Raw genomic sequence first — 125,763 nt, 5'->3', positions numbered from 1 at the left:
CTCTGCCAGGGAGGAGGGGAAGCCAGGAGGAATCAGAGACAGGACACCTGACCCAAACTAACCAAAGAGGTATTCCATACCACAGCACGTCATGCCCGCTATATAAACTGGGGACAGTTACCCGGAAGGGCTAGTTCACTGCTGGGGTCTGGCGGGGTATCAATCAGCGGGTGGTGAGCGGTTGTATTTTCTTCCCTTGTTATTTCCCATATCATTATTATTATTGGTGGTAGCAGTAGTGATTTGTGCTACACCTTAGTTACTGGACTGTTCTTATCTCAACCTGTGGGAGTTACATTCTTTCAATTCTCCTCCCAATCCCTCTGGGAACAGGAGGAGGAAATGGGGGGAATGAGTGAATGGCTACGTGGTACTGAGTTATTGGCTTAGCTTAAACCACAACATATGTGAACAGCAATCAGGAGCCAAGAGTTGAAGAAATGTTGATTTAAAATTTTACTATTCAGGCTACTGTTCCATGTACATTATGCAGTTCAGTGTCAGCAGGAGGTCTAAGCCCAAATGCTAACGTAGAAGCTGAATTCATGCAGCCTAAAGCCAGCATTCTCTACCCTGAGAGTTTTTATCCACCTTGCTAATGTATCAGCTAGACACAGCCAGGTAGGCAGCAAAGATCAGAACCTCCTTTTCTGCTGAGCTTCTGAATTGTGAAAGCAGAGTGGGGTATAATAAGGAGATCACTTTGGTGCCACTTGGAAAGGAAAAAGCAAGCAGGTCTGTAATTGTATGTCCTTGAGATACATTCCCAAAAGACCATGTCCTTTGGAATTCTGGTGAATGGACTAGTAAATTAGCAGCCCATTTCTCCCAGCTCACCCAACACTGTGATAAGATCCAGCCTTCCTGATTATGCTGAAAGGGGTAATGTGTTTATACAACACTGACTCTTTTCACCACACATTCAGCAAAGAGCCACATACACAGCCATAAACTGTGTAAAGAAACATGTTCATTAAAAACAAACACACAGCAAGTATATATGAAAAAATATATCTTACTTTCACCTATACAGTCTGACTCCATTGAAAGACAAAACTGCAAGAACCAGGACTGGTAAGCTTCACACACAGTCAACATTGATATGAATAAGAATCAATCTGCAGTACACTGGTTAGAACAACAAGCAAGGGGGCTGCTGGACCCTCATCTTCTGGGCAGGACCTGCCCACTGACGGTGCTGCATAATTCAGTGAATTACAGGCAAGTCTGGGATTCTCCAAAGTGTCTGAAAGTGGTGTTTGTGGTTTTCTTCATACGTGATGCTGATCTAGTCAGAGTTCTTTGATCTGTTTCTATAAGGGCTGATCCTGATAGGATGGGAGAAAGCTACCAATAATGTTTACATCTGGCTTATGCTACAGCACATCTGGCTTATGCTACAGCAAATCTGGCACATGCAAGCATCAGGACACTAGAAGAAACTGCTGTTCTGGGGAAAGTTAGTCTTGCTGCTGTCACAAAGCTTGAAAAATCTTGAAAAATCTTGATTCTTTTCCTGGCTCAGTCAGTAACTCACCTGTACCTCAATTTCTTGCCCTATACACTGAACATAAAGGGTTTTCTTCCTGTTACACTAAACACTACTGGTACAGTGACTTCATAGATTTAGCTAGCTCAGAGAAATGGGCAGTCTATTTCACTGGTATTTATAAAAGTGTTTTAGAAGTCCTGAAACAAGGGTCATATAGCAGAGTAGGGCCTTGATACTTTGAAAATAGTTTTCAGTTACGTTCAGAATAAAAAAAAAAAAAATAACATGACATTCCTTGCCTGGAAGTCTATCCATCTAGAAGACTAGCAAACATTAAACCTTCTGGAGTGCCTGAACTATCTGGCCAGAAATACCAGAACAAGGGCTTTGAGGTATTTTCAACCAAACCAGAAGTGGGAAGGATCAGACTGCAGACCCATGAGGTTTAATTCCAATAGATAACTTCAGTGCTTATCTGATCTACCTCTGCAGTCTGAACCTTTTGAGGTTCATCCACCACCACCACTAAATATGGATACCAAACTGAGAACACAGGAAACCTCCACTAATTTAGTCAAGAAGTCCCACAGGCAATAAAATGAGGTCATGCAAGTCTTGCAGTTTAACGCTGGCACAAGGGAGAAGGGGACAGAGGAGGAAGGAAGTCTGCTATACCATAAATGCAAGGTACTCCATAGCCAGTAATATTCTCATGTTTTTCTGTTTGTTTCAATCCACTTTCCTGTTCTACTTTTCCCCTTCCTTACACAATTATCAGTAGTGCAACTAACATGAAATGTCATGAAACTCAACCTTCCCATTCTCTTAATGCCATCAACTATACCAGGAGATGCCTTGTTCTTGCCTAAATGATTCTGATGAAACCAGCTTCCATGGTACCATGAACACATGTAGAAGTAAGACTTCATACTGTGATTTTTACTGGACCTTGAGATGACTAAAGGAATTTAGGTAGTTTACATGGGTCTTAATGAGACTAAATAAGAGACTTCAGTGCTGAACACAGAAACAGCTTTCCCCATACAACTGGCAAACATGTAGAGCTACCCTAGACATTTCAAAGGAGTCTATGTGAATTCCCATCATCCATACTGAATACATCACTTTATCCAACCATGACATAGAAGAAAAAAAGCTGGCTCTTTTCTCATAAAAAGGAAAATACCAGTACCCTGAAATCAAGACTTCTGGGCAGCTTCCCAAGTGAACTTTTTCATTGACTAAAACAATGCCTAACCATAGAAATTAAAAACAGATTTTCCTGCACTATAAAAAGTCTTATTGTTAGAAACAAGCAGACCTTAAATCGTGTTATTTAGCTAACACTCATCCCTGCATAGTGAAAGAACACAAGTCATCTAAATAGAGAAATATTAGTTATTCTTTCTCTGCTCTTCTACTGTTTTAATGACTAGATTGAAGATATAACTGGCCCAAAACAATACTTTGAGCCCCAACAAACCATTTGGAAATGTGCACCACAGAGTCCTATTTATTGGTTCTCTGATGACCATTCTTATAAGTAACCCCAAAAGTCACAAGGGCTGTAGAGGCTATTTATTTCAACAGAATAGGATTTTTTAAAAAATATTCAAAAAGCAAACAAATTCCTGGGTTACTTCACCTATAATTTTTCCTTATACTTTTTGCTGTTCTAAAATTTAAATTGGTCACCCTGCCTATGATGGTTAAGTACTCCTTGTCATTCGCCTTAGAGCTCGCTTGCTGCTATGGGTGGGACAAATCTGCATTTCAACACAAGAGATTCCAATGTATCTCTCATGGTTCCAATACGACTAATGAGGAGACTGCCCAAATTTAACATCAAACAGAAGCAATACCCAGTCTAAGAGCCACCAGGAGGAGAGAACGCACATTTCAGGAAGAGGTGAGTAGGAGTAGGAGAACTACTCATCCTTACACAACAACTGGGAAACAAGCAAAAAAACACACACCTCTTACCAATCTCTGTCCAGAGGAATCCACATTCTTTTCAGAATATTTGCTGCACGGCCATGAATTAGGATTCTGATAATTCATGTGTTGGGTTTCCACTCTGCTTTTAATGCCAATGGCACATATTATTCAGCAGTCTCCAGTTAATGAGTTGCGTGCAAATTCACAAAATCCAGTATATTAGATTCAATTGCTGCAATTTCAGTTAATGTTCCCTAGGAGAATGCATACATGAGCACAGTATTTTTCTAGCACAAAAGAAATGCATGTTCTGAGCTTCACAAACTGAAGGTGCAACAGCCTTTATGGAGAGTATTATACGGGAGAATAAAACAAATCTCTCTCCACATGGTTCCCTGAAACCTGAGCGCATGAATATCTGGTTCTGACCATTCATCCATGTCAGAGTGTGTAAAACATACCTTATGCAGGAAAGGATGACCCCTTTCTTTCACTAACAGGGACTTAACTTGCACTTTATGAAGTGCTGAAGGTTGGCAATGATACCAGTGCTAATCTTGGATCCTAATTTACTCAGGGCATACGCAAAGAAATACAGCATTTGTATCTGCCACATGACATATATTTCTTCTAATTTTTACGTTTTTTTCAGCTAACCACATACTGATACAAATTCATATCCATGAGAGTAACAGCAGATACCGATCTGACCAGTTTCATACAACGTTAACCACCACCCTCAGCAGCCAGTAACATCCTTCATACAGCAACTAAATAAGCTTTGACAGCTGTTGCTGTTTTAGTCCCATAGCCTGCAAAGATTTACACATCTGCTTAACTTTATCCATGTAAATAGTCCCAGTGACATTAGCAAGAGCTCTCAAGTTTGTTAATTTAAACTTTGCAGAATCATGGCATTGCCTAGAATTCACACAAGCAAATAAGATCTTAGTCTGAAATAAATATGATAATAATTTCTTCACTTTGTGTTTTCAGGTTCCCAGTTTTCATGACACCTTCTCAAGTGACCTTAGATTCAAATATGTGTCTCCAAGCCAAGAAAATCTCTTAAGGGCTCTTTTAGGCATCTGCATGTCTAAGAGTGAAAGCCATCAGAAGGAACAGCACAATTCTTTGACAAGAAAACACCTGAGTATCAGTTATGACCATTTGCCTCAAAGGTTTTATAATCACGCTGCATAGTGACCTAGATAGACTATTTAAACTAAATGAATCAGAAGGGAAATAAGCAGCCAGCCTAGCATATTGCGTATCTATTTTTATTAAATTTGGTCTAATTCAACAGCAAAATTCTAGTTAATGGCCACCAGCACCCACCTAATAAAAAACAGTAATAAATACTGAAGTACAAGGAGTGGTAAAGGCATCAGTTAAGACTCTTTGGTCTTTCTGATTCAAGATCATGCAGTTTCTAATTGTAACTCTCCCTCAGCCATTTATTCTACTGCTCATGGTAGCTGCTACAACTTAACAGCATATGAGATAAAGATCATTTGCATTTTGTTGCAGTCTCCAAGACTCATCCTCAATATGCAGAAGATTTTCCCCTGCTTGATGCCAAGCTGAGGAGGCCTAATTTTCAATTCCTCTAATACAGCAAATATAGAAATAACACAACTGAAGTGCATAAATATCCAGAATCACTTAATGGCCCTCTGCATGTTATAGTCCCAGGCCGTAACACCTCCATGGACATGGCATTTGACTCTCACTAGCTTACATTTTCAAACATACTCAGTTTACATGCACAGTTTAAACTTTACGCCAGCTAAAGTTCATGCACATAGTAGGTGAATTTCTGGTATGAAGAACAATTATCTGGTGAGTTTATCTATGTATTCATAGACTCATAGAATCATAGAATAGTTAGGGTTGTAACTGACCTTAAGATCACACGGTTCCAACCCCTCTGCCATGGGCAGGGACACCTCACTCTAAACCATATCACCCACAGCTCTGTCCAGCCTGGCCTTGAACACCGCCAGGGATGGAGCATTCACAGCCTCCCTGGGCAACCCATTCCAGTGCCTCACCACCCTTACAGTAAAGAACTTCCTCCTTATATCCAATCTAAACTTCCCCTGTTTAAGTTTGAACCTGTTACCCCTTGTCCTATCACTACAGTCCCTAATGAAGAGTCCCTCCCCAGCATCCCTATAAGCCCCCTTCAGATACTGGAAGGCTGCTATGAGGTCTCCATGCAGCCTTCTCTTCTCCAGGCTGAACAGCCCCAACTTTCTCAGCCTATCTTCATATGGGAAGTGCTCCAGTCCCCTGATCATTCTCGTGGCCCTCCTCTGGACTTGTTCCAACAGTTCCATGTCCTTATCATGTTCAGGACACCAGAACTGCACACAATATTCTAAGTGAGGTCTCATGAGAGCAGAGTAGAGGGGCAGGGTCAGCTCCTTCGACCTGCTGGTCACGCTCGTTTTGATGCAGCCCAGGATGCGGTTGGCTTTCTGGGCTGTGAACGCACACTGCAGCTGGCTCATGTTCATTTTCTCATCGACCAACACCCCCAAGTCCTTCTCCGCAGGGCTGCTCTGAATCTCTTCTCTGCCCAGCCTGTAGCTGTGCCTGGGATTGCTCTGACCCAGGTGTAGGACCTTGCAGTTGGCATGGTTAAACTTCATGAGGTTGGCATCAGCCCACCTCACAAGCGTGTCAAGGTCCCTCTGGATGGCATTCTTTCCCTCCAGCGTATCAACCGAACCACACAGCTTGGTGTCATCGGCAAACTTGCTGAGGGCGCACTCAATCCCTCTGTCCCATGTTGCCGACAAAGATGTTGAACAAGAACGGTCAAAACACCAGTCCCTGAGGGACACCACTCCTTACTGGTCTCCAGTCGGACATTGAGCCATTGACCACAACTCTTTGTGTGCAGCCAGACAGCCAGTCCTTTATCCACCGAGTGGTCCATCCGTCAAATTGATGTCTCTCGAGTTTAGAGACAAGGATGTCATGTGGGATAGTGTCGAACGTTTTGCACAAGTCCAGGTAGATGACGTCAGCTGCTCTACACCTGTCCATCAGTTCTGTAGCCCCATCATAGAAGGCCACCAAATTGGTCAGGCAGGATTTCCCCTTAGTGAAGCCATGCTGGCTGTCACCAAGCACCTTGTTGTTTTTCATGTGCCTTACATGCCTTCCAGGAGAATCTGCTCCAAGATTTTGCCAGGCACAGAGGTGAGACTGACTGGTCTGTAATTCCCTGGGTCATCCATTTTCCCCTTCTTGAAAATGGGGGTTATATTTCCCTTTTTCCAGTTGTTGGGAACTTCACCTGACTGCCATGATTTGTCAAACATGACGGACAGTGGCTTAGCAACTTCATTTGCCAGCTCCTTCAGGACCCGCAGATGGATTTCATCAGGTCCCATGGACTTGTGCATGTTCAGGTTCTTAAGGCGGTCTCGAACCAGATCCTCTCCTACAGTGGGCCCAAGGTCTTCATTCTCACAGTCCCTGCGTCTGCCTTCCAGGACTTGGGTGGTGCGGTCAGAGCCTTTGCCAGTGAAGACCGAGGCAAAGAAGCCATTAAGAACCTCAGCCTTCTCCAAATCCAGGATAGCCAGTTCTCCTGATAGCTTCTGGAGGGGGCCTATGTTCTCCCTAGTCTGTCTTTTATTTGCTATGTACCTACAGAATCCCTTCCTGTTATCTTTAACATCCCTAGCCAAGTTTAATTCTAACTGGGCCTTAGCTTTCCTCACTTGGTCCCTACCTTCCCAGACAGCATCCCTGTACTCTTCCCAGGCCACCTGTCCTTGTTTCCACCTTTTACAAGCCTCTTTTTTCCTTCGCATTTTCCTCAGCATCTCCTTATTCATCCAAGGAGGTCTCCTGGCCTTCCTGCTGCACTTCCTTCTAGTTAGGATGAAACACTCCTGAACTTGTAGCAGGTGATCCTTGAATATCAGCCAACAGCCTTGGGCCCCCCTGCCCTCTAGGGCTGCATCCCATGGAACCTTACTAAGCAGGATCCTGAAGAGGCCAAAGTCTGCTCTCTTGAAGTTCAGGGCAGTGAGCACACTGCGTGCCCTTTCTCACTGTCCTGAGGATCTCAAATTCAACCATCTTGTGATCACTCCAATCAAGGCTGCCCTGGGGCATCACGTTTTCAGTGAGCCCTTCCCTGTTGGTGAGCACAAGGTCAAGCATGGCACCTCTCCTTGTCAGCTCCTCTATTACTTGCAGGAGGAAGTTGTCTTCCACACAATCGAGGAACCTCCTGGATTGCCTGTGCTGGGCCGTACTGTCCCTCCAACAGATATCAGCATTGTTGAAATCCCCCATGAGGCCGTCCCATCGCTCCAACAGGTATCAGTGTAGTTGAAGTCTCCCATGAGAACAAGGGCCTGCAAGCGTGAGGTTGTTCCCATCTCTCTATAGAGTGCTTCATCCACAGATTCCTCTTGGTCAGGCGGTCTGTAACAGATCCCCATAGTAATGTCCCCCATAGGTGTTCTCCCTTTAACCCTGACCCACAAACTCTGTTGACTGCTCACCTGATCCCAGACAGAGTTCTATACTCTCCAGCCTATCCCTAACATAAATAGTAACTCCCCCTCCCCATCTGCCAGGCCTGTCTTTTCTAAAGAGTCTGTAACCTTCTATTCCAACACTCCAGCCATAGGAGCCATCAAACCATGTTTCTGTGATGCCTATTATTATCATACCCCCGTAGACATGCACACAACTTGTTTGTTCCCCATGCTACCGGCATTTGTATAGAGGCATCTGAGCCATGCTCCAAATGAAGCCAGCTCATTGGCTGGAGTGGCTGGAATATCTCTATATTGCTCTGAGCATTTATTATAGGTGCTGGCAACTGACTGGGTGTGTTGGGATGGAATGATGCCCCCCTCCCCCAACACATCTAGTTTAAAGCATCCTTGACCAGTCTGGCAAGCCTCCTACCAAAACTGCTCTTCCCCTTTTGTCAGACCAGCTCCACCAGCCCCCAGTACACCTGGCCTACTAACTTGGGTCCTGTGTTTAAGACACCCAAACCCCTGACTATGGCAGCACCCTTCTAACCATTTATTAACCTGGCCAATCCTCCTGGCTTTTCTGGGGTCCTCCCCTGTATCCTGGAGAATTGATGAAAAGACAATCTGAGCTCCAGAGCCCCTAGCCACCTCTCACAGGGCTCTGTAGTCCTTCTTTATGTTCTCCAGGCTACTACTATCTATGTAATAGATATGCTACCTATGTATCTATGTATCTGTTATCTATGCTAATAGATACTGGTATCTACGTAATGCTACAGTACCAAACAAATCAATACCACCGTCAACAAGAATCAGTGAAGTTTCCATTATTTTTCTATTCTTAGCTTTCTTAAGAATTTGAGGCAATTCATGCTGAGACCTCCTGACTCAACTGGCATAAAATAGGACTTTCTCTTATCTGTTTTTGCTGCTTCTGTATAGTTAATAGCCTACAATCCTAAAGCAACAAAGCATATGCAATCCTGCTGTCTTTCTGCTCCATCCTGTGTGATTTCTGAACTCATTGACTCACATGAACCCATCGACTCACCTGAACCCATCAAACTCAGCTGAGAAATGAACAGAGGTCACCAACCTGGTGGGTTCCTACTAACCTCTGGAAAAAATCAGCAGACAGAGACAGAAGAAAATGCCCCCACTAAGCAAAATTTGTCAGTGTAGTTTGTCCGATACCTGCTTGGCTTGCTGCCCATCAGGCATAGCTTCACGAGTCCTCCAAGATTACTGACACTTTCGGTACAGCAGAATGCTCTGCATGCCCATCAAGGATTTAGTTTTCCTGATCACCATTAGCTGATCTGCGTGCTAACAGAAGTGGAAGGCAAGCTGCTTTTCATTATGCTGTTTTTTATCGGAGGCATCATAAATTTATCAGTGGATGGAAGATTTCAGAAGTAGCCAAACTTCATGTTTTTAAATTCTACTTTGAATAGAGAGACAATGGAAAATCACTTCTTTTTAGATTTAAAGATACAAAAAGGGAAACAAACAAAAAGAAGTGGAGGCTTGGAAAATCTCTGGAAGCGAGGTGATAATTTAAATCACTTTGAGGCTGGACAAGACAGGTGAGAAGGGTTTGGTGGAAGAGTTTTGTGAATGTCTGACTTTTACATGAGCTTGCGCAGGAAATGTTTCAAACCTGGGACCTAAATCCCTGCTGATCTTTACAGCACAGTGGCACAATGCAAAATACAAGGGCTCCACTCTGGAGCTGTGAGCCAACGTTCCTGCAATACTAGATATCCCAATCTCACGTGTTAAGTGAACTTGAGATTGTTGAGTGTGGAGGCAAGTATGCCACAATAGCTCAAGTTTAAATTGTCCATATGAATATGGTTTTGAGCAGTTATGGGTAGCATTCTGCTTCTTCCTTCACATCCTTTGCTTTTTATTGTGCTTAGGACTGCACAGGAACATAAAGTCTCTGGCTGTTTGAAGGACCATGTGACTCCTCTGTACTTTGAACTCAGATAAACTTCTTATTGAATGAAATCATGTGTAAAATGCTTTCCAACAGAGATTATTTTGAACCAAGCTGTACTAAGAAATGCAACAGAATTTCAACACTCATATTTCAGCAGCAAAAAGAAACCATTCTTGTACTGAGTGCAGCGCTTTGAGGGGAAGCACCAGATCCCCTCACATAAACAGAACTACACTTGTACTGGCCTATGGAATTAGATAATATTTTAGCTTGGGGAATAAAAAACCCCATCATCATACTTCCACATAATCACATCAGGAAAAAACCCAGCTTCTGCCTAATCAGTGCATGCAACTTTGCTTCCAAAAGACATCTTCATAAATGACAGTATCCCAAGTTCAAAACCAGTATCAGGCCCAAGCTGCTCACATGGATGGCACAGAATTTGTGTGCTTTTTAGCCTGAAATGATACCAGGTTTTAGCTAATATTTGGATTAAAAAAAAAAAATAAATAAAAATCACAGCCCTGATCATTATGCTTTTTTTCCCTAGGAGCAGAACATGTGGCTTGTATCCTGGCTGACTTCCAACCTGAGTAATTACATACTGACCTCATAAGTTTCCCTTGTGGTTTTAACTGGATAAAGAATTCCTCTCCAGTTCCTCCTGTGAACGTTTATACCTTGTTGTGGAGCACTATTAAACAGCTACTGCCTTCTGCCCCAAAGATAGCTGCAGTTTATTAATAAGTGAAACAATTTCTGGAAGTTATAATTATATCCCTGACCCCTCCAAATATAGTTGTGAGGGACAGGGATATAATCAAAATTTCAAACATAATTGGGGAAGATATGAATCCTTTAAGATGCATTTTGAGTTCCTAATCATATCCATTAGACATGATCTAATATAAAGATGAAGTTTTCATGCAATGAAATTGATAGATGGAGATGTTACTTTTCCTAACAACTTCAAGTGTTAAAAGGCCTATCCTTGGGTTCATAAAATATATTTAAAATCAAGCCTTTCTGAGGATGTAGAACAGTCTATGAGCTCATGAAGAGCATTGTGTTGAAAAGTATTAATCTTAGAGGAGATTTGGGCAAGCTTTCTGCTCAAAACCATGGGACAGCCAGACAAAGCAAAAGAACAGTTTGGATTTCTGGCTTTTGTACCAGGGCATTAACTATTTTGATTTGTGTGTTGCATTTGAAGGATAAAGAGAATGAGATAGAATAAGCTCTACAAAACACCTCAGTCCACCACATATCCTGAAGATCTCAAAGCATTTTAAACCATTTAGTGCCAACAGGACATACTGGAGACAAGCATTAGGAGACCCATCTTACAAAGAGCTGCAGAACCAGACTAGGTACCCAACTAGGTAAAGTCCTGCCTCCCTCCCAGTCAGGATTGCAAAACCTCAAATCAAGATGAAAATTACCAAAAGGACGAAGCCATTTTGAGTACTTTTATTTTTTATTTCCCAACCTCAAAGCATCTGAATTCCAAATTTCCAACTTACATAAACTGTCAACTTTAACTAAAGTCCACATCATTTACGGTGTCTGCAGATACAGCAGGATCACTGTGACAAATTAGGCACTTTGAAAGTCAGAAGCTCCTTTAGCAATTTCCCCTGCATAGGATCTAATTGACACTAAGCAGCAGAAATACCAGCAAGAGAGCCATTTAGACCAATGTATATTTTAACCACTTGGTCTGATTTGTAAACTACTTTGAAGATGAAAAATGCCACTAAGCTGTTCTATATTACTAAATAAAATCATGCATGGGAACAAAATTTTGAATTATGAGTGTTCCTATTTACTGATCAATCCACATACACACACATATATGTATAAATGCATACATACACATGTATACATACACACATGTCCATATGTATGTGCATACATACATCAACTTAAGACATCTTGCATAACACATTTCCAGCTTGTTTTTTACTTTAGAAAAAAGTGTGCAAAGAAAAGGAAGAAAAAACAACTTTCTGCTTTCTCATAAACCAGAAATGGGTCCATTCTGAGAACATCGTGAATGGTCGGCTTGCTTCCATTTTGCTCGGCTTTGTAAACATCCTTCCTCTTTGCACCCCCAAAATGATCAGTTACAGGATTGACGTACACGGCAGATGAGAAGCCTCTGCAGTTTATATTCACAGATCCACTGGGATTCTGCTCCCAGACCCTTTCTGCTCATCAGAGCTGGCAGAGGATTCACACAAGTGGGAAGGCTGGAGCCCACAGAGGCAGAGCCAGCAGCCCTTGTCACTGCAAGCCTCAGCAGTCTCATGAGGACAGTGCTGGCAAAGGACCCAAAGGCTGGTGCCACACGTGCAGAAATGCCCTAAGGTTGTGGGAACACTGTTCCAATTAATCCATCAAACTGGGCTGTAAAGACTACAGTTTTCCTACGTTTTGATCAGGCCAAACCAACAAACTAACAAAAAGGCAAGTTTTAGCAGGAAAAATAAAATTTTAACACTTTTAAACACACTGAAACAGAGTTCAAGCCATTGCCTCTATGAACACGCATAAAATGGGATACATCTCTGGCGTAGAACATTGCCATCATGCGGCCATTCCAGAGCTGCAAAAACACCAACACTAATTGGAACTCTTAAAATTGTATTTAATAACATTGGCAACCTACAGGAGAACTGGTGAGGTGGTGATAATTGTCTCTTAGCACCCCTCTACAAGGAAATGCACTCCCTTCTTCAGGCCTGCTCTTTTTTATGTCAGGTAGCAAATGTATTTTTCATTTTCTAAGAAAAACAGCTGCCACAATTTTGTTGCAATGCACGGTATAGAGTACAACTGAATAGCAAAAATGTATAGAAAAATAAAAAATGCTAAATGGAGCATTCTTGATGTCAGGAAGCCAATCTTTAGAAGTAATCTGAATGAGAACAGCACAATGGCCAGGATCAGGAAAGAGCTCCAACACAGGAAAAATACAAGGAAGCTGGCATAGAGTCAGAGGGAGAAAACAAAGCAAATGAATCAAATTAGTAATTTAAGAAGAAAATGGAATACTGACAGTCAGAGGGCAAAACAACACAGAATGCAGAAGCAAGTTGTAATAAAGTATGCAGATGGAAAAGTTGTACATAGTCAGAAATAGTAACAGAATTAAACCACATCCAGGGATGATGAGGGGCTCAATTAGAGCTGCAGTGAAGAAAAGTAATTATCAAAAGTTGCTCATCTACACAAAACTTGTGTTTCCACTCATCTGGAACCCTGTCCAAGCAAAGCAGGCATGATTTAGCTCCTTAAATAGCTCACTGCTTGCTTGAATTACAGCTTCAGTGAGGGACACACACACACTTCTTAGAGAAGCGACAACCTTTTTGCCTTCGTACAAGAGCATAAGCACAACAGGTGCTTTCTGCCCAGCTGGCACAACAGACAAATACACACAGAAATAACAATCACCTGGAAACAAATTCAGTAACATCTCTGTTAGAAAAACATCCATCTTTCAGATACAACAATCTTATACTAAAGAAGTGCTAAAGAAACAATGAAAACGTAATCAGTTCTTACAGGAAACAAATACTGACAGGCAAAGAACAGAGGGTTAACTACTACAGGTGGCTGGCCACACAAAAGAAGATCCTGTTTGTGTTCTCGTCTCCTAGCAGTTGGCACCTGTAAACACCTACAGGAGCCTGCCTGCTGCCGCCATTACACCTGGAGCAGTTATGGCATTTGGGAACACTCATTCATACAGCTGAACTGCCAAAACTGGGTAACCAGGTAACTTTCTTCTTCATCACATAATTTTGCATAGAGAGCCTGCAGTATCACTGAGGTGGAAACTGAACCAATCCTAAAAAGCTGGTGAAGGAAAACAGGTAAATATTTACTATTACCCCAAGCTGGAGCTGCTGAGATGGTAATTATACCTTTTTCTTTCTTTCTGGTGTTTACTTGTTTGTTTTGCCAGATTGCATAAGGCTCATCTGCTAATAGATTCCTGAAAAGCATGACTCTTTTTGTTATGCAGTTTCTCCTGCTGGTGTAAGGAGCAGAAGCAAAGTTTGTCCCTTCAAGAGAGCATTGTTCTCTGTGTCATCGACCAAGTTTCTGTACACTGCTACAAACTGCAGTGCTTTTTTCTAAGAGTACATTTTGCTGTTTAAGTGCAAAGCCAATTGAATTAATATATTACTTCCCTTTTCCATTCAGGACTGTCAGCTGTACAGCACATAAACACAGATTTTTCAACAGATCATGAATCCAGGAGAGAAAACAATTTTCCAGGAATACCTGACAAATCAGGGGACTGTGGTAAAGCCCTACTGCTGGCAGAGACAGAACCACACCTGTAGGAGATGTCCCTACCACATACGGACTGGGGAAGAAGCAAGAGTCTCTTATGCAGAATTTCACAGGGTCTTTGGCTTCCCATACAGGTCAACAGCAACTACCCAAAACAAACACCTTCTCTTCTATGAACTGAGGAGTTTCTCAGGCAAAGTAGTCCAAAAAGGCCATGCTACAAACTGTACTGACCAAGACAACCATCCAGAATCTATGCTGTTTGAGGTGGGTGGTTATCTGGATGCAGTTACAGATGCCTATGAAAATATCAGATGCATCATTCTCTATTCAAATTACTCTCCTTGTAATGAGGCTTACCACTGCTGTGTAAGCAAAATCTACAACTTCTTGCTTAAGTATCAAGAAGTCACACTCTGCATCTGTTTCTCTCAGCTTTATCACACTGAGGACAGTTTCCCCACTGCCATATGGAACCGTGAAGCTTTGAGGAGCCTCTCCAGCCTGTGGCCTCGGGTGACTCTGCAGAGACTGCCTGGGAGAGCATGGCATTACCTCCTCTGCAATTTTGTGTATGGCATCCCAGGGTCAACACTTCATCATTCAACTCAACCATCAAGAACCTTAGCAGATAGACAAAATTCACACCAAATTAACAATTTGACAGGAATGAAACCATACTTTAGCAAAGCCTTTCCACAAGAAATTCAGGGAAAGCCTCCTGTGCTGCAGAAATTAAAGGCCTTTTCTTCTCCTAGCCCAGCCTCTCAACAGCCTTTTCAAATGCTGAAAGGCAGTCTCCTACCTCCCATGTCTCAAAGCCACTCAGTGCTCTTCCCAGGAATGTTTCTGCCCTTTCAGAGGGAACATCTATACTCCACACCTAAAAATATCATAAGGCATTTAAAAATGCCAAAGGAGTAAATCAATTAAACTCCTAATTTTGAAATGTTTCCAAGCAGCAGACACCTAAAGACAATACAAATTCAACCACTTTTAGACTGCAAAACTGAGATCATAGATGGCAAAAGACCTTCATGAATAAAGTCACCTCCTACAAAAGTTAGCCCACAGAATAACTGTGGGTCCACAATAATTGATTATGAAGATAATATGCTTTTATTTTAGTCCTGTATCTTTCAAACATAAACCCATAGCAGTAAAACCAAAACCTGTGTATCTTCTGATTACCTCCTGCTATTAATTTATTTGTTGCCCTTAAGCCAGTTTCTACCAGAAAAATGTAAGCAGCCCACAGGCAACCGCTACGGCTACAGCAGACTTTGGTTTCCCTGCTGCGGTGGCTTTGGTGGAACACGACATATCCGGAATTCCTGGCAGTTCTGCAGGTAAGGCTGATACATGGATACAGTTTTCCTACCAGCTGCTTCCTTTATAACGGGAGGAATTACGGACACAATGGCATGCGTGCGTTTGTGTGTGTACTTTTTCCCTAGGGGTGCTGCCCTAGAGGAGCCTCACAAAGCTGTGTAAATTTCTAATAGTAAGAAATATCTAACAGGATAATGTAGATGGCACAGGTCTACACAGCCCGAGCGTAACTTGCAGCAGCAAAAAATGTCCCTATCCTTTTGAGCGCTGTTTCCACTTTGTGATTCAATATATTTCTTACTATACCACAGGTCGTAAAGAATGGGGCAACTACAGTCGAGAACATGTCGCTCCCCACGGGAAACACGCAGCCTCCCCCCGTCACCAGCTTCTTCCCAGAGCGCCTGCGCAGGGCTCGCCCCCGGCTCTCGCGTGCGCGCGGGTACGGGCGCGTCTTGCGCGTGCGCGTGGCGGCGACGGGTGGGTTTGCCATGGCGAAGCACACGGTGTCGTCGGCGCGGTTCCGCCGGGTGGATGTGGACGAGTACGACGAGAACAAGTTCGTGGATGAGGAGGAGGGAGGCGACGGGCAAGCGGGACCCGACGAGGGCGAGGTGGACTCGTGCCTGCGGCAATATCCTTCCGCCGGCGTGCGGGAAGCGTTCCCGTCAGGAGCGGGCGCGGCGCCGGGGTGCGGGGCGGGAGCGGCGGCCGCCGGGGCTGCCTTTTACAGGAACTTCGTGCCCGGCTGTCCCGCCGAGGGAGGGAGATGGGCACCCGGGGCTGGTAGGAGGAAGGCGGCTCCGCTTCCTCCTTCACGGCGGAGACGGCGGTGTCCTGGGGCTGCGGTGTCGGGGAGGTGTCTGATGGGGGAACAGAGGGAATGGAGGAGGGGGGTTTCCTGCGGCGGAGAGAGAGCTCCGTGTGTCCGGTTCCACCTCCGGCTACCCCGGAGTAGCTCTTTTCCCAGGCACTGCTGCGGGGGCTGTTGGAGTGGATGTGCCGAGCTGAGGCCTGGTCTCGAGGGTTATCGATTGCAGAAGTGATGGAGAACGATGTCACAATTACACTAATTCGTGCTATCTGTTGAGAGAATCGCTGCATCCACTGAACCCCAGTATTTTCAGCCATGCACGAGCCAGCTACAATTATCGCTGTCCTGGGGCTGGTTTTGTTGCCTTCCAAATACTCAGTGTTTGATCCTTAACCATCTGGTACAGGGAACATGATGGCTGCACTACAGGCGGCTCTGAAGAATCCTCCTATCAACACAAAGAACCAGGCAGTGAAGGTGGGTTACTCCTTAAAAAGCCTTTCCTGTTTCTGTAGCCTCTATCCCACCAACTCTACCAAACTCTGCCTCTATCCCCTCTGCCTTAGGAGAAGCCAAGGAAGCTGGTTTTAGGGTATTCCCCAAAACAGCCATGAGCTCTGGTGTTTCAGTCTTGTTCAGAATACTATAGTTTGGATGTCATCTGTCCACATCCCTGTAACTTGGTGCTAGATCAGGTTTTGTGTGTTCTCTTACCTGTGTTGGTTGTGTATGTGTGCCCTGGCTAACTCCACGTCACCAGGTGCCCATGTGTGATCCAGACCTGGCAGCACATAGAGGCAGTTGGTACTGAACAATCGGGGAACCATAACTGCAGTACTCAACCTCTGACTAATGAAACTGTGCTAGCACAGCCAGGCTGTGAACCTACAAAAAAGGAAGAACTGATGGTTACCACATCCAATCAAAATTAAGCCGTTAAACCCTCAGATAAACGCAAGCGCTCCCCCTGTGACAGAACGTAGGAGCCTGCTTCATGTTACCTATTTCTGAACCTCCCCAGAATAAACCTTGAATGGCTCATGCTTGCGGTGGCAGTAGGAACAGGCAGATAAGATGTGGAACTGCCCAGGTGGTGAGTGCCTGCAGATGTCTGTTCTCTCTCCTTAAGGAGAATCCCACTGGAGTATTTCCATGCTGCTCACCAGGCCAGCAGTGGAGATTATTTTACCTAGTCCCAGTCCTGTCCTGGTGGGTTTCACAGGATTTTAAGAACCAGTTATTTTGTTACTGATAGTGCTATATAACAGATTGAAGAGCCATTTCCATTAGCTCTGTATTGATGAATTTAAGAACACACTGTGAAAGGCAGTGACTGAATTTTATTGGCTGTCTTCATTTTCAGTTGCTCTTGTGGAACTTTTGTTTTTACTTGGAGTTCTTGATGTGAGAAGTCTTGCTAAGCGAGGCAGCTATGGGATATTACATTGGGCAAGAAAACTGATGTCTATAATTTCTGTAGGAGGAAGCTGCTTGAAATATTTGTGGAATTACTCAAAAGTCCAGCAAACCTGAGACCTTTTTCTTTTAGCCTCCATCAGTTAGTGATGGATGAACAGGAAGAGCTGCTTTTTGCAGATTACATGGCTAATTGCTGCTTGCAAGCACGCCACACACATTCCAGGGCCTGAAATTACATCCAGATCAACTTGCAAATGGCTATGAATGCAAAATATTAATGCTGCCAGTGTGCCTGAGACAGAAGTTGACTGCTTTGAAAACACGTGGCTTCCAGCAGTCAGCTCTTTCAGTCTGGCCAGTGGTATTTGCATGGATTATAATAGTTGTACCATGTTAAACAGTACAAAGGCATAGAGAAGGCTGTGGTGGGAAGGAAGGCCAAGACAAGTACTTATTTATTACAATTCTTTTGGAAGTTGCTAGACCTTGAGTTTTGATGTGAAAATCTATTGTTTAGCCATAATTTTAGTAAGTGGAGAATTACAAACACAGGCAGAGAGGCAGAAAACCTAGAATAGGACAAACACATTAAACTTTTATGCTGTTTATCATTGGGAGGACATTATCAGTTATTATCATAAGCTCTCTTCACAAACTGCCCTATCAAACCATATTTTAGAACTGATAAAGAGAAAGAAAATGGTTCCGTTTGAGAGATGAGTACTGTTTGTATGTACCTTATATGAGAACGAATGGAACTGTGCTTTCCTTATTTGTTGACAGGATCGCGCAGAAAGTATTGTCCTGAAGGTCCTCATCTCTTTCAAAGCCAACGATATTGAGAAGGCAGTGCAGTCACTGGACAAGAATGGCGTTGACCTGCTAATGAAGTACATCTACAAAGGCTTTGAGAGCCCTTCTGACAACAGCAGTGCTGTGCTGCTGCAGTGGCATGAGAAGGTGCGTGTATAGCATGTGCTCTTGCCTGGTTTATCTGTGGTGGCAAGTTCTTGGGTCTGAGGCACGCTCACTAAGCCGGGTGAGAACCACCTTTTTTCTGGTAAAACTCAATGCCATATTTCATGGTGAGACAAAGGTATTATCCTGCGAGCTCAGAGGTGAGTTATGTCATGTGCCTACTTCTGATAGGGTGCCCTGGGTAAAGACTACCATTAAAATTTGGTTTTGTGTTAGACTGAGGTAAACAAAATGGATCAATCCAGTAATTCAGGCGGATGGAACTAGGATTTCTTTCCTAGAGGGAAGCAGATTTGCAGCTTAGCTATGCAGGGAAATAATAGCTGTCTTTAAAGTGATTGTGATTATTCTTCCTTGGCACTCTGAGCGCTAGTGTTTCACCCTTAATGTAAAGGTGGGGGAGATGCTAATTTAAAACACAATTGGGAAGCCTTTCTGATCTGGCCTGTAGCTGCCTTGACCTGGTGTTAACTGTCATGTGTGTCTTTTCAGGCCCTGGCTGCTGGAGGAGTAGGGTCCATCGTCCGCGTTTTGACAGCCAGGAAAACGGTTTAAATCCAGCAGCAAGTGGTTGTCTGCCATACACAGTGTGGGAAGTGCTGGTACAAAACCCAAACAACCGAATGCCATTGCTGCCCTGGGGGCAGCACCTGTCTCTCAGCTTGCCTTCTCACTGCTTCTTTCATACCTGACAAATAATGCATATCATGTTCTCCTTTCTCGTTAAGTTCTGGAAAATGATGAAGGTGCAATTTTATTTCTAACAGGAATATTTGGTACTCACAAACATTTCAGTGACACAGTAACATGTACAATGTCATGTTTAGGGTGATTTGCATTTGTATATAATTATGGCAGATTTGGACCTGACTTTCTGAGGAAGTGCTGAGGAACGTAGGGCAATGTCTTAATTCTTTTTGCTAGCCAAGCAGTGGTTTGAGGTAAGATCTATATTTGAGAAGTGGGGCAGCTATTAATATAGGTAACTGGACCATGTTTCCTTTAGTCAACCTCTGAACCTACAGCCATGAATAGGGCAGAAATCAAAAGCCCCTTTCCAACCCCAGTTATCATTCCAGAGAGCTGAGTATTTTCCTCAACCTCACAATTCATGGCCTGTTCAGGTTCCTTGTGATCAGTCAGATGCTGGGTCTGCAGCAGGAAAGTCACAACGGGCTGAAGTTGTCCATCATGCAGTGCGGTAGAATTTTGAAGGTTGATGGTCCATTTACACTGGAGCCTGGCCCAGTGAATTCTTTTTATTTTGGGGAGCAAAGATCCTGAAGAGAATTAAAAAGAAGCAGCTTTAACATAGCAAATGCTTTCAGCAACTTGAAAGTGATTCTGTCAAGCACAACAGTGTAGCTGCCTGGGGTAATCTGAGAAATGCATGCTGGTACCCACACCATCTTTGTAGAGCTCCCATATTTTGTTTTCTAGGTGTATAGGATCTTAAAGGAGATGTGACAGTTCACAGTCCTGTTGCATTGTGCCACAGTGTGTTACCTAGTAAGTAAGTCGGGTTCTCGAAGAGTACTTTAAAAAGAATTAGGAAAGCCCAGGGCATCCCAGATCACTGTTAAAGGTTTAGGCCCAGGGCTGAAATACTTGTGTTTTACATTCACCAATTTACTGCCGTTCAGTTATGTAAAACTGTTGGGGAACTTGTCAAATCTTTGCTGGTTTTTTATATTTGCTTTTTTTTTGTAATAATAATGAGGACCAGAAAATAAATCATCACTGAATATTTACATGGTGTCTGAAATGCCTTGAAGTTTCAGCAGGCTGTTATTCCAGGATGTACTACAGTAAAAAAGCAAGCCCTAAAACTTCTCCCCTCTGTTAGGCTTCTCCCCTTGGTAGGCTTCCTTTTTAGCCGTTACCCATACCTGTTTGTGATGGTGATACACGCACAGCTTCATCCAACTAAAAAATATGACATTATTTTAGTGAGATATTTAAACATCAAAAAACGTTGTGGAACAGGACTACTAGAGATGTTTCTGCCTATACTGAAATTGTGGCCAGAGAGCAGGCTCCTCACAGCCATTCATGTTGGATGCTTTCTCAAAAGGAAAAGGGTGATGGCCTACCAGGGTGGTTGTCTGGAGCAAAACTGACTTCACATTTGGGCTTTTGTTTTTCTCTCTGCCTGCCCAAGCTCCAAGAGACTCAACAATTAAGCACTGGTTTTCACAGTAATTTAAACACAGATACAGTCCTGGGCTTGTTCTGTGGGTGGGGTGCCTACATCATCATTAATGGCATATGTACTCAGCTTGAACTTGTGGAGGGCCTGTGTATACAGAAACCTGGCATTGAGCACTCCGACATCAGGACATTGCATATTTGTTACTCAAGTCATTGCTTTGGAAAAGGGGTGCTAATGCCTTCAGGCAGCTCAAGCCCAAGTGTTCCTGTCGCACCACATTCAGGAATCAGTAAAAACCTTTTTTCACTTCCATCCCACCTCCTCCCTCAGCTTCCCCAGCCCTGCCACCTGTTGCTGCAGGCAAGGACAGGCAGCCAGCCTGGCATCAAAGCTGGAGCAGCTGTGCCTTCCTGAGCAGGGCAGCACAGCCCTGTTAGCCAGCTAGTCTCAACAGTTCCCCGGGTGCCCGTGGGATAGCCCGGGGGCAGAGCAGCCCATGTCCTCAGGGCCTTGATGCAGACAGGAACCAGTGGTGTGGTTACCCTCAAACTGTCTGGTGCCTGCCCTCCCTTTCTTCCTAGGATGCTTTTGCTTGCTTAACTCCTTCAGAAGAACACAGGCACAACAACACTGGGCACACAGAGTGGAAGACCTGGCCTTGCTGAAAATACCAGAGAGGTTTCAACCACACATGCAGAGAAGCCTCCCTCCTGGGCACATCACTGAAGGTTCTGTCTTCACAGCTCTCCCAGGGACTGTGTTTGGCTTCTCAGTTTCCTTTCATTCATCCAAATTGTTTAAGACACCAATTAGTCCTAATTTAGAAACAAAACCAAAAACCCAACAAACCAAACTGGAATCCCAAATTAAGTGAAAAATATTTTCCAAAATGATGTTAAAGCAGGTCAGCTACCTTGAGGTGGCATTATACAAAGGCAACGACAAAAGCGATCTGGAGATTCTCCACATTCCACTCAGGTTAGGCTGCGATGTGTTCAGAAACACAATACATACACATCTGCATTTGTGTTCAAATGCGATATGCCAGAAGACACACAACGAGGTGGGGGCAGTAGTGCAAGATTTTCAGGAAGGCATCTCTTCTGGTATCTGATTAACTGGAAAGTAAAACGTAAATCTACTTTAAAAAAGAAACACATTGTCTTTTTCCCCCACATCCTGCCTTGTTCATATTCATGGACCATACAAATATCACAGCATGGAGCAAGCCCCAGATGCGCCAAACAGCAACCTGTGTCTGGGTTCTGCATTCACCTTACACAGGAGCCACCACCAGCTGAGTGAGTCCAGAGCAGCACCAAATCACCAGGCCCTGGCTCTGTAGGAGGAGGTACATGCTCCTGCTGCCCTCATGGCAAAGCAGAGCCTGAGCTTGGTATCCTGGGAGACACATAGTGAAGGGCACCAAGTGCTCCCGGCCCACCCAAAATCCACTGGCACAGCATTAACAAGACTTCCAGCAGTGAAGAGCAGGTATGGGGCTAGCCCATAAGATGGAGAAGAGCTCAGTTATGGGACTCACTCCTGGCTAGCGGCTGCCTTGTAGCAGTTGGGGCTGGTGGAGGCTGTCCTCAGCTCCTGTCCCCAAACCCCACTTGTTCCCTCTTGCTATGGCAAGCAGCTGTTTGTATGTACCCAGGCAGAAAGGGTGTTCTAATCCTTTGGGTGACATGGCACAACAGGTTTGTAAGAAGAAAACAGAGAAAGATGGGCAGGGAATAAAAGTCACCAAGCAATTTGGCTTTGCAAAACACATTTCCCTTTCTGTTAAAAGAAGGAAGCTTTCAATTAAAAATACTCTACATGCAGATCAGACACAGTCGAAGGGGACAGCATTTGCAGAGCCCTGCTAGGAAGGCTCAGTGCTTGTAAACCTCCCACCACTGCCTTCAGCTTTGGCCAGAACATGTGACAACACCACCTCATCAGTCACAGCTGAGAGAAGCTGCAGCCACTGCCAAGCCCTGGGCTTTGAATCATCCATTACTTAGCCAAAGAGTTCCTGTGAGCTCCTGCCTTGCTCCCTGCCACTGTTTAGGGAGTGAGCCAAAAAAACCTGCCTTTCGGGGAAGGACCTGGATGTGCTCAGTCTTCTCCACTCCTCCTGCATCATAGATCTTCTCCCAAACAAGGTCAATCCCCTTGGTCTTTCCTCACACACAATGTTTTCTGGTGCCCAGTCTCTTTCTGGGTCTCCCCTCCATAGATTATGATAAGCTTAGCATATTTTTGCTACACAAACTCAAAACTAACTCCTTTGTGCCAGGTGGATTTTGGGCATTTATATGTATTTCTTACCTGTCTCTGGCGATCTGCTTTTGTGCTGGATTGCAAGAATCTCCCACAGGAGATGTCACCATCTCTATTACTCATTTCCTCTTGGACGTTGTCATAGAAAAAAACAAGTCTGCTTATTAAATCAACTTGGTAAGAGAAAGGGGAAGAAGAGTCTCACTCTTAGTAGAAGGGGTGCATTTATCACAGCTTTGAAATGACTTGAATGTTACATTAAAAATAACCAAGCAAAAGGATAGCTGCTGTGAGCATTTGCTGTGCTTACACCTTTCAGATCCCCTCTTTCTGTGAAACACAAGGGAAAAAAAAACCCAAACAGATACTGTCATTGGGGTGATCTCGTGTCCTCCTCCAGCTCCCTTTGTACTGGTTTTGGGGTAAGCCTGACCCTGCAGTGCACCAATTCAGGTAATTAAACGAGCAGAAAATTATCCCTACAGTAAGCTGAACCATTTCCTGCCAGATGGGGTCTCCCATTCCCCACTGGAATGAGAAAAGGCATCTCATCTCGGAGGTGTTTTCATCTTCACCATGTTGCTATTCCCACCTCTCTCCTTTAGCATCACTTCACCTGGTGGCATTTCCCTCTGCTTTTCTGTAGTTCAAAGAGTCTCCTCCATGCTCCTGTAGGAAGCCCATGGGAGTCAACTGGGCACAGAGGGATGCCAAGGGCATGCTTACAACTGGAAAACCAAAGAGAGCTCCAGGTTCAGAGATGTGCTTGGTCCTACTTCTGGTTAAAATCCTTGCTGTTCAGCAGCCCGGCTTTCTCGCCAAGCAGATGTCAAACAAGCGTACTCCACAGCCTCCCTCCCGTTGCCAGCGTTTTGTAACTTGATGGGGAAGTTTCCGTAAACGCACAAGGACAAGTCTTGCTGATGTATTTTAAGCTCTTAGAAAATACACATCACACGGCTAGTAGATGAGGCAAGGTCCTTCCAAAACTGCTTAGAAACCACGTGTGGAACATCCAGCTCCAAACTGAGTCAGCAGGTCAGACCCCTGCCACCACTACCTCTGCAGCTGCCACATGCTCAGTATCCCCCTGCCCTTCTCGCAGTGATCCAATGCCAGGTTACCCCCTGCTGGCAGCAGCCCACCTCAACAGAAGTGATGTTGGGTTAATGTGAGTTACCGCTGCTGCCAGGGCTCAGCATGGCACAGTCACTGCCCCTCAAAGCCCATCTTTGGGCAGCTCCACACACCCCCAGCAGCAGAGCCCCTCACTGGGGCAATGCAGCAGGAGATGGGCAGGACAAATGCTCTCCCAGGCTGTGCCTTGGGCTGTACTTCACTTTCCTGCTTGGGCCAGCAGGCAGGCTAGCACCAGGCCAGCTGCAGGCAGCTGTGCCTGCAGGAGCCATTTAGCAACTACCTCCATCAAGCACCACACTTTGGAGGGCACAAGGGGCTCAGCTGCAGTACCTGCCCTGTGGCTCTGCAGCCCTGAATTTGACCTGATCAACCACCCAGCTGACAAATCCATGTCTTTCCATGAAAAACCTGGAGAAGCAAAACCTGATGAGGAGAGGATGGATTATCTGACAGAGAGGACCAGGGGTGCAACCCACAGCAGTGCAACATGGAAGCCTGCTGCCTCTTGCCGCACTTCCTCATCCCGAGGCTGCATTTCACTGATGTGAGGGAGGCCACTTCCTGTCAGGTTTGCGACACAGGCGGTGGGGAAGGCAGAAATAGAGGCAGAAGGGAGCGAGAGAGAGGCCGAGCATCACCACACAGAAGGACAAGGCGAGGGGCGGGATCCACAACGCACCCGAGGGCGCCGCGTCCTGCGCTACCGCGCCATGTCCTTGGTGGAGACAATCCGGCTGTGGCAAGAAGGAGTGTGTGCAGCGGATAGGAAGGAGTGGAGGGCAGCCCTGGATGCCTTCACAGCCGTACAGAACCCCCCTGCCAAAATCTGCTTTAACATTGGCTGCATCCGTCTGGTTCTGGGAGAGCTGGCTGAGGCAGAGGAGGTAAGGTACAGCCTTCTACAGCAGTCGCGACTACTGACAGGCACCAGCGAGTTTGCACAGGCTCGACAGTCAGATGGATGCAGTGGGTAAGGAGGAATTAAGGGCCACAGTCAGACTAAGGGAAGGATTCAGGGCCTTTAAAACTGGGGTGAAGGGTGACACCCCTGGGCTGGTCCTGCTGAGCCTATTTTCCAGGCGAAGCAGTGGAAGACGTGCATGGCTTGCTGCTTGCCCTGCCTTCTCTCTGAGAGGTGACTACAGAGGCACTAAGCTGCTGAGCAGGATGTGACAGATTCCAGCTAAAAAATTAGTGTGGGTGTTGTATTCTCTTCCCTTGTTATTTCCTTTATCATTACTATTATTGGTGGTAGCAGCAGTGATTTGTGTTATACCTTAGTTACTAAACTGTTCTTATCTCAACCCATGGGAGTTGCATTCTTTCTGATCCTCCTCTCCGTCCCTCCAGGAGTAGGGGGAGGGCAAGAAGAGGGGGGGGAGTGAGTGCACAAGCTGTCTGGGTGGGGTTAAACCACGACAATTAGGAACCTGGTACACTGCAGGAGACAGCCACAGAGCTCAGCTTAGGCCACTTGACTGAAGTAGGACAGGTATAACTGCTCTACACCTTCAGGTTCCTTTACCTCCCTTATGCCCTATTCCAACCTCCATGCAGGCATTCACCCGGAGCATCGGCTGCGACAAACACCTGGCAGTGGCTTATTTCCAGCGGGGGACAGTGTTTTACCAGAAGCAAAAGTGAGTGGAAGGGTTTATATTTCAGTTTTGCTGCTTGCAGAGATGCCAGCTTTTAGCTGAGGACAGCCCCAGGCAGGATGATAGGCCAGGGGCCAAACTGCAACCCCTCAAGGTAAAACAGGTTCCTGTCCATCAGCAGTGCACTCTTGGGGTTAACACCAGTCTTGGAGCATCTCTTCTCACCTTGGAGTATGCAAAAACACTGCAAGGAGATGGGAGAGACCCAGCTTAACTCACACAAGCATATATAGAGACTTCAAGGTGAGCAGATTGCCATCACGAGGTGGTAACACCTTTGTCCTCTGCTCCACAGTCATGAAAAGGCCATTGAGGATTTCAAAGAGGCACTGGCCCAGCTGCGAGGCAACCAGCTCATTGACTACAAGATCCTGGGGCTGCGGTACAGGCTCTTCGCTTGTGAGGTGAGAAAGACTTGACTGGCAGTTTTGATTCCAGAGGTCTCTTCACCAGTGCAAGAAATCTAAAGAGAAGACAGCCAGCCTCTCTCTGTGCCCCACAAGCAACCACCTCTGCCACTGCCCTGCTGTCCTGTCCTTTATCACCCTCCTGGCAATCATCCGGCTGCTCTAAGAGTTCATTTCCTTGCTCCCATCCCTTTGGTAGATACTTTACAACATTGCACTGGTGTATGCCACGATGGAGGACTGGAAGAAAGCTGAGGAGCACCTAACGCGGGCCATGAGCATGAAGAGTGAGCTCCAGCATAACAAGATCGACAGAGCAATGGAAGCCATCCTGGTAAGGAGGAGCAGATCTCTCAGGCACTGTGTTTGCTCACAGCAGCCCTGCAGGGAGGAAGGGAAAAAATGCCAAAGAACACACCTTTTAGCTATGGCTTTAGCAGAGCAGGAGAAAAATGCAGCAGGCTTGAGCGCTGTAGTGAGACACGAGTTGGTGGGAAGAGCTTTGGGTCACTGGGGAGGCAGGGACAGGAAGATCAGGATAAATGAACCATGTCAGGAGTGGAGGGAGACCTTAGTCCAAGAGATAGAAGGAAGGGGACATTCAGCAGTCCATGGTCTCATCTCTGAAGAGCTGTGATTTCTCTGTGCTACAGAAGCAGAAGATCTGTGAGATGGTGGCCATGCCTGCAGGGAAGCTGTTTAGACCAAATGAAAAGCAAGTGGCCCAGCTGGAGAAGAAGGACTACCTGGGAAAGGCTATGGTAAGAAAGAAATATCTTAGTTGAGTCAGTCCTGAGGGCTGAGGAGTACTGCTGACCACCCCTTCACCACTCCTCTGAGCCGCTATCTGCTGCATCAAGGGCAGCCAGAGATCCATGCCTCAGGGATCCCCCCCAGGCATGGAGGGAGGAATGGCATGTAGGGATCTCATGGGAAATAGGGGAAGAATAAGACAGAGAAGCTAAATAGCATGTTTCTGAAGAGCATGGCCTATTTTCAGTTTCTCTCCTTAGCGAGAAATGAGGGACAGTCAGTCAGCAAGCCAAGAAGCTACGTAACATGTGACAGAAATGACATCCAGTTCTTCTGCTCAATTTGAAAGGCACTTTTCAGCTCCCATAAGTAAGCAAGCTTTTCTCCCATGACTGTGTAAAGTCAAAGCACGAGGTTATCACCCTTGGGCTCAGGTCCTGGGCTCCTCCAGAAAGGGAACTTTTGGCTGTGCAGGCACTGGTGAACTGGGCAACCGAGAGCCAAGCAGCTCCTTGGGTATTAGAGGAACCCCAGAAACATGCACACAAACATCTGTGAACTTCCTATAGTCACCTATAGAAAGTAAGGGCTTGAGCTGGACATTTTGGCTTCCTTCAACATTTGTGATGAAAACATAAAGGGAAACTTTTAGGTTATGACTTTAACTGGAGTAGCAGTGAGGCTAAGAGCCAAGAACTTATCATAGCTGAGAGGTGAGTTTTGGTGCCAGAAGTACTCAGCCTTACTCCAAGATCCTTAGCCTAAATCACAGCCCCTCTTGAACCTGAAGCATCCTGAAGAACTTGACTTGGCCAACAGTCAAGGAGGAGGATGGACGTCACAGGTTTAAGAGAGGTCTGGAAGCATTACATCATTACCTGTCCGCCTTTGGCTCTAGGTGGTGGCATCTGTGGTGGACAAAGATGATTTTTCAGGATTTGCTCCACTTCAACCACAGGTAAGGCACCACCGCTGAACAGAAGAATCCTTGGTGAAAGTTCAGGAGGACATAGGGGTGGGTATCATCCTGCACCCTACTGTGGTCTCTAGTTGCTCTATAGTGGGGAGCAAACAGCAGCATCACTACCATGAACTTTCTGCTACTGCCGCAGGGAGGAGGAGGATACTGCCCCCACATCTCAGCTGCTCCCTCCATCATCAGGAAGTGCAGCCAAAGCCACCTACATCTGTGGTTGAGGTTAAACTGGTTCCCTGAACAGGGAAGTAGCAGCGGAACAGCACATCCTCTGCCTCCACCACTGCTGCAGGGTGATGGCTTTTAGCACAGAGCTGTCTCAGACCCTGCTCATAAGATTCATTAGGGTTCATCTGTCTAAGCTGATGTGGAGAAACAAGAGCAGTTCTGCTTTCATTCTCCACCCTCCTCCCTATTCTCTAAGCCCCTTGCATTTTCTGTGTCATTATCCTGATGCTTTAGCAGCATCTTTCCAGCTCCAGAGGTGCCCAAGAGTTTTTTACATGACCTTTGAGAGGACTTTTATGGGGAAATGGAGCTGCTGCAGCTCACAGCACCTGCTAGGCAATATAAAATACACCCCTCAGTGCAGTCAAGTGTTGACACCTCGCTACGGGAGTCAGGCCTATTTCAAGTTACTTCTTCAGAGTAACTTCAGAGGGTTGATGAAATCCACCAGAGAACTTCCTACGGCAGGAGAGACAGTAAAGCACTAGGATGGCAGCAGGGAATTTTACAAGCACGGTAATGGGAAGATACAGAGAAGCACCATTTATGCCAGTTGGTCTCAAATCCCTGGTCTCAGCCCTCTGTGAGCTGAAACCAGAATCATGACTGAACACAGGACTGTGCCTCTGAAGACCAACTGCAGGTGGAAGAATTTGGAAACTACTCCTTAGGGGGAGCAAAGCCAGTGATAATCCTCACAGCACTTTATGTATCAGGGTGGCAAACAGTCGAAAACTTACCTCAGCTCCCTGCAAAGCAGCAGAAAGCTCCATTTCGGTTCAAATCATCTGACCTGCCATCAGCATGGGGAGGAAGGAACCATGTAGGGGTAATAACAGGCATAGTAGAAGCTGTAGGATATTTCTGCAAAGCAACCAAAATCCTCCAGATTACTGATAATTTCCTTTTTGCCTTCTTGTTGGCAGGCCTCTGGTCCTCCACCCAGGCCCAAGACTCCAGAAATCCTCAGGTAAGTTGGACGAAAGATGGACAACACTGCTAACCCATGCATCCATGTCCAGCTCCATCCTGCACCATCACAGCCAAGCATCCAGCCAGAACCCAGAACTCAGTGGGAACAGGGGTTGATAGGAACAAGGATACAGAGGTCTGGGTTCCCCCTACAATGTCACCCACATTCCTGACCTATCCACTGTTCCTGCACCCAGGGCCCTTGAAGGGCAGCCACACCGTGTTTTGTATGAGTTCATCCCTGAGACCACTGAGGAGCTGCAGGTCCTGCCAGGAAACATCGTCTTTGTCCTGAAGAAAGAGAAGGACAACTGGGCAACAGTGATGTTCAATGGAAAGGTAGCACGGGGTGGGACTTGCAGGGCAAATCCTTCCTGTGAGCAACTAAATGAGTTTCCAATTTAAGTCCCTTATTATGTCCGCCCTGGCTTAGGCCATAGGGTTTGCTGAAACCCATCTAACCTGCATCAACTAACCTTCCAGCCTCAGGGACTCTCCTGTGTTCAGGGTAGCGTGAGGACAAGCTCAGTTGTGTCTGGCAGCAGTGGGATGCCTCCTTGCCAAGCAGTCACCACTCATCTCTCCTTTCCCTGCAGAAAGGGATTGTTCCCTGCAACTACCTTGAGCCTGTGGAGCTCCAGAACAAGCTGCATATCCAGGTGAGGAGACCCAGGAGGAGATTGTGTCCTTGGGAGGGCAGATCTCCACACATTCACCCACCACCCATGCTGGGCCTTCCAGCAGGAGCTATACCTGCAAATCCCTCCCCCTCATAATGCTGGGCTTGGTTGTTCTGGCTCACGGTCACCTTCACGTGAGTTCAGAGACCTGCAAAATGTAGGCAGATGCTGTGACAATGCCCCCCCCGGGGGGTGGTTGGCAATGTCGGGGGGGGATAAGGGGTAGCGAATTTACCCCTCCCTGGTTCAAGACCCCAAACAGACTTTGGGAATATAGTGGGTTGGAGATCAGGCTCCCTAGGGCAGTAGCTCCCCAGCTCCCTTAGGAAGGGTGGTATTGACAGCACTACCTTCTTCCCATCTGGCACAGGAAGAAATTCGTCTTGAGGCAGAGATCCCGGAGTCACCCAGCTCTGCTGCTCCAGAGAAACCACGGCGGCCAGCACCAGGTCAGTGAGGGGGACAGGGATGCCTTAGGGGCAAAACCCCTGGCAGCAGGTTTGAGATGATTTCCTTGGTTGCATGTCCTCACACTTTGAGATCAGGGCTAGGGCTCATCTCTGTTTCATTCCTAGACCCGTTTGCAGCCAAGGATGGGGGGACATTAAAGCAGGAGGCAGAGACAGCAACTGCAGTGCTGATGGTGGAATAAAATAGAGCAGGTGGATCCCCAAGGAAAGCAAGTCCCTTAGTGCTCTTAAATTAGCACAGCAACTAATGGGAGAAAGGTCCTAGGGGTAGGAACGAGGCACATAATCCAGCTTGTTCAAGCTTGGAGTAGAAGGTTCCTTATAGGCTCCTCCTTAGTGCAGAGCACCTACAATGCTTTTAGTGCTGCTGTGAACTGGGCCAGGTGTGAAGGAACTGTGGTGATTGCCCTGAGAAGGGTATTTCTAGCTAGTGCTACCCAGTGTCCCATGTCCCAGGCCTGGGGCAGGGATGGTAGCACCAGGACCACCACATCAGCCCCAGCACAGATGGCTCAGGGTGCTGGGAAGCTGAAAAGGGCTCTGCTGTCTGCATCCACACTGTTGCCTGCATCCACACTGCTGCAGGAGTGCTCAGGTGCATGGTCCAGAATTGCTGTTGTGAGCCTGTGAGAACACGAGCTGAAAAGAAGAGCAGGGAGGAAGTGTTGAGAGTTGCCCTCTTCAGAAAACATCATGCAGTGTTTGCAGTAGGAGCCTGCAGCTGAGCTGCGAGCTCCACACCACTGCAGGGAAAACCCATCTGGGGTAAAAAAGATCAGTGTGCAGAGACTATACCATGTGGGTGTTAACCTGCTGCAGTTTTCTGCCAGGGTTTGCTTCCCAAGCAGAGCAACCTTAAAAGCAGTCTAGTGGTAAAGCTGATACAGAAGATGACTACAGCTCATACGAGTTAAGAGCAAACAGCTCAGGGACACAACCACCTCAAAGAGCATCTTTATAGTACCAAAAGCCAGTGCAGATTTAGCAGTGGGACTCCAATCAACTGCATAGCACTGACTCTTCCCATAACAAGCACAGTTGTGTCAAAACACTGACAAAACATAGAATAGATCCTTTTGAAGAGACTTAAACAAACCCACATGAAAGCACCGTACTTGGAGGTCTGAATTGAGCTCTACGACCCCAGTGAAGCACGGGGATTGTCTCCAGTTTCCAGTGTGGACCTAGGGAAATCAGAAGAGCAAAGACAGCTCACATATTCATTATTTTAAAAATCTGCACAGGAAAGACCCATAAAACTCCCATCCCTGTGACAGGGAAAGTGCAGAGACTAAACCTTTGCTTGGTGATTACATCTAAATCTTACAGATGAACCCCATCACAGCTGATGCTGCATTCACTCAAGTGACCCGCAGTGGCTCCAGGGCTGGTTGATGATGCTACAGATAATGATGGGCTGCAGGAGATCTGAATGCATATTTAGGCACTGAGCAGTAATCCTTGCCCTATTCCACTTCCTGAGCCATCTCTTTCTTCCTCCACAGATAGCGCTCCTGTTACTGTGACACAGCCAAGAGCTGCAGCAAAGGTAACATCTTGTGAACGCAGACCCCAAGGCGGTGTTGGTGTTACAACTCTGCATTTACTGCATGTTGAAAGGTGCTGGCATGCCCAGCAAGCGCCCTGGCCCTGGAAGTGTTCTAGGTTTTCATCATTCATTGGCCTCTCCAAAACGTAACAGGCTGAGGGGCCGGCAGGTCATCAGGACCCAACCAGGTGACTAGGGCTGCTTTTTGGCAGTTCTCCAGTCCACTCCGCAGTGGACCTGCAGCTGTCAGCAGAACCTCTGTACAACTCCCATCTTAGTTGACCTGTAGCACTTCAGAAGGGGGAAATGAAGAGATCTTGGCTGTAGTGCACACACTTCTGTGCAGGGTCAGTGCATCAGAAAGTCACAGTGAGGAGAGACATGAGAAAACACAGCAACCCCAACTCAGAAAAAAAAGGGAATGAGGGGGTTGGACAGTAGACACACCTCAAATTTGGTCACCCAGAAGTCACCATTTGTTTGCTAAGTGACTAATCTATGACTCTGCTCTCTCCTGGGACAACCTCAGGATAGCTTAGGTGGCACAACCACTGACCTGCCCTGAAAGAAGTACCAAAGGTGACACACTCTAGCAGAGATGTCTCCCTGACCAGCAGCCAGCTGATGCCCCACAGCTCAGATTTGACTCAGGCACCCAGAGTTTCTATATCCCAGTCCCTCTCCCTACCGTCACCAAGCCACGTAAGCTCTGACATCCAGTTTACCACCCGCAGGAGATGAAATCGGCCATCTCCAGCCCCTGTATTCTCAAAGTGCATTACAAATACACAGTTGCCTTGCAAGTTGAGACAGGCCTCTCCTACATGGAGCTACTGGATCTGGTTTGCAAGAAACTGGAGCTCCAGCCTGAGCACACACAGCTGAGGTGAGGCACTGCCCGCTGCAGGGAGCTAAAGTTGTGTTTTCAGGGCTCCCGCTCTTACCTCGCGTCCTCTGCACATGCAGGTACAAGCCTGTGGAAAGCCAAGCGCTGGTGAATCTGAGCACAGAGAACCTGGAGGCAGCTTGGAGACAGAGCAAGGACAACTGTGTGACTGTCTGGTGCGACATCACGGAGGTCAGTGACAGCTAGTGGTGGCAGCCACCTCTTCTGCCTGTTCCTGGGCAAGGAACCCAAGCAGATACTGCCTTTACTTTCCTTGTTGTGAGTGCAGGCTTGTGGCTTTCAAAGCAAGCCAGCAACCTGTTTAAAGGCAGATGAGCAAAGAGCAGGTGAAGAGAAACAGAGCTTGTCTCTTATCCTGGTACAAACAAAAAGGAGGATCTAAGAGGTGTCCTTACCAGCTTATTTCCTGCCCTAGGGAGAGGGGGTTTTACCAGACAGCAAACCAGAGGAGCTGCCACAGGAGGCAACACTGGAGGAGACAGGACCAACCCAAGTTGTAGCACAGTACAATTATGAAGCCACCCAACCTGAAGACCTGGAGTTTCAGGCAGGAGATGTGATACTTGTTCTATCCAAAGGTAATTATGCTCCTTCTGCAACAGGCGAGGGAGCTTCCAGCTCTGGTAAGAGCATGGGTCTGAGCCTGAGACACCAAGCGCCTGCAGCAGCTGCTGCTCAGTCCTGTGGAAGTCGTGAGTTTCCAACATCTGCCAGTCAGGCCAAAAACTCTCAGGTATTTGGTCAGCCAGCGGACGCACATTCTTCAGTGGAGCTTATGAGCTTCACTAGGGACTTTGATCTCTTCCCCCAAATCTCCCTGTCCTCTAACGCAACCTGTTTCATGCTGGAAACCTGCAGAGCAGCAGCCTGTAGCTCAGGTAGCCTTCACCGATAGCAAACTTCTGCAAGTTGCAGTTTACCATGTTTAGATGGAAAACAGGCTGCTCAGATTTCTGCTGCAGGGCACTCTGAGAGAGCTTGTGTTGAACTCAAACACTTTACAAGACATGAGAAAAGAGACTAGCAGAGATCACATGAGGTGGCAGGCGGAAGCCAGGGGTAAGGACAGCCTAAGGATACATACCAAGAGTTACCTTCCTTCACATTACTAAGAGCTGTGTCACCGAGCTTCCACTTTCCATTCACAGGGCAAATTTGCTCCATCCCCATGGACAAAAAGCAGTAAAAAAAAAGGCAGGACCTAAAGCCTGCAAGATTGCTTTCTACAAGTGCTTTCTTCCACAGCAGCTGCCTCATGCTGTAGCTGCAGCAGAGCTCCTTCAGCTCTACCATGGGCTTCCCACTCAAGTGTTTTATACACACCTCTGACAACACATTTTCATCACATCCATTTCTGCCACCCTCTTCCCCAAACACTTTCCAGATGAGGGTTTCACTTGAGCTGTGTTTAAGCTTACTGATCACAGTTTGTTTTTAAAGGAGATACCTTATTTTGTCTACTGCTCGCACAACGGCAGAATGCTCTTCCTCCCATCTGTCTTACCTGGCACCTTTTTCTGCCTGGTTTTGGTTTTAGGCAGTCTTCCATTAGGCTCAGTCCCCTTCAGTATTAGTCTTCGGTGCTTTTAATGAGAACAGAGACTTAAATACAGAGTAAGTAGCCTAGTACATGTTTTTGAGTTAGATCCCTTCAAACTGCGCAGAATGCGTAGGATGGAGGAAAAAGTTACTACTGTGCTTTAATAAAAATTGCCAATGAACCTGTATCAGGTGAAGAATTACAGAGAGACCCTGCCCAGTGCATCTGTTTCTCTGTTCTGCATGAAATCAAGGCATCAGAAAGTTTTAAAGGCAAAACCAAAAATAAATAAATAAATAAAATGTTATTTTGCTGGAAGTAGCTCTTACAATTGATTTGGCTGGTTGACAAGTGATCGTAGTCCACCTCTACCACTGTACAGGTAAGGTTTTGCACCATACATTGATGACTTCTCCCACTCCAAAACTCTACTGCCAGTGCTGGACTAAATATTTCCCACTAAAAAGTTCGTTCTTACCTCTTTTGGTTCCCCCACAGCAAGAGCTTTCAGAGCTCCTCAGCTTTACTCAACCCAGGGTAGCAGAGGCTCTGAGGGTTTGTTCTGGTTTTTTTCTTCACGCAAACAGAACAGCAGGTGAAAATGCAGTTTAGTTGGCACCTTGAAGACAACAGCCCGAGGTCTCAGATCGCTTCCTTGCTCTCCATACTCATTTTGTTTCCACTGTTTCCTAGTCAAGGCAATTTCTAAGCCCCTCACGTCTCTATCTTGTTCTGCTTTTCCTACCTGCATTCTTTCATACCTTGTAGGCTTGCTCTCTACCTCATTCTTCCCCAGCCCCTTTCATCCACATTCCTCTCTGCACCAGGCTTTAGCAGAAAACCTTAAAAAGGTGATCTAGGAGCTGTCTATAGCACAGGGAGGTTATTGTGCTCCTATATATCCATATGGTGACAAAAATAATGTTGGTTCTATCTTTCAGTGAATGAAGACTGGTTAGAAGGCCAGTGCAATGGGAAGATAGGCATCTTCCCATCCGCTTTTGTTCAAAAGTCTAACAGCAAAGACCTGGAGATGTGATTTCACAGAGCTTAAAGTTGTGGATGTGGAAAGAAATTAAGAATTCAACCACTGCAATTAAGGATTTTCTGTATTAAACACTGCACCTGAAAACGAACTTTAAATATTAGTGCTACTTGTATTAAAAGCTTTATTTTTTTTATTTTACATTTTGCATTGTTCTCTAAAACAGGTATTTACTAAAAAGCTGCTCACTGTCCTTCTGTTAGGAATGCAGTCGGTCATAAAACCTGTGCTTGCCAAGAGACTTCCTCTGTCCCATCTGCCCTGTTCTTAACAAAGCTTTTATACAGACATGCCAGCGGCTGGGAAAACCCATGAGGGTGGTGACTCTTGCATTCACAGCCCTGCCAAGAGATCCAGAAGCAGAACTGGTGTTCAAGAAGCTACAGACCAGGAAAGGCTGAACAGTGTTTGCTTCCTTAAAACATCAGTGCCAACCCCAGGAGCTTAAGAGACACCACGCAGATTCACCCTGCTTCAGCTGATGATTCACTTCAAAACCATGGTGACTAAAACCCCCCACCAATAAAAGTATATGCTTTTTCTTTTTTTTTTAAACCTTTGGGAGCTGTATCTCAAAGCATTGTTGCAGCAGTCAGAAGAGACAGTAACTCAGAAAGACATTGCCTGGAATCTCAGCAGGTCATTCAGCAGCAAAGTTGCCCCCTTTATAAAAGCGTACACAGCGTTGATGCCCTCTTCCCTGTTCAAGCGGTTTACCCTTCTCTGCCCATGGCACTACTTTCACAGTATTTCTGGTCCTTCTTGCTGATAGCTGCTCTTTCTGGCATTTTAAAATGATGTACCTCAAAACACACAAGCTGTAGATGAACCAGCCACCCACAGCTGTGGGAGTGCCTTGCTTTGAAGGTGCCAAGGGCAGCAGTTTGTCCACTTGGAACCCTATCACGCAAGTTCTGGACAACCCCACTGTCCCAATACCCTAAATATCACAGCTATTTTGAAAGGAACTTATTCTGAAGAGTTGCCTGGTTACAATGAATGCTTGTCATTTCAAAACCACGTTATCACTGTAGTTTTGACACATTTGGAAGTATGCTGTTCAAAAACTGGCTGCGAACAGCCAACACCCTGATCTGCAGGCAGATCAACGGCAGGAGGATGTGTGCTCCACCTCCCACTGGAATTTCAAACCTTTTCTTGACTTTACTAGAAAAAGTGGCATTTTTAAAAGCCTGCAGCCAAGTTACACAGGAAATAAACGCTACACACAGACCTGCATGGAGAGAACATGGTTTAATTAAAGGCAAAGCTGATTTCAGCAGCTGCAGTTCTTGCACAGACAGACAAAAAAAAAAAAAACCCACAAAAAAAGCTTACGACACAAACCAGTTTCTGTTAGGGGCCCCTTTCCCTCACTCCTCCAAGCACTGGAGGGCAGGAGGGGTGTCCCAGCCAAGAGCCGGATGCATTCCCAAGGCCGGGTGCTCATGCACAAGTGGAACAGTGTGGCTGGGACCCTGGCACTGCTGGAGTGAGATGGTGAACCTGGTTAGCTTGTCTAGGGTGCAAGAGTCAGTGACAGTTCAAACACCGGAATGTCGCAGCTGCTTGGGTGCACAGCTCAACACACAAACTGGAAGGGCTGGAGGGAAGTAGAGGGGTTTGGTTCACATTACCACTGGGTGGAAACTTTTAGACTTTTTAAAGGAAACACAGCTTCAAAATGCAACAAAGAACAGTGATGTTGCTAAGGTGGAGGTCGTGCTGGAGCTGCCCATACCCCTGCAGGAGTATCGTGTCTCCTTCATCTTCCCTTTTTTTATTCTTTCTGGCTGCCCAGACTCCAGTGTCACTTCGGCTCCTGCATGTGCTTTGCTCTGCAGCTGACTCCCAGCTGAGAGATCCTGAATCATCATACAAATCCCTACTGCTAAACACAGCAAATGGACATTGAGATTGTTTCCATAACTTCCCTGGGAAACCTAACAAAAATGCTGTCCTTTTCTTTACCAAAGCTTGTAGTCTTCCTTCCCTCTAATAAATAGCAAATAAAACATTTCCCTTCCCCTTCTGCACCTTTTCGTCTATGAACAGCACTACACTTTCTTCTGTGTGCAGGTCACTCGTGTATGTCCACGGGTGCCTTGAATCTCATTCTGGAAGTTTGGGGCTGCAGCTGGGGGTGGGAGGTGCGGGGTGGGGACGGGTTTCTGCAGAGCTGATGTGTGCCTGCAGGGTGCATACACTCTGCACTGTCCAGTCTGACTGGCAGCTTTACCCAGCCCTGCTGGACCCCTGATTATTTTCTGCAAGATGTTGCATGTTGGTAATGAAACTACTAGCATCCAGCAAAGGTGGGAGGATGGAGAGAGAAAGAAAAAAAACAAAACAAAAACCATTGAAAGCTTTCTACCTACCTATTAAAATGAGTCAGGCTGTGAATGCACAGACTAGCCTGCCCTTTGTGGGGCTAGCCACTATGCTACAGTAAAATGTACAGGAATCAAACATTAATTCAAAACCCCATAGTAGTTAACTTGCTTGTCCAGCAGAGTGCTGCAATGCCCCACATCACCAATTATAGCTCAAACACCTACTGAGAAGAGGGCATTTCATGCTGGAGTTTCTAATCCACCCATGGGCTGGCCAAAGCCTTTAGGTGAAAGGTAAAGTGGTGTCAAGTGCCAGACTCTCCTTCATGAAACTCCTTTGCTAGCCCAGGAGATAGAGCTCCCCGGTGCCACCAACCATCTCTGACCAGAGCAGCAATTGGGGCTTTCATTGCTACACACTGACTATGAAGCACGTCTGTGTACGGAAGAATTCAGTGTGATCTTACTACTGAGACAGTAATAAAGATGTTTAGGAGTAATTTCAACTACATTCTCAGTCAGCGAAGCAATCATTAATGGATTCGTATTTTATCTCCCCAAAGAGAGGAAAAGGATTGAGAAGTTCTCATTGGCTTCTCCCGTCTGCCCTTCATTCTCAGCTTTTACTTCCCATGTGGCCGGGGACATGCACAATGGAGAAGGTGAGAGGCGGTGATATCGGGTTACTGAGTGAGACAAACAGCAGTTCCTCTCTCCCTCCAGAGGGCCCAGGGATGGGAGAGTCCCTGATGTTGTTTTCTTGCACTGCAGACGTTTTGTGCACACTCAGTGGGTTGGTGGAGCACTTACGCCCTCCTGACAGCAAGGACCAGAAGAGAGGGCTGCCACCTGCACAGGACTGTGTGGGCCAGTCCTGCAAACCCAACATGCCATGGTTTATGGAGCCTTCGTTTGCAAGGGTTGCCACCTTGGTCTCAATGCGGCGGGTTCATGGTGCCTTGTCCACGTTGCTGCTTCTGCTTCTGCTGCATTAACAGCTGCTCCAGAGCTGAGGGTCCAGGGTGCATCATGGAACTGGACCAGATGGACTAAAAACAAACAGCCAACAATAGCACCTCCTTGCATTAGACAGCCCCCTGCCCCCCTTACGGATGAGAAGATGGAGACAACTTTTTCTATTCTCCCTCTTTATCACTTGTACATGGCTTATCATAAAAGTTGTGTAGACTTCAAAGAAGGTGCTCCAAAAGGAGGCTCCCTGGAAGAAGCTTATCATCCTCCAGAATCCTCATTACCATAAAAAACCATCCCATGTTAACCATTACTCATTTTAGAATAGTCAAAGCAAATTTTATAATTTCTTCTGGTTCTGGTAGCCTGGTCTTGTTCCGCAAAACACTATAAACCAGCAAGGACTGGAAAACTGTGACATCTTCCAGCACTGGTCACACCTCCCACATGGCCTGCATAAGTGAATCTGCAGGAAAAACAAGCACCCATTCCTAAGCACAGCTTCAGTCAAGCGTACCTTCAGGCTCTCCATAAGCACGGCTGAGGAGTCCTCCATAGCTGGAGGACCTTGGGCTGCCCAGGTGCCACTGGGAGTGCTGGTTTGGTGCCAGCTGCTCTCTGAAGATGAGGATGTTGCTGGAAGGTAGTCCAGGCCAAACCCTCCCATTGCTAAAATGGTAGAAAGATAAGTTCAACTGAATGTAGCAAAATCACTGCAAAGCAAACACTACCAGCCAGCTTCACGTTAGCCTGGAACCCACACTTGCCTGGCTTATCTGTTTTCCAGCGGTCTGCAACCCTCCTGTCTCTGTTGTCTGGAGTCCCAATAGGTCCAAAGTTGGAGAAGGGAACAGAATTGTGGTTATGAGTTGGAGGGGAGCTTGGCAAGCTGCTGGGGTTGGAGGAGTGAGGAGACTGGCTGGCTGGTGTCGAATGATCTAGTGATGACAAAAGGAAAAAGGTCAACATAAACAGCAGGAACCTTCCATTTGACTTTTTTAGTGCTGCTGCTGCAAATGATGCCATGGCCCAGATTTCTCCAGTGTGGGAGGTCAACAGTGAGGGTTCCCTCCATTACACAAGTGTAATGCAAATTCCTAGGTTCTAAGTGAAAATTTTTGTGCATTGACAAGAACAGAATGACTGTGTTTAATACATACGTGTGCTTACCAGAAAAACAAAAACCAGGAAACCTCAAGAGGGGTGGCTAGCCAAAGTGAGTTTTCCAAATATTTCTTGAAAAACTTTTCTTAAACAAAAAAATTCTCCCTCCAAGCTTGACAGACCAAAACCAAAAAACAAACAAAAAACCCACCAAAAACAAACAAACAAAAAAAATCCACACCAAAAAAATTTCCATTAGACCTTGAGGAGTTAGCAAGTTTAAAACTTGAACTCCAAAGTCTGTGAATGCTTTAATCTTGTATGAGTTTTAAATCAATTTAGACCAGAACACAATACTAAGAAAAAGGGAGAGGAAGCATGAAAAAGCCTATCTGCAGGCACAAGAGAATGATGCCTGAAGCAACACAGCATAGCAGGATGACAGGATACTATGTGGTCCTGAATGAAGAAGTGAAGGGAGAGAAAGCTGAAGCCATGTGAGCCATAAATCCTTCTAGAATAAAAGCACTTTGAAACTCCTTCCATTTCACCCACAATAGTTATTTCTGCTTAGTCTCAGTACAACCAAAAATTTCATTCAGTGCAGATGTTATTTAAAATCCATTCATTTCTTAGATTCAACTTAATTCCTGTCTCACACTCGCCTGGATTTTTAATGAGAATAAAATCCCAACAAAACATTTAAAATATTATATGCTTCTAAGATAGTTACTAAGGAAAAAGTTGAAGCTGGTTTGCTTTATAGGTGGCTTAATAAAAAAAGAACAATAAAAAACCAAACCACACAAAAAGCCTAGTAATATTTTCCTTCACATTTTTCAGTCATATAGTTTCTTTCTCTATCAAATACGTACATTATGAAATTCAGTTCTTCCTGCTTTTCCCAAAGAAGCAACACTGAACGAATGCCAATGATTGAAGTCCCACTCCCAAATGCTTGTCAGGAATGCAAGTTAAAGAGATTTCAGGATCTTCTATCCTGCTTAACTACTTTAATTAAACCCCATGTTCCTATGCTACATTAATTACAGAATCTCCTCATATTTCTGAGGATAAAGACAACCAGAAACCTTCAGACACCTTGTCAAGCAAGTTTATTTTTAATGTCCAGTTACATTCAACTTGCACTATGTTCAGAATTAATTCAAATCCTCTTAAATCACTAGACACAACAAAAACCATAAAATGATTACCTGAGCTGGCTGGAAGGGATGGAGACCACGGTGTCCCTTCAAAGAGAGAATATAGTGAAGTTTCCTGATGAGCAACTGAAGGGGTGACTTCTGTTTTTGTGCTGGTATTCATGTTTTTCCCATATACCTCATTGAACATGCTGTTATTTGGGTATCTTTCCTGAAAAGAAAAAACAAAAAACCCCAAAAAACTATTTAGTTTAGGCATTAGATTTATTTCAAACCCTGAGACTGTACAAAGGAAACAATCAATTACAGATCAAAATATTTTCCTAACTGCTTTGTCACTCCCCAGCATCTTCTTTGACCATTTTATTTAACATGAAGACCATCACATTCTGAATCAGGACAGGCTTCTCCTGTCTGGACTGCAAAACCTTCACAAAAACCTTTTAAATTCCCAGTACTCACGAAAATTGTAAAAGACCCTGCTCAGTTTCCTGGAAAATAATGGGTAATCCGGTGCTCAGGAAAAAAACCCCTACACACCATAACACTTTGAGATGCACCTTTTCAGCCAACTTCCATGATTCTACTATGAGCTAGGGGCCCATGAACTCAGCAAGATACAACAGTACGTCTGCAGAATGCCAGCTAGAATAAATTTGTGAAGACAATTGAAAAGGCAAAGATAATCTCACTGATACAGACTGAAATTAGGCACACATAGAGATTTTCTTCATGTTTTCTATTGGTTTGAACTAAAGGATATCCCCATATTTCTGCCATGCTACCTTGTTTAATGGCATGCGCAAAGAGCAAAGTGGTACAGACTCTGGTCCTCACCTGATTAAGAGAAAAGCCACTCAGGGACAGGAAAGACGATGACTGAGACATCAGTTCTGATGGTTTTTCCAGGAGGGACTTCTTTAAAACCAAAAAGGGGAAGAAGAGCAGTTATTGTTCAGCGTAGTGAGGAGGAAAGTATGCTATCAGAAACTGCCAAGGTGGTTTTGGTCACTTTTAAAACCTTCCTTGTTTTTTGGATTCAGCGCCTTGGAGAATAAGGAAAAGGAGACTAACAAATGCAGAAAGTTTCCCTGCTACCTGTAATTAATACCTAAAAATCAACAGCTGAGTCTTGGGCAAATGCCACTGCCAGAACAGCTTTTCAAATCCAAAGCGTAACACTCTGACCCATCTAGAGGGGAGGTTCCTGAAAGAAAGATCCTTGTACACACAAGACCAGTTATCAGAGGACTCCTTCAAACAAGATCAGGCTCTTGCATGCTGCTGCTGACAGAATATTTTTCAGTTTTGAGAACAGCCCCGCTGTACAGACGTTCTTACAGCAAGCGCAGCCAAGTGCTGTGATTTTTTAAATTGGGTTATAGAGTCCAAGTTTCATTTAATGCTCTCTCATTTTCATCACAAATGACTGAACTAAAAAACCAAACCAAAATTACAAAAAAAAAACCCAAAACAAAAACACTCCACCAAACCAAACCCACCCAAAAAAAACCCCAGTGCTTAAAACAGAGGTTCCAAAACTCCCCTGGGCTTGCATGGTAAGATACTATGGACTGTGTGACCTAATGATTTTCCACCATCTACAGCCATCCCCTCCCATATAGCTGTTATTACCAGCATAGTATTTCTCACTTTTCAATTCTTACTATAATCAAGCAGTGGAAAATAGTGTCTCTGAAACAAGCCTATTTAGGGAAGAAATAGGATCAATTATCATTGATACAGAAACCAAAGAAAAATTATAAAGCTAGGCTGGTGTGCAATTAACATCGCCAAATTTAGCATTAGGATCACCAAGACATAGAAATAGTGAAGCCATCAGTAAGTAAAACTATGTGTGACCCACAAGGAAAGGTGTAGTCTTATTCTATAATAAGTCCTCTTGCACTCATACCAGCTCAGGCATGTCAGATGTTTTTAAATTTATTGTTCAAAAAAAAACCACCAGGAAACCTGAATTAGTGTCCCCTTCTCCTTAACATGGTCTCAGTACCTGGAATATCTTTGCTTTTATCCTGTAAACCTAAGACAAATAGCCTCATTTTCTTCGCAAGCAGCTCCCAGCTTGTTAGATTTTCAAAGTGACAACTCATTTCTTTGAAAGCACATTTTAAAAGGCAGACAAAATCCACATTCTGCATATGCACACAGCTTGCACAGAGAATTTCCCTCCATTTGTCAGCAGACAGCAACAGCAGGAGATTCAAAGGAAGCTGCTAAAGAAGCAGCTATTAGTTTCTTAGCAGAGGTATCTAATGAGAAAAAAATGGGTGTCTATTTTGCTACTGGCTCTTTGGGATGGTGTGTAATGTAAATGAGGAATAGACTTGATTAGAGATTTTGAGTCACAAATTACTTCTTTGTTACTGCTACTAATCTGAAACAGTAGTACTTAATGAACATGCTTGTAGCCATACTAGGAAGGTGCACTGCATTTTCAGAGGCAATTTACAAATTCAGCAGTTCTAAGACAATGCAAGGTTTTAATACATAAATGTAGGGAAAAAATAAAACCTTTCAGTCCTTCAAAAAGGACTATTTCTGTAACAGTTACCGATTATTGACCCAGTTGCTTGCAATTTTTTTCCAAAGACATTTTGCTCTTTTACCATCTCTTATGCATTTAGTAGGGAACTCTTCCCCCTGCTTTTGTGGAGTTTTTATACACAGATTATAATAAGCCATGCTCTTTCTCATGACTTTCCACAGCTGAATCTTGTTCCTCCTTGCCCTTACTACTAAGCCCATACAACTGCAAAAGAACAAGTGCATTAAATGTTGTATCAATGTCTCTCCTGAACACCACTGTTTTTTGATTTCTGAACAAATTATCAGGCCTGGATTCAGCCCAAGAGTTATAATGTGGGCCTTCAGCTCATCTGAGCTCTAATATGAAGAATAGCTCAAGGGTGAAGCAGGGAAGGGGACAGGAGAGATGAGAGAGAAAAAGGCATTTCATATTTCTTATACTTTCACAGAAAAAAGAGATGCTAGTTAAGAGTGAGAAGCAGCATTATTACATCAAATACATACAAAGAGGCTTCGTCCAGGAAGAGAGGCGAGAGGCCCCAGCAGAGCTGGGTAAAGATCAGGAGGATTAGAGAAAATCAGCTCTTCCTCCTCCTCCAAGGCAGCCAGACTCTTTAACAGGTCCGGAGGAAGCAGAGGGGAGCTCTTGGGGTCCTAGTGACAGAAATGAGCACAGTGAGACAACAGAAGGCAGAAAGGGGGACAGCAAGAGACAGCAAGGGGAGGCTAAGGCACAGTGGGGTAAAAGAAAACAGCAAGAGAAAAGCAGAAGGCAGCATGCAGAAGTGTGAGGTGAGAAAGTGGTGCAGCAGACGTGTACTGAGGTACACAGAGAAAATACTGAGCAGAAAACATAACTAGCCACATTGCCTAACACATACTGGGAAGAGCACTGCAGCATCAAAATGGTGGGCAGCTAGTTTTAATTAGTGGAACGTGTGCTTCCCATTACATCCATGCCAAATACTGAACCTGTTTTCACATTCAAGGACAAGGAACATGAAACTTGATATTATTCTCCTATAGCTGACTTGTGAGTAATTTACATTTCAAGTAAAATTACATTTGCATCTTCAACCCTTATCTATTTGTGGAGCTCAAATCCCACGAGACTTATTTTCGCTACTAATGGCGGCTATGCCAATGCACAGCTGACCAGATGTCTGAGTCAAAAAATTCCTTCAAAGTCCTGGTCAAACTCCACATTTTGGCTTTTGTGAGGGATGTTTACACAAGCATCACAGGTGCAGCTTCTGTTTGTACTGCACTTGCTTCCATCAAGGCAAGGTTTCCCTTTTAGGGATGAGAACAAGGCTTTGACCCTGTTTCCATCTAAAAAACACAACCTGACATCAGGGTAGAGGCAGACTCCTGTATACTGTCTTGCTTTTTCTCTCTGAAGAATAAGACAAGTGATCTCAACTGACCTTCTGAAAATCTGGAGTGCATTTACAGAGGCACATCTGACCAAAGGTTTAAAGAGACCTCTGTTTAAATTTCCTTATAAACATCACCAAAAGCATTCACAGACAACTCCAGGACTGTTAATAAATAATGTTTTCAGGTTTTGTAAAACAGCAACAGGAAGCAGAACTGCATGAACAGAAGCAAAGTATTACATTAAGTGCAACCAAGAGCTAAGAAGTCATTCAGCTCTTCTCACTGCATGGTGGAATTTGCAGGAGGAAAAAAAAAAAAGTAATCCAAGACAAGACTGCTCCTGCCATCTCCAGTTTCCAGCCTTTATCTCCCTACTGCAGCCTCAGCCATTCAACACACTTAAGATGGGTGGCAAGAGTTCATCTAAAGGGTAATAATTCAACTACGATTATTTGGATGGCTTTTATCATTTTCATCAGTTGCCAGACAAGAATTTTCCCCCAGAACTATGAGCTGCCATGTTTCTCTCCCTGACAGACACAGTGCAGAGATCAATGTCACATTTAAACTGAACAAGACTTACACTTACCTGAAATCAAATCTTCAAGAGCTGGATCACACACAGACAACCAATAAAGGAGAATTCATCACTGACTGCTGGAATCCCATTTACTGATACCTAGATCCCTACTAAATAAAGACCTACTTGGGACTACAGAACAGTCTTGAAACAAGGAAACTCCTAGAGTTGTCACGAATATTAGCGCCTCGTTGGTTTTCACCATTTATAGCACAGAGCTTTACCTCAAAGGTCATCCTGGAGAGAGCATCCTGCTCTGGGCGGAAGACTCCTTGCCGTTTTCCCCTTCGGTCCATGTTAGACTGCTGTGCCATCACTCTATTGTCAGCCATGCCATAGGAAGAGTCCCAGTAATATTCTGGCATCTTGACTTCTGAGGGATTCTGGTTATATGGCTCCATTGGGAAAGGCTTCATTTTTTTCTCCAGCGGTTGCTGTTGCATCACAGGAGGCTGTAATGACTGTTCAAATAATTTTAGAGGGTCCTGGGCCTGCAGGTAATAGGACTGCTTTACAGGCATGATCTTCCCCAGTGAGCCTTGGACTTGAGGTGGGTTCCAGAGCTGCTTTGATGAGTCCGTCTGTGGATACTGAAGCAGAAACATATGATTTCACCAGCAGGTAGGGACAATTAATGTTAACTGAATGCCTAACTCCATTCAAACTGTCAGTCTGGCTCACTTGTGATAAACATTCCACGTTCTGATTTGCTATGTGTCACACTTTAAAACCAGACAGTAACTCAGCACCACACAGCTACTTGCTCACCCCTGGAAGGAATGGAGAGGAGAATCAAAGGAATGTAAAATCCACCAGTTGAGATAAGAAGAGTTTAATAACTACAGTACAATATGCTACTACTGCTACTACTATGGGAAATAACCAGGGGAGAGAATATAAAACTAACGAAGGAAAGGATGACCACGTGCCCATTCCAGAAATACCTCCCCTCTCAGTTACAGGATCATATGTTCATACCCACTAAACTTCAGCTCTTCTACAAATTTGCCCAGAAGTTCACAGATCAAAGTCCCACACCAAGGTCTTTAATGACAGTTTTGAAAAGGTAATGCAGGAACTTAAGCCTTGAATGTTGCTATTTATTTTTAAATGAAGCTTAGCTCACTGTATTAATCAAGTGTACCTGCTGGAATCCGGAGTGGTGTGGTGGGCTCTTCCCCAGACCCTGCACAGCTTTTGTAGGGGACTGTTGCTGGGCCAGAGCTTGGACCTGTAACTGGCTTGCGGACTGTGCTGTTGCCTGAGCTGGTAAAGATGAAAGGGGCTGCTGGGAAGGAGGTGGCGTTTGCTGAGGTCCCTGGGTCATTGGCCCTGGTCCAGAGGGCCGTTGCTGGCTGTAAGGAATGTGGGACTGTTTCCCACCTTGCACCTGGTTTCCTGCAGGCGAGTGAGCTGTGGGCTGAAGGAAGGTTCCTGGGACAGAAACACCACCTGGGAAGGTGTACCCTGTGCTCATGGAGAAAGCCACAGGAGGGGGGACAACATAGGTTGGGGGTGGAAACCCTGAAAAAGATAAAAACACATCTTTAATCACAATTTGACAGAGCAGATCGTTCCCTCCAGAAATCATTTTGTGAGGTTTTTTTCTTCCTATTTTGCTCATTTTGACCACAAGGACAAGAAACACCAGTTTACATACTTGCACTATAATGTCCTTTCTCATCTTTACACATACATGGCTGTGATCACAGATGAATTCAGAATCTGTTCTTGAGTTTTCTTCCAATATTCCAAGTACTGATAACAGTCAGCCAGGGCAGTATCTGGGAAAGTCATGTTTCTCTTCACACACACCTTAATCTCCCTGATTTTAATCCCCCACTACCTTTTTCCTTCACCATTCTGGGGTTTTGATGCTTTACCCCTTGAAATTCCTTCCCCCTCAAACACACAAATTTTCAGGGACTAACTTTGGAACAATGGACAGAAGCAATCAGTAAGTCTACTGCCTTCTCCCAAAGGATCACCACTCCCTGGATTAATTTAGATAGAGACAGATGGTAAGTGAACAAATACTCATATCCGCAAGATCAATTTCTTCCCTGAAGTTCACACTGAAAAGCAAGGCTTAAAAGGCAAGCTTTAATTCTCCATCCCACAGGCCATATTTTATGCTGACACTGGGAAGGGAAGATGTCTCTCTGTCTTATATTGAGCACCAGACATACAGCTGCAGGGAAGACACAGCCTCCAGCTATTTCACAAACAAACATGGACAACAAGGTATGACAGGAACATTTCACAACAAAACGGGAGCACACAATGCAGCAACACCACCACACAAATTACAGCCTAAAACATGAGTAACACTACAAAAGAAACTGAGCTTTAAAGAAGAAAGCAGTGTGATTGATCTTTTGTAATGGAGTCCTATGCACAGAGAATACTTCCTCCTGAACTACCAAAAGGCTGTCACATTTTGACTAACTACAGAAACAGCCTACTATGAAGTTCCTTAATCTCGCACTCACTAACCAAGAAGATGACAGCAGATTTTATGACAGACCTTGATCCCAAAGCATAGGAATCTTATTTATCTTCTTTCAGTTCTACTATGCCCCTTCTTTACTCCTTTTGCAAGATTCTCAACATGAGAATGATATTCATTAAAACAGCTCCTACCTTCACAGGCTGTAACAACCACTATTACATATTTTCTTTGCAGTCAACAGTAACCACATTTCAACCGAATGATGCAAATTACCTGGCCGGCTAGGAAGGGGAGGGAAGGCTCCTGGGTGATGAATGGGGATGAACTGAGAACTGCTGGCCTGACTTGGAGTCTGAGTTACAGGTGTTTTCCTTGCCTCAGACACTGGTGTCTTCCTCATTTCTGTCTGGGACTTCACCTAATGTAAAAGAAAGTAAGAAGAAATTAGATACTTTTTCCTGTAATTACCCACATCGTATCTTAAGACAAAAAATGAACACCCAGATTGTCTGAGAGATTAATTCCTTTTCCCTAAGTAACTGGGAGCACTTTAGAACAAAGGAACCCAGTTTCCTTCTCTGACAGCAGACAGTCCACCCAGATTGCCCTCAGGCACTCTTTCTTCACAATAGCATTCTACCCAAAAGATGCAGAAGGCTCTTTCCCTAGCAAGAGAGTGGGAAGTGGACGCAATATCCTCAGACCATACAACAGACTTCTGCTGTTCAGCTGCAGTGCCTTGAAAAGGGAAGTGCAGATGCTGTTATGCTTCTCCTAGGGCATCGCTTCAACCTAACATGCTACTTACCTGCAGCACCTTAAAAACCACACACTACCGCGTTCTTCCTAGGGAGCTCTTTCAGCCTAATCCATATGGTGATGTATATGCACAAATTCCTGCATACTATGAAATTCTTTTGACTAGGAACATACAAGACATAGCAGAAATGCTTAACCTCTTTCAGTTTACTGTGTAACTACTGTATGTTCTGTTAAAAGAGCTGCACCAGTTAAAGGCAGAGAGAAGAATGTAATGTAATGTTTACCTGATTCTGAGTCTGCTGCAGTCTGGGTCTTCCTGGAGAGGAAGACAGAGGGGAAGACTACTTTCCCTTTCTGTTCAGCTCGGCAGAACTGCCTGGAATGCAAGATGGAGCAGGCAGGAAAATGACAGCAAGCAAGGAACCTGGGCAATACAGAAAGGGCCCAGGAACAGACCTGACGCCAAGCCTCAAAGGTGATTCAAAGAAAGGGTTTTATCAGGGATCAAATTAAAAAAATCCAAACCAACCAAACAAAAACTGTGTGGGGTTTATTTCAACAATTACTGCTGATAAGTTGAAAGGAGTTAGAAGGCAGGTATTTTCTGCCAAAATATAGTAGTAAAGGGGTAGATGCATTCAAATGCTTTTCCAAATAAAGCTAAATTTCCCCATTTAAAGTTATGAGAGTGTAGCTTATTTTTTGCATTTAATTAAAAAAAGTAGACTGTAAGACTGGGAGCTTTGGGTGTATTTTCGATCTCCCACTAGATAAAAATCAGGAGAGAACTCCACCTCAAGGTTCTGGCTGATACTAAGCACAACAAATGATGCAGCCCCTGCTCTTGCTGTATCTATTCACTGACGATCTTTACCCTTTGTCACATTCTATATATTCAACTTACATTGAGTTGTCCCTTTTTTCTCCACAATAAGCCAAATATTTCAATGACCAATATCAAGAGCTATGCATTCTTTTATAACAACATTAGAGAATTCAAACACACTCTTCCTGCCATGGGATTTCAAAACATGAGCTCTGGTCTCATCATAAATTCAAAGCTGCTATATTTCTACAGGTCGCTTTCAAAAGCAACCCCCCCCCCCCCCATGATTTACAATTAACTTTTAAAAACCTAAATAACTACAATTGATTAACCAAGACAGACATATTTCAGTTGCTTCCCTGCTTCTACTTGATCTCACCTCAAAAGTGTCAATACTACCAACTATTTACTCCCCCACTGTGGTCTTAAGGGTTCCTACATGGTACCTGAGAGAAGCACCATATCATCACAGTGACCTCTTAAAAGTATGTAAAACCCTGAGTAAGCATGCATTAAACCTTCCTCGGCACCAAACTGTATTTTCCCTAGGGCAGAGATTCAACCAGTGTGACACTTTTGTGATCCTGTTTGAATGTGGAAGTTTTCCACTTATCTGTAGAACAGAACTGATTATCTTAGTGTAATGTCCTTAACATTTTTGTTAAGTAGAAGCTGAAAAATTTGCAGCATTTAGGCTTTTGAAGGCAAGGAACTATGGAGGATAAAGCCTGAAATTTCCAGAAAGACTAAAACAGACTAACAGACCACCAATCAGTACAAAACCAGCAGTGGTTTCTTGGGGAGGTGAGAAAGCAAAACCTACCCATATTCTGGGTCAGTCCACCAAACTGTATGAAACAGAAGACATTTCATTGGAATAGCTGTCGTAACAAATACAGCTGACAAAACTAAAAAGTCAAAATTAATTTCTATATAACAAGAGATGAAGAGTGACCAATCACATCAGAAAAGATTCCACTTCAACTGGGTTAGAAATGTTTTTCCTGGGTTATCTCTTAATCTTAAAACAAATTTCAGATAAATCAGCTGGGTTAAAATTAAAATACCTTCTCTATCCAAAAAAACCCCCACATACTTCTCAGAAAATCTTGTGGATTTTATCAGTCTCAAGTCCTTATTTTGGAAGACATGGGCACAAACATCAAAACTAGGAGTTGTGCTCAGGCCTGCAGCCACGTTCCAGACGTTTTCAACAAATACGTAAGAAACTTGCTATTCTAACTCACCTATCTTGGCTTTCAGATACCAGAATCTTGTCTGTTGACCCACGATTGCCACACACTTTTTGTGGGCTACTCCCCTTTACCCTCCTTGGTAGGACACCCTCCTAACACAACTGGCTAACACTGCCAGTTCTGGCCTTCCATTTTGTAATGATGTTTAATAGCAACTAATCAGGAGAAAACAAGAATGATCCAAGGGTCCTAATGACATAAGCTGGAAAGACTTAAAGAGCTGGTTTGCTTAGCCCAGGGAAAACAAGACAGGTCTTCAGAGCAGTTGCAAAGAGGAAGACTTAATTTGTTCTGCAGACTTGTCCTGGTAAGTAGTAATAGGCTCACACAGAGGCAAGGAAGATGAAATGTGTTAGGGAATAATTTCCACTTGCAAGAACAGTGAAGAGCTGACACTGTCTCCAGGGAAATAATAAAGAGTCTCCATATCATTAAATGCCTCCAGATGTCATTAGATAGTTTGACTGAGATGCAGTCAAACTATCCAGGTACAGATCAGATCAGCCCTGAAATTCTTCACACTTATGTGTCTGAGCACATATTCATGATTTAAGAGCAGTGGGGCTTTCCCTGTGCAACAAAGGGCCACTTGACTGCACACACAGTACTGCATATTTACAATTGCAATGTGTTCAATGTATTGCACGTGCACAAGTCAACTGAACTGAAAATGCAGAGTACCAAGTTCCTTCACAACAGACTATAGCATAGGTAAGAGCACGACTACGACCTGGTCTTGTGAACTGCCCTGGTAGCCTGAAAAATCTGAGTAACAGCAGGCAGAAGGGTGGTTTTTAAGACAGTTAACACAGCAAAATCACCTTTCATTGTTCCCCTATCTTTTCCTCCCCAACAAATTGAGACAGCATCAAGGAAAAGGCCAGAGACACAAAGGTCACTAATACCTGATCTTTGAGACAGATGTGTTTATACGTTTCTTGTGCGTTAGCCATACCTGTAGGGTCCACAGCGAGACCCTGACTCTACCCTACTCTATATAAGCAGTGACAGTCCTGACACAAACATTGTACCACCTAAGACACAGTATCCCTTTGATCTAAAGGCTTACCTGAACTGCCACATTCTGCTTTCCTGCTTCTGGCATCTTATCCAAGCCACATTTCTTGGTCTCATTCTTTCTTTTATTGTTATCCTTCTTTCCATCATTCTTATTGACTACTATTCCTTTGCTATAGTCCCGTCTTTCCCGACCTACATCTTTAGGGGGATAGATTCGCCCTTGCTCTCTGTTAATTTCCCGTGGCTTGATGTTCTCTTTGAACGTGACCATTGGTTTTTCTCCTGAATCACAGTTGTTATTCAGGCTTCTGCCAGAAGACAGAACTGATTTGAGTCCAGGGCTCCCATCTGTAGATAGTGGCTCTGCAATAGATGTTTCCTGCAAGGTGAGATTCTCTTTGGCTTCACTAGGGTCCTCCAGTAATAGCTCCGGGATTTCTGTCAAAAACAACAGCTTTCCTACCTCATTTTCACACTGAATCAACCTGAAAAAGACAAAAAGGAATTGAAAAGCAAGTACATTACTCCAAATACATCCCTTAACATAATCAGCCTATGAAGCAATGGCACGCCGCAGAACATTTTATTAGCACTGTCAGCATCTTGTATCTGTGTTATATCTAATCACTGTGTTGAATACTGAGAAAAGTAACATTTATAACTAGCACCTGCATTACCTGCATTACAGCAGCAAGTGAAACACAGAGAAGCTACCTGCAATTACCTTGGCTGGTTATCGGCAATCCATTTGCCTGTGAAGATCAGACGCTGTTGCCGTATCCGACGTTGTTGCCCTTCCTTATCTCCTGTAATTGCCTGGTGGCCTTTGGAAAAATCCAAGTTCCTAGAATTGACACAGAGAGAGAATAATATTAATTACACAATTACTCTGAAACATCGTATTTCTTTAGAAATACAACTGGTCAGCATTACTTTATTATAAACTCTGAAATTTGACCAGATACTATTCCAAACATGACTGTTACACGTCTGATTTACAGACACAATTCTCTTCTGGTAAGATGCATCTACATTAAAGAGGTACGGTGCTTGAGTTTTGTTGTTTTGTTTTTTAAACAAAAGGCCAAAGGCTCATCTGTGTGAAAACCAAATAAGTAATAGTTGAGTGAGAAAAAAGTCTAATACTTAGTCAGCTTTTGTGCATGATGTTAGGTACGGGGATACAGTTAAAAACAGTAAAAAACAAAATAAAAACATATCAAGAAGTTTTCATCTAAAAGTATTCCTTTCCTCACTTCTTACATTTTTATCTTTCAATTTACTAGTCTGAAGACTACACAAGAAAACAAAAAATGTCATGAACAAAAGAAAACAAAAGAAGTTTTAGCCTATGACTTTCTTTAGGGTTTTTCTACATAGTCTGTTACAGTTGTTTTGAAAAGATACCTATTTCAATCCATACTGTTGTAAATATCCATAAATAAGATACTGTAGAGAACATGTCATTGTCTATCAAAGTAGTAACAACAGCAAAAGTACAGTCTCCCTTCAGCTGTCACCCACCTGAATGAAGGCCTCAGAGCCAAGAATCCTTGCAATTCAAATTCTTCTGGAAGGGGGGTTGCTAGCAAATAGAGAGTAAACAGCATAAAGAAAGCATGAAAGCATTGAGTACAGTATCCTAAGTAGATACCTCAGCAAGGTCACTCTACATAGTAAAGCTTTTTATTAACGTGCTTAATTGTACTGGTCCACCCTGCAATTTGAGGAGCTCAGGAATGACAAAGTAGAGCAAAGTCTGCTCAACACAAGAAAGCAGCATTTGCAAAGTATTCATATGCACTAATACTAGAAGGCAACTAGCTTCCTTGTTTGCTCTTCAAATGCAGTTCCCCACACCATCAGAAAAAATGTGATTTGTTCCCAGTTCTTTACAGCACAGACTAGAAGTGTCTTTACCATTATTACTGGACAGATCTTCTTCATGAGGCTGGAAGCTGTTTAGAAGTGAAATCAGCCAGGGCCATATGCTACAAATCAGAAAACAGACAAACCATAAGCAAAAACTACAAAACATGGAAACTATTTGCCTTTGCAAGAAAACATTGAATGCCATTACACAGTCACAACTTCTATTGATCTTTTGATTTCCAAGAAAAGGTAAAGTTTCTCTCAAGTGTTAAGGAACAGACTACTATCTTGAAAGAATATTTTTATAAATCATATCTAAAGTTACCAAGGCTCTCGCAGCATAGTCTTCATTATTCAGCAAGTTAGAAAGCCTGCTATCAATTTAATTAGAACAACCTGTTGCATGAGCAAACATTCAGAGCACCTGTTTGCAATTCATGTTTTCCAGCCCAAAGCAAACTACTCTCAAGGCACAGTAAATTAATCAGTGAGAAACAAAACAATCTATCAAGATACAGCAGTTCAGAATTACTTCTGTTCTGTGAACACAAACACTATATTGTAGCACTGAAACAGTTACCAGAAAGGAAAGAAGGTCTAAGTAAAGGTTGCACTGAGTAAGACCATTAAACTAGAGGTTAACTGGCAGTCTCCCTGCCTTGCAGTGGCAATGCCAGTACAAGAAATGACTGGAAATTCTTTACAAAGGCCCCGGAGCAAGCAATTTAAAAATCACAACCATCACTGCATAGGTGATTAATATTTAACTGCCACCAAGAGGCTGCCTTCTGTTTTTTAAAAGCTCCTTTTGCTTTAGTGATGGGCACCAAAAGCCCATGGAGGCAACAGAAAGCTATTTTAGGAAGGCGCTCACTGTGCTCAGTGTTAGTGAAATGAATCTGTCCTCCCACAGCAAGTCTGTGTGTCACCATCCAGTACCTGGACTGGAGAATGCAATGTGCACCTGAAAGCCTGAGGTCATCTACTTTCCTGCACCATCGCAGAGACTGCAGACATTATGTTTATGCTTATTCTCTACACTTCACTAAGCAATAGCTCCTTTCCATGACTGACAAGGAACAGGAGAAGGAAGAAAAGCAGAGTGCAAGTATGTTGCAACCTACAGTGACTTGCAACCTTCCTGTACAATATTTGAAATAATGTGATTCCATAATGAGAGATTCCTAAAGAAGAGTGATGTGGTGACACATGAAAATCTAGACCTACTATGGCTTCCACAGAGCAGGTTTGCAAAACTCATTTCCAAAGACAACACACTAGTATCAATACAGTCATTTCTGTCCTCAGCCCTTGCCTTCAAATTCATCTACTTTTCTAAGTAAACATATTTCCTTCCTATTTCAAAGGCTTGCTCAGTTTGGGGTAGGATTAATTATCCACAGGAAAATGATAATAATAGTAGGGAGAAGTGAAAGTTTAAGAAGGTCTAAGGATTATTTTTTGAACCAAGAGCACAATTACATATGAACTCAAAGAAAGGAAGACTTTTCAATATAAAACAGACATAAGGTTATTAAAGAGAAGCCAATAAAGGTGTGTTTGTGCAGTCTGCAAAGAATTACTTCTCTTCGGATCTTCCAATAGAAATAAAAAGAAAACTCACTCTCACAAATAATGGGGAAGATGAACAGATCTTTTAAGAGCCAACAAAGGTAATGGCTACTAATGCCCATTTTGACAAATCGTGGTACTACCTATCTTTCAAGTTCACCTATGATTTTACAGCTGTTAGAACCTACTCTGGCTAACTAAAAAAAAAAATATACATTCACACCTGAAGATTCATTTTGATATTCCATAAATTACTGCCTGCATCGCCTCTCTACAAGGACTACTTTGAATCAAGTAATTATCTTTCCTGTTAAAAAACGGATATAAAGTCTTCCTTGAGAATATGCATACAGTAATACTTATTACCATCTCAAAACAATTTGTGATCTCATGTTTTCCTTATCTTGCCTTCGGGAACTCTGAAATTGAAGTTCCCAAAGCTCCAGGGTTTTAGGATTTGCCCACATTTCAGGGAGTATAGGGACCCGTGCTTCGCATATGTCAATGTACAGCATATGTGAGCCTTGAGCTAGAATGGCATCTTACAGCACACACTGCCAAGAGAGCTGAAACCACTGTGGCACATGGGCGCAAGATCAGCTAAGCCAGCTAGTTTTGCACTCTTACAGTGGCCATCACAGGAAAAATACTCATCCCACTATGTCAGTAACAGTCACTCCAATCTGAAGAAGCATCTTTCAGGTTAGAAATACTTTACTGAACTGCTATAATACATGAACAGTTAACAGGCTATAAAAAAAGTTGACAAGTTCTGAAATATTTAAGCCTAAATTTATAAGATTAGAAGCAGAAGTAAAAAAATCAGAGTAACAGTCCAGAACAGTAATGTCTGTGCTGACATTTAAAGATGCCCTTTACTAAATTAATTCATGGATGAGGAGCCAGCAAAACCAGATTCCAGTACTGCCCAAGAGATGGCTTAATGTATGAAATTAATGGAAGTATTCTTATGCCACCTACCTCAATAAGTCAGAGAAATCATTACAACAGATTAGACTAAAGCTACACTCAGTAGTTGTGCTCAAGTCAGATATTATAAAGTAGATCCCTCTGATTTTAAAAGTTACATGCAAACCTAAAGCTAATTAAAACGCTGAATTTGCTCATGTACTCCACAAATCTCATGCTTTATTAATTTTTTAGCACATCCTCTTTCTATCATTTTGATGTCTGTAACAATATATGATCATTTTTCCCATTACTAATTTGTTTATCATCAGTTATTATTAATTTATGCAATCAAATGTATCAAAAGAAAGATTAACACTCACTACCGTCTTTCATCAACCACTGCCTCCTGGAAAACACTGGGTCGAAGTTTCAGCCAGTCCATTGAAACCTTCACAGCTGGAAGAGGATATGCAGCCCCCGAGTCCTCCTGGTAGTCATTTTGTAAAGGACACTTGCACAGAACTCCAAGAAAGGACACTAGAAATAGGGGATGCAGGGGACAGGGTGGACAAAAACAAATACAAACAACGCAGGAATGACACTTTCAAATTGACCAAATAACCCAAACACATTCCACCCACAAAATCCTATCTTTAGAAGCTAGTTCCTTAGAACAAAGCAGCCAAATTACTTAAAGAATCCACCAGAGATCAGAACATCTTTTTCTCAATAAAGAGTTTTCTACCATGAAGCAGCATCTTGGCATTTTTCCTCCCTCCCCTTTTCAAGTGTCATGACAAATAATTTTGGTTAAGTTAACAAAATCCACTGAGGCAAGCCCATTACAAAAATATTTGTTCTTTATTTATTAGAAATTACCAACTCAACTATCTACCTGCGTTTTATCCACTTCTCCAGTCAGCAGGCACACAAATCCACTGACTTACCTCTGCAAGCAGGCACCCAGCTCAGGCCTGTTAGAGGATATGAACTGAGAAGCAGTAACCATGCCATGGTGACCATGTGTTTTCAGACTCAACCCCAGAACAGAATCTGGAGTTCAGCTATTCAGAAATCTAAGTGTTTACAAACAAGGCCAAGCTGTTCATGGATTGGATTAGGTTAAGGAAATCTGCATTATGTGGCTAGAGTCTAAAATTCTCTGCTTTCCCACTTATCTAGCTAATGTTATCCAGAGCACAGAAGCACTTGAGGTCCTAATTCAGTCAGCTCAACTTCAGTTCTGCTGAACCAGAACTGGCTTCATTCAAAGCAGCTCAAACTGCACCGTGGCCAACAGAGGAGCAGCTCCCCAAGTGACGTACTGTGCACTGCCAAGCTGGATCAAACTTTGCACCCAAATTAAAATTTCTTTCAGAACCAGGAAAAAGATGTTGAGTTCTGCGAGACTTCAAACGAAGTAAGTCCCAGGCACATAAATCCCATGTTAGCCAGCATTGCTAGACATAAACGAACCCTTTGCAACCATCTTCTCTTTTCACTTTCTTCCATAAGGTCTATTCTCATCACTTACCCCAAACAACCACTAAGCTAGATGCTGACAGCAAATTACTAATGGATTCCATATAAAAATGAAAAAAACCAAACAAAAAAAACCCAAACAAAAAACCCTCAAAAAACAAAACACCCAAACAAACAAACCAACCACCAAAAAAAAACCCCCACCAAAAAACAACCCCCACAAAATTCGATTATTTTTCATACATACTGAAGAGAGCCAGTAACTGTGTCCAGCAGAGCTGCTCATCCTGGCTGTAGCTGTGCTGCTCTGTTTCATTGCTGAAGTCTCGCAGGTGATGTAGTTGAAACAGATTGATAACAGTAATATGTACTAACTGCTGGGAATTGAAGGCCTTTTGGAATAACAACCTCTGTAACAGACACAGGAACAATGTATGTATTTATATATGTAAAGCACACACTTGAAAAGATGAGTAGTTGCTACTTCACTGCTTGACTAATGCTTCTGCCCTTAAGGCAACATATATTCTAGATTTTATTTTCAGTCATCACTATTAGCACAGCACTGGGCTTTCCAGGAAGACCTGGACAGATGTCCACTGTTAAGCCCAAGGTTTTTGCTCATACACCAACTAATATGCACAACAAATCAACAACCCTTGGACATGGTTCTCTTTCAGAGCAAGTGCAACTTCCATGTACAATCACAGCACTGCAATGCAACTGCAAGATCTGCCAAGGCACGTATATCCACTGTATCTGCTGAAGAAGCAGCAAGGAGAAGGTGACTTTTTAAAAAAATGCCCCAGGAAAATTTAACTACTGTGTGGTTATGTATTAAAGACTAATTCCACATCTAACTTCATGGGTCATGGAATGCCATGGTGGAGTAAAATAGCACAAGCTAGTTACAAATGCATTTCAGTAACTATGCTGTAAAAAAAACATGTTTCTCAGAGCAAAACAAGAAACTTTGATGGGGTTTTTAAGCATTGTGAAAAAAAGGACATATCCTAAACTACAATCAACTTGTCTTCGGACAATGTCAGGGGTGCAAGTGGATTAACCAGCATAAGCATTAGGAAAAGGTTTGAGCTCCGTGTTCAAGCTTGATTTTTAGGTAAGGGCATGAAGCACTCTACAGCCAACAACTCAAACTGGCAGGGCTCTCAGCAGCAGAATCATGAACACTCCAAACTCTATGACTGCCCTCCTCATTCAGAATTAAAATCAGCCACAAAGTGATTATCTGCCATACAGCCAATTTCACCTTAACATTCAATCCATTTAAGTCAGAAGAGTTGCTCTCTAATAAATTAAGCCTTATGTTGCATAACAAACAAAAAAGTAATCTAAGCAACAAAGCAGGGCTCAATTAACTCTATTTTAACACCCTGGATCAGTTTAGAGAAATGCTCCACTGTTCCACATGCCTGAGCAATGCTCATAATTATTGATTAGAAGCACTGTGGAAAAAGCAGTACTAGTTCAAAAGCCAACATCACACACAGAGAGATGCAATTATTTAATTTTGAAACAACTTTAAATCCAAATGTTCAATCAGCTCGCAGTCAAAACTAATACAATTCACAGTAAGCTTTGTGGGTTTAGGGAGGTGGTTTTATTTTTATTATTTATTTTAAAGACAGTTTGGACATAGCTATAGCAGTCCAATTCAATGCAAAATGCAAAAAGACACTGTAAAAAACATTTGTAATTCTTTATATTGCTAAGAACACCTTCCCCTTCTTTAATTTGGAAAAGCACCAACTGCTCTATTGAAAATATCCATACTACCTGCTCATTTACACAAATGAAGATGCCGAAGCAGATCAGTTTCCAAAAGGCACCTAACAGTTAATATAATGTTCTCTTTGAAATTGTACTACCTTGTATAAATATCTTATAAAATTCTGTTTCTTTCAATCTTTGCTATTTTGTTCAGCTTAATGAGCTGGCTATATAATTAATAGGTACTACTGGATTTTCCAGAGGAAACGTGTTCTGAACAGTTCTTGTCTACACACAAATTAAGCTTGTACTGGAACACTTTTTAAAGGCAAACCGCTGACAGGAGAGCCAAGCTGTCTGAGGAAGATTAAAAGCAGCCTTAACTAGTGGGAGTAAATGAACACCATCCAAAAACAAAGTTCTCAAAATTCCTCAGGCAACTGAGCTAGAACTTCCCAGATGAATCAAGTTCTTCTCACAAGTATCCATGAATCATCCAGGTTAAAGAGCAGAGAATCAACAAGGGTCATCGATTTTTCCTGTACTTCCACTAACAACGCGCCACATGTCAAATGGGAAAAATCCCGACTGTTTGCAGAAGTCAACATCTGGTGACTTCAGAATCCAGTGTTAGCTGCAATGCAAACCTTCCATAATGGGATACTTGGGCTTCCTTTATTTTAGCATGTGAATAAGTTACTATTGGGCTATAATTTCAGAAGTCAGCTGCTAAAAATACTCTCCTCAATATGCTAATTAATATGTTGTTAGAACTAACCTTGAATTGTTCTTCCAGCTTTTCTCGAAGAGGGCTCAGCTTCTCCAAGCTTTTACTTAGGTACACATGGCCATGGAATTTAATAAATGCCTTGATGAAATCAGACACGCTCCATCGAGTCTTCACCTCATCACGACTACATTCAGAACAGAAATACCCAACTTCAGTCTTTGGAATTAGACACAGCTCTATATAGCATTACATACTTTTTTCTGTGACATTCAAGAAAAAAGGAAGGTACATGCAAAGGTGTTTTTTCATGTTGGCACAATAAGCTTCATTTTCTGCATTCATTATTCACACTCAGGAGCATCCCAGATGCAAACCATTCTTTGTTCCATGCACGTAAGGATGTTCTCACTGGAGGGGGGGGGGGGGGTGTCTAAGGACTTCTGTTTCTACTACTGAATATGAATAAATTCTGGCAAGGGAGGTACATCTGGATGAAATCTCCTCCATCTTATCTGACCACAATACATTACAGTCTTACCTCTCCAGTGCTTTAGAAAGTGCTTTTTGTAGGTTAGTGGAGGCAGCTGGGAAAGGAAACTTCACAGCAATGCTTCTGCAGTAGTAGAAAATTGTGGTCAAGTGGTCTCCTTTGGAGGAAGCTAGAATAGCCAATTGATTATAAGGCTGACCTAAGGGAGAAAAAGACATTGTCCATCAAGTTGTCATGGAATGAATGCAGTGAGGCATGCTAGATTTCAGGGCAAGTGGAGTCTCTTGAAAACCAAACACAGAGTTAGTTGTTCTTTTTTGTTTTTCTTTCGGGGTTTGTTTTTTTTGTTTGGGGATTTTTGTGGGGAGGGGAGCAGGGGGAAGATAGGTCACTAGTGGAGTTGTTTTGGGGTGGGGGGACTGGGTTGGTTTGTTGGGGGGTTTTTGGTGTGGGCTATTTTTTTGTTTGGGCTGGGGGGTTGCGGGTTTTTTTTTTTTTTTTGTTTTTTTTTTTTTTTTTTTTTTTTAACCCACACATCCTTTAAATCTAAATAAGAAGATACTGTCAAAACCTAGCCTAGTTTTAGGCAAATCGAACTGTCAAGAGTTTTTCACTTTTTTGCCTATACAGTAAAAGTTTCTGTAGTTAGAATACAAAGAATTTTTCAGTTAGAATGTAATTGGCTAATAAACTGAGTTACTGGTTTCAGCAGCCTGGCTCAAAAAAACATTTATCCTTCTCTCACCATCCCTACATTTGGATCACTGTAAGCCAATAGCTAAAAAACTAGATCTCTGAACTAAAGGGGCTATTAACTTGCATGAGCAACTTGAAAAATCTGGTTTTAGCTACTGACCTTTACAAATTGTCAAATGAACAAACAATCTAAGAAGAAAACAAATTCCCAAAGGCTGGTGGTAAACAATTTTTCCTTAACTGTAATTTATAGCGTATGAATGTAAGAGAGCGTAATGTAGGAGTAGTGAAGCCTTAGAATGAAGCTATGTATTATCTGTTTTGTTTCTACATCTTCACAAAAAGAAGAAAAGTGACACAGATCAAGCAAATAACTATCGTCTAAATGAGTTATCAACAGGTAAGGCTTTGTTGCACCAAGTTTCCAACTACCACACGAGAAAAGCAGTACCCCATCTTCCTTTGGAATTATGAACTTAAAAGGTATCCCAGACTCACCATTAGATGGGACAAGCTGAGCTGCATGTCTGTAGTAAGACTCTGCCTGGCTGGTCTGATTCCTATAGCGAGCTGAGCAAAGAAAGAAAGACCAAGTTGAGGCATAAAATTCAATTCTCCTGCACTTACTTTAATATAACCAGTTTACCTAAAGAACATTTCATTATTATTTTAGAAATATGTCAGAACATACAATTACACCAAATAGCATGAAGATTCAACTCGCTGAATTGTGAAGTGGTTGTTTTTCCTCAGATCCTGTCACATCTTATCAGTTCCTATGTAGAAAGACGCTGCGCCAACAGCAACACATCCAGAGAGCTATAAATATTTTTCATACTTCTTTGCAAAATCAGCAACTAGATCTACTTTTAGGTTGTTCCAAAAGCAATTGCAGATTCCTGAGAAAAGAGACCTTTCTACAACACGTAATTCTACTCTAATCAACAACGAAATAAACCTGTTGAACTTACATAAACTTACTAGTTTATGAAAGGCTGGATTTCTAACTGTTGATTTTCTAAAAGATTCAGGAGTAATGTTCTGAAATGGAGAAGTATGCTAGCCTGCTGCAACAAGCTTTTGTAACAGTTACACGTTTCAACATTTCACTATGCCTACCAGCTGTAACATGATCAGTACACTAAAAGACAGATTCTAGCAGATCACTATAAAGCTAGTTATTGACTGTCGCCATGCGTTAACATGTAACACGCATTAGAGAAATCTAACAGCATTACTTTCCAGACCTTTTCTCCTGCAGCAATCATCAAACAAACAATTATCTATAAGCTACTCATATGGAGCACACTTGGTCCAGCAGCTGCCCATGGTACGTACAGACCCCTCTAAATGAGGGCTGTATGCAACGTCCCACCTCTTCTTCCTTCAAAAACTCACCAATATCTCCAAGGTGAACAAGGCAGTGCTGGCAGATGTAAGAGCAGGAGCTAGATTGCGGCTTGACTATGGCGCTGGTGTGCGTCTGTTTATTGCTAATGATTCCCAGCTGGGAAGACTTTACACGACATGGCAAGTCTACATTAAAAACTGTGCACAATTCCTGTAATAACTAGAAAAACAGGTCCAGTTTAGTAGCGGGTAGAGACATTAATCAGCAAGGCACTGAAACAATTGATAAAACTAACAGAGCATTTATTGGAAGCACGGATTAGCTAAGTATATTTGAAGTGAACAAGCTTGAGTTACTTAAAGTGAGACTTCAATTTACATTCTCCATATTGAAGCCACTGAACCTCATGCTGCATTATTCTGCCCAGAAACACAAAAGTGTTTTACTTCTTTTCTGTAAGAAACAGCTGTGTATCCAAAACGAGTAAGCAATGCAATTCCCATGACACTTAAATTACCAAGCGTACATCAGTATAAACCTTGTTGGGATTTATTTGGTTTGTTGGGATTTTTAAACAGGACATTCAAGAGGAACAGTCTTTTTTTTTTTTTTTTTTATACTTTGATGAATCAACACCATTCTCTGAAAATAATAGAAAGGAATACCAATCAACCTCCAAAGTAGCTTGTTCCAACATAAGAAACAGGACTGCCCTGACAAACTTTAGAGAGAAGCCAGAACAAACCCAAGTTTGTAGGCAAGGCAATAGTGGCTAACAGTTCAGCAGCAGGGTTGTGAATAAGTATTTGTGCTAAGCTAACAGTGAGACTCTTTCAAAGAACAAGGCATCAGCTACTTGGTCAAATATCTGAAAAGCTGATTAAAGGAAAACCTGAACTTTGCCATTCTAATTCACGGTTTTTAAGTTTTTCTTAATGGACTCCAGCAAATACCCTGGAAAGTAACAGTAACCACATGGTGATTAAAAGTATTGCTCCACTGTGTTGCACCGTTAAAAATGTGAGAATTGACAGACTTTCTCTCAGCTGAGAACATACTCATTCTCCAAATAAAACAGACCTGCAGCAGAGGTCCACTTCCAGCTAAACCCATATAGACAGCCCAGGGCTGACAGAAATGTGCACTCCACTCCATCAGTGGCTACACATGCAACGCAGTTCTTTTGCTTGCTGCAGAAAAAGATTTGTGTTACACTTCCCTCCCCTTTTACTCTTTTATCTCAAAGAAAGATTTCACAGATGAAAGGTGGATAAGAGAGAGAAACTTGACATCTTCCAACATGGTGAATTAGGAGAATTCATGCTCTCTTTCAAAGGCATCATTTACACAGGCTTCGCAGTTGGAGAGCAGGTATCTTGCCTGAGCTACATCTTCAGACTAAAAATGGGACAATTAACATCACAACAAACAAAGAAAGATGACCCAGTCTGTGGTGTCATACCCAGAAACAAAATTTCCTGATAAAATGAAGGGAAAACAAGATTTTTGCAAGACAAACAGTAGAAAACTCTTGGCAACCATAACACAACAGCCTGTCAAACTGACTGCTACAAGTAAGAAGCTTTCCAAAAAACAAATCTGGGGGGTGTGGGGAAGGGGGAAGGAAGATAATCACACAGATTCTGGGGGGTGGGAGAATGGGGTTGCCTTGCAGATGTTCAGAATCAAACTAGGAATTGATACAGCAAGAATGGCCTACTGTGCATGTTGTAACCTGAAGACAGTGCAAACTAGCCATGACAAAGTCTAGTCAGAGCACTACTTGAGATATGGGATTCAGCAGTGAATGTTGCTGAAGGAATACAACAAACAAGGAAAAAAGGAAAGAAAGGCAAGTTATCTTTATTAAGGCTATAATCACACACTAACTCTTATTCTCCATAATCTACATGCTGAAATCTATATTGGAAAAAGTATGAGCAAAACCAGGGCAGTAAGGAATACATGAATAGGAATCGCACCTCTTTCACAGTTAACTGAAAACCTCACAGAAGGCATTTAGCTCAAGAGCAGTTGATGATACAATTTTGCTTAAGGAGAAGAAAAGTTCCCATAACTGAAGTTTGCAACTCTATGTAATTAAGACATCACAGAATTAAGACTGAAGATGTGCATGTAAGCCTGGGAGTCTCAATCAAAAAGCCAGAAAGATATTGTATACTGTAGATGCTAAATAATACTCCTGGGACAACCACCCTAGTTAAATGTACAACTGTGGTGGGCATTAAGTTCGGTATTCAGAAAACAGTTCATGGAAAATATTAACTCAATGCTCACCATTGGTGTTTAGGAGTTGCAAGAAAGGGACAAATAACAAAGCACAAAACATTAAGCCACCACACATCCTCAGTGCATCAGCATTTTTCAAATTCTGCACATATTTCTGTTCTTAAATAACTAAAATCAAGAACAAAACTGATTACCTTTGCTTATTCTCTGCTATACAGGGAAAGTATTAACATTTTTCAAAATTAAAAAGAATTAGGACAATGGCCCAGAAATTCATATGTAAGAATGAGAAGGTGAATGGGAATTTCTAGAGCAACAGCAAGAAAAAAACCCCCAAGAGTACTATGAAATCTATGAAATCATCATTTAGCAAGTTTATCGGGCTTGCGGTTGTGTCATCATAATTCTTAGAATTTAAAATACATAATTCTTCACCACAGATCACTGCAGAAACCTGAGTAAATTTCTTCAACAGACTGGAGTGTCAATGAAGGTTAAACCTCCTAATAGCTGAACAATTCAGAAATAAGCTAGCTCAAGAAGGCAGCAAATGTACAGCCAGAAAACAAGAAGCTAGAACAAGGAGGTTTCGTTCTACATTTTCCTTCTGCTTAACGTTCACTCTGAGCAACTACAGCAGACTACTGTAAGAGACAAAATCTGTTGCTAAAGGGACCTTTGATTCTAACCAAACCAGTGAGTCTTAGGCTTTATAGCAGTTTCTATTAGAAGAGAACTTAAGTTGTTCCTATATTTACATGGAGCACTGAGACAAATACCAGATTCACAGAAGTATCAGACGAAGTTGAGGCTGCGGCTGAAGGAAAGAAAGCACATCACCAGCTTTGTAGATATGTTTTACTGAGAGCACCAGTTTTACTAAGATATACTGCTTGATGCAGTATAGCAAGAGTTTCCTACACTAAGGGAAGAGATTTTACCTACCTAAACCCAACCCTCCTGCCCTTCCTTAAAGAGATGACATGCTAGTATGGTATTGGAGCTCATCTCTAATAAGCAGTTACTGGAATGGCACAAGAGCAAAGCTTTGCAAAGGATCCCCACACAAGTAACACAAGGCTGAAGCACATTTCCTTCCAGGCTGTGCAAATATACCATAGCCAACAAACTTTTTTGCAACTCACCTGTGTGTAGAAGCCACTAGCTGCCTCTAAGAACAGAGAAAGGTTTGCCTGAACTTCACTCCGATTTGGATTTGCTCTATTTTTCGCTTGACCCTGTAGCGTCGTGATCTGATTTTTAAAGGCGTGATTCCAACTGAAAACGAGAAGCATTTTACTTTTTACTTTGGAAGTGTCTTATACAGATGGCATAAGCAACAAGCAAGAACTGTTTAATTACATAGTATCAGACATGGAAATGAAGAATATTCAAATCCAGGCAACATTCAGATTCCAAATGTTAAGTACAGAAGAACTACCTTTCCTCACTTCTATTAACTAGGAAAACAGATCCTCATACAATACATCTAACTCTGTAACACCACTAAGATTTGCTTGCAATTGTTCCATTTTACGCAGCATAGCACTCCCTTCCTAAAACAGGGATGTTTGGTGTAGAAAGGATGTGGGGTGTAGAAACCAGGGTTAAGAAAAATCACTCAGTAACTGAAGACAAGGGCAGGACAACTCAGCCAGACTACTCATCTTCCTTCTCAGTGCTGTAAGAACCACATGCTTCTCTTAACTAAGCCTGTAACAACCCATGTCTGCATCTTAAATCACAGGGAATGGACTGAAGGCATGGAGAACACCCAGCAGGATCTTCCCCTGACTCTTAATGTGCCACAAGCATCCCCTAATGTTCTCCCCTGATACCTGTCCTTCTGCTCAGCCCTACCTCAGAGGGCTTAAAATGATGGTCTTTAGCTCCTGTTGGACTGTGCTCAAAGCTCAAGGTGATTACATTATGCAAATTTCCTCCTTTCTGGAAACTCCAGAAACTTCAGCCCTTCCCTGACAGCACAGAAGATGTACGTTTCTTAGTGTTCTCCCTTCCATCTGGCTCACCAAAATCCACTCCTGCATGAGATGGCTACTACTTAATTGCCAGAAATAAAATATAACTTACCGAATGTTCTTCATCAAATCTGCAGTGGATTCTCATGTTTTGCTCACAGCACAGCTCTCATTTTAAAGCAAATTAAGACAGCCATTCCATAGGATACAAATACTTTCCTGGAAGTCTCAGGGTTTCCTGCTCATCAGCCCAGATTACATACACTACATATAATTACATACAAATTTATTGAGTTACTTACAGGTCCTGCTCCACTTTTTTATCTAAAGCATATTCCAAATCGGTCACTAGCATTTTCTGATATAAGTCCTGTAGAGCTTGTCTGGATGTCCAGACTTCTGCTGGACCCAGCTTTGAATCTGAGCAACAAAAAGAAAAAACAAAGACACAACAGTTTTTGTAATACTCAAGTTTACAGAGTAACTCTAACTGATTTTTTTTCACTCACCTACCAAATGAAAGAACATAGCACAGTGTAAGATATCCAGTGCCAAATAACCACTCTTATCACAGATTCATCAGAATAGTGAAATATAAGAACTACGTATGGGTCGGGGATTGACTGACCAGTCTCCTACAACACCAGAACAAAGCATGACCAAAGGCAGCAGCTGGCAAGTTGGAAGGGAAAAAAAAAAACAAACAGAAAAGCCCCACAAAAAAAACCAAAAGAGATAGAAGGAGGTGATTCTCTGTAAGTCTCTGAACTGCAGAACTTCTTTAGAAAAATTTCCAGGATAGCCTGAAAAAAAAAAAAATCTCTGAAAAGAAATCCATCAAGGGATGCTAACTAGGAGCCAGTGCTGTTGGTATTTAGAATACTGTGGGCAAGTCCTGCTACATGCTCACCATTTTCTCTTTGGTAGCCATTTGCTTTCCATCACTGAGCATGAATGCAAACACTGCTCCTTGCTATCTCAAGTAACAGAGTTGAATTTCCTATGCCTTGTAAAATCACTTGAGCTGGGGCTGTGGGAGTATAAGGGATGGGCTTCGCACCCGAGGTAAACCCTTCTGCCAACAGTGCAGCCATTTCTGCTGGGTTAGACAGATTGAAGCACTTCATGGTCCTACAGGGACTAAACCAACCTGCTACATGTACTACACCAAGGTGGTAAGCACAGCTGTGCTAGATGTACTTTATGCTAGATGCTTGTACTGTGTGGTTGATACATTAATATAAACCATTTCCTATAAAAATAGCTTAAAGCATAGCTTGTAGCATTTCATAACATCTATGGGCTGCACTTTCATAACACGTGTGGTAGTGTTCAGATCAACATTTCCATCACCAGGTTTCTCAAAACCATCCAGACCCTTGCTAATCCCAAATACACCAGATCCTGTGGTAGACAGGACAGGAGTCTCTGGGAGAAGAGGTGTAGCTTGATCTCAATCTCCAAATGCTTTAAAACACCCAAAGTCAACTTTAAAAACACATGCATTTTAGATACAGAGAATTCTTATGAACAAAAATCATAAGGAACAGGAATCAGGTATTAGCATCTAGATCAACTGTATAATAAAGGCAATTACCTGTCATGTCAGCCTTCAGGACTTCTGCCTGCCTGTAAGAAAGCAATAAAACACTAAATTAGGAACAGACTGATCAAAAGAACTGAATTATTCTAAAACACATTCATTCAACAGTGAGTAGATAAAGTAGGACCATGTCTGTAAGAGGCTGCCTACAACCTACACTGCCAGAGTTTACCCCATGCAGCATGGATTTGAATTACAATATGACTGCTTTCAATTCATACAATCACAAAAGTCAACTGTTCACTTTTCTCTACTTAGCCTAAATCTCTTTCAGAAAAAAATATAAACTAAAACGCTTATATTGTAAGCTTTACATAGGAGCACTGTCCTGCCAACATTAGTGATACCTGCTTACCTGTAACTGAGAATTTCATATTAACTTTGTCACACATGAAATGCAATAGCCAACACAGAGCAAAGCAAACTCCCATCAGCCCTCCTGACCCTCCATGCTGAACTAGCCTTTGGAGAGGTGATAAGAAGACTGTGTCTTTCTCAATTACCTCTCTTTCATTGCGCTGCTTCCCTAAAGTCATAGTTTCCACAACCACCATATAAAACATACAGAAAGAATGGCAAGCACAGACCACTTATCACTTCTTTGCTGAACTTCCCCTGCAAATCCCCACTGCTGGTAAAGGCTGGCAAATAGTTTCTCAAATAGAGGAAAACCAGGACACAGCCCCCCAAAAATATTTACAAATGGTCAACAGTGTCTGGATGGAGCAGGCAATCGAGATGCTACAGTTAAGCACTGTGTCAGCAGTACATAAAAACTAAAGGGCAGTACTGCTGGACTGTCTGACCAACACAGAATTAACACAGGGAAGGCAGAGGCAGAAGGAGCACAAGACTGCCTGGTTTGTTTGGGTTTTGGAATATATACCCTTCCTTCAGCTACATTTAAATGTTTACATATATTTGCAAAGAGTGCAAGCTTTCCACACAAGACATAGAATTCTCCTAGCATATGAAATATCCACTTCTACCTACCTCCCTCAGCAAAAAGATGGAAGTTGCACTGTGACTAACATAAAAGTCAGATACCTGCTTGGGAAAGAATGGAGAGCCAGGAAAAAACACCACCTAATCCCTAAAGAGGCTTCAGAAAGAAGTGTCTACTTTCTTTTGCCAATGTGAAGTTGTGGTGATTATAAAAATAGTTTTTCAGGTTGTTCTAGGTTCTATCTACTGGCCACAAGTCACAGGGAAGGTTTTGAGACCTACATCTGGATTAAAAGATGTTGTAATAGTGTCACCATTTCACTAGGAAGATGTATACTGGCAAATACCTTCAAAATTTTTCTTTTATTAAAAGCAATAATTATCTAAAGTAACTCACCATAGTGAGCATAGTCACCACAGTGTACCATGCAAGAAGCAGCAGGATTCTCCAAGAGCTTTAATTAAGATCTTAACTGTTGCCAGAAGTAAATCTATACATTATTTGCCTGCTTCACAAATTTAATCTATTTAAGATAACTCCTTTTGGTTTACTTCTTTCAAGAAGGTGTTACTACAAATTTTTTTCAACTCCTAACAATAGGGAACACCATTAGAGATAACCTATAATTACTGATACAAAAACAAGGAAAGATTTAGATTTGTGTCACAAGAAAGCTCACAGCCCAATAAATACTTCTGCTTCATCCACATGGAGATAATGAAAGGTGTCTAAACAATGCCCCCTACCCACTGCTACAGGTGGCAGGAAAGAGTAGATCTTTTCCCCCTCACAGCAAAGAAAAGCCAACAAAGGACAGCGATCTTCTCTGCATGCTGCACACTGAAAGCCTGTAGGACGCTGACCTGCAAGTCTAGTCAAGCACAAAGCTGGGCCAATTCTGCAATGCTGCGACTTGGCAGCTAGAAATGCCACTGCTCAGAAGGAAAAGTTGACTTGCTCAGGTGCTGAAGTCTCTCTTTTTTGAGCAGCCAGCCAAGTTAGTACAGTTTGGCTCACACTTTAAATGTCTGCCAGTTGTGCAAACTTCTTTGAGCCAAGAACACGATCTGCATTGCCAAAGCCTTGAATCCTACCAATAGACTCAGCATGAGCAGGACATGCGGTACTGCTCCAGCAAACATGAGCCCAAAATTCTCCTCCAGGCTCAAAGACTCTGCCCTTTAAAAACCAAGAACTGCTTCTCTGAAGATTACTTGTGCAGAACTACCTTCCACTATGTTAATCTTTAAAGGGGAAAATACAGACAGCACCGCTATAAAAGCCTTCTTCAAAGCTTTGACTAGCTGCTACCTGGAGAATTTAGATGAAGCCTCAACACCTACATTAGTGCAACTGCTGACAGATGTCTGTAAACGCATAGCCCTAACAATACGGCTGGACCTGAACTTTTACAAAGATGTTTTGGGGTTTTTTTTGGAACACCTTTTTTGGAAGGGAATACTCATGGGCTAACCCAGGATAAGAGAGGACAGCCTGGGTACCAAACTTGCTCTGCATCAGTGGCAAAATATTAGCATTTTGAAGAAAAAATATGCATTGCCTGTTCCTTGAACAGACTTTACAAAGAGTTTTGGCTGGTGCTGAAAGACTCCTAATGGTCACAAACTGGAGCTGCTGACAGTACAAATGGCTCCTTATACTGTCAAGCATCTTTTAAAAAGACTTCTAGTCCATATATTTTCTTGCTCCACCTCATATTGAATTTGCATTAGAATTATTCATTGTGGTGCAAAAATATGTGGCCTGCCAGCAAACTTGGTACAACTTAGTTACACATCTTATCATTTTAAAAATATTCTCAAGAACCTTCTTGCCCAGTTGGACTCAGCAGTTCAGTCTTCAAGTTAAGTTCCCTGAATTTGTTCATCCAAATTCAAATAAACACAGACCATAGTTAAAAAATAATTGTATTTCAAGAATCTCCATTAGATGATGTATCATCTTGATATATCATGATAGCTACTCTTTATAATTTCCTAACCAAATATATATTCAGCCCTGTCCTTTAATCAAACCTGAAAATCAAATACAAAAGCCTTCCACTCAACTCAATAAAACAGTTTGACAGGTAAAGGAATTTTCATTTTATTCAAACACTTGAAAAGCTTCAAAACTTTAAACCACAGCAGTCAGGACTTTCTTTTGAAGTTCTAAAGGCATAAGTTATATTAAAATTTAAGTACCCACAGACTGCAAAGGTAACTTTTCCTCTCTTAAGAACCTGGCAGTATATAAAGTCCTCTTCTGCTGTAAGGGGAAGTCAGACACTACATTTAGCCTGAATGAGCCATCAGATTTAACAGAGGCAGAAAAGATGGATGTGTTTTGTTTTTCCATTTTCAAGTTTTTACCATTATTCATCAATTTTGAGATTTGCCCTAAGCAGAAAAAGAAAATAAATTGTTCCCCTTAGGCTGGTAAACACTACAGAAAGGAAACCCCACAAATAGAGGGATTTCTCTCCCATATACATTTTCAAGTGTTCACTGAGAGACTGAAAGGTACATCAAAAGTTCATATAATCTGACCTACCCTTTTACACTAAAACAAGTTTGCTTAATTTGCTTTTAAAATCCTAGAAGGAAAGATCATACAACCTCACTGGTTAACTATTCTATTGCGCAGCGATAGTCCAGAAGTTTTTTCTGAAACTCCAGCTTAAGGCCCCTCTGTTGCTCACAGCACACCTAGCTGCCTCTGTAAGAGGGCAATGTTAGTTCTACAGAAGCACAGTTTTATTAACAAGGCTCATGATCAAGCATAGTAAAGCAAATAAAATTAAGCCCAAGTTTTTAAAGCAGCAGCCTTGTGTTACCCAGTTAACACCCACTATTTCTGAAAGTCCAACAGGTCAAAGCCAAGTGTCACACCACACTCCTTGTATTTACACAGCAAGGGTAAACCAGGCACAGTCTGCTATGGCATGACAAGTTCTATAAAAACTGTGGAAAAAAAACAGACCTCACACAAAACAAAAACAAAACAACCAACCAACCAAAAAACAACCAACCAACCAAACACACAAAAAGAAAACCCCCAAAAAACCCCCCATGCAAAAAAACCCCAAACAAACAAAACAAAACAAAACCACCACACAACACCACAAAACCAACACTCAAAAAAACACCATCACCACCAAAATCCCCAACACAAAACCAGGATACTCTGCTTTCTACCATGCCTAAAGAAGAACTTCACTTGGTTTTCCCCTAGCAGCCCTGAAGAATCAGCATCTGTATCAGTTCCCTTATCCAATCTCAGTAACACAAAAGCCCGGATAAGGAACTGAGGATTTACAGCACTAAAATGGGTAATGAGTCCAGGCAACTGGGCTTATAAAAGCAATCAGAATGCAATCATTTGTTCTGTGAATACTCTACAAACTAAAAACCATATTAAATGGTCAGTCAGGGTAGTTTCACTCCAGGCAGGAATATGTATTCCTGCACTTCTCTTTCCTGGAGATACATGCAGATATTGTACCACAACAAAATGTGCCCGCAGCCTATCAAGTCTTCACAGGAGGTGACTGATCCAAAAGCTCACCAAGAGCACTACCAGAAAATTTTCCTTTTCCTGAAAGAGAATACGATGCAGAATGTGTATAAAATAAACGTAGGAAATCTTTCTTTTTGGGTTGGGAAGGTAAATTTTCTATGCTAGCATACTAAAAGGAAAATCAACACTTCCTATACTTAAATTATTATTCTATTTTAATCATTCCAATACAAGGCAAGGCTCATATCTAGAAGAAACTCCAAAGCAATACCCAGCAACTACTATTTTAGATTTTGCTCAAAATAATAGTTAACTTCATCAAAAATTTCTAATGGCTTAATACCTCAGTGTTTTAGAGTGGTCTGGGTGTTATTTTGTTTGTCTTAAAGTATGCCCGTGTCAATCCAGGGCAGGGGAAAGCTGTAGAAAACACTATCAGCATGGGCACTTAATGTTTTACAGCAGATTTAGGGGAGAGTTCGGTTGCTCAGAATCCCCTAAACACTGTACCCAAGTCTCCACCATTCACATCTCAAGTTCAGCACTGAGCAAATTTAGTGATTGACAGTTTTATGGGAAATAAGCATTTTTCCTTTCATTCCTAAGAGTAACCACTAACACTTGCTAAAATATAAAGCCTTATTAGCAGTTTTTAGAGACTCACTGGGCATGAGTGAGTAACAACTTTACAGCTGTTACACTTTGCTAAAGGTTAGATTTTGAAAGACACAGAAATAACTGACTTCCCAGAACTATTTTGTAGACAGCAGCTCTATCTCTAACTATGACCTGTCAAAGGGAAATATTGTTACAGCAATCTCAGGATTATGTACAAACTCAGATTTTTGTACCTGAATAACAATAGCAGGGAATTTGTGGATAAACTTCATCTTTAATATTCTTTTACCTATTAATTCAACATCACCTAAATATATCAGGCTTCAGACAGCAGCTCCAGTTACAGCCTCACATATCTTTTCCTGAAAGGATAACTGGATGCAGTCAGGATTTTGCAGTAGTATAGGGAGTCCAACATATATTTTACTTATTTGCATACAGACTTTACCTACTTGTGCATCAGATACATACTGTTTAACAAGGATTTTTTACACATCTTTATCTTTATGGAAGGAGTTTCTAATGTTCTGAATTTGCAAGTGTTGCTACCTAATTTACATGACTATAGTTTTTATAAAGTACTGAAATCACTTGCTTTGGGAGCAGGCAGGTTTTGGTGATGTCAGGTCTCACTGACCTAGCAAGAGATTTTCAGGCCATAAGTCATAGGGTTAAATGCTTCATGCACCTTTTACACTGAAAGGACATTCTTCACAGATAACGGCAACAAAAGATACCTCCAACAGTACAACCTTATTGTCAATTTTAAGTGCTAACTAGTTTGAAGCTTACTATTCCTGTAACAGGAAGCTGAAAACAGGGTAGAGCTGATTTCTTTGACCAGTGACTTTATCATATATCTTGTAGCCATAGATCAAAGTCACACAATTAATTCAGCATCAGTGTAAAATTGCAAGTGAAAAAAAGAAACTGCTCTGCAAGAAGATGCTAAAGGAAAGCAATCACCACCTGAATACAAACTCCCTCCACAGGGAATGGTGTGGTGGTGAGAAGTGGGAACACAGAATAGGATTTTATTATTTTTAACCCCATATTTCCCCTTTCTCCTAGTCCTGGCAAGTTATAATAATCACCTTCAAAATACAAGCACCAAAACCAACTCTTCCCAAGTTTGATCAGAACTGACAATCTTCCTCCCTGGAGAAGAGGAAAAGTATGCTTGCAGTCAGCTGCATTCAAACTTTTCTTTTTTCCTTCAGTTTCACAGAAGTCAGTTCCTTTGTCCAACAGACAAAAGTTATCCGTAGAGAATTTTAGATGTGTTTACTCTCCAGGTTAATCTACATGAAGGGAAAAACAAGGCTCCTACTCTGCTCAGCGTTCAACTGTCTCCACCCAAGTCCCTGCTCTCCCTCTTGAGCCTAGAACTCATGTCAAGCACAGGAGCAAGTCTGAGCCTTGTTAGAAGAGTAGTGTTGCAAACCTGAGTTAAATGCCCCACAGGCAGTTATTCAGAATCAACAGTATGCCTGTGTTTGTGCCACAGAGTTATAAAATTTAAGTCAGAGAGTAACCTTTAAACTAAATACCTAATACATTTAAATTCAAACAAAACTAGATTGGAATAAATGTACAGGGTTAAGACTAGCTCAGGAAAGCTCAGCTGCATTTTTCATAATCACTGGTTTGTATTTTAAAAATACTGACTACAGTGATCTCTAACTTTCCATCTTGACGTACTAGTGGAGCTGTAAGGGACAAAACTAACTTCTAAATGGATGATGCCCATGGAAGAAAAGCACAAAAACTCCAGTCACCTTTACTTCGTTCACCTTCCAGATGCTGACCGTGTAGCTCCACAGGTAACCCTGACAGTGGTTTCAGTATAGAAAAATTAAGAGTTAGTTACCAAAGGATTAAACAAAAACAAAACAAAACAAAGAAATATATATAAAGTATTAATAACTATTAAAAAATAAAGCATCCTCAGGAAATAATGAATGGATAATTAATAATGTGTAGTACATCACAACATGGCTATCTTTTATATGTTGAAGAATACCTCTAAAAGAAAGCTTCTAATAACAAAGTCAGCAAACAAATGCTCTTACAGAATACTTGGTCTGCTTATCAGCATCCATAGAGTAATACAGGTACTGCAGTGACCAACAGTGCATCAGCTTTGCAGCTGACCTGAGAACAAGTCAAACGCAAAAGGTTCAAGATAGAATAATTATTTCCTAAATCTTTGTACCACCCGTTAGACAAGCTAGTTTTTTTAAATTAAAGCAATCATAAAGGTGTGAGGACACAAAACTTCTTCAGAACCACCTTCCAATCTACTCAGAACATTAGCAATCCACTCCTTTAAGAAGATCTGAGAAAAATCAGACAGCTCTGCTCACTCACTACCCACAAGTAACTTCTGGTAAGCACACAAAGGGGTTATTAGGTCTTATGACTACAGTGCCAAGCAGGATGGAAGAGGTCTGCAGCTGAACTACCTTACTTCCCATGGTAAGTCACACCAGGTTTTGAGATTGAGCAAGGAAAAGCAACAGAATTACTTTCCGAACAAAAACAAACAAACAACGCCAAAATAAAAAAAAAAGGAAAAACACCAAAAGCCTACGAACAACAAATTATGCCCTTGTAGTACCACTGTCTTTTGCTCTTGCAAATCCACCCTGATTTGAGCACACACAGTATCAGGTTTCAGTTGTGATAAATACATAGTAACACCAGTACTCCTTTGTTACATTACAGTTCCTGACTTGGTAAAAGTTCCACCTGTGTCAAGGGCTGGAAACTGCAGGCAATAGATGTTAAAATAAGTGATCATAATTTAATTTTTTTAACAGCTTCTGCATTATGAAAACCATGTCCAGAATTATGGAAAATGCTAAAATGTGAGCATGAAGATCAGCTTCAAATAGACACCATGAAATCAGTTTCAGAAAGTTACACTGTTTAAATCAGTCTTTCAGAAAGCAGATCAGCTAAGGTCAGGTAGCAGATGCTAACCCTCCCTGGACATTGTGTGAGATCTCCCAGGCAAGTATACAGTATTCAATTCAAAGGCTGGTAATTACACAGTCAATTTAGTGACACACTTTTGCAACATGGATAAAATATTCCCTCTCACCCACCTGTGGAGCTGGAGAGCTGAACACTCACAGTTCGGAGATAGTTACAAAGGTGACATACTTTGTAACTTCCCCCTGGGAAGTCCACCTCACTTTGCATGAAGAGGGTAATACCTGCAGACCTCTAAATCCTGACTTTCAGCTGTAGCAGTTTTCCTGTTACCTCTAGCCTTCACTAATAAACTGGGATTTAAAACCAATATACCTTGCTGATTTTCAGTGTTTTCTGTGGACTCCCATCCTCTCCATCCCAGCCTCCGACACTACTCCTTGTTGAGTGGCAACCACTGATCCTTATGCTCAGTAAGGCTGAGAATGACTCACATTGACACAGGAGGTAATGACCATTAAAAAGGAGTCAGTTATTGTCTTCCCTGCTATGTAGCAGATGGAACAAGACCAAGAGGTGGCAAAAATAAAGGCAACAGATTAAATCTGAGTATGATCCTAATGGCAAACTGCAGCTTAGAAATTATTTTCAATTCTCCACCATGAAACTAAATGCAAGCCACACTCTAAAAGCAGAGCAATGGTATGAAGGCTGAACACCAGTCAGGGAGAATTATACAGTCCATTTACGATAATTAAATGGGTACTCAATGCATCATTGCCAATAGTTTACAGGAATTTCATTAGCTACTCCCCATTCTCTATCAGGAACACACAGGCAACACTGCTCTGAAACATACTTAACTTTTCAACTAGAGAATATTTGAATAATTATTTCCCACAAAAATACGGAAGTAAGAAAGAGGTGGAAACCACAAGTTTAGTGCAGCTCTATCAAATTCAGTCACTTCTAATGGAGAAATAAAATTAAAAATAGTATGATCGCTAAATTCTGACCTCAAACACACAACCAGCAATATTTACTATAGAGGGGGAGTGCTGCAACACCTGACTCAGTCCCCTGCTGTGGTTCTCCTCAGTTCAGGAGGGTCTCATCAAGATGGGCGGTCAGTTATGTCCACCAAGCGTCCACCACCAAAACACATGTACTCCTGGAATATGTAAAGTTACTCTCTTGTCTGTGTTCAGCTAAAAGAGAAACTTATGAGCAATCCAACCAGCTTAGATCCAGCAAATTTTATTAGTTCAGAAGGAGTAAAGCAGCACGGATACGCTACTACAAGACCTGCCTCTCTCTAGGAAGGGCGCAACTTGAAGCTTCTGAGCCCTGTTGAACACAAATGGGTCTGGAGGAAAACCAACCTGGCTGAAGCGGTACAGATCACTTGGCCAAGTCCAGCTGACCTCTGCAGCAATGCCTACAGCAGGTCCAAACTGCCTCAAAAGGAGCCACCACTGCCACTGCCCTGCGGAACACTCCCAGGTACTGCCAGTTAACCAGTAACCTACCTTTCCATTTTACAAGCTAATGACTTTGGTAGGAGCAAACAGCTGAGCAAATTCATAACTTCCAAGGTTAATCCTGCTTTGGGTAATTAAATGTTTTTATAAAAGTAATTTTATTTCAAATTTAAATTTCGATACTTTAATACAGAGTGCTTCCTAGTTCCGTCTAGAAAAGTTTACATGATGTTCAGCCAACTGCGATTCACTATCTGCTTTATAAATCATGTATAGAAAAATTCTGGGATTTAGAAAATCTTTACTCAACTCTGTAGGAAACAAAAATCTGCATACCATTTTCCATGCTGCAGTCTCCCTTTCAATCAGACTTCTTTGTTACACTCATTTTGCCTTCACTGCAATGGCTGAGGAAAAGGCCCCATAGCAATGGGCTAACACATCCAGCCTGAAGATCAAATGTTGAGGCTTCAAAGGACCTCAAAAGGTTACAGCAGGGATGGTCCTCACTCAGTTAGACCGAGAAGACACTTTCTGCACCTTTGCTGCATATTAAGCAAGAAGGAATGATGGTGAAAAAAGTTTCAGCATGTGACTACACAACTACCAGTTACTAACTCAACACTTGTGTGCTACTCAGGTTGCACAAGCCAACTCAGCCCTGGCATTTCACTTAGCAACCACAACAGCCTGGATCTCATAATCAATTGTTTCGTATAGTATACCAGCACATCAAAAACAAACAAAAAAAAATTTAGAATAATTTTGGCACTATTTTTCAGCATTTGACAATAAAGCATGGAGACTAAGTGAATCACGCTGCTCTACCCCCAAAATCTGAAATATGTATATTTAACAGCATTGTCAACCACACAAATAAAATCTCCTGCAGCAGAGTCCTTTAAGACTCTAATGAAGATCCCGAAGATCTTCATGTCTTTCTGATCTCTCAGTCCTAAAGACTCCTGGGTCTTCAGGACACTCTTTGGCCACATCACTTAACACACCAACATAGCAGTTTCTAGTTTTGTAGCCCTCAGAATTATTTCAAGAATTAAAAGAATCAGTTACACATGACAGAAAATGTATCTTCTTATAACCATCTTTAATGCAAAGTCCACAAAATTTTACCTGATTTTGAGAGTATCCCAAAATTATGTCTACCTCTAACACTACATTATGTAGTTACATCATCTTTTCTTAGTGTTCACTTCTGCCTAGGCATTTATGATATCTACCAAAATAGTCTGTAGTTGAACAAGCAGCATCAGCAAGCATTTGACGCCTTCATTAGAAACATACTGGAGATACCTTTCCAGATAGTTTACAGCTTTAGAGGTTATTTTAGTATTTGATATCAAAACCAGGAGTACTGCAGCTAAAGCTAGACTGTGTACCCAGTAAGCCATAATCCCCTACAACTGTCTCTGCCCCAAGCCCATAATTCCCAGAGTTCACCTCCAAACAAAATAAAATTCTAAAATTAAATATTCAGGGTATGTTCAAACTGGGTGGAAAATTGCCAGATGTTTATGCCCTAGCATAATCTGTACAACATGCTCCTAAATTAAGGCCTATTAATTCAAATGAACGTTGAATTTATTACTTCTTTTCTAGTTAAAGGCTTCATGTATGTTCAACGTTATGCATATTGATGGTATTAAGACAAACTGAAATGCTTTCTAGATTTTATTGCAAGTTTACTCTGCATCTTTTAATAATTTAATTTACAACCACTAACCCATATAGAAATCTCACCTTTTTCTTAATATCAAAATAACACTTCCTTTATTTTACTAGTAACAGCAGCTGAATGTTGGTGTTTTAAGAGCTGTCCAGTTTTCATGCTTTATACACCCTTGGCAGTTTGGGGGTTTTATTTAATAAGTGGCTTAAATCCTTTGGACACTATTTTTACTGCTACTCACAAAAAACAGACCCACAAGTAGATCAGCTTTTTCCAGGGTGCAGCTGGCTAGATCAAGCCTCTGTGCTCAGAAGTTTTGTCACAGCACTGTCACCAGGTTTTACACTATTTCAAGACAGGAAACAAGCATCTATACAGAAGACAAAAGTTTTGTCCCATTCTTCTTTTTTCCTCCTCTTCATAGGTACAGATGGTTAGCATTTCTATTTTTGGTTATTATTAGGCTAGTCTTGAAAAACTATCCTAAAACACCCCTCTTAATGTATCTTAAATTAAGAGCACACACACTCAAAGGCACTGTCAAAACCAATATTGACTGCAGAAGGAACTGAACTCTGTCAAAGGTTCTTCGTTGGCTGTAGAAAACCCTGGTTTAAAAAAAAGATTATCACACAGTTACAGCTGTTTGACACACAGCAATATCCACGTGCTTTCTTCAAATCATGGTGAGACCAAGACATGACATAGCAAAGCAAATACCAGGAAACTTTAATTGCAGCAGAAAATACAGCAGCAGAATATATAGGATTATGATAAAACAAAAGGGGGGGAAATGGCCTTACCAATGAATTAATCAAAAACGTATTTCTTTCTATTCCTGACACCACCTACAGGGAAGTTAAACTGTGATAAATAACACAGCACAGACCACTGGAGAGTCCAGGATGCCCTGGAACAGGCTGGCTCCAAACAAACTTCCATTTGCTGTAAACTGATGAAATGAGAACTATCAAATCCTCATTAAATCAAGGCACCAAGAAACACCAAGTAAGTCTTGAATAAAGACTATCAATGTCCAAAAGGTCTGTTTTACTGCATTCATACAATAAGCCTAATTTCTGCCCAAGTTTCTTTAGAATAATTAAAGAAATTTTTCCTGCATTCATTTGGCAGAATCAATCTTAAAGGTTTCACTGGAAATACATTCGGTATTAATTTCTGATTTCCTAACAGCCAGAGAGCAGCTCTCTGAGATAATTTAGTCATATGACAAGAGGGGCCCAGACTCAAAACAGACAATATACTTCAGAGGGTGGGAGGAAAGAAAATAAAAATTAGCTCACATATATCAATATTAGATGAAGCAGAAAACTGTTCAATAGGGCTGAGCACTAGAGGATACTTTCAATGCCACAGATGATGAAGTATGAGAAATAGACTCCCAATGTATTTGAAACATCATTAAGCACTTTCAGAAAAAGTAACACTGCTTTTCCCTAAAAGTAGAAGAGAAAATTAACTCTAGCAGGACTCCAAAGTACCTCAAGGGTATCTCTGATTTGAGTCCCATCAGTGAAATTCAGTCTGTCGCCCACAGCTGTGGAACAATTCCAAGAGACTCCTCAGCCTCCTGGTTCCTTATGATAATCCCTTGAGTGCAGAAGCCAGTGTGAATAATCAGAGAAAAGTCCTACTGAAATAGAGAAAGAAGAGAAAGCAGACCTAATGTTACTCAAAAGGCGGCTCTTACTCTACCCCAACTCACAGCATTACATTGATCTGAACAGGTAGCTGCTGATTTAACTTGGAGGAATACACAATATCAGAACACTGCTTAATCCATTTCCCCCACATTTGGTTGCCTATGAAGTCCCCAAGCTTATGACCAAAAGTTCTTAAATTCAGATGGAGAAAAAAAAGCAACGGCCAGACAAGTCTTGAAATGTGGCCTAAAAGCAGGACTTTAAGCATAGCTGCACAAGCGGAAGGTGGTGATAAAGCCAGTACAACTGTAAAGGTACATTCAATGAGATACTGCATACAACAACATGAGTTCTGAAGGGGTACATACAAAAAAATGCCACCAGCCCTCCCCCTCCTGTGTGAACAGTGAGAAATTATGGCCCATGAGTCAGCTCCACATTTCCTCATGTCACTTCACAACAAACATTGTAGTCCTCTATTCTTTTCACTACAGTAAGATGGAGGAATAGAGTTAGGATGCCATAGCCCTCCCTAAGCATACGAAATCTTATGTTTTACAAATCACCACTGAGATCTATGACCTCCCTAGTAACACATTAAGTAATACAGGACCAAAGTATGCAATTCTGCTAATGATTTTAAGGAAACAAATCTGTGGCTTTACTCCCCTCCAGCTTGACAGCAGCTGTGCAGTTTTCAAGTGAGATGAGGACAAGCCTCAAGTTCAAAGTAACAAAAGCAGTAACTAATGTCTGCCCACTTATACTCCTTATCCATTATAGCTGCATTCCTTAGCTGCTTTTCCACCATTCCTTACACTAAGAGTGTGTTTCTATTAGTGAATTTCTAATTGCTGTTATGAAGATTCAATGGCAGCAATGGAAGACCCTTAAAACTCTACAGTCCCCAGCAATTCCTCACCCAGCAAAATATCCACTTCCACTGCAGCAAACTATCCTCTCCTCCTTCCCCAGTCACCATGAACTGCTATTACTCCTTTGATTTTTGCTGGCTAAGCAGAGCAGGAAAGATGCCAAGGCATCTATCCATCAAGTCACTGTCTTCTACCACCAACCCAAGCAGCCCTGAGCAATGACTTCAGCCAGCCTTTTCTTCTCAAGTGGGAAGCACAAAGATATCTGAAAATGCATGCAATAGCCAATGTGGTAAACTGAAAAGCAGGGCAGCTTCACGTTCCACATAAATCGATTTCAATAAAGCTTTAAGTTGCTTAATGTAAAAGTCAGTGTTACAATTCAGTGTCCAGTTTATTTGGAGGCAAAACATCTCATTGCAGCAGGTTACTTGTTATGAAACTGCTATGTGGGACGTGCACTCTTAGAATAGATGATTTTACGAATAGCTTGAATATCATGGTATACTTTACATTGAGTACTTCAATAAAACAGCTAAGCATTCACTAAGCAAACGTATCTTCTTACCATGCAGTGAAACCAAGAAACAGCAAAGTGAAAAAAAAACACCTCCATAACCAACAAAGGGGGCAGTTTTCAAAATGCTTTGACAATAGGGATTTAGATTTTGGTGCAGCTTAAGTGCCCATCAAAACTTCAGATAAGCATCACCTGGTTTCAGTGCCACAACAGAACCTTCTTCTCTTCAATAAAGATCAAACAACATAGGAATATGCAAGTTAGAACAAGAACTAACTGCTACAAGAATAATCCCTTCCATCAAAAATAAATAAATAAATACAGCTGTAACTTTACTTACACTAACCTGCACTTCTAGGTCACTGGAACACTGTTGTGTAAGTAACCTCAAGCACAGCACAAAGAAACTGTAAGCTGTATTCTGCACCAAGAAGGAAAAGGGGAAGACACTCAGCCCAGACTGAAAACAGGGGTACTATTAGTGACAGTGATACCAGTTACGTTCTACATATATATAATAGTGTATTTTTATATTCCATATGTAGCTACCACTATAAGAAATGGGGTATTATTTACCAGTATTATGGGTTAGTGAGCACTTTAATGATAATGAGCACTATCACTAGAAGAAAGCAGTCCCACCCTGACTTTATTTTTAGGGCCTTACTCCTGTGGCACACAGCCTCACCCCTTTTCTCTGCACATGTCTGATAACATGATGAATGGGATCAGGAAACCAACTCAGGGAAAACTTTGTGGGTCAAAACCAAGACAAAAGCAGTTTTAACCTAGCATAGTTCCCTAGCCTGGTTCACCGAAGACCTGGCCATAAACTTTCGCCGTCAATTCAGGGCTGAGGGTGACAGAAACAGCAAGAAGTTTCTATCAGAAGCCGTTCAAGTTTAAAACACACCCTTTGCCTGTATGGCCAAGCTTTTGCCAAGTACTAAACACGTAGAGTCAAGTTCTCTGATTATTGCAGCCCACTTCCCTCTGGCACACCTTCATACACAGTCACCTTCCTGCCAGTCCCTCCAGCAGAAAAATGTGCCCACCACATGCTAAACTGTACATGCATTCAAATCCTCACTATTTACTCCATGCAGAAGAGCAAACTCAAACTCAACACACAGAGAAGCACATGCCGTGGCTGACACGAAGCTCTGCATGTGGTGATTTACACTGGCTGAGCTCTACTTCTCTTTCAACAGACAGGCTCATTTGGATTACTCTTCTATCCAGCTAACTTTCCTAAAGTTAATGGTGACAGTAAACTTTGAAACTTCTATCCCTCTACAGAAGACCACTAAATTTTGTTTAAAGCCATTTGAGAAAGGAAAGAAAAAAGTGCTAAGAAGTACATTTGCACAAGCCTTGCTTCCTTAGGAATCTAGACATGAAAAAAGTATCAGATCTGTGACTGGACACCCAGACAACTTGTGACTTTAGCACAAGTTGCCCATGGGTGGCAGGAGTTTGCTTAACAGTACAAATCCCTGTGACAAAAGAAGGGAGCAAGTAACAGCTGCCCAGAGCCCCAAGGTTCGTGTCCTGGGGCTCTCAGCAAGATTAATTTCCTTCAGCAGAAAGCTCAGAGGAAAATTGCCCGACACTTCTGTACTGTTTTTTTTTTCTTTTTTACTTCATAGCTCACCACAAAAAGCTTGTTGACCAGTAGTAAGTAGTAATCATCAATATTATCTGCCTTTTAAAATCATTACTTTCACTCTTAAAGAAGAGTAAGTGTTGCTCATACTAAATATTAGCAGCAATTCTAGTTATCAAATGCTAAAAACACCTTGTATGGAGAAGAGGGAGGAGGACAAAATAAGGAGAGACACTTTCCTCTTATGTTCCCCCTAAGAAAACACTGTGCTACGAGGAAGTCCAACGCAGTATTTGATCTCCCAACTACTCCCGTTTAAAATTAATTAAAGAGTAAACAATGTATGAGAGTAGCATTAATAATTTCAAAATATAAAAAAGATGGAGGGAATACCTTCCAAGACTGCCTGGTCTTGTTCAGATACCAAGATAAATCAAGAAAGATGTGCAACAACTGGAGCAAGGTCAGTAGGGTCCCGCAGGGCAGCCCAGGCTGGAGCAGTTGCATATGGGGCTGGAGGAGAGGCTATGGCAGTGGGGCTTGGCCAGCCTGGGGCAGGGAAGGCTGTGGGGCACCCACAGCAGCCACACACATGTGGGAAGGGGATTGAGAAGAGTCAGGCTCTCTACCATGACATATGGTGGGAAGACGACAGACAATTGGCATAACTTAAATCATGAGAGGTTCAGTTTCAAACAGTATCCTGTTTTTTGTTTTTCCAGCATTGACAAACCAACTTCACACCATCCTGATCAGGAATCAGTACCAGAACATGCTCACATGCAGAGAATGCAGCATTAAATTACCTCTGCTGTACCCTCCTTCATTAACAGTGAAGAAACACTGTAAGAGGTACATCATGAACTGGCAGACAACAAAGGAGCAACCACGGAGAGACATGGCAGATGCAGAAGTTAATGGAGCTACTGATGAGTCTTTGAAAAGAGCCACAATTTAAATTATTAAAGCAGTCAAGCCTTTAATGAAGTTGGTTACAGCATCATCATAAGGCTACAGGAAACTACATACTGGTTTGCCAGCACTAGAATTTCTAAGCAGTGTTTAAGCCCTGTAATTCGAGCACTTGTATTCTATGTTTACAGAGTGCTAAATGCCACAATTTACCAGAATAATGCCACATTTAACTACTAACTGAGTTCACATCTTTATGAAATGCAATTGAGGCAGTCAAAGTGCTTAACTTTTCAATCCAAATTAACTACATTTTGAACATTATAAAATTGAACATACAAAACCAGCAATGAACATAATTTCCTTAATGTGAGCAAACGTGGACTGAAGCTTGGTACTACCTTATAAAAAGATTGTGTTTGGAAGTTTCTGCAGTATTATGCTAGAAATTTTGCTTATAAATTACTTCTTCTGTACCTAGCAGAATAAATGAAACATTTACTGTAAGGCAACTGCCCCAGGAGATTACTTTGATTTATGGGGAGTACTTGTAGATTCCCAAAGCAGCACAAGTAATATGGATACAAATTTTTAACCAGATGAGACAAACACATTCACCTGAACAGACACAAACCATGCCTCTTTTTCCTACAAGCTCTAGGTCTACTCACCTGACCAGATGCAATTCAAAATCTTTGGGAAGTGACTCAAACAGTGACCTGACAGAAGTATCTAGCAAACTTGATGGGACAGAATACACTCAGTAATCTTGAAAGGTGACCTTGCAAAGGATAATAAGACTAAGAAAGCAAAAATCCCAACACTTTCTTACAACATATGAAAGTGACTTAAAAACAAACTCCTGCAACTTTTGAATGATTCAGTACATGAAGTCTGACCTTCTTTGCTCTTTCTGGAAGACTTCTGTAGGATTCTTTGGTGTTTCTCAGTTCTCACACTTTGACTGAAGTGGCACAGTCTTTTAAGGACAGCATTTTAAAAGAGTTGATTCATATACATCTATATAGAAAGCAAGAGACCAGTAGTGCAGGAGTTATGGCACTCCAACTAGAAGTCCTTTCTTTCCTACTTATTTTTTCAGCATCTCAATTCTTGCAGAGTCATTATTTCACTCGTTGTTCAACCATTATGTGGTCACCTTAGAAATTCAGCTCTCTTCTGTCTAAACTTCAAATACAGATAAAGGTTTCTCACAAAAACTTATGTCCCTCCTTAGTTTTAAGACAATGGAAACCAGCAGAGACTAAGTGTTCCACATCTTCATTTGGCACAATGTTTTATTAAGCTACCCTGGCATATTGTTATACCTTTGTCCATTTATTCCTTCATTATTACACTCACATTGAGCGTGTAATACTAGAGTAAGAAGAAGGATGCCCTCCTCCTTAAGGCAAAGGACTAACAGAACTGGCTCTGAGACTTTGAGGCTCTATACCCAGTTCACTTTATGAGCTTGGGCTGCAGTAATATACAGCTCAATTTCTGCTCTATGCAAATCAAACAATATATACACTCTGTGGATATAAAAAGCAGTTCACAGGTTTCAAGAAACCTTCCCTAAGCTTACCTTCTATACAAAGGAACAAACCCAAATGCTCTACAGAGAGAAGGTGAAGATTACCAACTTCAAAGTACTTCAAAAGTTTGGGAGGGGGAGTATCCTAGAGTTTTTTTAGGAGAAGATAAGATTCTTGGTGACAAACACAGGAGTCACTACTTTTAATACATTAGGCCTCAGATGCCTCAGTCCCATAGCATTAGGCAGAATACAAAAAAGCAGTGAAGAAAAAGCAATAAGGGCTCAAGATAAGCTACTGTGTTGGAGGAGCAAAGCTAGGAGAAATAGGTGATTAGTGCCTACATGCTTGTAGGCAAGGAGGATCTCCAGCTTGGTGCAGCAGAATACAGAATGCTAAGTCTGGTGGTGCAGCAATGTGATTGAGACAGGACAAGTATGACTTCCACGGTACCACCTTATAATGAAACAAGGCAGTCAAAGACTTGTTGCCACGGGGACAGAGGGGGAAGCAAGAGGTTACAAAATTAAGACACATACTACAACACAAAAGTAAGTCTTTTACTAGTAGAGAAGAGCTAGCAATAAGGCATTTAAGAGATTTTACCATAATGTAATGGCAAAGAATGAAGAAGTCTTTAAGACAGCATAGACAAGTAGCCTGGAAGAGAAGAGTAATTTTTCTCTTCCAGGAATAATTTTTCTCTTCTCTAACAGCAAGTTACTGCTGTTAGGAAAAAAAAAAAAAAAAGTATCTATATACATATATTCGTTCCTTGAAACAATAAACTTGAGACAGGATCTGAACTACCTGTACCAGAAGTAAGCAAAGACCAACACCTGGACTCTTCAGAAAGAAAGTGCATGACCTTTCGGCATACCTACTTCTTTTCCATAAGGAGCTCTGGATGAGGCAGGGGCAACACATCACAGACAACACAGCATTTGGTATTTTACAGATATGGAAAAGCCATTTGTATCTCGCAACGCTCCTCTCCAAAATCACTAGAGAAAGAGCATTTCATATCCAAAAGACAAGTTCACCCAAAAGCCTATAAAAGTTTTCCTCATATCAGCATCCACCATCTAGCGCTCTTGACTTCAGGGATTTGGGAACATTCCCGTTCAGTGAAGCGCTTCAAAGGACAGCCATGGCCGACTCCCTTCTCTCCCAAACCCTCGGCTGACAATCCCCGAAACCGATCAACTGTGTAAGCTGCCAGGCCTTTCAGCAGGCCTCGGGCTGACCTGCTGAAGGCTGAGACACAACTCTTTTTACTCCCATTCTCCCAGAGCACCTCACAGGGCTGAGCGAGCAAGTTTCACTTCACTGCTGGGATTAAACTTCACAGTCATTCCGCAGCGCCGGGTTATAAAGCGCCTACTTAAAAGACGCTGGAGAATTCCGGCAGAGAAACCGGCATGGGCTCCCCTGCGCTCCCCGCGGCTTTCAAGCACCGGCATGACCTTGCTGAGAAGCCCTCGGCGCGCCGGGCCGCTCTCAGCTAAGCGGCAGCCAGGGCTACCCGCCTATGGGTACACGACTCCGTCCCGCCTCACTCCCCACTATCCATGCAGGGCTCGGTAACGTAGCGGCACCCCCAACCCCCCGGCCCACTCCAGTCACATCCCCCCCAGTCCCGAGCTCCTCGCTGCCGCTGTGAGGCCTCCTCACGTCTGAAGGAACCACGTCCTCCAGCTCTCCGCTGCCTCCAGAGCCGCTGGCCGCAGCCTTGCCTCAGAGCAGGCGGCGGACCTCCCCCCCGCCGGCTCTCACCGGAGATACTGCGCACACAGCAGGCTCATCCTCCGCTGCTCGCCGCTCCGTCCCGCCGCGGGTCTCACAGCCCGGGCCGGCCCGCCGCGCCCGCGCCGCCGCCGCTGCTGCGGTCGCTGCCGCCTCCAGCCGCCGCCGCCATCTTCCCGTGCAGGGCCTGCCGCCGCGGGGGAGGGGCGGCAGGAAGGAAGGGGCGAGGGTGTCCCCGCTCTGCGCTCCGGCCGGGCAAAGACCGTCTGCGCCCCGTCGGCCCCAGCAGCGCCGACCACGGAAACGCCAAGGGCCCCGGCAGGCTCTGGCAGCCGCGACCACTCACTCGCCCACGCCCCCGCCGCCCCGCTGAGGTGCCCGGACCCTCCCGCGTCGCCGGCCACGCTTCCGGCCGGGCCCCGCCCCCACCAGCACTTCCGGCGGCGCCACCATCAAACCCTTCCCCCGTACCTTCCCCCCCGCCGACCCCCGGCGGCGCCCGCCGATTGGTGCGCCCGCTGCCATAGCAACCGAGGGGGCAGCGGGATGTCGTCACGGCAACTGTGGCGCCTTCCCGCCCGCTGGGGCTGAGGCCTGCAGTCTCGGCGTTCAGCAGGCTGTGCTGCCCCACGCCGCGCCGCTCCGCTGTAGCCCGTCTTACCGGATTCCCCTTCACAAGAGCCTGGGGAAGCGGGAGGGTCAGCTTGCCGAGAGGTGGTGGGGCCTGACACCTGGGGGAACCCCTGACTCTCGCACGCGGGCGACAGTGGCAGCCCCACGTTTTCCTGGCAGAGGTTTTAGCGGGATCAACGCTAGTAGGCCTGGACTGCTCACGTGAATCAGAGTGCCCGATCCCTGCCTGCTTGCTTGCCCACACCGAAGGATTCCCAGGGTTTGGACACTCAGGTGTCCAGCCCCGAGGATCACCCCAAAGTGTCCCAAGTGGTCCTCATCTCAGATTCCCTCCATTACCCATAGCTTGGGAGGCAGCAAGCTCAGTCACAGAGTGGGCTCCTTACCAGGGATGCGTCCTGCAGCACATGGCCCCACAGTCAGTGCTGCAGGTGGCAGGTCTTATGGTGAAGCCATTGCATGGGCATGCTAGGCAGTAACCTTGCACCTTGGTACAGCAGTCTATCACATCTAAATATTTGCACTTTTTACACTATTTAGACCATGTGATGCCACTCCTGTGCCTAATTTGTGACTCATTTTATGCTCAAACCTGTCTGTTTGGTCAGGAAAATTCCCACTGCGTTCAGTAGCCATTTGACCAAGTGGGCCAGCCTGAGGAAAAGAGGCAGGTGACAGTTTGGGATCAGATGCACACCAAGGAGGCTGGCTAATGTCATTGTGTTATTTGAGTAGGTAAATGACCCCAAGGACAAAATGCAAGATCATGTTTCAAAAATAAATCCATCCCATTTTTTCAGGTTGAAACAAGAATGTGTTCAGAGAAATTATTTTCAGAGCGCACATGTCTAAACAGAAGCTTCTCCAGGCTGCAGAATTGGTTTCCTAGTTTCAGTGCAATCAGGGCTGGGCAGTGAGCCATGCCACCAAACCTCCATTGAATCCTCTGCAGCCCCTGCAGCAGGCATTGCAGCAGTCCTTGAGGCTCTGGGCTCAGCCTCCATCCCTGCAGTTTCTCGGCTGCAAAGCAGATGCAGACTGGTTCAGCACTGGGCAAACTGGGACTGCTTCTGCCTGACCAGAACCTGTGGAGGCTGAGTTTCCACAGCTGCCACAGGTGCCCTGAGATTTTATCTCCTGTATCAATGCACAAATGCAGCTCTTAGAAGCTGCATCTCTCGGGGCACATTATCCAAGACCCTCCCAGACACTTCATGTTATCCACATGATCTGGAGCCACCCATCTGGTTCCTGAGCTGGTATGCTTCAGGGACCCTGAATGTCTGAGGAGGTGCAACTCCTGTTACTGCTACACTACTGCGCAGGTATCTCAAGCTATTTCTGCTCTTCCCATACTTTTCCATCCATTCCTTCTCGTTACAATGGAGCTGAATAACCTAGATTTTGAAAGCAGAAGGACCTTAAGCCACTGATACTTTTCTTTCCACCACTCCCTCACTTCCACCTGCTATTTGCCGCCAGGTCCTTCTCCAGTTCTGCATTGACAGTATCCACAGCAGTGGAGCAGTGCCATGAGAACAGTTCACATTGGCTGAAGCAGGAAAAGCCAAAACCTTAGAGGAATTCAGGCTCCCTGTGAGCCTCCCTACCTCCCACACAGCTGACTTGGGATTTTCATGCCAGTTTTCTTCATCACCTTCTCCCAGTGACTATTCCAGGGACTTCCTCACCCCTCTTTAGTCTTGGGCAAACAAATTTTCTTTTACACCCTTTTATACTTTTATTTTTTTGCTGGAAAGGATCACATGCCAGAGGCTTCCTCCCAGTCAGAATGGCATCAAACAACCTGACTATTAGATAGCCACCAAACTGCAAAGAGCACTCTGGCACATACTCTGCTTCATGCCCCTTGGCAGCAATGTTATTGCTTAAAATAAATTGCTTAAAATAAAATTACTGTTAACCTACATTGCTATTGCTCAAATAAAGAATAAGCAATTCTTTATTTTTCAGTCCACTTTAGCACTGTGCTGGGCCTTAGACAAAGTCACTGGAGCACAGGCTGTTGTTCTCTGCAACTGCATTTCTGAGCTCTACATGTTGCATCAGTGCAAACAGGAGTTTCTAGGGCTGCCTCTTCTTGATCTGTGCATTTGCATGTGGATAGGAGAGGGAAAACCTGAAGGTAGAAACTTGATTTGGGGTATTTTTGCCAGGAATTGGGTGGCATGTTCTGGCTTTCTGCAGCATCTCTTTGGCCAATGAATGTAGGTTTTACCCAGGAGGCCATAAGGTACTCCCTCGAGGTGTCAAACTCATGCCGCATCACGAACAGGCAGCATTGACTCAGCAGCTGTCTTGTTTGGTCTTGTCTGAGTCCAGTCCACTTCTGCAGCCACCCCAAAAGACTTGAAAATTTCACATGGGGCAGAACTGACTTCAGAGTCTTGGGCACTGGGGAGCAGGCAGTCCTAGCTATTTGCAAGAGAATCTGATAGATGTTGTTGCCAGTCTTATTTAGCCTGTTTAATGACAATATAAATTGCCAAGTGGAGCCATAACTCGGGGCAGCTATGGCGGGGAAGCTATAGCCCATTAGGGCAAGCTGCCCAGCCACAAAGCCTCCCTTAGTCCTTTCTCACTCCTCTTGAATATCTTCCAGACACAGAGGCAAAGGATGTCAGAGCCTTTGCAAGTTTTTCTGTTTTTCAGGGCTTTTCCTTTGAATTGTGGGGTCTTCTACTTCCCTCTGAGTTTCTGCGTTGTTAGAACATACCTGTCCATTAGACAGTGTGTTCGTGAGTTTCTGTCTCCTGCCTTCTCTTCTTGCCTCTCAGAGAGCTCTTCCACATACCTGTGCCTCTGGATTTGGCCTCAGTTTCTCCCATGCAACATTTTTGATTACTTGGTGTTGCTGCTGATTGCTCTGCTCTGTTTCTTAGGAAATTCTTCTCCAAACCTTTTGGTGTACACAACAAGGGGGATAATTTCCTTCCATTTAAGGGGAAGCCACAAGTCAATCTGCCCTTAGTTTTGTTCTAAAAGATTTGTGATAAAAGCCTTGTCTTCAAAGAAGCAAATTTCCCATAGAGGTCAATGCATATTATCAATTTTGTCATTAATGGGTCAATATCTGTGGCCTACCATTTTATTAATTACACAGCACCAGGAAGGATTTGATCCCCAGATGAGGACAGTAGACCAGAGACACTGTGAACACAGTGAATAACCCTGACCCTCAGCCAGCAATGCAGCCAAAATGCCCAGGGATGAACCTGCTTGGCTCTCTGGTGGGCAAGTCTCATAATCCCAAATTTGAACCTGTTTTACATCCTTTGACAGCCTCTACTACTGTACAAGCTCAGCATTTAACAGACCTTGGGCATGTTTATCCTCAAATCATGAATCTAGCCTGCTCTAAGAGGAGAGTGACTGACCATTCCCACTGAACAGATGGTCAGAGGAGCAGAAGAGATTTCCTTAAGGCTGTTTAAGACAAGAATGGAAAGGTGGGAGAAATCAGAGCCTGCTCCCATCCTTCTTCATTAACAACAACATCTTTAGTTGTCCAGGCATATCCTGTGAGTGTTGCAAAGTCCACAGCCTCCCTTTTGTGTTGTAAACTGTTCCTCTGCTTCCACATAAAGATGTGGCCGCTGGACAGCCCTCTGTCTCAGTGCCAAACCTCAGCTTTTAGGTCTCTGAGATATCACATTTTCCTGCTGCTTAGAGTCAAAACCTGGGATCAAGGAAAGATGAGAGTACAGCTCAACAACTGAACGATGAAGTGCCAGATTCTCAGCCGGTTCAGTGATTATTTCAATCTAAATGCTGTGAATGCGGGAAATTAGTACTCAAAAGCAATTGAAGAACTTGAAGGAAGAAACAAAGAATGAAGTTACTTAAACAGTCTTAATTTCCCCCTGTATTCATCCCTCTAGTAATTATGTTACTGTGATTAAAATATATTTGTTTTCATCTCAGATGATACTTCTGAGATTTTTAATTGTTAATGATGAAAACTTCATCTTACCCCAAATACATTTCTCCAAATATGACCTATATAAAAAACTTCAGGAATTTTTATTCTATAGAAGTTTGTCAAGTATTCATTATTACCTTGCAAATATCACTCAGAACAAAGAAAAAATTGTAAAATAGGCTGCATCCCTTAGAGAAATCCCTTTTAATCCTTAAATTCATAAAGTATCTAATGGATTTACTTTTAATTCCTTGAGAGTAAGTGCCACACATTCTGAAAAGAAGTACCCTTTTACATTAAATAAAAGCTAAATCCCCCTTGGAAGGGAAAGAGAAAGCAGACGTTCTTGGGGAGCCATGACTACTGCCTGCGGCTCACACCTCCATTCTGTGTAAACCCAGCTCAGATTGTGACCCTACAGATCGATCCATCCTGCATGCCTGAGCTGTAACCTCAGACACAATTAGAGACATTAAAATGCCTGCAGAGCTAATTGTATCTGTGGCTGATTCTCAGCTGCTGAATATGGGCAAGAGAGAAATCTGTTACCAAGCTGACCTTCCTGAGGAGATATCTTGAAAAGTCAGTCCAGTGTCCTATAAATGCTGCACAGCTTTTGGGATCATTTTGCAGAGGCCACCACACAACCTTGAAACATCTTCAGGAGCTCATGGGAGCTTTATCCCACACCATACTTCGGCAGCTTGTTCCAGGACCTGATGAACCATGCCCTGAGAAAAGCTCTTGAGCTGGAAGAAGCAGTCACTGGTTGGTCCCTGGCTATGCTCCCTGGACTAGTCATGAATTTTCAGACCTTGGTTGTAAGTCATCTCTTTCACTGCCTGCTCTTCAGCCTTGTTTGAATGTTTGCTTTTTATCAGAAATGAAAGGTTTCTCCCTTTGGGCCAGGCTGTCCCATCCCATGTGGCCTCAGACCTGGTTGCTACAGGTTTTATAGCTCCCTCCAGCTCTACCAGGCTCATGCCACAGCAGCTAGCCCTGAGCCGTGCCCATGTGCTTCCATTTACTGTCCTGTGTGGTTGCTCCATGTTCAACTGGTTCAGCTTGGCTGGTCCAGCCTGGCTCAATCTGCCAGTCCAGTTTGGCTTCCTTACAATTGCAAATCCTTGCCCTCGCAGAGGCTGGGTTTTCAGGCATGGGCTTTGTTTAGTTACATTCAGATTATATGTCAAAAATGGGTGTAAATTAAAAACCTGCTTTTGTGGGAACCAGGGGGTTTATTCCACCTGAGATCAGCCCATGGGGAAAGGAGTCAGGAGAGACATGAGGAATACTCTCAGGACTTCCATCCTCTGCTTGAGAGATGCTTTTAAGCTCAGGTTCCTGCTCTTCTGCCCTTGCAGAGCAGCCTTCTCTGGCTGCCCCTCCACTCCCCAGCAGGAATTGCCCGTTTTTCCAGTAGATGTGGGTTTATTGAAAGGGTTTACAAACTGTCAGTTTAAAAGCTTTAAGCTGAAAGGTTTCCCTTCCTCTTCCTGAGCCCAAGGGGAGAGAAAAGGTGAAAGACAGTACTGGGAGGACCATGGTCCCCCCCCGTGCCTCACCCCAATGAACACAGGCATGATCTTCCTGCCTTCTGCTGCACAGCGCCACTGCATGTGAGGCCCATCCATCTGAAACGTGAAGAGCTGGACAGATCCACGTGCAGAAAATACCCTTGGTGTGAACCACAGGCAATGTTTCAGGTGTGCTTAACAGGTCTGGCTGTGCTTCTCAAGTCCCGCAGTGACTTTGCAGTGCTGCTGCAAGCTCTCTGTGTCAGGGTAGTCAAGTCACTGCATTTCTCCATGCTACTTTCTTCCTCAGAGAATAAAACCAAGCTAATCAACCCTCTGCTCTCTGTCTATCCTTCTGTACCAGCTCCGCAGATGGCAGATGGCTGCCTGCTGTCACCTGGGTTGGAGCCTGAATCAGCCGGGGGACTCGGGGCCCTCTGGCGATGCACAGCAAGGGCTGCAAGGGAACATCTGGCTCCTGTGACTATGGGTCCTGTCTTTCAACAGTGGGAAACTTGCACTCACATTTTTAGGGAAAGCAGCAAGGAACATAAAATAAAGGCTGCCTTGAAAAACACTGGGGCAAAAAAAAGGTGAAATAACCTCCTCTGGCACACATAAGTGTGTTGGAGGTGAGTAGCCTCTCCCCCTGCACTCAGCTCCTTCTGAAGCCCGGTCTCTACAAGGCGCTTTGCTCTGGGTGTAAATCTCTGTGTGCTGTACCTTGGGCTGGCTGACCCACCACACAGCCTTGCAGGCATCATTCCCACGCCAAAACCTACCACTGGCTCCCAAACCGGCAGCGTTGCTAAGTGACAGCTGATTTACCACATCATTTATCCACCGCAGCACACAGCAGGAAAGCAGAGGAAAAGGTACAGGCATCACTGGCCAGACCTCATCCCCACCATGTCCAGGCAGTGCATAACCCACATCTGGACAGGCCACATTAATCTTTCACTATGTGGTGCTTACAGTCAAACCCCAACATGAAATGAAGCAGGCAGAGAGATTTGGCGGGGCACACCAGGAACTGGCACGCCTGGTTGGTTGCAGTGGGGATCAGCAAGCAGCAGGAGAGCTCGGCCACATGTGGTCTTCTCCATTTGTGCCTCCTTCTGTAGCAGCAGCACCTGGTGCTCCTGCAACTGCAGGTGGTGCAATCTGTGAAAGGCTGAAGGGAAAACATGCCTCCTGCAAAATTTCTTATGCAAAATGCAAAATTAGTGGGAAATGGAGCTAGGATTTACCAAAAAATAAAAAAAAATAAGTTTCTCACCTGAGCTTCAGTTTCTTCTGTATGAAAGTAGTCTTCTTGTACAGGTCAAAACCCCATGTTTCATACTGGTGCAAGTTGTACCACCCCAAGGGAAAGGGGTAGGACACCATCATAGTTGGGAATGTACAGGAGAGAAGTGCCATGTTGTGTATTGTCAAGACCTCTTGAAGCTCTGGGCTGGAGTCAAACCAGTGGCGTTACAATGCCATTCCCATCTGAAACCTGTGGTGACATAAACCAGGGTGAGCCAAGGAGGTCTGGGCCCATCACCAGGGGAGATGTCTGAACTAAGATGAGCCTGAGGTTGGCTCTTGTGCAAGAGCTGTGGTGGCTTCTAGCTTGTTCCATCACTTCACACAATTGTTACCTCTGGTAGAGACACTGGAGGCTCCGCAATGGCAAACAAACACAGTTATCCCTGCCTTGCCAGTGTGGGAAAACAGCTTACCCAGAAACATCAGGTCTCCCAAGTTTTCCAAATGAAAAGATTTCTATCCCTCAGTGTGTTAGACTCCAGTTTTTGAACTTATTGCCTATTTTTTAACAAAATTGGAGAACAAGTTTTGTGAAAGCAGACAGAGACATGAGCACATGCACGCAGTAGACCAGCATGTATGAGACCAAGGCAGGCTTGAAGAATGTTCCCTTTTTCTGCTATTACCCTAAGGTTTATAAATGCTAATCAAAGCTGTGTTTTTAAAGGCAGCTTTATGCTGAGCACAGCACTGCTGATAAACTACAGAGAGCCACAACCTTTCTTAAAGCAGCAAGTCTCTCCCTTTCAGGGTAAGCATGGGGGCAGCACAAAAACTGCTCAACACAACCCCCAAAATATCATCCCGTTGGATCATCAAATATCCATAGAGAGCTAGTGGGAAAGTAGAGCACTGTAACTACTGACTTGATGTTGTTTCTTAGTTTATTTATTGTCCTACAACAGCTGATGGAAAGAGATGGATCTGCTTTCTCTGGCCATTCTCACAGCTGAGCAAGCAAAGGTGACCCAATGTTTTTGGGACCCCATTAGGACTCTTCTCATGGGTTGGAGATTGCTGCATGCATCTAATGCACAGCTGACCCCATCCAGACTTGCACCTGGGTCACACTGCCACTGGGAAGGTTTTTGGCAGGGGTCAAGGAAGCTAGCTATGGAGGCAGCACCTATACCATCCCAGCAGGGCAGTGGCTGGGCTGCTGTTCTACCTCATTCTCCAACTAAGCCAGCCCTGCCGCAAATATGCCATGTCTGTGTCACCTACCAGCCTGTTGTCATGGGGTTTGTTTGGCTTTGGGACTAACACCTAGAGTGAACCTCTGAGAACGTAAATTATTTTGTGTTTGTGGCAGCAAGCTGTCTCAGCACGCCTCTCCCTCAATGACAGCTTAGTGTGAATTAAAAATCAGCATAAAAATATAACCCCATGGTGCTACATGCCCCTATGTGGTAAGAGAGACCACCAGTAGCCATCAGCACGTGCTCCCCAGATTATGACTGCAGGTAGGGTCTCTGCAACAAGGATTTAAGGGTTCCCTGAGCAAACAGACTCAATATCCTATTGGGTTTGTTCCCCAGGGATCTTGCTCTTCATATCACTCAGCAATAGGACCAATGATCATTCTAGGACTCAGCTGAGCTGGCAGGGCAAACGTTTGCAAGCAAAGTACTGGAAGTAATTTGTCTTAGCAGGACAGTAAGAAACATACCCCACTGCTGCAGGCAGGGCTGAAAACCACCAGCCCAGGAAGGTGGAGGGGAGATAATGGTGGCTGAGAAGCCCTGTGGCTGGTACCTCATAAGGACAGAGGGAGGAGGACAGGTGAAGGAAGAGAAAGGGAAACCCATTGTTGGCAGGTTTATAAGCAATAGGCCAGAGACACCTTTGTGAGGTGGGTGAGGGCAGCTGCCCGCAGCTCTGCTTGACACGGCTATGAGCAGAGAGGGCTCTGCAGGCCCTTTCTCAGAAGAGATTCTTCAGTGGAGAACAGCAATTTTGCAATCATGCAAATAAGAAATGTAGACAATTAGTCCACCAGAGTTTGGTACAGGTTTACCTGACCATAAAGACTGGAGTTTGGTGCATCCACAGCACCTATTTGATGTTCACTTCCTTCAGACAGTAAAATCAATGTATCAAGGGAAGCTCAGGCCCCCTGAGCCAGTTTCTTCATGGTGCCCCTGCGCTGGGGGTGGGGGAGCTGAAAGGCCTTTGTGAGTTCTGGTCTGGGACTGCAGGCACTGGGGTCTCCAGGGTCATCTGCACAGGACTGAGGAATACACAAAGCGTAGCTACTCTTGAACACTGTGCGCTTGTGTGTGCAGGTGTGTGTGTGTTTACACACTGCTCTTTAGCACTGGGGATACCAGTGTGTCACCACTGCTTGGGGAGGGGGCACAGCTCCTCTGTATGTGTACAGCATAGAGGGGTGTGGGCAGGCCACATCTCCCCAGCACTCTCTGGAGGAGAGAGATGTATTTGTGTGGGTGTACCCATACACAAGGGTTGTGGATGTGTGCCCATATGTAGGTGCATATGTATGCATATGTGTGTGAGTGGGCACATGTCTCTGCAACCGTGCATGCACATATTTGTGCCCCTGTGCATGTGGGTGTGTGTTCGTGTGCCCATGTGTATACATACGTACAGGCGTGTACATCCCCAGCTGTGTGGCCGCAGCTCTCAGCCCCTGGGGGGGCTGCACCGCCAGCCTGCGTTTGTGTGTGTGTGTGTCCCATATCTGCTTGTGCTCGCCCGCTGCTTGTACAAGGTGCCCTGCCACCTGCCCGTGCCGTCGATTCGTGCGTGCCCAGGGCTGTGCCTGGAGGGGGGCGGCCCCGCTCCTGCTCCCGCAGACGCGGCGCCGCCCTGCTCCCTGCTTCCCTCCCTCTCTCCCTCCTCCCTTCTCTCCCTCCCTCCCGCCGCCGCCGCAGCCGCACCGAGACACAAAAAGCGGCTGGGCAGGGCCGGGCAGGGCCGGGCAGGGCCGCGCCGGCACCATGACGGAAACCACCAAGACCCACGTTATCCTGCTGGCCTGCGGCAGCTTCAACCCCATCACCAAGGGCCACATCCAGATGTTCGGTTAGTCCCGCCGGGACCCCGGCAGCGGTGCGGCGAGGAGGAGGGTCGGGGCTGCGCCGCGGGTGGGGTCAGTGTTTGGGGTGCATGTTGGATGGTGCAGCCCCGTTCCCGGGGGTCCACGCGTGGAGGGGAGGGGGGGGGGGGGCAAACCGCGGGGCAGCCCCAGCCGGGCGCTGTCCGCGGGAGGTGGTGCTGAAGGCGTCGCTGGCGGAGGCCGGCCCGGGCCTCGGCTGCGACGGCACCGATAAGCCATCAGCAGAAGGGCTGGCTCCCAGCCTCTGGTTATTCTTCCCTTAACATAGCGGGATCTCCCCGCCTGCACTCACCTTGTCACGCTCCCGCCCCCACAACCCCCGGGGGTCGGTCTTGGCAGGGGTCCTGGTTGTATTTGTAACCTGCCACTTGCCCATTTGGTCTACTAGACTGCGCTCGCTGCAGCACTTTTATATCCTCTGTGACCGGTGAGGAAGGGAGGGACTGGGCCAAGCAGCTAAAGATAGGTATGGCAGAAGTGTACAAAAATATAGGCAGTTAATTGAAATAATGGAATGCCCACCCTTTAGATTGATAATAGGTTTAAGGAATCTGAAATGCTCTTGTGAGATGATTGATATTGCTGGGCATCTGTGAGATGATCCAAATGATGGGGATGCTATAATCACTGCTACAGCCTGTTCAGGAAAGACAAGAAGGAGGGAGGGAGGGAGGAAGGGAATGAGGGAAGGATGGAGAGGGAGAGGGAGGGAGGGCAGTCTTCGTTAAAGGCAGTCCGACATGCCATAAATACTGACAGTTCAGGTACATCATGAAATGCCTGGAGATGCCTATGCAAACAGTGACTTACCTCACATGGGAAGGAGTTCTGTGAGGGTGAAGTGTCCACTGCAGACTACCGAAAAAAATGGGAGTAGAAAGATCAGCTACTCTAATATCCCTTCTTGGAGTGCAGAGAGCGGAACCACCCTTGACGTCTGATAAGAGACTTGAGGCTGGGGAGCTGATGCTGAAGGTCTTGTGCTACAGCTGGAGAAGCATCCCTGGGGTTTCTAAGAGCTGTACATAAATTTCAAAGCATAAAAATAATTGAAATCAGCTTCGGGTATTTCTGTGTCAGACATTGTTTTTGTAGAACATGAGTTGGGCAGCAGGCTAGAAAAATTATGTTTTTTTGAATGCAAATGAATGATCACATTGTTATTCCACTTCATAAGTGCCAGGAAAATGTAGTCCTGAGCACAAGTATACCAGAAACATCAAAAAAATCTTTTCCGAGAAGCTAAAGAGCTGCAAATAAGGAACAAGAGGAACTATTTAAAAATAAAAATAATAATTAAATGAAGTTACAGGGACTTGGCTGATAGAAGACACTATTGATAAAACATAGTTTCTATAATTCACATTGTTTAGTCCTAGATAACATTTTAATTAAGAAAAGTAATACTAAAATATCAATGTGGCCCATATTCAGTGGACTAAAAACCAGTATCAAGGTATATTTTAAAAGATAAGGATCAGTGAGATATTGATAGGCAGTGGGCGTTTTTAGGAGACTCACAATGAGATTTTTTTATTTTTCTCAGCACTGTTCAGTATCTTTGTCAATAACCTGGAAGAAAATACGTAATCCCTGCCAATGACCCCAAAGCGTGTAGAATAGCAATTAATGATGGTAATGAGTCAGTTGTGCTGCCTGATTCAGGTTGTTTAATAAAAAGGACTTGTTCAGTGAAGTCAAATGCAAAGTCATATGGTCCAGCAAGGAAGAATGCTTGTCAAACATAAACAGCAGGCAAATGTCTTCTGCCAAACAGTGACTGTGTCAAGGACTGAAGAGTGATTGTACGTAGCTCACTGAATACAAACTCCGCGTGATGCTGTAAATAAAGCAGCAAATACAATCCTTGTAGATATAAGGGGGGAAACATCAAGCAAAAGAAGAAAGGTTGTATTATTTTCATGTATAGCATCAGCAAAATCCTTTTTAGAAGAGCAGTAACAAGAATTACATCAGCTTCTGAAACCAGGCTTTGTGGCAAGAATCTAGGAAGGCTCGGTCTGAATCTATTCTAAAAGGTGTTAAAGAGCAACTCAGCCATGGCCTTTCAGTATCTGCTTTGGGGACAGATACATCATATGTGACAGAAGGGGCCTCCTTAATTCAGTGGATTAAGGACTAGTGAGATGCCGGGAGCAGTCTGGATACTGCACACCATCAAACTACATGTATGGTTTTGAGTGAAGATAATCAAGTAGGAGGACAAAATACTTGGGTACCTGATGAATCTTCTGTCACCTGAAGGTCATAAATCAAGACTCGGGTATCTTTCAGAAAGATATGTTTTAGCTCAGAGAGAATGGCTTGATGTAGAAATTTTGTATGCATATGTTCTGTAGACATGCTGGAATACAAGTCTTGAAATACCTGATAGGGAAAAATGAGTCTTTCACAAGGACACAGAATTGAGCTTCTAAATTCCTGTTCAGTTTTCTTTGAGGAACACTTCACCCCAAGTCTAAAGGAATGATCAGGAGAAGCCATGGGAATCTCAACCAAAATCTGTGTTACTTGTTTAGCTCTGTGCTATTAGTCCAACGAAAACAGTACAGCATCCTGTAAATGTTGCATTTCAAAGAGCTGAATTTCTGCAAAATATTGTCTTTATCTTTTGGACAAATATGTGGGCTTTGTGATCCTGATAGGAGGATTTTTTTTTATTATTTTTTTGTGTAGTATAGAGATACAATTTATCTATTAACACATAGTACTAATTAAGTCAAAAGTAAGTATAAGATTTGCACTGGCATACCTATGTAGACATACTACTGTAGACATGCTACTGTATGCTAACCATAATTTTTCTCAGTATGGTTCTTGCCACTTTTTATCCAGGCCCAAACCCAACCCTTTACAATAGGATTTTTGCCTGAGTAGGAGATGGGTTAATTATTTGGAAGTCTCTTCTAGTGAGGGAAAGGTTTCCACCGAGTTATTTTTTCCACCAGTCATGTGAATTTAAGACTCCATATCACCATTATCCTTGGGTTTCCAGAAAGCTGGTATTCTGACACCACCAGACCTGCAACTGCATCTCACTACTGACCCTTGCATCTGTGCAGAGCCGAACATACATAAACAGGGCTCCCTCTGTCCTCTGCCAGTTACAAGATTGGGTAACTAGGACTCACCAGATGAGGCTGATTCATGTCTCTGTATATAAAACTAATATCATACATATAAACTAAACATAAGATATATGATACAAAATAAAAAAGTAGGTAAGACATGGTGCTGTACAGCCATCCATACCAAAGGGTTGAGACAAACACCCACGTAGCCCTGAAAACACTCTGAGTTATTTGTGGTATCAGATGTGCTTTGAGATATACTTATGTTCTGAGTCACAAATTTGAGTTGTATTCTCTAGCTTTATGTGCCTGTGAGAAACAGGATGCTAATGTGGTGGGGAGGAAAGGCAGGAGGAGAAAAGAGGGCAGAGGTTGTTTCTAAAACTTGACATGAACACTGCTGGCATTTAATCTGGAATAAAACTCCGTTTATATCCCAGAGAGGTACAGAGAAGGAAAAGCAGATCCCATGCAAAGAGTTTTAGTAATTGGAGAAAAGTGAGATTCAGAAGAAAGTCCTGCATGAAAACCCCACTGCTGGCTCGTGCTGGGGAGCTCAGCTGCTTACCTTGGCTGGCATGGCTGATACACAGCCAAACTCAAATCAATTCACTTTAATTTCCCACTGACACTCAGAGCAATACTGAGCATGGGATAGATGCTTCACCCGCCTCCCCTGCAGTGTTTGATCTTGATTTATTTTTCCTGTTGTCTTTTTATTCATTTTTCTTAAACTGTAGAAGAAAAAGGCTCTCTGTAAATGCCCACTTTGCCCATTTTGGCAGGTTAGACATTCTATCGTGCCTTTTTAAAGTTCTGAAATTCCTTACAACCCAGCATTTCATATGCAAACTTCTGGTTTCAGGGGAAAAGTCTTGTTCACAAAACAGTTTTATTTCTGCCCAGTTCTAAGAGTAGCTTGACACAGATTCATTTCCAGGGCTTGGGTCACCGCTCAAAAATCAACCCTTTCTGACACATCTCTGTCCCTCTTTATACCTCTGCTCATCAGAAATGTTCAGATGTGGCCTTCTCGTAGGTAGTCTTGGTACCTTAGGTGTTTTAAACTTGCTTAGCCATAGCGTTTCACACCCACTTCATTTCAAACAGTGCTTGGACCTGGACGAGAACAGAAAAACACAGCTTGTATATAGGGTGACTCCTGAAAGTCAGCAAATCTCCACTGTTTTTCTCTTCCACACCTTTTTTGTCTAATTAGAATTAATTTTCCCCTATATCCTGTGTGCACGTTATTGAAGAGAATTTATATACCAACCAAGAGCTGGGCAAAAAGCATATCTGATGGAAGACAATGCAAGAGGACTCTGCCATCAAAAGTAAAACTCTCTGTTGCATGGCTTCTTAAGAAAATTTGAGCAATTAAAAATTCCACCAAGCTGCTTTTTGATTGTTCAACACAGCCCTTCTAGAGAAGCAGCACTGAGGTCTGCTGCATCATGTAAAGAGGGTTGTGAGATGAAGGGATGCAGTTTTGCAAGTAAAAAGGTAAAGAGGGGGGAAGAGGCAGGAGCTGAGGCTTTTTGTAATGGTGTGTGTTTTTAATATCCTGAATTTCCAGAATTTATTTTTCTTATTTTGTTGAGATAACTGAACTGCAGAGCAGTTAAATGAGAATATCACTGCCTGGGACATTGCTGGGAGAAATGCATGAGCAGAATGACAGCTCACCCTTACCCCCTCTTTCCTCTTTTGCTTGAATGCCAATATATCTGCAAATGCCCAGAAGCAAATTCTTCCTTCCCCCCCCCCCCCCAGCAAAAACTCATCAGGAGCTTGAGAGAGGCTTTGCCTCTGCCATCTGCAACATGAGTAAGAAGTCAAAGCCTCTGCAAGGCTGCCTCATGTTTCCATTTTGTCTCCAGCCTGAAATCTGAATGTGTAATTAGCTGGAGCGATCGATGGAGTGAGAGGTGGGTAATGGGATTCTGGGAGGACATGACAGTCAGACAGGGCCTGATTGAGTCCCAGCTGTGCTCTGCATAGCTTTGGCATGGCTCAGGGAGCTCAGGCAGCACAGGCAGAGCGGCAGTGGAAGGATCAGACCTGGGGCAGAGCCAGAACAGACATTACTTGTAACACCCTGGTTGATTTATTGGACATGGAGAGTTGCAGCATCCATGCTCACCTCTCAGCAGCTTAAGCTGATGCTGGACAGGCACTGCAACACACAGAGGAGCTTCCACTGACACCCAAGCTGCTGAAATCACAGCCAATAGCCAAAATCTTTCACAGGTGCAAAGGGTCTGGTAGGGCTCAGCCACATGCTCCTGGCTCTAAGTGGTGGCAAACAGTGGAACCTGTCACCCCAGCCTTGTGCCTTGGCTGGTGAGTCACCAACACCCCTCCACTCCCAGCACTTGGACAAAGAGTGCTGAAACTGCAGTTTCTTGGGTGCTGTGCCTTGAGGGCAGAGCAGCACCAGCAGGACTGCAACACCCATGGCTCTTTTGGGTGCTATTACATATCAGTTAATGTCACATTCCCATCACTGCACCCCATACATACATGGTCTTTATCACCCGCTTCTTACATCTCAGGCATCTCATCTCCTGTTTATAACCCAAAAAGAGGAGTTTTCACAAGCATCAGATTAAACTCCATCAATACTACTCAAGGATTCTTTTAAAATATTTATAAGCTCTTAAATATTTAGCAGTATTTATTACAGTCTGTGAGACATTGTCTCTGACAATGCCACCTCCTAAAACATGCCACATTCCTTCTCTTACTTCCACCGACTATAAACAAATCCTGCCGTGAGAAATCCGGTCCCACAACCTCATTCAAGAAACAGGGGCCCACTTCTATTTAAAAGCTGTTTTCACTCACTAAGGTGCTCGTACCTCCTGCATCATCTTCTCTGATACTTTTTCATAGCAGCTGCGCAATGCTATCAATTACCTCTATGTTAAACACCAGCAGCGGCAGCCCATATCTCTCATGTGACCTTGGGCAAGTGACTTTATCTGCACCCAGCTGGTGCAGTGAGGGGGACTTACATCTTAGCTTTCCCTACCAGGCTTCTGCGGGTTTGTGTCAGGTACTGTAGTGATGGGGAACACAGGTAGAAGAAGCTCGCCATTAGGCTGATCTTCGTGCATCTGAGCAGCAGCTGCCCCAAAATAGACATCCTCATGCTTGCATGTTCTGGCCTTCAAAATGGCTTCTGTCAGCAAGGTGGGGGGGCCTACAAGAGGTCCCTGAGCCAAGGCAGAAGGCACAGCCGTGCACTAGAGCTAAAGTCAAGACCACATCCCACCACTTGTGGCCAGGGAGGGCAAGGGGCAAGCAGAAGCAGTCCAGCTGTGTTGAATGTGCAGCAAAAGTAACCTGAACCTTAACCCTAAGCCTAACCTTAACCCTAATCTCCACCTGGGACCAGAGAGCCAAAAGCAGCTACAGAAAACCTGACAGAAAACATGGTGAGAACAGCAAGGCTGCTCTGGATTTTGAGATGACCATGCCTTCTCTGGCTTTCATAGCCCATGAATTCAAGCTTTTCTGTGGTGCCAGAAGTGCCCAGCCAAGCAGGGATAGATTTTCATGGTGCCTGGCATGGAGAAAGCTGGGCAAAGTCAGTAGTGCCCATCACAGCCCTGAAAACAAACGAGGAACAGGGCACAACTGTAGTTCCCCACAGAGCAGCTTTGCTTGCGTTTGTTAATATTGTGCAGTCATGACTGGAGAAGATAAACCTAGGTCAGGATCACTTTCTTCTTTTTTTCCTCTCCCTTTTCATCAATTGATTTCCTTCAATAAGCCTGAGCTGCTGGATGTAGCTTGGTCACACCAGCAAAAAACTGATAAATCCACACTTTGGGAACAGAAAAATCTGGAGTCTTTAGGAGTACGTATTTTCAATAGCCACTATAGAGCTTGCCCCACAGGAGGAGAACTGGGATAAGTCTGTTTTGGAGCTGAAGTAGGAGGCAAATGCAGAGGAACTGCCCACGGGATGGGTGGAGAGCCCGTCTCTGAGCCAGACAAGGAAGGACTTGCTCAGCGACGGCTTCACAAAGGTTTCTACTTTCATTGAAAATCCAACAGCCCCTAATTGGGCTTAAGCCATCCCTGAGGAAATCACATTTTGCTAGGGCTTATTGGCAAGAGAAGTTAGAAAATCCAGTTTTCCCACAGAAATCTCACCAGCTGTGTTGGGGATGCTGAAAGGCATAGCTTTGCTTCTGCGTGCCTTCGCTCTGTGTAAAGACATTGTTGATTCTTCTGGGGAAATGGGGTCTCAGGAATAGGTCTATGAAGGAGAGGGTTTTGCTGAGCCAAACAGCCAGGCAAGACACAGCAGCAGGAACGGGAACATGACCACCATGAGGCTGAAGTCCTACCTTGTCTGCCTTCACCACTCCATGCAATCACCAGCATCCCCCTGGCCTTTCTGCATTTCTGTAGATGGGATGTTTTCTGCCTGCACAGTACTGGTTCAGTCAGTGCAGATCCCTGCCAGGATCAGCACCTTTGGATGCTTTGCCAGCAAAGACATACCATGGGTCAAACTCACAGCACAGGGATCAGCCCCATGTAAAGGCAACTCAAGACCAGCAAAGAGCCACGAGGCAAATGCTCACCATCTCTGTTCCACTGGGAATCAGGGACTGTAAATCTGCCACTCCTGGGAAGGTTATGATCCTGCCATGCATCAGCCTGAAGGAGCAGCACGACATGCGCCAGGGTGTACAAAGCACTGCCTTTGATGTGCTACAATGGCTTGGAAATGAAAACAAACAGAGTGCTTGCACGGGGAAATTAGGGCAGTGGAAAACAAGCGTGGAAAGCTTTTTATTATTATTTTGTTATTATTATTATTATTTTTCCCTTCCATTAAAAAAAAAAAAAGCACTAGGTGACGCTGATTTCCCAGCTGAGATGGGAGTTCTCCAGGGAAGGAGTCCTACTCCTGTCCTACTTCAGATGTGCCACCCACATCCTGGTGAAAGGGAAATACAAAACCAGGCAGGATAATGAAAATATTCACCAGGGGCCCTTTGCTGCTACCCTTGTCCTGTTTGACTATATCTGTGAGCCCTGGGCAATAAAAATCATCTCCAAACAGAGCAGTCAGAACTATTTGGAACACCCTCCCCTATGCTTGCCAAACAGTTTATTTTTGCTCCTGATATTTAGATTCTTATCAAAGCTGAGATGCAGCCACAGAATACCAGCTCCAAGCCAGAGTTGCGCCGCAAATCGATGTTGCTTTACTGTGGGTGGCACATTTACATCACTTTACACCAGCTGGAGAGCTGTTAGCCTTAAAACCCCTATAGAAGAGACAAATTTCAGCTGAAATCATTGCAACTGCTTTCTGCCCAGTTTATCTGCAATGACGCTTATTCCTCTAGTTTGTAGTCAAATAAACCCGAGTGCTCAGAGGGACATTTACACCTATTGCTGGCAAATGCACCTTTTGGCGCATTTCTCTCTAAAAGTCTAAGGAAAGTACTACACTGGAAGAGGAAAACTTATTCCATTCCACCATGCTACAGTGTGCATGCTGTACTCCTTGCTGACTTATGGAGTGGCCAGCTAATGCACCAGCCACAGAACAGTTCACTTCAATACCATGCACACAGACACTCATCTTAACTGGAGATGCTTAATCCCTCTCCGAGGGCTTCTAAGCAAGGTGCTTACATGCTGTCTTATAGGAGGGAGCTCAAAAAAATACCCTTCTTCAAATGAGGTCTTCTTCATCCATTTTTATCTGCTAAGAGTTGTTTTTACCAGGATGCTTCCCTTTACCTCACCAGCTGAACACCTCTAAGATGCCCAGGCAGCAGATCTGGCTGTCAACTACCAGGTGGAAGGTGGTCCACCTTGGCAGAACCTAGATGCCCATCCTTCAGGTGAGACCCAGTGAGGGGCTGAGCATGTTCCTCCTCTCCTTGTGATAACAGGATGGAAATCCCTGGGCAATAAATTATATCACTTTTCCTTAGACGTGATGAGAGTGACAGCACTGTGCTTATCACCTGACATAAAAGTAGATTCAAGTCCCTACCTGGGAGAGCTGGGGGCAGCTCCAACTCGAGAAGCAGCTGCCCATAATTGTCCTCATGTTGCTTACCTGATAGGTATTGTCTGCTCCCACCTGCTGCACCAAAGCAGGGTGGGATTCTCCAGTGGCAAAATGTACTTTGGCTTGGATTACTTTGCCAGACTCTTCCTCAGATGCTTCTTAAGCTCTGGGGCCTGGAGAGTTTCTTCCTGGGCTCCTGTGTGCCTTCTCACATGCACCACCCCTTGCAGAACTCCAACTGTGAAAAAAGAGGGGAAAATAAGATGCTTTCAATCTAAATTTCAACTTCAATGATGTAAAATAAGCTTCATCTGGAAACGCAGATCACCTGCAACCAGCCAGGTCCCCTGCCCAGGCCCCATTTTGTTGTGTCTCCAGTGAATGCTTTGCTATTTTTAAATCAGCCCACTGTGACTGAGTCTTCAACCTTTTTTGTGGTTTGGGGTTGTTTGGGGGGGGGGGGTGTTTGTTTTAAACATTTTATCTCACTTTTTCTGCCATGAAACCATGAGTGCTCAACAGATGGTGATAGCATGAGTCCTGTTAGTCATCACTCAGGTAGCTCTCAGAGTTGGATGCTGGTGGGGAGCCTGGATGGGCTGAGAGGTTGGAGGGTCAGATGCTGCAGTGTCAGTTCTCTGGGGCCTTTCATAGCATCTGCTTCCATGAGGAGTTTTGAGATATTTGGTGCCAGTGCTTTTTTCAGCTTATGGAAAGCTATTAAAAGAAATGTGCAGCAATGACCGGAGCCATTTAGCATGGAAGTCCCTTCCAAATTTGTTACTTCTACAGTGCCTGAGTGCAGCTATGGACTGACAGGGAGGTGGTGAGGAAATGCGTAACAGATCAATTAGCTCGGAGATGAAAATCATTAAGTATTAGGGGCTTAATGGGATTTTTCTACCAACCAAAAGTCTCCTGGGAATCTGACTGACATCATCTATGAGGCATTGAGCTTGAGGCAGGACATGCTGTTTGGGTCAGTAGGACACACTGGTATCTCCCCAGGCTTCCCTTGAGAAGGGTCAACCCTGTGATGAAGAACAACTCTCTCCCTCTCCTCCAGATTCTTCCCAGAAGAAAAAACTTCCCTGGAGAGAGGTCAGGGCCTGTTCTTCTGGTAGAAATGTTGTCTTGTCCCTCCAAGAAGTCCAGAGTGACAATGTTTTCCCCAGCTCTGACTGAGGTGCAGCTGTAGGTGAAGTGTGGATAAAGACAGTGGTTGGGGCAGAAAAAGTAGCCCTGGGGTAGGGAGAGCTGGGCTCTGAGGTGAGTACATCTCTGATTAATGTATTCTTGATTTGGCAGAGTTATATATATATATATATATGATTTGGGATTTATATATATATATACACACATGCACCACTTAATTAGGCTGAGAGTAACTGCTGGCTCCTTGCCCGTGTTGGGCTTGGGGTAGGAAGCAACATTTAGGTCCTGCAAGTGCTGCTAGCTTGAGAATAAAACAAAGTGTGCTGGCGTATCTGGGTCACTCTCCCCTGCAGGAGAAGGTATTTTAGACAGCGGGAAAGTGCTTGCCTTGCCCTTGGCACATGTGGCCGCATCCTACCTCCCATCCAAGGATGCTGGAAGCCAAATTGCTCAAAATGAAAATGAGACATCAGGGAAATGGTTTTGCCTTCTCCATCACTCATGGCTGTGCACCCTCCTCTGCCCTGGCTCTCAAAGAGCGATTTAGACTGCAAAACTTCCTTGCCTCACTGCTACTTTGTGTGTGTTTTTAGAGAGCTGGTGCAGAGCATGAGCAGGCTGCAGGCTGCCCCCTGGGGAGAAGGGCATAACTCAGAGCTGGCTGGTGGCATTCCTCTGTAAAATAAAAATATAAGTAAAAAGAAGAAAGAACTCTCAGTGGTGTAGCTGAACCAGGTAGAAAAGCAAACCAAACACAATTTAAAATTACACCTTGAAAAATTGAACATGAGGCATATTTGATTTCATTAACATCAATTTAGGTGATGGAGCAATGCCAGAGCAGCCGAAACATCGTGATTATATACACTTACTGAGAAATGCCAAAGGGAAACATCTTCTAAATAAGCACTTATTTCCTATTTGGGAAGCAGGAAGATATTTTTTCATTCCGTCTGGACAAAATCATCACTTACCATTTCTGTAGCCCTGGACCATACCCTCTGACTGTTTTTCCCCACTGTTACCTTGCAGAAAAGTGATGGTGCCAAAAATATTTGGAATACAGTTGCAGGGGAGAGGGAACAGCAGGGAGGTGTCACCAGTGCTTGGGAAAGGTCTGAGTGTCACCCCTGTTTGCTCTCCAACATAGCAAGGCTAAGGTCAACCACCAGCTGCCTCAGAGGGGTTGTGCTGGGAGGCATGGAGCTGGGAGCTGTGGCTGAAAGGTCTCCATTACACAAGCACACTGCCAGTGGGCTAATGCACGTCTTGACTAGGTCCATCACTGGTAGTTTATTTACGTCAACAATGTTTAAAAGCCATGTGGGCTGTCTGAAGCATTAAGGACAACTTACACCGGAAAAGAAATAACCTTTTATCTTCTAACCCAACAGCCTTGCATTGGTGTTGCAGGCTATAAAGTGCTCATAGAAAATGAAAACGCCAGAGGGTGTTTTCTGAGGTGCAGTGCGGTCTCTGGACACCACAGGCAAGAAATGGTCCAGGAACGGGGTGGGACAGAAGGCTGAGCTCAATCACAACCAATTGGTCAGAAATGCAACAAACCAATAAAGGAGCACACTGAGACTCCTGAGACTGATGGCTTTTCTGACCAAAATCTACTCTTTCCCAGGCAAAAATTTTGCACAAGCCAGGGGGTGGGGGGGGGGGGGGTCAGGAGCTGCATAGGCTGTTGAGTGTAAGGACTACAGATGATAAGAATACAAACCTACTGCAGTGTGTTTGGCATTAGCCATGTCTGCAGGGAGACCACAAACCTGATCCCCCCAAGCAGCATCTTTTGCATGAAAGACACACACAAAAAAAAAAAATACAAAAAGGCCTTTTTTGAGAACATGGACCTAGGGATTTGGAGGAAGCACCACACTATCAGAGCAGCCACAGCAGTTCAAAGCTATGACCCAGCAAACCTAGTGTCCCATTTCCAGAAACCCACAAGAATGACCACTGCCATGTTGGGTGTGAAGCTCCTCAGCTTAGCCTCATGCCATGCAATGCCCTGCTTGCTTCATGTTGGAAGACCCAAGGACACCAGAAGATCTGAGGGCAGAAGATGTCCCAAGGATGGCAGGAGACCCAAGGACATCAGGAGAGTCACCTGCTTTGCCCTTTCTGTGCCAGCCATGACTTCCATTCTTTCTCCCTGTCCTTGCTGCCCAACTTCTACCTGCTCCTCACGTGGAGCCACATTACTGATCACCCATTGTTTCAAGGTGCTGAGACCCACACCTCCTCCTGCACATGCCAGGAGCACATGCCATGGCAGAAGGCATTGCAACTACAGCCTAGAGTGGGGAATGAACCACCAACATCCCTGAGGTCTCTTACAAGACCTAAAGCTGTTTTATCTTGCCTTATACAGAGGATATGACTCAAGGCTTGATGAGCTGACACGTTCTGACAGGCTTGGCTATGGCTGCTTGTTGCCCTCTCCATTTAGCCACTGAAGTCAGTTTAAGAAGAATCAATCTGTAGAAAAAGTAAACGAAGATTTAAACACAGCCTCATGGTTGCAGTGTGGAAGCCCCTAGATGCTGCAAACTAATACTGCAGTCTTGTGGCTGAAGCCATGGTTGGCTGAAGCCTTCCCCGGATTCTCTGACCCGGCAGTGAGGGTGGCTCTGCCGCAGTGCCAGCCCTGCTAGCAGCACAGCTCCTCTCCAAATGGGATTTGAGACGTCCGTTAAGAAAACACAGTCTTTCTGAAGGCTTTTGCTTTGAAGTGGATGGCTGTGAAGGTCTGGCTTAGATTATGATTACATGAACAAGCAAACCAGCAGAGCCACAAGCAAGCCGGTACAGTTACTCAGTGGATTCAGCCCTGCAAGCAAATGGATGCGCACTGCCCCCAAAACAGATGAGAATGGATCCGTTTTGGAAGTGAAGAGATGCTCTGCAAGTTGTAGTCAAGGCAGGACCAGAAGGCAGGTCTTCCCATTCCTGGCTCAGACCTCTGTTTGCCACACCATACTACTGCTTTATAGCCTGCACATTCATCCAAATACTTCCCTTGCAGAGATTTAATAGTCAGGGTTTTTTTTTGTTTGGTCTTGTTTTTGTCAATGCATATTTAAGTTCTGTTTGGTATTTCTGATGTAGACATGAAGCTCTTGAAAATGTGGATCCCAGCTTTTATATATACACTTCAGAGAGCAAGACTGTTTTTACAGGTTTCTCTAAATAATAGTGCCCAGGTTAAAAACCGAATGAACAATTTTGATAGCAATGCTGAGCACCAACATCCATCTCCTCCCAACAGCACACCCCTCTGAGCACTGTGAGACCAGCGGCACCTCAGCATCCCATAGGATCTGTCCCTCTGAAGCTGTTTGCCTTGCTGTAGAAGCAGGCAAATATTTTTTCCACCTGCAGTCCCAAGAATTATGCAGGTTTGCTTGGGTTTCCAATCGTTTGCATATATATGTAAGAGAGGAGCTGTTTTCTGCAGGATAAGATGTTTTATGAAGGCAGGCAAGGGTGGTGGAGGTAGGCGTGAACTCCTGAGAGCCAGAGCTGAGATGACGTGCCACCTGCATGGATTACATGCCCTGAAGATCCATGCTTGGTGCTGCAGTGTTTAAATACAGACCTTGAGAAAATGATAGGGAAAATTGTTGGCTTTTGCCAGCAAAATTCAAGGCAAATTAATACCATCAGTCACCCTTGAGACTGCGGAGTTATGTGTAAGGAGTTCAGCTTGTCTAAAGAGGGAACTTTATAAAGGTGCCGTACAAGGCATGGAGATAAACAGATCAGTGTTTTTCATCTTCTTTAGACAAGTAAAATCAAGTCAGGGCAAAGCAGGGATAATGAGATGATGTGCTCATTTAAAACACAGTGGCATCTTTTCTGTTAGGGAATTTCCTTTTTATTTTGATTTGCATTTTTAATTGCATTACAATATAAAGGTAAATGGTGGTCCATTGATATTGGCTTCTCTGCACATCTGAAACCACAGCTCTCCTGTGAGACAGCATGCAACAGGGAGGATCCACTTTGGCTTTCCCAAGATCATGCCTGGATTTTGTCCCTGCATGGTGGCAGTTGGCTCCAAGCATTCCTGTTGTCTTCTTGCATGTGCTTCCAAGGGGTTCAGGATAGCTTTCCTGTGAAGCTCCTCTGCTTGTAGGCTCATCCAAAACCAACTCTTCACTCCTTTTAATTCCTCTTCCAACATCATAGCTCAATTCTTTACAGTTTTTTGGGAGGTTTTTTGCTGTAAATGTCTCTCAGTGATGTTTTCTGTAACTTACGCCTTTTCTTTTTTCAATCTAGAAGAGGTCCTGGAACATGATTTGTGTGAAAGATACCAGAAAAAGCAGAATCAGGGAAAAAATGGTTGGGATATTTTTTCTCTCCCTCTTGATTGATTAACCTTGAAGGCATAGACGGAAAAGCCAGTAACATCAATAAAGGCAAGCACAGAGCATTGGAAAGGGAGAAGTGCTGCTGGTATGACCTGATTTTTCTTTTTAAAATGCAGAATGGAGGGGTTTTTTTCCACATTTGGCTTTCTGGGCAAGTGGTTACTGAGGGCTGCCATGGTGAGCTGCAAAGGGAATCCCAGCACCCATGGAGTTTTATGCTTTATGGTGCTGCTTCAAAACCCCTCGTGCTTAAAAAAAAAAAAAAGGAAAAAGGAAAAAGGAAAAAGAAAAAAGAAAATCCCCAGAGTACTGTGTTTTTGTGTGTATGCTCCCCCTCAGGGTGCTTTTCCAGGTACCTCTTGAAGCACTGATAATCATAGTCATGCACAGGGTTGGGTTTGGTCCCTTCCCTGCACCAGTGAAACCCCTTGGCAGACACAGGTGCTCCCACACAGGTCTCAGCAGATAAATAATCAGCAAAGATGAAAAAATACGGTTCAAACCAAACTGCTGGAGTTAATCCTTTCCAGCTCAGGATTTTGAGGGCAGGGAGGGAAGCTTTCAGTACATTTAATTCAGGCAATTGGATTTTACTCACTGCACTGATCAAATGACACAAGCACGTGTTTCTCTCTTTTGGGGCTGGCACACCCAGGGCACAAGAGCTGGGAAGGAAGGCAGGGAAAGGATTTCAGGTGAGTCTGAGGAAGAGGTTTTATAGAGGCTGGCAAATCTACAGGCTGTCTCTGGGGCCTGGGGCTGCTCGACACGCTGGGAAGGGGGGAAAGTCCATGGCCATTATAGTTCCTTTGTTGAATTTCAGCTGGCCCAATAGCTGAAAAATATTCCATAGTAGAAATCTAAAAATTCGGAGAAAATAAAATTATTTCACCCAAGCAGTTCCTCAGCACCATCTCTACCTCCCTGCCCTGCTAGACCCTCTCACCTCCCTCAATGTACAAGGGCTCCTCATCCATCCCAAGCTATTGCATAAGAGCTCTAAAACAATTTCAGAGCTGAATTTTTGCCCTGAGCATGCCCTGGAGTTAGGGTTTGGAAGCTGAAGAGGTACATTGCTGGGAGAATGGTCATTTCCTAAACAGCACAACCACATTCACACCACCATTCACAATCAGAGAGGGTTATCTGACCAGGAAACGTGCAGGAAAAAAAACATATACAGTGATGTACCCATGGAAAAGTGCCTTTCCCCACGTCTAGACCCACCAAGGTGTGCTCTCACCTGCCTGATGTGCTGAGCTTTGGCCCAGGGCTCAGCCACCACTCCCACATGCTCAAAACCAACTGGTGGTATCCTCATGGCACTGTTCTTCTCTTCTTTTTTCCTATTTCTCTTTGGGAAATTTCTTTTGGAGGGGAAATGGGATCATGGCTATTTTGGCAAAGGTGGGATTGTAGGGTGGGTTTACTGCCCCAACATCTGAGACCAGATTAAACAGCAGGCACAGGGAAACATCTCTTCAGATGGCAGGAGCTAGCTTTGATGCTTATTTCCAAGGAACAATGCAGGTATACTGCAAGTGCAATATGCCTGGGGAACAAGGCAGTTGCAATACACCTAGAGGGAAAGTTTAAGTAAAGAAAGTAGATTATACAGATGCAAAAAGCTTGGGGGCAGGTGTTATTGCTGCTGTGACATGAAAAGGTGGGACTTTCCATCTCCAGCATCGGTGTTAAACCCTCTTTGCCTCCCTGAGAGCATCTTCAGAGAAGCGTTGGGGTACGAATGTATGTGCTCTGGGTCAGGGGAGGGATGTTGGATGTGGGAAGAGGCACCCATGGGAGTTTAGCAACTCTTCACCAGCATTTTTATCCTGTGTTTTGGAAATGCCAGCTCAAGGCTGTGCATCAGGCTGGAGGGTCTCTGGTAAGTCTCTTGGTGTGGTGCGGCAGAGAGGGAGTGGTATCAGAGCTGTGTGGCTGTTGAGAGACTAGCTGAGGTGTATGTAGGTGATGGGTATCACAGAAAGGGGACCTGTGGAGCGCCCAGGGATGACTCAGCTGACACTAAATAGCATGTGTTGGTGGGAGGGAGCAGCAAGAATTTGGAGGAGAAAGGGCTGAAGGCAAAGGAGTCAAGTGTGTTAGGAGATAAAAGCATCATGGCAAAGAGCAGTGATGAACATGGGTGCAACCCTATGAGGCATTGACAAAGAGGTTTCTAGAAGAGAAGGACATAATTGTCATTGCCCAAAGCCCAGGGCAGCCCTGCCTGCAGGCAGAGAGGGAAGCAGGATGAGCGGCTGCATCCGGACCAGCCCAAGGAAGGAAGGGAAAAACAGTGGCGGGAAAAGTGCCCAAAAGCAAGTGAGACCTTGGGCACTGGCTGGCAACTGTGGCAGGGACCATGCTGTGATTGACACTGCAATTGCTCTCATAGTGGAGCTGCTGTTCCCCAAACAGACAGCTCCATCTGTCTGTTCAAGACCACACAGGGTAGACCCCAGGAGCCCATATGCAGGGCATTTGAGCCCCCACTTCCCAGTGCATGCAGGAAAGGCTTCCCCCATCCCACTGGGATGATGTGCTCTCAGACCAGTATTTTCACTCCTCTACCAAGGGTTCATACCACAGGAGCAGCTCCCAGCAGCTACTTTCTGTGAGTTGGATCAAGCAAGGGGTGACCAGAGTCTGAGCAAGCAGGGAGAAAGCTGAGTTGGAGCTAGAGGTCAGGAGCTCACCAGCAGCATCCTAGAACTTTCCAGCAGAAAGGAGCAGATGTGAGCAAACATCTTGGTTCTGTTGTGGTGCTCCTTTTGGTGAATCCTTCAGTATTTCCAGAACAGTGGCACATGAGGTGTTGGTCTTGTGGTGAGGATGACAGGTACCCATCTGTGCTAAGCACCTGTTCATAAAGCCTTGTGTGAGATGGCAATTCTTATGTAGACTGTCAACCAACAGCGCATCTTAAAATCACAGACTCATAGAATGGTTTGGGTTGGGAGTGACCTTCAAGGATCAGTTAGTCCAACCCTCCTGCCATGGACAGAGACATCTTTCATCAGGTTCCTCAAAGCCCCATCCAACCTGAACTTCAATGCTTCCAGGAATGGGCCATCCACAACTTCTCTGGGCAACCTGTTCCAGTGTCTTACCACCCACATTGTAAAAAAATCTCTTCCTTGTACTTACCCTAGATCTACCCCATTTTACTTTAAAACTGTTGCCCCTTCTCCTGTCACAACAGGTCATGATTAAAAAAGAAAAAAAAATCTCTATTTTTCTTAGAAGCCAATTTTATGTATTAGAAGGTCACGAGAGGGTGTCCCACCCAGAGCTTTCTCTTCTCCAGGCTGAACAACCCCAACTGTTTCAACCTTTCTCCAGTTCTTAACCTCTCTGACCATTCCCATGGTCTCTTTGGGTCCTGCTCTAACAGGTCTATGTCTATCTTATACTGGGGTGCCGACAGCTGAACACAGTACTCCAGGTGAGGTCTCAAGAGGGAGGAGTGGAAGGGGAGTATCTTGTCACTGGACCTGCTGGCCACAGTGCTGGTGATGCCCCCAGGACACAATTGGCTTTCTAGGCAGCAAGCACACACTGCTGGCTCATGTTCAATTTGTCACCCACCAGTATCCCTTTCTCAGCAGGGCTGCTCTCTATCCATCCATCCATCCCCCAGTCTGTAATGATTTCCTCCTGCAGGGGTTGCAGCCAGACACTGACATATGAGCCAGCAAGTTTTCTGCTCAGAAAACAAAGGAGGTGTCCTCATACCCCAGTGGTGGCAAAGGCAGTGGGTTTTGTTATTATTATGGGGTTTTTCTTAATTTTGCTCATATCTTTGGGGTCCTTGTCAAAGTGATGGTCGAGGTTAGGAGATGCTTTCCAGCTGTTAGGAAAGCTTTTGGCTGGTAGTCAGCACATTGTAGCAGGTGAGGAAGGGAGAAGTTATGAGGAGAGAGAGGATGAACACAGTTTATGAGCGGAGAAAAACAGAAAGCAAAGGAAAGTGAATGAACCAGTTTCATGTCTCGCCTTGTGAGCTCAGTTCCTCCAGAGCTGCTGTAAGAGCCTGGCTCTGCAGAGCAGCTCTTGTCAGTGATGCAGGCTCTCAGCTGTCCCTCTGATGTCCTGGCAAGGTGGTTGAAGGTGGTTTTGAGTCTGAACGTGATTTAGCTTTTGCTAGAGACCTGCCTTCTTCCACCAAATCCTCCTTCATACAAGGTTTAAGGTCCCCAGGAAGGTCTATGCTCAGCATCACCAAGGATAGCACTGACTGAGATGGACAGTAGAAATGAAGCCAGCCCTTTGCTTGGTTGCCTTCCCCACCCAGTACAGCCAGAACGAGCTGCTCCATGGGCATTGGCCCAGTGGGGCATTATGGGACTCAGTGTGTCCAGTTGAATCCTCCTGCATCCTTTTCCTTTTCCTTCTCCTTCAGAGAGAGCTCGGGATTATCTGCACAAGACCGGACGCTTCATCGTCATTGGTGGCATTGTCTCACCCGTGCACGACTCCTATGGGAAGACGGTGGGTTGTCCCCTTTCTCCCTTTCTGCTGCCTGTGTGCTATGGTATCTCTGAAGCCAGGGTCAATCACTGGGCAGCACTGCATGCACCTGTCCTTTCATGGACCTCCCCTGCGCAGGGTAGCTCTGGACCATGGGAAAGTCTCCAAGGGGAGAGAGATGATGAAAACACTCACTCTTTAGAAACTGCAGCAAGACCCTATAACCAGCCGAAGTACTAGACAGCAAAACGAAACGTTCTCTCCTAAAGTGCTGGTGGTGATCTTTTTGGGTTGGTTTGGAGTGTGGGTTTTTGGTGGGGTTTGTTGTTTTTTTTTTTGTAGTTTTTATTTTTCTGAATGATTTCAAAGCAACAATGCAAAGAGGGCCTTTAAAAGCACTTTCTAGGGTGGGAAAAATCCAAATTAGGAGAGTAAAGAGTTTTCTCCTCTCCTGAAAGCTGTAGAGATTTCATCAAGAAACCACCATCCCCATTCTGGCACCACTGCAGTGCAGGGCTGAAAGTGGTGGTGCTGAGAAAATACCACTGGCCAGTGCCTAACCAGGGCTTAAGCAAGTCAGGGACTCCTCCCCTCCAGCAGACAGGAACTTGAATAAATTTCTGTGAGCAGGAGAGAGTCCTTCTGGCCTGTCTCATCTGAATGAACCCAATGCTCTGCCCAGGGAGGGTTTGCAAGCCAAGGCTGGCCAGGGCATGGTGCTTGCTTCCTACAACTGTTCCTCCATCACCCTCTCTTGCAGGGCCTGGTTTCAAGCCGGCACCGCCTGACCATGTGCCAACTGGCTGTCCAGTCCTCCGACTGGATCAGGTGAGTGGCAGAGTCCACACCTGCTGCAGCACCAACAGCCGCTGCCCCTTTCCTGGCACTGTGGTGGTAAAGTCCTGCATAGAAAGTGGAAATGCCACTGGCTGCTAGAGCTCCAGGATGGACTTTCTGTCCCAGCCAAAGCTTAACTAAAAACTGGAGGACTTCCTTTCCTAGTCCATCAAAGAACCAATAAGTGTTACACCATCCTTCAAGGGAGCCCTTTGACTTCAGGGGATCTTGCAACCCCCCACCTTCCCCACTGAATCTGTGGTGTCTGGGTAGGCTCAAAGTCACCCAGCCCACCCCAGCCTTGTGCTGTGGCACCTCCTCTTTCTATAACTGTAGCACCAGCCCACAGTCTCTCCCCTTCCCAACACTGCCATGTGGCATGTGGTGGTTGAGGTGGGATCAGAAACATCTTTGGGCTGTCCTCAGAAAACAGGGTTATAACACATGTAGTTACATCCAAGCCAATGAAAGCTGTTTAGTTGGGTATAAAGAGTGGATAGATGTCCAGGCACATATTCAGGTCCCCAGAGCTGTCTGGGAGAACAGAACCAGAGGGCTAAAGGAAGGACATAGTCCATGGCAGTGCTGGACGAGTGATGGTGGCTGCTCATGGCACTGCTTGGCTGGCCCAGTGGGGAGAAGGCAGCATGGCCAGGAGGTCAGGCAGTGACATCAGCCAACCATGTTGCCTTGCTGTGCTCCACATAGGGTGGACCCCTGGGAGTGCTACCAGGACACCTGGCAGACCACTTGCAGCGTGCTGGAGCACCACCGCGACCTGATGAAGGTGAGGCAGCCCTTGTGCCGTGGATGCACCCAGGGTGAGGCTGTGGGGAAAGCACAGGAGTGGGGGTGCTCTTGCACCAGCATATGGACATCGACAACTGAAATATGGCTGGGGTGGGCAGACAGATGACATGCAGGAACATGCCTGAAATCCTGACCTGAAAGAGGTGTGAGATACTTCATCAGAGCCACTTTGAGCTCCTAGCACTGATGGCAAAAGCAAATTGAGCCCTCCAGCTGGAGCCAGCAGCAATCTCAGGCCCATGCACACCAGGAGGGGAGCACAGTGAAGGAGAGGATGGGCATAAGCCAAATCATTAATGCAGAGTGCTTGCTCTACCCTGAGGGGTGGACAGGTAGACGAGTACCCCCACTCACCAATGTTGTGGTTTAAGCATGGCCAGCAATTAAACACTTAATTGCTGCCTACTTACTCTTTCCCATCCCCAGTGGGATGAGGAAGAGAATCAAGAAAGTTTAAAACCCATGGATTGAGATAAATACAGTTTAGCAATTGAAATAAAAGTAAAACATAATAATTAATAAAGATAAAAGTAAATAAAGAGAGAGGAGGAAGAGGAAGGAATAAACCCTGCCTCCCTTACCCAAAAAAAACCCCAAGTGATGCAAAGTACAATTGCTCACCACCTGCCGACTGATACCCAGTGCGACCCAAGCAGTGATCTGGGCCTTCCGAGTAACTCCCCCCAGTTTATATCCTGGGCATGATGTGCTGTGGTATGGAATACCCCTTTGGCTAGTCTGGGCCAGGTGTCCTGTCTCTGCTTCCTTCCGGGTTCTTGTGCCCCTCATCAGTGACAGAGCATGAGAGGCTGAAAGTCCTTGATCAGGGTAAGTGCTACTGAACAACAACATCAGTGTGTTATCAGCATTGTTCTCTGACTGAAGCCAAAACACAGCACTGCACCAGCTACTAGGAAGGAAGTTAACTCTACCCCAGCTGGAACCAGGACAACCAGCCAAGATGAAACTGATATATGAACCTGACAGAGTGACTCAGCAGGCAAATCCAGCATCTGGGAAGTCCCTGGAGAGCACAAAACCCAGGAGAAAAAGTCCCTCAAAGCCCAGGCAGGCCTGAGAGCCAAGGAGGAAGGTGACTGCCCTTGGGTAACTGCAGGAAGTGGGGAGCAGGACTGCTGCCAACGCTTGGATATAGTGAGCAAATCAAGGACAGGAAATGGATAAAATAGCATCATACAAACCCACAGGCAGCCCAGACAGGAGGCATAGAAGAAGCATTAACCAGCCTGGCAGGATGTCTAGTGCATCCAGGGACTCTGGTGTCAAAGCCAGGGAGCCTCTGGAGATGCCTTCCTTGTCCTGCAGGGACTGCTGAAGGAAAAGAGGTCACATTTGCTCCCAGAGTAATGTGTAAGCTGCTGGCTTTGCACCACCGATTCATCAGACACTGTGTTTTTATTTGTTCATCAGCAGTTACAAGCACCTCCATGTGACGGGGGCAATGCCAGCTGCAGGCAGCATGGCTGCAGTCTTGCCAGCCTCATGGGTGCACACAAAAAGTTAATCCCACCATACCCAGCCTTAATCACAAGTCATTATTCACAGGGTCCTGCTAGCCTTAGCTCTATCTGGTGAGGTTGGATGGGGCTGGGGATCCTAAAGTGAGGTTGGAGTTATGTGTCACTGGAGATAACTTCAGCTTGGGTTGCAGAGGCTCAGTACAAAGTCATAAAGGTTTTGGGAGGTAGCTGGGGTGAAGGCACAGTTCCAGTTATATCTCTCCTTTGTTGCAGAGAGTGACTGGCTGCATCCTCTCCAATGTCAACACACCCTCCATCACTCCTGTGATCGGCCAGCCCCAGAACGAGTCCTCACAGACCATCTACCAGAACAACAACAATGTCTCCAGCAAGCCCACTGCAGGTAGGTGACAGCAGGGTAGGGAAGAGGGGAATGAGCATCCATCCCTCACCTCCCAGCCAGGGCTGCTAGGCATTAGGAACAGTGATTCATCCTCTTATTTTTGGGTCAGATCATTCATCAGTCTCCAAGGCCAGGGTTCAGTGAGGACATGATGGAGGAGTTAGCATCCAGTGCAGCAAGGGGAGCCAAGAATAGCTTAAAATAGCTGTGAAATCTCACTGGGCTTCAGCTGGATGATGTCCACATGGTGAAATCAGCTAAGAGAAAACCTACCTGGTACTCACAGGATAGGGTACCCACAGGGATGAACTGGCAGGAAAAGTGGTATGGCTGAATCCCCCAAGAGCTGGTGTGATGTGGGACACAGAGATATTAGCTGGAGATTAGAGAGGGCATTACTTAAATCCCATAAAAATGAACATCTTGTGATCTTTTTAGTGATTTTAGCTATCCAGCTTGTCCCTTCAAAGCACAGCATAGCACTCTCAGGAATTAGGCTGTGGCATGGCTGTGTTTGCTTTGGAGGTAATGGGGAGATGCTGAGAGCAGTTTCTGCAGTCAGGCGCAGGAGTATCTTGCAGGACCAGGGTGGCCAAAGCACTTGCATGAGTTGGTCACACAGCTTCTAATTAATTTGCCTTCTTCACTTTTAGCAAAGATCCTCGGGAAGGTGGGAGAAAGCCTGAGCCGGATTTGCTGCGTTCGCCCACCCATGGAGCGCTTCACTTTTGTGGGTATGTAAATGAAAGGTCCATCATAATCTCTGCTTCCACTCCAGTCCCCAGCCTTTCTCCCGTCCCCATCTTCTAGGCTAAGCACCAATATCTCTCTTTTGCTTCCTTTCCTCAGATGAAAATGCCAACTTGGGGACAGTGATGAGATACGAGGAGATTGGTGAGTACACACACCCCCTCCACATCACTCTGACTCCTCTGGGTCAGTGCTATGCAGCTCAAGGAGCAGTTGCATGACAGATCCCATGGTGACTGAAGGATGCTGGATCATCTCACCCTGGTGCTAGCTACCAAAGAAAGGGAGGACATGAAAGTCCTCTAAGATGAGCAAGGAAAACCCCTGGGGCTTCACCATCAGCTTTGCTAAAGCAAACACAGCCATGGCCAGGGCTTTGAGCAGTCCCCTGGGCTATCCATATTGCCCTGTGGCTGGAGCCGCTGCAGCAGATCACAAAGCAACTGTGGGTGCCTGTAGCATGGAGAAATTACTCCCTTCCCCAGGGATACCCCACCTCCATGGCTGGAGCATAGCCATAGTTGAACAGCATGTAGCAATGCTCACAACAACCCAGCAGCATGGGAGAGGAGCTGAAATAAAGTAGGGGGAGGTATTTAATGTTTGGCACCAGTAGGGATGTGAGAAGGGACACGGGATCTTTATCAGGACTTCTTTTGGTAGGTGAGATCTGTGCAGAAGGTTCCTCCCCAAGAAGTGCAATGGGGAGGAGGGTAGGGAGTGCCTTCTCAGACCCATTTCCTCCTACCTCTGAGCTTCTCTGCTTCCTTTCTTCAGAGCTTCGCATCTTACTGCTCTGTGGCAGTGACCTGCTGGAGTCCTTCTGCATCCCTGGTCTCTGGAATGAGGCAGATGTGAGTCACCACTGGAGGGCACCCCTCCGTGCCCCTCTCCCTCAGGCTCCCTTTCTCCCCCCGTTCTTCCCAGACCCAACACTACCAGGAGCTGTGCCCAGCATCCCCACTGCCTCTTCCATCCCAACCTGACCCTACTTCACAGGCAGCCTGAAGGACAGGGTCTGCAGGAGAAACTAGATTTTTATGGCACCAGCCCTAGAGGAGGTGATGTATTACCAACCCACACACTGCTCGCAGCAGTCAGAGCATTGCTGGCAATGGTAGCTCCCCCGGCTCTTCACTGAAATCAGTCAGTCAACACAACCTGACCCCTTCCTTGAGTCTCTCAACCATTTCTAAAATCAGTTACCACGTCTTCAATCCTGAGGTTTTTAAAAACAATTAGCTGGCAGATATCTCCTCTGAAAGGCTGCAGTCTCTGAGATGATGCAAGTCTTGAAGCCCAGCACAAAGGATGCAAAAATTTGATGTCAAAAGCACAGGCAGAGGAGGCATTCTGAACCAGCAACACCTCATGTACTCCTGCTGCCTGAATTTGCTGACCTCTCACTCTTTTGGAAGGACCTGGTTTGTCTCACCTGACGTGGGTGTGAGCAGCAGGAGCCATCCCTACATGGTGGCAAACCTGGCCACCAGCCTTGGCTCAAACAACCTTGGAAGAACAACCCTACAAGACCTGTGTCAGAACCAACACATCTGTCCTGCTCACAAAGCCTTCCAGCAAGACAAAGTTCACGTCCTCCTTGGGCAACCTCTTCTGCTGCCATTCTCCTTTTACCATAATGAGTCCTCCCTAAAGCCTAACCTCAGCATCTAATGATAAGATTCAACCCTGTGCCTTTCTACTGCAGACCACTCACTATGCCTGACATCACTTGATTCCAAGTTTTGGCCAAATGCCTTTGGGATAGTCTCAAATTCACTTCCGATCTCCATCCATAGCCAAGTTTTCATGGTGCGGGGTGGTGGAGGTAGGCAGCAGCAGGTTTTGTGTGGGGTGGTTATAAAGCTCTCCCCACTTTGGGTTGCTCCTAGATGGAGGTGATTGTTGGGGAGTTCGGGATTGTGGTGGTGCCCCGCGATGGAGCAGACCCCGACCGGATCATGAACCACTCATCCATACTCCGCAAGTACAAAGTAAGTGGATGCACATGTGGTCAAGGAAGATTCTGAGAGGACCAAGAGCCTCTCTTTACCTAAGGGAGCACTTCTGCCACAGGGCACAAAATGTCTCAAGGCCAGATGCTCCCAGCTGCTAGGTGGGGTGGGCAGTGGGGCCACAACAGCATCTCCCTGAGTCCGCTGGGGTGGAGGGGCTGGTGGTGCAGACACCTGCTTTCAAGCCATCCCTTCTCTCCCCTCTTCCTCCTTGCCCTGCAGAACAACATCCTGGTAGTGAAGGATGACTCAAACCACCCCATGTCGGTTGTCAGCTCCACCAAAAGCAGGTGGGTGATGCAGGGCTGCTCCCACAACAGAGTGGGGAAAGGGGTGCCCCCCAGCCACCCAAGTGGGTTCTGATCACTTTCTCTCCCCCCACACTCCCAGACTGGCCCTGCAGCATGGGGATGGGCACGTTGTGGATTACCTCTGCCAGCCTGTCATCGACTACATCCTCAAGAGCCAGCTCTACATCAATGCCTCCGGCTAAACGCCAGAGGTCTCGCAGGGAGACAGCCCTCGTGTCCCACCTGCCTACAGCTCTCTGTCACTCTTCTCTCTCTCTCTCAGTCTGTGCCTCCATCTCTCTCCCCACCCCATCGCCTCCTGCCCGTGTCTGCCTCTCACCCCCGGCGCCAACGCTCCATTGTGCAGCAATGTCCAGGGAACCGCAGCACGGCCCCAAGGAGAATGGTTTGGTCTGTTTTTTCAGGGAACCACCCTCCCCCTCACACATGGGGAGGAAGGGGGGGACCCAAAAAAGGGTAGCTCTGATGCCCCCCTCCCAGCATGTCACTGGGAAATGGTCCCACTGGTCCATCCTCCCAGCATGCTCAGAGCAGGGCTTCCTCTTCTGCATCATCTTAGAGTACTTAAGCTCAATAAATCTAGGTGGACTTTTTTCTTAAATAGTTTTAATGTGAGCCTTTTGGACCTCTCACCACGGTGACCAAATGAATCCTGGTTGGCAACAGGCAGTTGTAACACAACTGGCTCAGTGCCCTGTGGCAGGTGAACTTCCTCAGGCCAGCAATAGGACAACCCAGCTAACAAAATCCTCCCCCTGGCCCTAAAAAATCTTGGAGAGTGCATTTCTGAAGGGAAGCAGAGCCTTGGTAAGCATGGCTGCCAAAGCATGACTGGGGGGGATGTCATGTCTCACATTTCCTTGGCTGCAAGGTCACCCCCATGGCAAGGGGA

The 125,763-nt window shown here is 44.3% G+C and overlaps 5 protein-coding genes across 12 annotated transcripts; 4 read left to right on the top strand and 1 right to left on the bottom strand.

Annotated features, from left to right (window-relative positions):
- The first annotated feature begins 12,533 nt into the window (after window positions 1-12,533).
- On the top strand, window positions 12,534-15,442 carry APOBEC4 (apolipoprotein B mRNA editing enzyme catalytic polypeptide like 4). 2 transcript variants are annotated; one of them, XM_061344739.1, is made up of 2 exons: window positions 12,534-13,681; window positions 14,114-15,442. In XM_061344739.1, the coding sequence occupies exon 2, from the start codon at window positions 14,159-14,161 to the stop codon at window positions 15,128-15,130; it is 972 nt and encodes a 323-aa protein (XP_061200723.1). In that variant the 5' UTR covers window positions 12,534-13,681; window positions 14,114-14,158; the 3' UTR covers window positions 15,131-15,442. The 2 variants fall into 2 exon arrangements, with proteins under 2 accessions (XP_061200723.1, XP_061200724.1); XM_061344740.1 differs by having other exon boundaries at window positions 12,534-13,820.
- Window positions 15,443-15,975: 533 nt separating this feature from the next.
- Window positions 15,976-20,500, top strand: ARPC5 (actin related protein 2/3 complex subunit 5). Its single transcript, XM_061345694.1, has 4 exons — window positions 15,976-16,173; window positions 16,758-16,829; window positions 18,555-18,731; window positions 19,242-20,500. Exons 1-4 carry the CDS (start codon window positions 16,030-16,032, stop codon window positions 19,302-19,304), a joined length of 456 nt encoding a protein of 151 aa, XP_061201678.1. The 5' UTR covers window positions 15,976-16,029; the 3' UTR covers window positions 19,305-20,500.
- A 1,502-nt stretch (window positions 20,501-22,002) lies between these two features.
- SMG7 (SMG7 nonsense mediated mRNA decay factor) lies at window positions 22,003-88,969 on the bottom strand. 5 transcript variants are annotated; one of them, XM_061345686.1, is made up of 24 exons: window positions 88,643-88,969; window positions 68,558-68,589; window positions 67,263-67,380; window positions 66,127-66,259; window positions 62,779-62,950; window positions 61,879-61,950; window positions 60,733-60,883; window positions 60,243-60,378; window positions 57,981-58,143; window positions 56,632-56,788; window positions 53,816-53,886; window positions 53,420-53,480; window positions 52,620-52,739; window positions 51,945-52,380; window positions 48,305-48,449; window positions 46,724-47,103; window positions 45,804-46,169; window positions 44,124-44,273; window positions 41,907-41,987; window positions 41,121-41,280; window positions 39,570-39,740; window positions 39,320-39,471; window positions 29,075-29,198; window positions 22,003-22,019 (listed from the first exon to the last, which is right to left on the bottom strand). In XM_061345686.1, the coding sequence occupies exons 1-23, from the start codon at window positions 88,669-88,671 to the stop codon at window positions 29,076-29,078; spliced, it is 3,579 nt and encodes a 1,192-aa protein (XP_061201670.1). In that variant the 5' UTR covers window positions 88,672-88,969; the 3' UTR covers window positions 22,003-22,019; window position 29,075. The 5 variants fall into 5 exon arrangements, with proteins under 5 accessions (XP_061201670.1, XP_061201669.1, XP_061201672.1 ...); XM_061345685.1 differs by lacking the exon at window positions 22,003-22,019 and having other exon boundaries at window positions 28,781-29,198; XM_061345687.1 differs by lacking the exons at window positions 22,003-22,019; window positions 29,075-29,198 and adding an exon at window positions 36,737-38,879 and having other exon boundaries at window positions 88,643-88,968.
- NCF2 (neutrophil cytosolic factor 2) lies at window positions 24,728-35,636 on the top strand. 3 transcript variants are annotated; one of them, XM_061345692.1, is made up of 15 exons: window positions 24,728-25,196; window positions 25,870-25,952; window positions 26,266-26,374; window positions 26,577-26,711; window positions 27,031-27,138; window positions 28,029-28,088; window positions 29,261-29,304; window positions 29,504-29,645; window positions 29,903-29,965; window positions 30,357-30,435; window positions 31,962-32,005; window positions 32,740-32,891; window positions 32,972-33,083; window positions 33,328-33,490; window positions 35,394-35,636. In XM_061345692.1, the coding sequence occupies exons 1-15, from the start codon at window positions 25,023-25,025 to the stop codon at window positions 35,489-35,491; spliced, it is 1,566 nt and encodes a 521-aa protein (XP_061201676.1). In that variant the 5' UTR covers window positions 24,728-25,022; the 3' UTR covers window positions 35,492-35,636. The 3 variants fall into 3 exon arrangements, with proteins under 3 accessions (XP_061201676.1, XP_061201674.1, XP_061201675.1); XM_061345690.1 differs by lacking the exon at window positions 35,394-35,636 and having other exon boundaries at window positions 33,328-34,010; XM_061345691.1 differs by lacking the exons at window positions 27,031-27,138; window positions 35,394-35,636 and having other exon boundaries at window positions 33,328-34,011.
- Window positions 88,970-98,873: 9,904 nt separating the features above from the next.
- Window positions 98,874-125,534, top strand: NMNAT2 (nicotinamide nucleotide adenylyltransferase 2). Its single transcript, XM_061345693.1, has 11 exons — window positions 98,874-99,064; window positions 118,197-118,285; window positions 119,025-119,092; window positions 119,810-119,888; window positions 121,666-121,795; window positions 122,449-122,529; window positions 122,645-122,689; window positions 123,323-123,399; window positions 124,438-124,539; window positions 124,783-124,850; window positions 124,951-125,534. Exons 1-11 carry the CDS (start codon window positions 98,980-98,982, stop codon window positions 125,051-125,053), a joined length of 927 nt encoding a protein of 308 aa, XP_061201677.1. The 5' UTR covers window positions 98,874-98,979; the 3' UTR covers window positions 125,054-125,534.
- Window positions 125,535-125,763: the final 229 nt, after the last annotated feature.

Source organism: Neopsephotus bourkii, unplaced genomic scaffold (assembly GCF_033783945.1).
Source record: "Neopsephotus bourkii isolate Nb327-2 ecotype Australia unplaced genomic scaffold, CSIRO-AGI_Nbou_v1 NB_234, whole genome shotgun sequence".
NCBI lineage: Eukaryota > Metazoa > Chordata > Aves > Psittaciformes > Psittacidae > Neopsephotus > Neopsephotus bourkii.
The sequence above is the reverse complement of the archived record's forward strand: the minus strand, read 5'-3'. Positions and strand labels throughout refer to the sequence as shown.

Bases quoted from the DNA above. Each gene is read 5' to 3' on its own strand.
- NMNAT2 (XM_061345693.1), top strand. From the start codon at position 98,980: ATGACGGAAACCACCAAGACCCACGTTATCCTGCTGGCCTGCGGCAGC. The intron at 123,400-124,437 runs GTGAGTCACCAC...GGTTGCTCCTAG, and splicing joins GTCTCTGGAATGAGGCAGAT to ATGGAGGTGATTGTTGGGGA. The intron at 124,851-124,950 runs GTGGGTGATGCA...CCACACTCCCAG, and splicing joins GTCAGCTCCACCAAAAGCAG to ACTGGCCCTGCAGCATGGGG.
- ARPC5 (XM_061345694.1), top strand. From the start codon at position 16,030: ATGGCGAAGCACACGGTGTCGTCGGCGCGGTTCCGCCGGGTGGATGTG. The intron at 16,830-18,554 runs GTGGGTTACTCC...ATTTGTTGACAG, and splicing joins CAAAGAACCAGGCAGTGAAG to GATCGCGCAGAAAGTATTGT. The intron at 18,732-19,241 runs GTGCGTGTATAG...GTGTCTTTTCAG, and splicing joins TGCTGCAGTGGCATGAGAAG to GCCCTGGCTGCTGGAGGAGT.
- NCF2 (XM_061345690.1), top strand. From the start codon at position 25,023: ATGTCCTTGGTGGAGACAATCCGGCTGTGGCAAGAAGGAGTGTGTGCA. The intron at 26,375-26,576 runs GTGAGAAAGACT...TCCCTTTGGTAG, and splicing joins ACAGGCTCTTCGCTTGTGAG to ATACTTTACAACATTGCACT. The intron at 29,305-29,503 runs GTAAGTTGGACG...TCCTGCACCCAG, and splicing joins AAGACTCCAGAAATCCTCAG to GGCCCTTGAAGGGCAGCCAC.
- APOBEC4 (XM_061344739.1), top strand. From the start codon at position 14,159: ATGAATCCAGGAGAGAAAACAATTTTCCAGGAATACCTGACAAATCAG.
- SMG7 (XM_061345686.1), bottom strand. From the start codon at position 88,671: ATGAGCCTGCTGTGTGCGCAGTATCTCCG. The intron at 48,450-51,944 runs GTAAGCCTTTAG...CTTTTACATTAG, and splicing joins AGCAGAATGTGGCAGTTCAG to GTGAAGTCCCAGACAGAAAT. The intron at 44,274-45,803 runs GTAAAGCTCTGT...TTCTGTCACTAG, and splicing joins TCTCCAGGATGACCTTTGAG to GACCCCAAGAGCTCCCCTCT.